The sequence below is a fragment of the Capricornis sumatraensis genome, chromosome 2 (assembly GCF_032405125.1).
Source record: "Capricornis sumatraensis isolate serow.1 chromosome 2, serow.2, whole genome shotgun sequence".
Taxonomy (NCBI): Eukaryota; Metazoa; Chordata; class Mammalia; order Artiodactyla; family Bovidae; genus Capricornis; species Capricornis sumatraensis.
The window spans coordinates 165,823,552-165,967,730 of record NC_091070.1 but is presented as its reverse complement, the minus strand read 5'-3'; positions in this window follow the sequence as shown (position 1 = coordinate 165,967,730).

Genomic DNA, 144,179 nt, shown 5'->3' with positions numbered 1-144,179 from the left:
TAATATTTTCATATTATATATGCTGCAAATAAGAGTAGTATATATAAAAGAGCACATGTTCAGAAAAAAAGTGACAAAATTAGAATTCATTTAAATAGTGCTGTGTATTAATTAGATTAATTTTCCTTCTGTTCTTGAAACGATAGTTGGGCATTTTTGTTTTAAGGAACTAAAATGTTAACAAAGGCAGCAAAGTGCTTTAAAATTGAAATGTAAAATTATTCATTGAATATTGAAACAATGAGGCTGGAGGACTGGGTGCTTTTGAAAAGATATCTTCTGTAATATTGGATCAGCCATGGCAGCCAAGCTTAAATGAAGCAGTAAATCTCAGTGCACTCAGTAATGTTGGATATCACATCTGTTGCAAACATATTACATATCATTACTGGTACTTCATATTTCACTGATTTTCACTGTGCTGTGTGAATCCATCAGTTAGTTCATAAAAACATAGGTCACACTATAGAAAATGATATTTTAATTTAACCAATAAATCATGTAATGTCCTTGGTGTTTTCCAGTCATCAACATTTTACAATATCAACATTATCTGATCATTACAATGGGTCAATAATATTGAAGACTATCAGGATTAAATATCAAAATCAATTCAAACTTAGGGGAATATACAGCTATCTTTATGAGGCATTAACATTCTTATAGCTGTTCAAAAAGAGTAAGCTTCAATTCTAGATTCTCTCTCCTTTTTACCCTGGCTTTCTAAAACACATCAACTTTGTTATGAAAACCACAAAAACATTAAGGGATGAGGTACAGTGCAAATGGGTGAATGCCTATAATACAGTCAGAATTGAGTACACTTTTGATATTGTCTTTTGAAAGTGAAGTAGCTCAGTTGTGTCCAACTCTTCATGGATTGTAGCCTACCAGGCTTCTCCCTCGGAGAAGGCAATGGCACCCTACTCCAGTACTCTTGCCTGGAAGATCCCATGGACAGAGGAGCCTGGTAGGTTGCAGTTCATGGGGTCGCAAAGACTCAGACACTACTGAGCGACTTCACTTTCACTTTTCACTTTAATGCATTGAAGAAGGAAATGGCAACCCACTCCAGCGTTCTTGCCTGGAGAGTCCCAGGGACGGGGGAGCCTGGTGGGCTGCCGTCTATGGGGTCGCACAGAGTTGGACAAGACTGAAGCGACTTAGCAGCAGCAGCAGCAGCTGCAGCAGCAGCAGGCTCCTCCCTTCATGGGATTCTCCAGGCAAGAATACTGGAGTGGGTTGCCATTTCCTTCTCCACAGTATCTTCCCAATCCAGGGATCGAACCTGGGTCTTCTGCAATGCAGGCAGATGCTTTAACCTCTGAGCCACCAGGGAAGTCCTATGTTGCCTTGTAAACAATGTTATTCTTTCTTCAACATCTCTTCATATGAATGAGAACTCTTAATAGAGAATAAAATGCCATCTTTTTTTTTTTTAATGGAGTCTCTCCCTTCCAATTCTACATTATGGCGCATGCCACATTCCCTTTCAGATTTCCCTGTCGACTTGAATAGTTAGTAATGCAGAAGGTTCGTTCATGTGGCTGCTAATGGGGGAGCAGGGTCATAATTCAGATATTATGTTTTTCTTTGGATCAGTGCACAACTTTCTCACCTATCTAACAAAAAACAGACAACTCTAGATCAGAAGGGTTAAGATCAAACTCAGACATCCTAAATGGATGAGTTTCCTTTTTCCTCTTACAAAAGAGGAAATACCACTTCCCCACCCTTCCTCTGAAATTGCATGACCTGTCCCTTTCCCCCAGGGGTTTTGAGAGGATCTGGAGGGCAGAACAAAGAGTTCATCCACCTGGTCATGGTGTTTTGTATGCCTGAATAACATGTTTCTTGATCTCATTGATAACCTTAAAGAAAGATTTAAATTCATTTCCTCAAGTTTCAAATCAGGTGCTTTTGTCTAAAATAAATCCCAAAATACTAAAGGATAAAAAGAAAATTCTTCACACATAAACAAAAAATGACAACAGTGAGTGTGAAATCTTATAAATAGAATGAATTTTGTCCAATTATCAAGGGCCTGTATGACTGTGTGTTTGTTCGTTTTGACACTTTCCTGTCTTTGATAGATGCAATCTGATGCAAAGAACTGACTCATTGCAAAAAACCCTGATGCTGGGAAAGACTGAAGGCAGAAAGAGAAGGGGACAATTGAGGATGAGATGGTTGGATGGCATCACTGACTTAATGGACTTGAGTTTGAGCAAGCTCTGGGATTGGTGATGAACAGGGAGGCCCGGTGTGCTGCAGTCCATGGGGTCGCAAAGAGTTGGGCACAACCGAGTGACTAAACTGAACTGACCTGAACTGATTTGCCTATTAAAATTACTATTATCATTTAGTCGCTAAGTCATGTTCAACTCTTTGTGACCACATGAGCTGCGGCACACCAGGCTTCCCTGTCCTTCACTATCTCCCTGAGTTTTCTCAAACTCATGTCCATTAAGTCAGTGATATCATCCAACCATCTCATCCTCTGTCACCTCCTTTCTTCCTCTGTCACCCCCTTCTCAATCTTTCCCAGCATCAAAATCTTTTCCAATAAGCTGACACTTTGCATCAAGTGGCCAAAATATCAGAGCTTCAGCTTCAGCATCAGTCCTTCCAATACATATTCAGGGTTGATTTCCTTTAGAAATGACTGGTTTGGTCTCCTTGCTGTCCAATGGACTCTCAAGAGTCTTCTCCTGCACCACACTTTGAAAGCATCAGTTCTTTGGTGCTCAACTTTATGTTCCAAATCTAGCACCCGTAAATGACTCCTGGAAAAACCATAGCTTTGACAATATGAATCTTTGCTGGCAAAGTGATGTCTCTGTTTTTTAATACATTGTCTAAGTTTGTCATAGCTTTTCTTCCAAGAAGCTAGCATCTTTTAATTTTGTGGCTGCAGTCACTGTCCACACGGATTTCAGAGCCCAAGAAAATAAAGTCTGTCACTGTTTTTACTTTTCCCCCATCTACTTACCATGAAGTGATGGGACTAGATGCCACAAACTTCATTTTTAAAATTTTGAGTTCTAAGCCAGCTTTCTTACTCTCCTCTCTCACCCTCATCAACAGACTCTTTAGCTCCTCTTCACTTTCTTCCATTAATGTGGTATCATCTGCATATGTGAGGTTGCTAATATATCTTCTAGCAGTCTTGATTCCATTTTGTGCTTCATCTAGCCTGGTATTTTGCATGATGTACTAATAACTAACTACAGTGATACTACAAAACTATCTTTTCACAAAACTTCTATGTTGCTAACTACTTGGTTCACTACTTTGTTTAGATGGGAGTGATAATTAGTTTTAACCCAATTTCCAGTCACCATATTGGTTTTTTCTTCCATGTGAACTTTGTTTCGTGATAGTATGACTGTAAAAATGACAGCTTATTATTTCCTGTTTAAGTCTTCTTATTTCTTCAATCCTTGTCACCACAACAATAAAACTGCACTACATGCAACTCAATGAACAAAAGACACACATCTCTGGTGTACAGTTTAGAAGACAGAGATCCGTTTAGAAATAGACAAGCCTGCAGTTGACTCCCTGGTTCCCCATTTATTGAAGATATGAGTTTCTTCCTTTCTAAAAGTGGTGAAAAGAAATTAAGTGGTCGATGAGGTAGAGTTATGAAAACCTAATACCCATAACAAATACCTACAGAAAATGTTAGTTCTTTGCAATTTAACTTGAAAACATTTTTGAAATGTTTTTGAAAATCTCCTATATGCCAGATACAAAGCCTTGCAGAGGGTGTTGGATGGGTCAGAAGTTGAATGCAGTCCATTAGAGCAACTGGCCTAAGCAGAAGCCTGGCCCAAGGGGGCATTCTCAACTCTTCAGAAATCATAGCAGTTGTGCCTACTCCCTCTCTGAGGCCTATTTTTCTTTTAAATGAAGACTTTCCTCAAGACTCTGCTCTTCATCATCTTCTCTGTCACATTTTGCCCCTTCTGTGGTAATCTCATTTATTCCAATCACAACACTATGAAGCTAGCTAATTTCCAATATCAAAATGGGAGTTTTCTCCACCTCTTTAAGCCAACTTCTTGAGTATCATGTCAAATCCTGTCATATGAAATACAGAAATATGAATTCATATGAAGAATATATGAATATTCTTCTCTGCCCAGAGAATTTCCTCCTTCTGATATCTACGCTTTTATTAATGATTGCACCATTCACATCATTCTCCCAGAAGAAAGTGAGAGAAGTGTGGTGCAGTGTTTAAGAGAAGCTTTATGGAGTAAGGCTACTCAGGTCCAACCCAGCTCTGTCACTGGAATAATAAAAGCATCTTAACCCTTTAACCTCATGCTGGTGTTGTATGTGTTAATTATATTTTATTTAATTTTCAATAATACTGAACTATGTATTTGAAAGTTGTTAAGGGAATAACTAAAAATTTCTTATCAAAATAAAAAAAATCATGATTGTGTATTGTGATGGATGTTAGACTCAGTATAATTATATACATAGATGGAGAAGAGGGCAACAGAAGATGATATGGTTAGATAACATCACCAATTCATTGGACATGAATCTGAGCAAACCTTGGGAGATAGTGAAGGACAGGGAAAGCCTGGTGTGCTGCAGTCCATGGGGTTGCAAAGAGTCAGTCATGATGTAGCGACTGACCAACAACATAGTCATCCATGTTATCCTCGTGAAAATAATGGGCTTATATATTAATTATATATCAGTAAAATAATAAATTCTATAATAAATGTATAGCTATCAGATAGTGCATAGCACAGAGTTAGTCCTGTTGATCAGCAAACACATCAATTTATTTGCTTATTTGAAAGAAAGTGAAAGTGAAGTAGCTCAGTTGTGTCTGACTCTTTGCAACTCTGTGGATTGTAGCCTACCAGGCTCCTCCCTCCATGGGATTCTCCAGGCAAGAATATTGGAGTTGGTTTTGCCATTTCCTTCTCTAGGAGATCTTCCCAACCCAGGGATCAAACCTGGGTCTCCAGCATTGCAGGCAGACGCTTTAACTTCTGAGCCACCAGGGAAGCCCAACTAAATACAAACTTTTTCTTCTTTTACTCCCATGAGATTTAATACCTCTTTGACAAGTAATTTCTTCTTTATACTAACACTATTTGTATACTAAGAGTATTCCTCACTTGATTAGTAAGATCTTAAGGTCAAGAAACTGTTTATTACTCTGTTTTTGAATCCTCAAAAACTTATTCATTGGCAGGGGCTGGGATTTAAACTGCTTGAACTGAATTACAAATATACTTTATAAAATATTAGAATTGCTAGCTCTGTACAATGTACTAGTTATATTTCCATGTTTTGTTGAAGCTGTGTGTCTCATTTCCAAGTTTCTGTTTCTCTATAGGTTTAAACTGAGGACAAGATCACCCTGAGATAATTGGTCACTAAGTTGTGTTAGCAATGTGTAAAGTGGATATTCTGCAATTTCTTTTAGTTTTAGTTGAATAATTTATATGAAAAAAGCTATTGGGGATTTTGCTATGCTATTGTGAGTGAATATTACTTATCTGAGAATCTGTAATAAATTGACACAATGAGCTATTAAGGTAGGGTTCTGAGCCATTCATGCGGAGGTGCTGATGAGTTACTTTATCAATTTCATGGTCCTCCCCAAACCCCTCTCCAGAATAAGAATACTTAATAATTGGTGACTTGGATTCTTTGATTAAAATATTTGATGGTAAATTTAATAGAGAAGATATCCTGCTGACTGATGTGTTTTGCCTTGATATAACTTCTATTATATATTTTTAAAGTCAATACATGATTATTAGGGCAGGGGAAATTAGGAATATTGCAATGTAAGATCTACAATCAGAGTGACACTAGGGAGACTGGAAGAGTGACCAACAGGGGGATGACAGAAGACATAAAACACAATCAGGTCAAACATAACTTTTCTGGGATTGGAATGTAGGGAATATGTATTAACAAAGCTTTCACTAACACTTTCACTTGGGATTGTATATCATCAGAAACAGTAATAGGCAAATTGGGGGAGGGGTGGAAGTTGTTTATTTTAAAATATCCTCATCCTGCATCTTGGTTTCTGACACAGCTTCTTACCCAATGTTGGAGTGATTGGATTCTTTTTTTTTTTTTTTTCTGCTTGTGGCTATTATCAAGTCATCCATTCATTATTTTGCTAATTCCTTTTTCCAATGTATTTTAAGCACCCACATCATCATAGATAGCAGTAGGTAGTCGTGATAGAATGATTAATGAAATGAGATCCTTGCCTTCATAGACTTAGAGATAAGATTAATTTTAATTAATTAAAGACAAGATTAATTTGAAAACTCTGAGATAATATCCCTCCTATTTCCAAAGTAATTATACTTTTTATTCATCTAGAAATATGAAAACTAGTGACTTTTACTTTATGATTGAGCCTCATGGTTCTGTGGATGCTGTGTTGGCCTTTAGCTCTAGACTTTGGAAATATTGTCAGAGATTCTTAGATGAATGGAATATATCATTTCTTTTTTTCATTAACTGATTTAAAATCCAATAGTTTTTTGAAAATCAATATTTTTCCACATTCAGAAATCTTTATCTCAATTTAGTAACAAGGGCACTGAATAATGCATTTTTCTTTGATTTGGGTAATAAGTGTCTCAGGATCCGCCCATGGAAATGAGGTCTTGGTGCAGGCAGTGGAGAGTTTTGAAAGTAACATATTTAGCCTCAACTTTATGGATGTACTCTTCCTTTGGCAAGAGGTAGCTGTTTGGGTACCTGAAGTGGCTCTTAATAGCATGCCAGTTATTTTGCTAAAAGTTCTCAAAGGATATGATAACTTAACTTTCTTAAAAGAGGGGTGGAAAGAAATGTTTCATAGTAGATCTCCTGAAAGCACCACAAAAAGTATCTTGATGCTGTAATTGGCACTCAGTAGCCACAGATCTGGTCATACAAATCTGTTGCACTTATGATTCAATCAGTACCTTTGTTTAAGCAATAATACCTGCTAATCCAGAAGATGAAAGAGAAAGGATACTTCAACCAAACGGAAAAAGCAGAAAAATAAAAAATATAATGGCTGAACTACTTAAAGGGAAGCTGAGAAAAACACCTAGCCTTATTTTCCACACTTTCAAACAACCAGCTGAAAAAAAACACAAAACATAATTTACCCAAAGAAGTTATTTCAGGTAAAACAACTGCACAGTATAGTATAGAGAGTGTAAAATTTAGAGTGGAACAGAATCAGATTTAAATTTTGCTCTCCTGCTGGCTCTTCATGTTGGATGAAGCTTGTAGACTTTCAATTTCCTTAACTATAAAGTTAGAAAATATAATCATATTTGTTTATTATAAGCCTTAAATTAGAATATGTCTGTAATATACTTACCACAGTATCAAATGCATTCGATCAACTAGTCTTTATCCCCCAATAAATGAAAATACATATATATATATATATATATATATGTATACACACAAATGAAAAGAAAACATCTTTAACAAATATAATACTTTTTCTATTGAGATAAATAAAATCATTATTTGTGAAGATACAGCTTTTGAAAATCTCTGCCAAAAATTAAATAAGGAAAACAGTCTTTCTTACTCATTTCTAACTCTGTTCTAGATTTGACTTTTGAGCGACAACATAGTATTTATTCTACCCTCCTCTCCACTGGAATAAGAACTCTTTTAAATGCATCTTGGTGATCATAGGTTGTTTCTTCTCTTTCATGAGCCAAAAGATTGCTGTTTTAATTCTGGCAAACAAAACAAAGACTTATTAAAATCTTTCAGTTATTATGTCATATCCAAGAGTTTACTGGTTTTTTTTCAACTAATATGCATCTGTTGTGGATTACAGAAGGAGCATTCAGGTTAAATATAGCTCTGTCTATAAAGGATTCATCTGAAAATTGAATACATTGTGGTTTATGGTGACCAAACCTTCACTTTGCTATTCAATATGAATTTCAGTGAAACTTAATATATAGTAAGACCTCCATAGAGAAATCAGTTCTGGACATTGGAACTCTGCCCTCAGCTATATGGGGTCATTTAAATGTATCCCATCAAGGCTCTCCTAATGATGATCCCTATTTGAAAAACTTGAAGAGCTATATCTTCAGATTTTCCAGTCTAGAGAGCAAAATAAGAAAATAATAGTAGATACTTTTTAAATCAGGGAAAAGTACACATATGTGCCTCTTGTCATAATCTTGACACGGAATCTTTTTAAAAGACCTCACTAGATATATAAATATATAATCACATTTTTCATATTAGAATAATTTTTGAAATTATATCATTTGTTTCTGGATTAGAGCATCATTACCAGTACTTTCATGACAGTAAAAGTTTATATAGCCCTTACTATGTGCCATACTCTGACTATACAAAGCAATTTATACACAGTACTTCATTTAATTCTCTTCTAACCCTAAGAAAATATTATCAGTTTCATTAGTTTGAATGCAGAGTCAACTGAGACACAGATAAGTACCTGTTTTAAGGTCATTGATCTGGTGTGGTTCCTGGTCCAAGTCTTTAATCATTCTTTTGTTTCAAACTATGTTGTCTAAATGGTCCTTGATTTTTTTTCTTTTTGTATCTTTAATATTTCTTTTTTACTTTTTTAAATTATGAAAGTATAAAAACACATTTACAGGAAACTTGGAAATTACAAAACAAAGTTACATATAGTTCTATTATATATTACGATTACTTTTTAAGTAGATAAGATTTTTACTTGGAATTTCAATATCAAACTCTCAAATTATTGGAATGAATAGAGAGAAAAGTAGAAGGCTATAGTAGATCCGGAAGGCACTATGAACCAATTTAACATAATTAAGATTTATACAATTTTCACACAACAGCAGGATACAAATTCTGTTCAAGTTCCCATAGACTATAAACCAGAAACATTGGAACATATCTGGGACATAAAACAAGGTGCAAAAATTTCATGGTCTAAAGTGATTTAAATCATACAGAGTTGTTCTCTTATTACTGTGGAATTATTGTAGAAATCAGTATCAAAAGATGTTTGAAGATAACCCAAATATTTTCAAGAGCAATGTGACATTTACCAAGAGAGATATTTCATTTAGCCATTGAAAACCTCAATAAAGTTAAAAGACTGAAAAAAACCACAGACGGTAATTGCAGAGAGAAAACATTTAAAATGAGAAATGAATATCAAATGTACTTTAAAAACCCCATGTATTTGGAAATTAAATGTCCATTTTAAATGGTGGGTTTATCTGAGAAGTCATAACAAAAAATTAGAAAATATTTGTAACAGAATAAAAGTGAAAAGAGAATTTATTAGAATTTGTTGCATGCAGTTGAAGCCGCTCAGTGCAACTAACTACAATTGTGGAATCTTGTATAATGTATGAAAAGAAATAATGGACACTAGCATAAAATTTGTGAAATTTGAACAAAATCTGGTACTTGAATTTAACACTGAAAACAAAAAAAAAGCTAAGTGAAACACTCTTCTAATTTACTAGATAGAATGTTGTACCCAGGATGTTCCTTCTGTGCTCATTCTACTGGTTTGGGAAGTGTTGAAAGATGAGATAGCTGTTATTTGGGGAACATTAGACAAAGTCTCCAATTGCCACCTTTCTTATCAGATGCAGTTTGCAGGTCAGCTACTGAAGTTGTAAATCCTTCTCAAATTTATAAAGTAATTAACCTCCAATTAAAATCAATAAATTTATATTAAAAAAATAGCTAAAGAGAAACTTACTGAATATTAGGACATTGAAGCATCTGTGCACTCAGCACATAGTGATTCAGTTTATTTTACATATAAATATGAAGGAATTGATCAAATGGGTAAAAATTGATTAATCCTGAAGTGTTTTAAGAAAATGCACTGTTGACTAATAGAAAATGTGTCTGCAATCCTTGAGGGGTATGATGACAGACTGGAAGCCCTGCTGTGGACACCGCTACTGCTGCTGCTAAGTCGCTTCAGTCGTGTCCGACTTTGTGCGACCCCATAGATGGTAGCCCACCAGGCTCTGCTGTCCCTGGGATTCTCCAGGCAAGAACACTGGAGTGGGTTGCCATTTCCTTCTCCAATGCATGAAAGTGAAAAGTGAAAGTGAAGTCGCTCAGTCGTGTCCGACTCTTAGCAACCCCATGGACTGCAGCTTACCAGGCTCCTCTGTCCATGGGATTTTCCAGGCAAGAGTACTGGAGTGGGATACCATTGCCTTCTCCAATAGAATGGATGCTGCTGCTGCTGCTGCTAAGTCGCTTCAGTCTTGTCCGACTCTGTGCGACCCCACAGACGGCAGCCCACCAGGCTCCTCCGTCCCTGGGATTCTCCAGGCAAGAACACTGGAGTGGGTTGCCATTTCCTTCTCCAATGCATGAAAGTGAAAAGTGAAAGTGAAGTCGCTCAGTCGTGTCCGACTCCTAGCGACCCTACGGACTGCAGCCCACCAGGCTCCTCCATCCATGGGATTTTCCAGGCAAGAGTACTGGAGTGCGTGGACACCGCCGCACCAATCTATTCTGATGGCACAGGGGGAGATGAACAGGGGTTTTGGCTTAGGGTGCAGTTTAGAAACTGAATGAGGAGGGGAAAATAAATTGAAGGAGAGCCGATTTAAATGCTTTTAGAGAACACTAACTGTTTAAGGCACTGGCAGCCCACTCCAGTATTCTTGCCTGGAGAATTCCATGGACAGAGGAACCTGGCTGACTACAGTCCATGGGGTTGCAAAGAGCTGGACATGACTGAGTCGCATACTGAGCAACTAACACACACAGAACACGAATAAAGGGAAAATGGCTTACAGTATGACATAACAGGGATAGTGTCACCAAAAAGTTAACCTTACCAAGTCTTGCTACTCAAATACAAATACACGTTGTATGTTGTAATTTTGAGTCTGATAACAATGTAAGCTAAGGTGGATCCATGTTCTCTGATGCTAAAGTGACATGACTCTGATTATTTTCCTTTCATTGCTACTTTAAAAAATATTCTTGCAAATATATAAAAACCATATATATCATTTGCAATATTTTTCATTTGTAAATTCTTATTTCTCCCTAAGATTTCAAGCATTCTGATCTCCTGTTCCATAAGCCATTCTGAGACTCCCTATACCAGAGCAAATTTTTGCTCTATTTTACTTCCTCTGATGGGAATATTTTTATGCATTTTTATGTTGGAAATTGCAGTTCATTTTCAACTCCCATTAACTATTTTCAGAGAATTCATTTAGGGTTTGTTCCTAGTTGGGATTTCCAATTAGTCTTTGAAGTTGGTTTGAGATACTTCTTTTCCTTTAAAAAGACCAAACCAGTAACAATCAGAACTGGGAAAATTGTTTTGGGGTGTCACTGAGAGGTGTACTCTGATCTGTGCATACCATTCAGGATAGTATTTCAACCTTGTGTTTCTAAGCCTGGCTCATATATTTTGAGGAATTGCTCTTTACAATGAATATAAGATTAATTCACTTCATTTTACCACACTATGTTCATATTTTATATTCAAATTGTTTTATCATTTTGAATCTTTGCATGCCATTGGAGTAGCGTTGCTGTTGCAGCTGTATTCGACATCATCCCATATCGACATATCACCTCAATGAAAGGCAAACCTTTACAAACCAGCCAATTTAATGATGCCATGAATGTTTTATAGACTCTTAAATAGTTTCTGTTCTGATTTATAAAATTTATACAAATGAAGGGAATAGCTTTTTCATACTGTTCAATTTTGACCTATATATATATATATTACTTTCCTTTTTTGCCCTTTCAATACTTGGAGAGTAACTTCTCCAAAAGCAGAACTTTTACTGTCATAGAAAAAAATATGCATAAAATACAACATGATTATTATACAGCTTGATTTCTATGATAAATATGCAGCAAATGGCAATTCATTGTTGGGCAAAAAAGGTTTTGGAGATATTTTAAGGGGTGATTTTCATACAAATTTGATGGTATTTTTAATTTCAGAAGTTATGGACAATGGTAAGTTGGATCATGTCTGACAGGGAACCATAGATTGTTGACAGGTTTGGATAATTAAGATAAAAAGTGAAGAAACTTGATTAAGAGAGAATAGCCATAGCAATAGTATCAGAATGACTCAATTCAAACCAAAGTGTTTCCTCAAATCCTATATAGAATTCACTTATTAATCTATTTCTTTAACAGTCATTATTGAACACCTGCTAAGGTTTAGGCATTGTGCTAACAGACAGAGATAAACTATAGACTAGAAGAAACACGTTATGAACTTATAACCTAGAACTATTGTAATTGCTGATTCATGAGATTTCCAGACCTCCAGCTGCAGCTGCTGCTGCTGCTGCTAAGTTGCTTCAGTCATGTCTGACTCTGTGCAACCCCATAGACAATCCCATAGATGACCCCACCAGGCTCCCTCATGCCTTGGATTCTCCAGGCACCTATGTACCTATAAATTCACAGGGCTAGAGTGCTGTGAATCAGAGGAATAAAAATATTCACTGGAAAATTCAATTAACACTGGAAAATTGGAGGGCCACGATTTATAAATAGAAACACAATGTGCCAGTACATATTCTGGAAAACTTCATAAGTCTAAAATTAGAGCCCTCCCCAAGATCAGCAAGCTAAAGGTAACTTCCACAGGACCTATGCAGTCGGGGCTTAGAATCACAGTAGTAATTTGAGGATGCAGCTGATAGAGAAAGGAGTAACTACATCATCTGAAATTTAAAAAAGAAAATAACAGCAATGCTCAGACTCTATTTTTGTACAGTTCTTCTGTGTATTCTTGCCACCTCTTCTTAATATCTTCTGCTTCTGTTAGGTCCATACCATTTCTATCCTTTATTGAGCCCATCTTTGCATGAAATGTTCCCTTGGTATCTCTAATTTTCTTGAAAAGATCTCTAGTCTTTCCCATACTGTTTTTCCCCTATTTATTTGCAATGATCACTGAGGAAGGCTTTCTTATCTTTCCTTGCTATTCGTTGGAACTCTGCATTCAGATGCTTATATCTTTCCTTTTCTCCTTTGCTTTTCACTTCTCTCCTATTCACAGCTATAAGGCCTCCTCAGACAGCCATTTTGCTTTTTCACATTTCTTTTTCTTGGAGATGGTCTTGATCCCTGTATCCTGTACAATGTCATGAACCTCCGTCCATAGTTCATCAGGCACTCTGTCTATCAGATCTAGTCCCTTAAATCTATTTCTCACTTCCACTGTATAATCATAAGGGATGTGATTTAGGTCATACATGAATGGTCTAGTGGTTTTCCCTCCTTTCTTCAATTTCATTCTGAATTTGGGAATAAGAGTTTATGATCTGAGCCACAGTCAGCTCCCAGTCTTGTTTTTGCTGATTGTATAGAGTTTCTCCATCTTTGGCTGCAAAGAATATAATCTCTGATTTTGGTGTTGATCATCTGGTGATGTCCATGTGTAGAGTCTTCTCTTGTGTTGTTGGAAGAGGGTGTTGGCTATGACCAGCGCATTCTCTTGGCAAAACTCTATTATCCTTTGCTCTGCTTCATTCCACATTCCAAGGCCAAATTTGCCTGTTACCCCAGGTGTTTCTTGACTTCTTACTTTTGCATTCCAGTCACCTATAATGAATAGGACATCTTTTTTGGGTATTAGTTCTAAAAGGTCTTGTAGGTCTTCATAGAACTGTTCAATTTCAGCTTCTTCAGCATTACTGGTTGGGGTATAGACTTGGATTACTGTGATATTGAATGATTTGCTCTGGAAACGAACAGAGATCATTCTGTTGTTTTTGAGATTGCATCCAAGTACTGCATTTCAGACTCTTTTGTTGACCATGGTGGCTATTCCAGTCTTGTTAATGATGTCATGGGCTTTGCAGGTGGTGCTAGTGGTAAAGAACCCATTTGTTAATGCAGGAAACATAAGAGATATGGGTTCTATCCCAAGGTCAGTAAGATCACCTGGAGGAGGGCATGGCAGCCCACTCCCATATTCTTGCCTGTAGAGTCCTATGGATAGAAAAGTCTGGTAGGCTATAGCCCATAGGTTTGCAAAGAGTCAGATATGAAGTGACTTAGCATGTATGCACATTGATGTCATGCTGCTTAATGGGATAAGTTTATCTCAAGGTTCATGCTTTATAATTATATATAAACCTCTTACAGGGATAGTTGCCCTCTGGGAAAAAAATGAACCAAAAAAAAATTATTGTCCTGGGAAAAGCTTTTGGGACCAATAATAACACGTATTGACCTCTGTGACATCAGAGAAAGAATATGCATGCAGGCGTTGCTCTTCTTGTCTATACTCAAGGCTCTTATGCTAAAAGCAAGAGAAAAGCAGGAAGGTGCAGGGTTTCTCTTTTGCAGTGATTTAACTTTATTGTTGTTACAGTTGCTGAGACCAGTGCTTTGTATGTAGTAGCAAACAGATATAGTGTGGTTTGTTTAGAGCAGTGGTTCTTAATCGGACGTACAATCCCTTAGAGATTCTTTGGGAAATAGAAACGTGTTGGGGCATTTGCTGTCATGACCAGTGGGGAGACCCTGCTGTCATTTAATAGGCAATTGTTAGGAACGCTGTGTGCTCTGAGTGTATAGAAAGTCTTGCACAACGGCTGATTCGATGGCACTGCATGACTTGTTAATGTTCTGCTGAGTAACCATGTAAGTGAAAGACCTGTTTATAAATGAGCCTAGTAAAATCAACTATTTTTGTGAATAGTTTTAGTACACACAGATTTTTTTCCAGTAATGCAACAACTGTGTAAATTTAGGAAAGATTATACTTTGTTAAGAACTTTACCAAGAGTGACTCATCATTTCTCAGAATCACACTATAATTTCTCTGATTTTCGAGGCAGCAACACAATGAAATGAGTCCATTTGCATTTTTATCTGTACATTCACAATGATGTTACCTATAGGAATGCACACCTACCTAATTCATTATGCTTACTAGCATAGTTATGTTTAAAATGTAAATATTAATATAGAGTATATTGTTATAAATCAATTTATTGTCTCTATCATAGAACAGTTAATGATCTCTTTTTTAAATTGGCCATTGATTCATGATATTACTTGTGAATATTGTATTGAGAGAATAAAAGTGATATTATAAAGATATTTGTTGCATAAGGGAAGCATTTGAGTCTGCTGGGATTGAGAACCAATGGTCTGGAGTCTTGTACCCAAAAGGATAGTTCTGGATAGTAAAAGTTTCTAGGAATAGTTCTACTTGTAACACGTTTCTGTTTTTTTGCAGAATAATATGTTCCAGACTTTTCTTATCACTAATTCTCATCTCATTTGTGTGTGTGTGTGCATTTTGAATGACAGAAAGTCAGTGAGGCAATTAAAGATTTCAACAATTTAATTTATTGCACACACTATACATTTTGTCTTTGTTGTCTTTCAGCAACAAATAAACTAATAAAAATACCAAGTACTAAAGTAATTTATTGATTGGTATATACTTGATATTTTAGTTAATTTAAGAATACCATTAGAGATGCGGGTTTGTTGACTAACTGCAACAGGCAAAAACCTACTTATTTACTGAGGTCATTTGGTATCTGTAGTAAGTCTGCTTTACAATAACAATATTCCATCAGAAAACAGCCATCTTTCAACTCTCTGATTATTTTGTCGTGTTTTTACAGACTGCCCTGAAAAAATTCTAAATTTAAATCTTTGCAGTGATATGGAAAACTCTACACATGCATTTATATTTTCAATTCCTATAATAGTTCTATAAATGAAAACAAAGGCAATAAAACCAGCCATAGAATGTTATGAAGCAATCATTACAGAACTATGAAAAATTGATTATATAGAACATCAAAACATTTTAGAATTGACTTTATAAGGAAAATCTTATTAAAAACACTATTGGAAAAAGAAGGAATATGAAAACAATAGGAATATACATGACAACTAGTGAAATAGAAAATGGAATATAAATGTCATATTAAAATGTGAACTAATAAAATGCAATATCACTTGTTTATATTGCTATATGAGTATCTTAATGGAGAGAAAAATCTTGAAATGGCAAGGAGATGAACTGGATGCCTCTGATTCAATTTCTGTGATTATTAATGAATAATTATATTTCTTTTCAGAACCATTTCTTCCTAAATATTCATGTGCTATCTGCCCTTTCTCCAGTAAGGTATTTCCCAGCAATGTACACCTGTGTGTGTGTGTGTGTGTGTGTGTGTGTGTGTGTGTGTGTGTGTGTGTGTGTGTGTTTTGGGGATGGTTGCAGTATGTTTGATGGGATATGGATGGAGGGGGACTGTAGTCTTTTGGAATTAGAAGTTAAAATAATGTAGAACACCAAGTAGTACATTGTAGAGTAAATATGGATGGCACATACCAGGTTATTTCAAGAACTTGGGATAGATTTGGAAATAATTCTACTTTGAAATTTTGTAAATGATGCTTTTATAGATTCAGGTAGAGATTTAAAAAAATAGATTCAATTTGTTTCATGAACTCCTAACATGCCTTGGAAGGCAATTTGCTTTTTAAGGGACTCATGAAGACAGTGGAGAAGTAACCAGGCATAGTTGTCAGGAAAGGAATCCTATTCAAAGTGGATATTCTGCCTCTTGGATTACTGGGGTCTAGTTGTAGCTCTCTATTTTTCACAGATCCTCAAGTGGGTTTTTGATGTCCTGTCCTCTCTTCCCATCTTGTGGATTTGGGCATTATTTCAAGTTACTTTCAGCTTCTCTATTTTTTCATTTTCTTTCTCCCTTCTCAATAGATTTGTATAGTATTTTATTGAGATAAATTTTATGTATAATAAAATGTACAAATCTTAAGTACTACATAGTGGTTTTGAATATATACAACCTCATGAAAACCCCAAGATCTGAATACTAAACATACTCAACACCAGTTTCCCCATTTCCTTTCCCAGTCAGGCTTCATCTCTGCCTTCACCCTCCAGACTCACCCTGCAGAAACCATTCTTTTGATTCACTGTTGCTGACTCACCCTGTAGAAACCATTCTTTTGATTCACTGTTGCTTAGTTTTGTCTGCCCTGAAAAATTATGTCACATAATATGTATTTCTAGTCTGCCTTTGTTTGCTTAACAGATGCTTTTGAGCTTCATCCATGTTGCTGTGTATCAGTCCTTATTTATATATCAAGAGAAGAATGGTTTAAACAGCCTCTACTCTAATCTTGAATCCCCAAGATCTTATAGCTAGTAAGTGAACAAACTACATTTCAAGTTGATGCCTTCTGGTTCCAAGTTCAGTATGGATTTTTTCTATCTTTGTTGCCCCCATAGTGAGTGTCCATGGGAACTGGAAGTCATATGAAAATGCAGGTAGAAGAATAATTCTAGAATTAGATTTTCATTCAGTGAATCTCATTTTTTGTTTACTTTACCATAAGGTACATCAAGTCTTAAAAACAACAGGATTCAAAATCATAGACTTGGGGCTGGCAAGTGACAAAATCTAGCAAATTCTAAATTGATTGAAATTAAGAGAACATCTATATTTTCAGACATCTTAAGTTTTGGCCCCCACAATATTTTATTTGTTTTAAATAATAGTTGTTATCTTTACTGTTTTCTATCCTTATTAAAACTTCTGTCAATAATTCAAGTTGGATTCCATGTATTAAAAAGCAGAGATGTTACTTTGCTGACAAATGTCTGTCTGTATAGTCAAAGCTTTGGTTATTCCACTAGTCATGTATGGATGTGAGAGCTGGACCATAAAGAAGGCTGAATGCCAAAGAATTGATATTTTTGAACTGTGTTGCTGGAGAAGATTCTTGAGAGTCCCTTGGACTGCAAGGAGTTCCAACCAGTAAATCCTAAGGGAAATCAACCCTGAATATTCACTGGAAAGACTGATGCTGAAGCTCTAATACTTTGGCCACCTAATGCAAAGGGCTGACTCATTGGAAAAGACCCTGATGCTGGGAAGGATTGAAGACAGGAGGAGAAGGGGACAATGGAGCATGAGATGGTTGGATGGTATCACTGATTCAATAGGCATGAGTTTGAGCAAGTTCCAAGAGATGCAAAGGACAGGGAAGGCTGATGTGCTGCAGTCCATGAGGTTCCAAGAGTAAGACACAACTGAGTGACTTAACAACAACAATGAATGGTATACAATGTCTGTCTTTGTTTGGCTTACTTCACTTAGTATGATAAAATCTAGGTCCTCCCAAGCTGTTGTAAATAACACTACTTTATTCTTTTTTATACCTGAGTAATATTCTGTTGTATATATGCACTGCATCTTCTTTATCCATTAAATGTTACAACTGAACTTATTTACAAAAGAGAAATAGACTCACAGGCATAGAAAACAAATTTATGTTACTGAAGGTGAAAGGGGACAGAGGAGATTAAATAGGAATTGGGGATTAACAGATGCACATTACTGTATATAAACTAGATAAACAGCAAGGACCTACAATATAGCACAGGGAACTATAGTCAATATCTTGTAATAACCTATAATGGAAAAGAAACTGAAAAAGAATATATATATGTATATAATATGTATAAAACTGAATCATGCTATATGTTTGACATATTGTAAATCAACTCTAGTTCAATAAATTCTTATAGAAAAAAGTCATTGTTATTGCTAAATACAGTAAAGCTGAATTGAAAAAAAAATAATTCAGCTTAAAAAAAATAAAGTCCTGTAATATGTGACAACATGGATGAATCTTGAGGACATAATGTTAAATTAAATAAGCCAGTTGTAAAAGAACAAATACTTTTAGGTATATATAAGTTCGCTTACATGAGATGTCTGCTTACAGAAGCAGATAGCAATAGTTGAACTCACAGAACCAAAGCTTTGAAATATGGCTGCTAGAGATAAGTGCAAAACACAGAGCCACTAACCAACAGGAATAAAATTTCAGTTTTGCAGAGTATGCCTGTAGATAAAAATACTGTATTATACACTTAGTCTGTTAAGAGTATAGACCTCATGTTGCGTTGTTTCCACAGTGAAGGATAAAATTCCATGAACCACTTACATTTCAATAGAAACTCATTAGAAATGTAAATTCAAGTATGTTCTTTTAGTCAGTGATGAAATCTCAGGAAAAGAGCAACAGAAAATCCTGTTGATAAATAACTTCAGTAATGCATAGTGAATAAAGTCTCTTCAATCAATCAACCAAAAAGGAAAAGAATATATAATAATGATAAAACAAGGTTTCAGTTTTTGACTACTTCGCAGTTGAGTTGCTCCTGATTGTACACAATTACCGGCTTCCTAGGTGGCACAGTGATAAAGAACCTGTCTGCCAAAGCAGGACAGGTTTGATTTCTGAGACACAGGTTTGATCTCTGAGTCAGGAAGATCCCCTGGAGGTGGGCAAGGCAACCCACTCTAGTATTCTTGCCTGGAAAATTTCATGGACAGAGGGGCCTGGCAAACAGTTCATGGGGTCGCACAGAGTTAGACATGACTGAAGCAATATAGTGCGCATGCTTTTATACGATTAAAGTGAAATGATTCAAGCAATAATTCAGATATTATATTTTGTGCTCTAGTAAATGTAAAGAAAAAATCATATAGGCTTATTTTACTGACTTTGAAAATATTAAAAGTGCTTTAGGGATTAAAAATGTAATTTACTATGTTATATCACTGTAGATTACTGTATTGATTGTTGTAATTTTGGATCCTCTGAAAAAATAGTCATTAAATGTTATATTTTATCTCCTCATGTAATTTCTCATCTGGCCAATCCTCCTCTTTCTCCTTCCTTCTCTTCCTCTCCAATTTCTGCATTCCTACTCTAACCTCACAAACTTAGCTAGCTAATTATCTGAATTTATTTAATCCTCATGATAGAACTTAAGAAAAAAAAAAAAAATGTCTGCACAAATGCCTAAAGAAAAAGGACACAGAATTTTTCCAAAGCAAGCCTCTTCTGATACCCTACTGCTCAAATTTAAGGTCAGCAACCCAGCAGGAATTAGAGGAGCTCAATCCTTCTAAATGTGTTTGAGCAATCTACGGTGACCAAACAGCCAGCTGTATTTGCTCACATTTTCTGCTGCACTGAGACCCAATTGCACTCTCCTTAGGTCAGGAGGAAAGCTCTGATTGACCTCATTGGGAGTTTTGCCAGTAAAAGGACAATAGTACTGGGCTCCTGACAGCAAGTGAAGCTTTTACAGGATAGCCAAGAATCAGATTACATCTTCAGCTCCTACTGTAGGCAAGGGAGAGAATAAAAATAAAGTGGGTATAAAAACAAACAGAAACAAAAAAAAGCTACAAACAAACAAGACAGGTACCTGTTTTAGAAGAATGATTTTCTATGCAAATATTTAGTTGCTATAAAGAATTGATCCTCCTTTATATTCAGTTCAGTCCAGTTCAGTCACTCAGCCATGTCTGACTCTTTGCAACCCCATGAACTGCAGCATGCCAGGCCACCCTATCTATCACCAACAGCCAGAGTCTACCCAAAACCATGTCCATTGAGTTAGCGATGCCATCCAACCATCTCATCCTCTGTCGTCCCCTTCTCCTCCTGCCCTCAATCTTTCTCAGCATCAGGGTCTTTTCAAATGAGTCAGCTCTTCGCATCAGGTGGCCAAAGTATTGGAGTTTCAGCTTCAACATCAGTCCTTCCAATGAAAACCCAGGATCACAGTAAATGTGTTAAGAAGACGAAAAGTTATGGGAACCAAGTAGTACTTTAGAAGTTTTATATTAAAAAAAATATCACTATTTGAAGACAATTTAATTTATAAAGGTGTGTGGGCATGGTGTATGTGTTCAGGACATGGTTAGAAACTTTTATCTTTCACTTTTGTACTATGGATATATGAGCATCTCCATTCTTCATCCCTATTGGGAAAGTGTCACCATACCCACTGCTGCTGGTTATTATTTGGTCGAGCTGGTTCCTCTTGTTCATGGCCCATGGCATACCACACTACCTTATTATTCTTATGAAGTGGAAAGAGGCATAGTGAGAGGAGAGAGACTATTCGGTCCCACAACTAGAATAATGCTTGACATTTCATGGGTTCTAATAAGTGTATCATAACTATTGATGGCTGTTCAGCTATTTACTTGTTCAGGAATTAACATGTAAGGAGCATCGAAGTAACTTTACTTCTTTCAAGAATCAATATTTCAGACTACCTGAGGTTCCTCTAATTTTTATTATTACATGTTCAAACACATGTAATCTATTACTCCTTGGAAGGAAAGTTATGACCAACCTAGATAGCATATTAAAAAGCAGAGACATTACTTTGCAGACAAAGGTCCGTCTAGTCAAGGCTGTGGTTTTTCCCGTGGTCGTGTATGGATGTGAGAGTTGGATTATAAAGAGGGCTGAGCGCAGAAGAATTGATGGTTTTGAACTGTGGTGTTGGAGAAGACTCTTGAGATTCCCTTGGACTGCAAGGAGATACAACCAGTCCATTCTAAAGGAGATCGGTCCTGGGTGTTCTTTGGAAGGAATGATGCTAAAGCTGAAACTCCAGTACTTTGGCCACCACATGTGAAGAGTTGACTCATTGGAAAAGACTCTGATGCTGGGAGAGATTGGGGGCAGGAGGAGAAGGGGACGACAGAGGATGAGATGGCTGGATGGCATCACTGACTCGATGGACGTGAGTTTGAGTGAACCCTGGGGGTTGGTGATGGACAGGGAGGCCTGGTGTGCTGCAGTGGACACGACTGTGCAACTGAACTGAACTGAACTCAACTGAATCTTATAAAAATGCAACATTTAGACTGAATAATATATATAATTGCAACTTTTAAAAGGAAGTTTTTATTATTCTTTTTCTATTTCATCTCTTCTCTTCTTTCCACTTTTCTGCATCACTTCTGAACTTCTATTTATCAGTTGACCTATCTATTCTTCTAATAATTATTTATTGGCAGTCATATAGAAGTTCAGTTCAGTTCAGTAGCTCAGTCCTCTTTGAGTCTCTGACACCGTGGACTGCAGCACACCAGGCCTCCCTGTCCATCATCAACTCCCAGAGTTTACTCAAACTTATGTCCACCAAGTCAGCGGTGCCATTCAACCATCTCATCCTCTGTCAGCCCCTTCTCCTTCAGCCTTCAATCTTTCCCAGCATCAGGGTATTTTCAAATTAATCACTTCTTTGTATCAGGTGGCCAAAGTATTGAAGTTTCAGCTTCAGCATCAGTTCTTCCAAAGTATATTCAGGACTGATTTCCTTTAGGATGGAATGGTTGGATCTCCTTGCAATCTAAGGGACTCTCAAGAGACTTCTCCAACACCACAGTTCAAAAGCATCAATTCTTTGGTGTTCAGCTTTCTTCACAGTCCAACTCTCACATCCATACAGGACCACTGGAAAAACAATAGCATTGACTAGATGGACCTTTGTTGGCAAGGTAATGTCTCTGCTTTTTAATATACTGTCTAGATTGGTCATAGCTTTTCTTCCAAGTAGAAAGTGTCTTTTAATTTCAGAGTTTCAGTCACCATGTGCAATGATTTTGGAGCCCCCAAAAATAACTTCTGTCACTGTTTCTCCTGTTTCCATATATATTTGCCCTGAAGTGATAAGAGCAGATGCCATGATCTTAGTTTTCTGAATGTTGAGTTTTAAGCCAACATTTTCACTCTCCTCTTTCACATTCATCAAGAGGCTCTTTAGTTCTTCTTCACTTTCTGCCATAAGGGTGGTGTCATCTGCATATCTGAGGTTATTGATATTTCTCCCAGCATCTTGATTCCAGTATGTACTTGATCCAGTCCAACATTTCTCATGATGTACACTGCATATGAGTTAAATAAGAAGGGTGACAATATACAGCCTTGACATACTCCTTTCCTGATTTGGAACCAATCTGTTGTTCCATGTCCGGTTCTAACTGTTGCTTTCTGACCTGCATACAGATATGATGGTTACTCCATTTCTGCTAAGGGATTCTTGCCCACAGTAGTAAATATAATGGTCATCTAAGTTAATTTCCCCCATTCCAGTCCATTTTAGTTCGCTGATTCCTAAAATGTTGACGTCACTCTTGCCATCTCCTGTTTGACCACTTCCAATTTGCCTAGATTCATGGACCTAACATTCCAGGTTCCTATGCAATATTGCTTTTTGCAGCATCAGACTTTACTTCCATCACCAGTCACATCCACTACTGGGTGCTGTTTTTGCTTTGGTTCCATCGCTTCATTCTTTCTGGAGTTATTTCTCCACTGATCTCCAGTAGCATATTGGGCATCTCCCCATCTAGGGAGCTCATCTTTCAGAGTCCTATATTTTTCCTTTTCATACTGTTCTTGGTGTTCTCAAGGCAAGAATACTGAAGTGATTTGCCATTCCCTTCTCCAGTGGACCACGTTTTGTCAGAACTCTCCACCATGATCTGTCTGTCTTAGGTGGCCCTATACGACATGGCTCATAGTTTTATTGAGTTAAATAAGGCTGAGGTCCATGTGATCAGATTGGTTAGTTTTCTGTGATGTGGTTTTCACTCTGTCTGCCCTCTGATGGAGAAGGATAAGAGGCTTATGGAAGCTTCCTAATGGGAGAGACTGACTGAGGGGGAAACTGGGTCTTGTTCTGATGGGTGGGGCCATGCCCAGTAAATCTTTAATCCAATTTTCTGTTGATGCCTGGAGCTGTGTTCCCTCCCTTTTATTTTCCTGGGGCCAAACTATGGTGGATGTAATGATGATTATAGGGACCTCCTTCGAAAGGTCCCGTGCAGGGACTGCTACACTCAGTGCCCCCAACCAGGCAGCAGGCTGCAGCCTACCCATGCCTCCACTGGAGACTCTTGGACCCTCACAGGCAAGTCTGGGTCAGTTTTGTGGGGTCACTGCTCCTTTCTCCTGCGTCCTGATGCACACAAGGTTCTGTTTGTGCCCTCCAAAAGTAGGTTTCCCCAGTCCTGTGTAAGTTCTGGCAGCTCTCTGGTGGGGTTAATGGTGACCTCCTCCAAGAGGGCTTATGCCACACCCAGGTCTACTGCACCCAGAGCCCCTCCCCTGCAGCCGTCCACTGCTGACCCGAGCTTCCACAGGAGACACTCCAACACAGTGCTGTCTCCGTCTCTGTGGGGCCTTTGGGTCCTGATGTGCATAAGGTTAGTTTGAGTCCTCTGAGGGCCTCTGGCGGGTATGGGGTTTAGATGTTAAACTCGATTTTGCCCCTCCTACCATCTTCCTGGGACTTCTTTGCCCTTGGATGTGTGGTGTCTCCTCACAGTCGCTCCAGCACTGGGCCATGCAGCCATCAATTAAGGTCCATGGGGCTACAGACATGGGGCCCCAAAAGAGTCGGAGACGACTGAGCAACAGAGCTGCCCTTATTGCGTGCAGCTCTTTCCGGGTTTACCTCGGTGCTCTTCCACACATACGTTGTTTCTCCCATACGTACTCCTCTCCATTTTAGACAGATTTTGTCATTATTTTACAAAAATGGATCTCTTTACACAAACTTTTTAGTGTCTTACTCTTTCTCAGGGGTAATGCAAAACCTCCCATTTCAAACCACACCACGTAAGAGGGAGTGGGTGGGTGTAAAGGCACAGTGGCCCTGTAGAGGAAAGCTCATCTACTCTTTTTCACTGATGTCCTTGGCAGCAGATGTGGGGTTGTTTGAGACTATTCTGATTAGTAAATTTGGCTTCAAGGTATCTACCACCCACAGTGCTTTTGCTGGGGACTGAGCTCACTGTTTCATTTATACATCGAGAAACCAGTTAATATTGTTTTGACTACACTTTCCCCAAAATGCCTGAGTCCTGGTGTTTGGGCTTCCCCTTGTCTCTTGGCAGAGCCCCTGTCCTCTGTTCCTGGGCTTCTGCACTATGCTGGACATTGGCAGACCTCTTTTATAATCACCACTTTGAAAGAAGAGGTTTAATTAACATAATACAGCCTGGCAGTAGTGAACAGCATATGGAAAGCTGAAAATTCCCACTAAGCTCAGCCTGTTCAATGTCCTCAGCCTCACTCTCGATCAGTGTAGGGGCAGAAACAAGTCCTTCTGGCTGAAGTTGCAAGGGGGCCTGTATCATGCCTGTGTTCAGTGCTATAAGATCCACACTTCTGGCAATCTGTCCTCTCCCTAGGTTCTTTGCCCCTTTCCCATAATGGGTTTTTTTTCTCTTTGGTGCACTCTCAGCAGAATAAACCAATCTCTCAATTAACCTGAAATTGGAAACAGACATCACTACTCTTCTTTCCTCTTTCATTGTGTCTTTCTCAAGTGGCAAAACTGCAATAACAACAAAAACCTTGAGCTCTTGTTGGAAGATACCAGCAAAGCTCCTGCAGTTCTCAGTTACTAAACTTTTTACTCCCTTCTAAGGATAGGTCCAACAAAGTCTCTACAATTATCACAGCTTACAGCAACATATATTATGTCAATTTCCTTTCTGCTAAACACATGGTTGTATATCTTCCAGATAAGATGAGGGGAGCAATTATAAGAACCAAACTACCTACTCTCCTACACTATTTTAGACATCAGAAAAGGAACACAAGGCAAATTTAGAATCAAAATGTAGAGAAGCTGTAATAGGATGCCACTGAAAGGTAAAAACTAATGCAGAGAACTGGGACCCATTGCCTTTAGAGGTAAGATTACATTTAAAGAGAAGAAGTTAAAATCAGAAGACAGCATTAAAATAATGCTGAAAACATCCAAGTGTTAGCAGAAATATGAATCTGTCAACATGATAAAAGAACCTTTCATTGCTAATCATAGCCCAGCGACATTAGCACTCCTGCTCTGAGGACTTGGGTGGCCCATGGTGAACTTGACAGCACCTTAGATTTTTCCCTTTCTTCCTTAGATTTAAAGATTTTAGTTTACAAAGTCTTTCTTTGTTCTCTTTAAAGCTGACTAGTCCCTTTGAACTACAGGTCAGAAATGTGTGTTCACAGCCTGATCTATTTTGCACACTCGGAGACTAATTCTCACTTGAGCTATACAGAACTTCAGTGATTTGGAAGGGCTTACACTGCATCTAGAGATTACTGCACAGTTTTGTTGAAACGGAACAGCTCCATATCCACCCACCTAAATGCATTTGTTCATAATAAATTACCTGACAGAGATCTCAATATAGTCTAATGAACAACCTGAAGATCTTATAGTATTCCCTTTTGCCTTTCAAATATATTTTTATAAATATATATGTAAATTGAAAAATATAGCTTTTTAATAATGCTTTTAAATTTACTCATTTTCAATCTTCTTTCCTATTTAAATTCTGATGACATCTATGATGACAGATGGTAACCAGACTTATCACTTGTGATTTGTAGAAATATTGAATCACTGTATTGTACACCAAGAACTAACATAGTGTCGTGGGCAAGTTATACTTCAAAAATCAACCAACCAAATAAACAAACACATCGAAAAAAGAGGTCAGATTTTTGGCTACCATAGGTGAGGGTGTTTTTTGTCTTTTCATACTGTTCCTGGGGTTCTTGCAGTGAGAATACTGGAGTGGTTTGCTATTTCCTCCTCCAGTGGACCACGCTTTGTCAGAACTCTTCACTATGACCAGCATGTCTTGAGTGGCCCTGAATGGCATGGCTCACAGTCTCACTCAGTTACACAAGCTCCTCATGGCAAATAGAAAGGAAAAAAATGGAATCAGTGACAATATTATTTTCTTGAGCTCCAAAATCACTGTGGATGATGACTGCAGCCATTAAGAGAAATTTTAGTGACTGCAGAAATTAATAGATACTTGATCCTTGAAAGGAAAGCTATGGCAAACTTAAAAAACAGAGACATCACATTGCCTACAAAGGTCCATATAGTCAGAGCTATGGTTTTTCCAGTAGTCATTCATAGATGTGAAAGTTGGGCCCTAAAGAAGGCTGACCAATGAAAGAATTTATGCTTTCAAATTGCAGTGCCTTGGACTGCAAGGAGATCAAATCAGTCAATCCTAAAGAATATCAATCCTGTATATATTCTTTGGAAGGACTGTTGCTGAAGCTGAGGCTCCAATATTTTGGAGCCATGTGATGCAAAGAGCCAACTCATTGGAAAAGACCCTGCTGCTGGGAAAGATTGAAGGCAAAAGGAGAAGGGGATGGCTGAAGACAAAATGGTTAATAGCATCACCGACTTGGTGGACATGAATTTGAGCAAACTCAGGGATATAGTGAAGGACAGGGAAGCCTGGTGTGCTGTAGTCATTGGGGTTGGAAAGAGTGAGACATGATTTAGTAACTTTAAAACAACAATAACAATAATAAGAGGTGAATGTGTAGAAGGGGAAATTAGGTGATCAAAAGATGCAAGTCAAGAAAATCAAGTTCTGATATTAAATATAACAAAGGTAGTGGAGGTGATAGAATTCCAGCTGAGCTATTTCCTACAAGATGATGCTGTGAAAGTGCTGCACTCAACATGCCAGCAAATTTGGAAAACTCAGCAGTGGCCACAGGAGTGCAAAGGTCAGTTTTCTTTCCAATCCCAAAGAAAGACAATGCCAAAGGATATTCAAGCTACCATGCAATTGCACTTATCTCACATGCTAGTAAAGTAATGCTCAAAATTCTCCAAACCAGGCTTCAACAGTATGAGAACCATGAACTTCCAGATGCTCAAGCTGGATTTAGAAAAGGCAGAGGAAACAGATATAAAATTGCAAACGCCCATTGTATCTTCAAAAAAGCAACAGAGTTCCAGAAAAATATCTACTTCTGCTTTACTCACTATGCCAAAGACTTTGACTGTGTGGATCACAACAAACTGAAAAATTCTGAAAGAGATGGAAATACCAGACCATATGACCTGCCTCAGGAGAAATCTGTTTGCAGGTCAAGAATTAACAGTTAGAACTAGACATGGAACAACAGACTGGTTCCAAATCAGGAAAGGAATATGTCAAGGCTGTATATTGTCACCCAGCTTATTTAACTTATATGCAGTGTATATCATGAGAATTGCTGGAATCAAGATTGCTGAGAGAGACATCAATAACCTCAGATATGCAGATGACACCACCCTTACGGAAGAAAGTGAAGAAGAACTGAACAGCCTCTTGATGAAAGTGATAGAGAAGAGTGAAATGTTGGCTTAAAACTCAACATTCAGAAAACTAAGATTATGGCATCTGGTCCCATCACTTCATGGCAGATAGATGGGGAAAGAGTGGAAACAGTGAGAGACTTTATTTTTGGGGGGCTCCAAAATCACGGCAGATAGTTTTTGCAGCCATGAAATTAAAAGACACTTGCTCTTTGGAAGAAAAGTTATGACCAATCTAGACAGTACATTAAAAACCAGAGACATTACTTTGCCAACAAAGGTCCATCTAGTCAAAGCTATGGTTTTTCCAGTAGTCATGTATGGATGCGAGAGTTGGACTATAAAGAAAGCTGAGCACCGAATAATTGATGATTTTGAACTGAGGTGCTGGCGAAGACTCTTGAGAGTCCCTTGGACAGCTAGGCGATCCAACCAGTCCATCATAAAGGAAATCAGTCCTGAATATTCATTGGAAGGAGTGGTGCTGAAGCAGAAAATCCAGTACTTTGGCCACCTGATGCAAAGAACTGACTCATTTGAAAGAACCTTAATGCTCGGAAAGATTTGAAGGCAGGAGGAGAAGTGGACAATAGAGGATAAGATGGTTGGATGACATCACCAACTCAATGGATATGAGTTTGAGTAAACTCCGGGAGTTGGTGATGAACAGGGAGGCCTGGCATGCTGCAGTCATGGGGTCACAAAGAGTTGGACATGACTGAGCGACTGAAATGAACTGAACTGAATTGAATTTAGTTAATTTTTTAAACATTATCTGTTTTGAAAGGGAGAAAATGTTGAGGGTGTTTAGATGGCAAAAGAAGGGGGAGTATAAAGCATTTCTTAGAATAGAATTTTAATATTACCACAAATGCTCCCCATACAAGTCCTCCCCTTTGAATATGCACTGGCCTTCAAATTGTGTTTGGGGCTTCCCCTGTAGCTCAGCTGGGAAACAATCCCCCTGCAGTGCAGGAGACCCTGGTTCAATTCCTGGGTCAGGAAGTTCCCCTGCAGAAGGGACAGGCTACCCAATCCAATATTCATAGACTTCCTTGGTGGCTCAGATACTAAAGAATCCGCCTGCAATGCAGGACACCTGAGTTCCCTGGGTTGGGATGATCCCTTGGAGGAGGCCATGGCAAAAGAGACAGTATTCTTGTCTGGAGAATCCCCATGAACAGAGGATCCTGGCAGACTACAGTTCATGAGGTGGCAAAGAGTTGGACGTGACTGAGGAATTAAGCATAGCATAGCATAGACTTGTGTTAACAAATATAATCTAGCAGATTGAATTTGTTTAACTGAAGATCTAAGGCTCTAAGAAATTCTGTAGCTTCCTCTCTCGCCCTTTTTGAGGGCTGATTTCTGGGCATGCATCCTGTGCAGTCTTACAGAGCACCAGACTTAGAAGGACCTACATTGGTTAAATACTGTTATTAATATAACAAATTATGAAGCTGGCCCATCCCTTTTGACACTCTGAGATCACCAGAATCTAAATAAATCAAAGGAGCTTCCTTAGGAATGAAAGACCAGTTGGGGAAAATGATCCTACTATCTCAGCCATTCTTTCTGATATTAACCACTGGTTGACCTGTAGTTGAATGCAAAAGTATGAGTGAGTACAGGAGGACCCAAAAGAAATAGTGCTCAGGAAACTCACGAAATTGTGAGAAAACAAAACAAAACAAAACACAAAATTATGTTAAGCCAATATATTTTGGATTGATTTTTTTTGTGTAGCAATATACAACTGAAAGAGATGTCTAAAGAATAGACTTGAATGAAGATATGAAGACTTTTGTTCACTGTATTAAACTCTTAGATTTTGTTTACTGACGACTATTAATCTATTGATTATGAAAGCATTTTAAGTTTAGTTTTTAAGCGGAGATCATTGCCTAAAAATATGTAAAGACTTTAGCTTGAGGGTTTATGGCTGACTGAATGCTTAATTATTTGTGATACAATTCAGACACATTATTTTATTGAAATTTGTAGATGGCACCTCATTTCATAATGTTGCTTATTTAGAATTTTTAACGTACAGTTTATAGAAATAGGAATTCAAGATAAAACAAGGAAAATTTTTATAAAAATATTTGCTGCCTAGATGAGTGAAAGGAAATGGATTGCTCTAAAATTGTGATAATTTGAAAAGACAAAGTGTAGCAAGTTGGCACAATTACACATTACTCAAGCACTGTAAAATCTAAATGTTTATAAAGACTTGTCTTCAAAAAGTAAATAATAGATCATTGCTATTTTAAAAATAGTTTTGGAGAAAAAGTTTTGATAATTACTTAATATCAACTATTTACTCTGTTCTGTGGACCTTGAAGTGTTATAAATCATATTATCGTGATAGGAATAGAAACTGTTCTTATTATTATAAGTAAAGACTGTTAAATAAGATCAGTCTTTGACCTAGAAAAATATTTATGAGTCTTGATTTTTTCTAACAATGTTTTTTGAGACATAAGAAGTAATCTATATGATTCTTTAATATGTGCCTGTCTAGACATTTAGATTTTCTCATGTTCAAAAATCAAGTTCCTCTTAATAGTGAATGAAATGGAGTGTACAGATTTTCAACATAAGTATTTTGATATTGCAATAAGGTCAACATTTTGCAGCACCAGCATCAACAGGAGCTCATGTCCCCAAATTCCATTGAATATACTGCCTTTAATGTTTCTGAACTTATCCAAATAATGGCTTCCCTCGGTACCCATGCACTGGTTTGTAAAAATAATATTTGTGTCTATTTAGGACAAACAAGCCCCATATAGAGTCACTAAGAGATATTCTGGAAAATAAAATGTATTTAATTTTATTTACAGTTCTTCATTACTATCTTTCTTGAAAGCACTTATTGCACCCTTAAAACGCCCAATAATGCCTTCTCACTACAGAATATTAACCAATCACACATAAAATACTTTTCTGTATATTCTTATTTGCACTTAGAGCAATGATCTCCAAGCCAGGACTAAAAAGTAAATTGCCAAGGAGTCTGTTTTGACCCCTCTAAACTGTGAGCAAATAATGCAATTTTTTTTCTAGGATTGATTAAATATTGAATAAGTCTATATAGGATAGTAAAATTTATATTATTTTTAAAAAATTGCTTGCTGTTCCTGGTGGTTAAGGCAATCCAGGTTATGTGAACTTTGCTGGCTTTGCAGAGTTGTGATGTATGGAATATGTCAACATGAGCAGTATTACATTTGATGTTTCTTAGCTGAATACACAAGGCAAATCCTGAAGCATGAATAAAATATATGCTGGTTTAAGAACTTTTCATCACTTTTAGTAACTCAGAACAGTAGGATATAAAATTTAAAACCAAAGTCTTATATGCAGTCAATATACAAAATGGTGTCTGATGTCCTAACATGATAATAACATAATGTCCATATGGAGGAAATGCTTTAGTAAATTGTAGCACAGCCACATAAAGTAATGAAACACAATAGTGAAAACAGTTGAACTTGTGTAATGTGTTTTGAAATGGCAAAAACTAAAAATATATAATAATGAACATAAAAAGCCATTGCAGATGATAATATTACTATCACATAATTTTTAAAAATGGAAAGTAATATTATATTTTGTTTTCAGAAAAACTGTCGACTTACTAGAATTATAAAAAATGTGAGGATAATCAAAAAAAAACTTAAATCACTGTTATCTCTGGGATATAGGAAAGAAAGATAATTTAATGATTAGTTACACACTGATGCTTCAAATGAATTCAGAATGTTTATTTCTTAATCTGGTTAGATATATTGCTCTTAATTTTAGCATTATCAATATTTTTGTTTGCCTGAAATATTTCACAAAAAGTTTTACAAATATCTACTGCCATAAAATACTAAATAGCAACTCTAAATTGCAGTGTCTTCAAATGATTAAGCATTTACTAAATGGACAAGTGCAAGAGGTCACTTTCAGTGAAATTATCTAGTAAACTTTCAGATCTTCACTAGGCTCACTCAGCTTTCTGGGGTTGAGCTTGATATGGTTTCAGTTTGGAAGATTGAGGAGTCCTGACTCAGCTGTCCTCCATGAAGCGCTGATATTACTGGTCACGTCATCAGGGTGATGGCAGACATTCAAGAGACAAACCTGTAAGTCCTTTGGAATTTGGAGTTCATAATTCTATTGGTCAAATAGGTCATATGATGAGCCAAGAGTCAGAGATAAAGAACAGTGCCAATTATATGTCAAACAGTGTGAATATAGAGAGATGAAGAATTTGAGCAATTTTGCAAGAGCCTATCTGCTTGTAAGGGCCAAATCTTTCATTTCCTCCTTTATGCAAAATGACTGTCCCTTGGACAGCAAGGAGATCAAACCAGTCAATCCTAGAGGAAATCAATCCTGAATATTCATTGGAAGGACTGATGCTGAAGCTGAAGCTCCAGTACATTGGCCACCTGATGCAAAGAGTCGACTCATTGGAAAAGACCCTGTTGCTAGGAAAGATTGGAGGCAGGAGGAGAAGTGGACAACAGAGGATAAAATAGTTGGATGATATCATCAGCTCAATGGACATGAATTTGAACAAACTCCAGGAGATGGTGATGGACTCAGAAGCCTGGCGTGCTGCAGTCCACAGGGTCTAGAAGATTTGGACATGACTTAGCAACTGAACAACAAATTCAATTCTCATCTAATCACAGAGAAGTTCCTACCCTAAGATCTTATGATCTACATGAATTTGAATGTGGCTACTTTTAATATAAAGTCCTATGGACCAAAGAAAAATTTTCTGTCCCACTTACACACAACACTCATTGGCAAAACTGCAGCAGGATAATAACAGTCAATACTACTGTTAGCAAAGACAAAGAACCCAAGGCTCTTTGGAAGTCATTCATCTAGAAATTGTGAAATTAAACTGTGCAATTATAACCAGGTCCTCTATTATGGTGATGGAGAATGTTCTTAAGTCCATTCTGATACCAAACAAGGGTTCCTCATTCTTTTATTCTCTACAGCTTTTAGCCCTTATCACTTGGATGCCTTTCCTTTTCCAGAGCACATTTTTGCCACATCTAAAGACAGCACTGGAATTTTTTTTCCTGTAAAGATCATTAAAAGCTTGTTTCCTGACCATATAAATTTGTGGTCCTAATGAATTATTTGAGGCCTGTTACACTATAGGGGTTGCAAAGAGTTTGAAGTGACTTAGAGACTAAACAACAATGATCTATTTACATTTTGAAAATCTCAGTTGATTAGTGATCAGCTTATTTATTCTTTTGCCAGTGCATCTCTTTTAAAAATGTTAAATGTATTTAAAATGTTTGATTTAGCAGGCTTCAAGCTTCAAAGCCACACTTGCTATCCTTTTTGAGAGTTGCATCTCTATATATTTGGTTATAGTGCTTTTACTATAGTGGACTATAGTGTTCAGACTGCTATGGAATCAGGACATTCAGTTTGCAGAAATCCTTTTGTCCAGGTGAAGGGTACTATTAACTGCTTAATGCTTTCTGGGGTCATAATAAAGGGACTCATATCTGAACCCTTGATTTGTCTTTATCTCTTATGCCATATATTAGTTTGAGAGCTAGAGATGAGAAAGAATTTTAACTTCCAACTTAGCAGGTTCTGGACCCTCTGTTCTTCTATTGCACTAGCCACTATTCTGGGCTCATCTCTTGAGTGTAATACATTTTCATATATAGTAAATACAAAATAACTCTTGTTTTCAAATTTTTGCCTGGAAATTTCTGTGTTCAAAATAAAATATTTGCTACTTACTTTTATCTTGTAAGTTAAAGCAAGTAATAGTTTTACAAAATGTTTTGCAACTACATAGTATGTTCACTTTGTTTATTTTCCTTTGGCAGCTCCCTTGCAATTTTTCCAACCTCCTTTTAATATCTCTTCACTGCACATCCAGCCTTCTGCTAAAAATTTGTCCCTACATTGTGCCATATAGTTTAGATTTTTATTACAATATCACCCAACTCTTAGGATAAATTTATGTATCAGTTACTTCTTGTTACGATAATGCTCAGTGAGCAACTATTCTGAAAGTAAGTGACTTAAAACAACACTATTTAGCTGTTGAGTGTGTGCTCATGATTTAGGCTTTGCTTTGCTTGGGGTTCTTTAGATTTTTAGATTCACTCGCATGTCTGCAGGTGTACTGACTATTGGCTAATCCGGGCTGGCTCTGGCTGGAATGACTTGGGTAACTTGGATATGGTCCATTTATCACTTCTACATCAATCTTGTCTGAGAACATTGTTATGACAATTCCAGAACTACAAGCATGCAAAGACTCATGAAACCCAGGTTCACAGTTGACACACTCATTTCTAAATGTATTGAACAAGACCCAGAGTCAGAGGAATTATAATTATAAAGTAACTATGAAGTTACTTAACAAGGACAGGGATTTGGGAAAGGTAAAATTTGAGTTTTTTAAAAAATCTATTTTCCAACAAGTCATAGTATTTTCATTACAATTAATTTATAGATTTACCTTTGCAAGGCCTAATACATTACAGGGCTTATGTGAATTATCTCTGGAATGGGGAAAACTTTCCCTAATTTAAATTTAAACAAAACCATTACATCATCCCTATACAATATTTTATCTTCCAAAGCAATATCTGTACTTCAGTACCAGAGTCATAACTGCATACACTTGTAACATTTTAATAGCCTAGGATTATAAACATACATTGCAGACTAGTTACCTCAAAACACAAAGAATTTCTTCATGAAAACTAATGATACGAATCTTAAATACAGCAACATTATTTACTGGAGAATAAACCACCAGTTTCAAAACAAACTTCACATAGAAGATACCAAAAAGCCCACATTAAAAGATTTTTTTTAATAGAAAACTATTCAATGTGTAGTGGAAATATGCAGTACATTTTAAAATGGCTGCAAATTATTTGCTACTCCTCTCACTTAAAGATAGAGTATAATTTTCCTCATCTTAAATCTGGGTTGTGGTAACTTGCTGGGCCAATTGAAAGAAGTAGAAACAAAAATCTGGGATTTTCAAGGCCAAGTCATTTGATCCTTCAACTTCCCCCCCACCCCTTCCTCAAGCTTTAAAAAGTCTTTATTGAATTTGTTACAGTATTGCTTCTATTTTATATTTTGGTTTTTGAGTTGTGAGGCATGTGGGATCTTAGCTTCTAAACCAGGTGGATGGAACCCATACCCTCTGTCTTGGAAGGCAAAGTCTTAATCACTGAACCTCCAGGGAAGTCTCTCTCTTTGGAGCCCTCTGACAGTATATAAGAAGTCCGTTTATCTTAAGACAATTAAGCTAAAGAGGTCACTTGTGGGCACTTTAGGGGACAACACCAGAAGAGGTTAGGCTTTTAGATATTCCTGGGAAGGCTCTAGATACATAAGTCATCATATTTGATCTTTTTCGTTTGTTTGTTTTTACCAGCCTCTGCCAGATGAATATGACTGAATAACCTCAGGAAATATAAAAGGAAAGTTCCCCGAATCCTGATCTAATTTGTGACCCAGAAAAACCATGAAATATAATAAAACAAATATCATTTTAATAAGCCAAATTGGAGTTATTTATTAGATAACCAGAACAGAAACTGGAAGCAAGAAGTGGGAACTTGCCTTTCAATTCAGTTCAGTTCAGTCACTCAGTCATGTCTGACTCTGTGAGAAACCGAAAACATGACCTTGGCTTTGAGCACAGGTGACAGGTACAAACTGGATAAAAATTTGAGGAAATTATTGGCAAGTTATAAAGACCTTGAAAAGACTATTAGTGAGGGATCAAAGGATCACAAGTAAAACATTTAGAGGTTATAGAAAAGGACGCTTTTTATATAATGGCCAAATTTTGGCAACTCTGTTACCTGCTGTAATGGGGAAAATAAAAAGGTCACCAAATGAACTCATTGATCTCGCTGGAGAGATTTCCAGGGAGAATATAAAAAGTGCAAACTGACTTCTTACATGTCCTTAAGATAAAATATGAAAAGAGAGGTAACCTAAAGATAAAATGTTTCAGTCTTCCAGCAGAATTTAGAGGAACCATAAAGGAGCCAAGACATGCTAGACCTGAAATTAAAACTGTCTCTCATTCTCCATTTCTCCTAGTGAAATATTCTCAAGGTAAAGCACGTTCTCAAGGAGAAGACTACCTCTAAGGCAGTAAAACATGGGTTTTGGGTAAAGAAGCGAAAAGCAAAGGAGAAAAGGAAAGATATACCCATTTGAATATAGAGTTCCAGAGAATAGCAAGGAGAGATAAGAAAGCCTTCCTCAGTGATCAATGCAAAGAAATAGAGGAAAATAATAGAATGGGAAAGACTAGAGATCTCTTCAAGAAAATTAGAGCTACCAAGGGAACATTTCATGCAAAGATGGGTTAAATAAAGGACAGAAATGATATGGACCTAACAGAAGCAGAAGATATTAAGAAGAGGTGCCAAGAATACACAGAAAAACTGTACAAAAAAGATCTTCATGACCCAGATAATCATGATGATGTGATCACTAATCTAGAACCAGACATCTTGGAATGTGAAGTCAAGTGGGCTTTAGAAAGCATCACTACAAACAAAGCTAGTGGAGGTGATGGAATTCCAATTGAGCTGTTTCAAATCCTGAAAGATGATGCTGTGAAAGTGCTGCACTCAACATGTCAGCAAATTTGAAAAATTCAGCAGTGGCCAAAGGACTGGAAAAGGTCAGTTTTCATTTCAACCCCAAAGAAAGGCAATGCCAAAGAATGCTCAGACTACCACACAATTACACTCATCTCACAGGCTAGTAAAGTAATGCTCAAAATTCTCCAAGCCAGGCTTCAGCAATATGTGAACCGTGAACATCCTGACGTTCAAGCTGATTTTAGAAAAGGCAGAGGAACCAGAGATCAAATTGCCAACATCTGCTGGATCATGGAAAAAGAAAGTGAGTTCCAGAAAAACATCTATTTCTGCTTTATTGACTATGCCAAAGCCTTTGACTGTGTGGATCACAATAAACTGTGGAAAATTCTGAAAGAGATGGGAATATCAGACCACCTGACCTGCCTCTTGAGAAACCTGTATGCAGGTCAGGAAGCAACAGTTTGAACTGGACATGGAACAACAGACTGGTTCCAAAGAGGAAAAGGAGTACATCAAGGTTGTATATTGTCGCCCTGCTTATTTGACTTCTTTGCAGAGTACATCATGAGAAACGCTGGGCTAGAAGAAGCACAAGCTGGAATCAAGATTGCTGGGAGAAATATCAATAACCTCAGATATGCAGATGACACCACCCTTATGGCAGAAATTGAAGAGGAACTAAAGGGCCTCTTGATGAAAGCGAAAGAGGAGAGTGAAAAAGTTGGCTTAAAGCTCAGCATTCAGAAAACTAAGATCATGGCATCCAATCCCATCATTTCATGGGAAATAGATGGGGAAACAGTGGAAACAGTGGCTGACTTTATTTGGGGGGCTCCAAAATTACTGCAGATGGTAACTACAGCCATCAAATTAAAAGACGCTTACTCTTTGGAAGGAAAGTTGTGACCAACCTAGACAGCATATTAAAAAGCAGAGACATTACTTTGTCAACAAAGGTCTCTCTAGTCAAGACTACGGTTTTTCCAGTGGTCATGTATGGATGTGAGAGTTGGACTAGAAAGAAAGCTGAGCACCAAACAACTGACGTTTTTGAACTGTGGTATTGGAGAAGACTCTTGAGAGTCCCTTGGACGGCAAGGAGATCTGGCCAGTCCATCCTAAAGGAGATCCATCCTGCTTGTTCATTTGAAAGACTGATGTTGAAGCTGAAATTCCAATACTTTGGCCACCTAATGTGAAGAGTTGACTCATTGTAAAAGACTTTTATGCTGGGAAAGATTATAGATGGGAGGAGAAAGGGATGACAGAGAATGAGATGGTTGAATGGCATTCCCGACTCAATGGACATGAGTTTGGGTAACTCCGAGCATTGGTGATGGACAGAGAGGCCTGGTGTGCTCCAGTTAATGGGGTCGCAGAGTCGGACTCAACTGAGCGACTGAATTCAACTGATGGAAAGTTGTTTGTCTCAAGGCAATTTTAAAGTGTTTTCTATTTGAGTGAATTCCTACAAGGCTTACAGAAAACTCATAAAGTTTTTAAGAAAATTGTACTACCAGCTTAGCCTAAAAGGGATAGGGAGAGTAAACACAAGTAAATTGACTTAGGACTCTAAACTTCTACAAACAGGAAGCAGAATAAAATTATATAATTTTATATAAAATGTCAAATACTGACCATTTCTCATGAAAGGAGAAAAGGTGAATTCATGGGCAAGATAAAAAAACCTAGAAAGCAGAACCAAGGAGTCATTTTTGAGGATCAAAGGAGATTCCTAATGCATACATTGTCAACATGTGCTCAGCTGTATTTCAGAATTTCTATGGGCCATGATGACTGTTACTTATGTCTTGCTCTCCCCCTACTATTGTGGTTATCCTAAGACCATATCATCATTATTTGTTGGCTGTGTGTGTGGTGGGGGTCAGTTAACTTATCTCGTAGTTATCAAGTCTTCATTTTGAATGAAACCCTACTAAGGGATGTACTCGGGGAACCGCAACTATGAGGATCATTTACACTTAAAGCTCCATTAGGTGAAAAGATTCTAAAAGTGAGCCTCAAAGTGATACTATGATTGGATAAGACTTTGGGAAGGGCATGAGTGTGTTTTTGTTTTTGGAGAACTGTAAATATTAATAAAGTGTGGTTGCCTGGAATTGTGGAAGATTAGACATGGCTACAAGTTGTTTGGCATTTGTCTTATGAATGTAGAGTATATGTCTCTTGAATCTGGGTAGTTTCTGGGTAGTAAATTATGGTGGTAAATTGCAACATTGTACCAGTATTCAGTTCTGAGTCTTTCATGACTGGAATCTTCTTCCTGTCTTTTGAAACACTCACTCTGGGAGATGTTAGATGTCTGCCTATTCTGCTGAGAAAACTCAACTAAGCCATTTGAAGAGGCTACCTGGGGGAATATGGGTGAAGATATCCCAGTTTTCTTCAAAGCTTCCCAGCTGAGGAACCAGATGGAGTAAAAATGTCTTTATGTAATTCTAGTTGCAGGTCCTGTCTGAAGGTAGCAACGTGAGAGATACTCAATGAGAATATCATGCTGGGTCCAGTACATTCACAAAATTATAAGAACTAATGACAAATATATTTAAGCCATTATGTTTTGTGATAGTTTTATACATAAATATATGCAATTACATTTTCTAAGCTGGAGTTGATTTAGACGTAAAACTCTGAACTTAGAATCTGAGCCCATTGTTGTAATGAGGTGATGATTTGGGGGGCTTCAAAAGGGCAAAGAGTTTATTTTTCAAGTGAGAGAAATGTAAATAATTGATGAGCACACATCAGACTGTGATAGGCTAAAGATGTTTGCAATTTTTTGCTATTCCTCCCACTTACAGAGGGTATCTAATTCCTTAATAAAAAGTGACAAAAGTTATAATCTGTGATTTCCAAGGCTATGTTGTAAAGACTAGTTTCCACTCATTTTTCATGAAACAGTTTCTTTGGGGTAAAAAACCATCTAGGAAATGTGAGTACTCTGAGAATATTCAGGTGAGGACATGTGTAGGTGCTTTCATGGAAAATTCTAGCTAAACCCAACATCCCCATTATTGCTACAAAGGCTCCAGACCTATGACCAAAACTATCTTGGAAACTCAAGATTGGTCCATCTGTCAACTGAATAGCATCAGGTAACTGTTTAACAGGGTTTCCCAGGTGATGCTATAGTAAAGAATCTGCCTGCCAATGCAGGAGATGCAGGACACCATGGGTTCGATCTGTGAGTTGGGAAGATTCCTGGAGGAGGAAATAGCAACCCATTTCAGTATTCTTGCCTGGAATATCCCATGGGCAAAGGAGCCTAGTGGCCTATAGCCAATGGGGTTACAAAGAGTCAGATGATTCTTGCAAAGGGTCACATGACTGATCACAAATGCCTGCCTGACTCAGACCTCATTCAACACTTCATGGAGTAGAAGAGTCAGGTAATAGAGCCTTGATCAAACAACTGAACCATCAAAAATACAATAAAATTGGTTATTTTTGTAAGTTTCTAAATTTGGGACTGATTTTTATATAAGCAATAAATGACTATTACAGAATGCAAATTATGTAAAAGTGTGGGTCAAATTGAACCAGCATATGTTTGAAGATGAAAGAAAAGAAAAGAAATTCCAGGAAATTATAAAATTCTTCAACAGATCCTTGTGGATATCTCCATGTTTTGGAAAAAATAAAAAAACACAGAATCATATCCTGGAGAGTAAAGTGCCTTCCATTTTGAAAAAAATAAAAAAGATATTGCATTGTATTTCATAGGCATTTTGGCCCAAAGATCTCAATTCTACAAGCTTTCTTCAACATAACAGCTAAACTTAATTCCCTAGGCATATGTTCTCTAAAGGGCCACTGAATTATAAAAATTAGCACTTTCATAACTCAAATTCACCCTTCATTATGTTAAATTTTCATGTCCAGAATAACCGACAGCAAAAATGGCCTACCAAAAATCATTCAGAATTAAACTGTTCATACCTCTCCAAAATTAAAAAGCATCCTTTAAATCATTTGAACTCTTAGGATTTTTCATTTCTAACACCTGTATTTTACAAGTTATAAAATCTCATGCAAATTAGGAAATTTACCTGCTTTCAGGATGGTATCATTGCAAAGTCCTTGAGGGGAGTAATTTGTTTCCATGTTTGTCCTCCTGTGGATTTACCAACGTTTCAAATCTCTGCCATTATAGCACTTACTACATGTTGCTGTTATTTTTCAGTCACTAAGTCATGTTCCACTCTTTGCAGCCCCATGAACTGCAGCATGCCAGGCTTCCCTGCCCTTCATTATCTCCCGGAGTTTCCTCAAACTCATATTTTTTGAGTCAGTGATGCCATCCAACCATCTCATTCTCTGTCTCCTTCTCCTCCTGCCCTCAGTATTTTCCAGCATCAAGGTCTTTTCCAATGAGTTGGCTCTTCGCAACAGATGGCCAAAGTATTAGAGCTTCATTTTCAGCATCAGTCCTTCCAATGAATATTCAGGGTTGATTTCCTTTTGGGTTCTGTGCCCTTCATAAAATGTTTATTTTTGGAGTTCCTGTGCCAATGCTTGCAATAAAAGGGGAAACAATTACATAAATTAATCTGTGAACGCACTTTTCTCTTCCCAATATTACTTTTAGGGCTCTGCAACAACTTTGAGGGGTCGGATGGGGAAGGAGGTGGGAGCCAGGTTCAAGAGGGAGGGGATATATGTATAGCTATGGCTGATTCATGTTGATATTTGGCAGAAACCAATACAATTCTGTAAAGCAATATACTTCAATTAAAAAATTAATAAATTTTTAAAAATTAGAAGAACATCTTATTCATTTTTATATAGCCTAGAATGCAAGGATTTGGGCACATATAATAGAAAGCAAGAAAAATAACTTAAAGCAGTAATTGCTTCATAGGCATTTTGAAGAAACAGAAAAGTGAGAAAAATAAGACACAAAGACTGAGTTTCCTGAGTTACATGAGATGGAGGGAAGGAGAATAAGAGGGTATAGATGAGACAAGAGGATGCTTCTTTGAGTTCCTGTATAAACTGGTTGCTGGCTACCTGAGCACACTCCAGGGATCATAGTAAGTTTTGTTTGCAAATAAGTCCTGTAGGCTTTTGTCTTCTATCTTAAATAACTAAGCAAGGTCTCAGTAGACAAATGTATGCTTCCTGAATGACTATTTTAAGTAGATTAACTTCTTTTAGCATTTCAGTTACCAAAAGCCCCTTCTTTAAAGGAAAATTCATAAAACCAAAGCTAAGAGCAACTTGTACATTCTATTCTGTATTCTATCCTGAAAAGAAGCAATGAGGAGCTGTCTTTCTGTCAGGCAGAACGTGGATATATCAACTAGATAACTACTCTATGATATTACTGTTGAAGCCTCTAATGCTGATTTGGGATGATGCTTTTCTAGTCTCTTTTAGATCTAGTCTCAGAGAATAGACTGTGCAAAAATAAATACATAATAAATTTGAGACATTAAATATTCAAAGAAGAATCAAGAAATGCTTAATATAATTTCAGGAGTCAAGACTGGATTATAAGGAACAACTTCTGAAATATGTATGAAGTTATACTAGGGTCTCTGCCATCAGATTGCTGCTGTGCAGCTGAAATACTGCTGAGTTTAGTTAAATAGTTTGTGTTAATTATTATTTCTTTTTAATACTTTCTCAACTTCAGTCCTAGATAAGAACAATGTGATATTGTACAATTCTACATTTTCTTTTGTTTGAAAACTGAAAGCATGTGGATTCAGGCACTATATCTTCAAAGTCTACAACACATGACATTTCATGCTAAAAAGGCTAACAGTGACTGTGAATTCAAAGATAGTTCTGCTCTGCATTCAATATTAGATGTGCCTTTGAATGGAAAGCCAGTATAACCCCTTAACTACAGTGTCCTGGGGAAGCTAACTGAATAATCAGTATACATCTAATATGTAACCCAATAAGATCACGCTCACAGATATTTAAGTGAACTCTAGAGAAATGGCTAGCCCTTTGAAGCAATCTGCTTGCAATATCAAAAAGAGCCATTTGGGAAACCCTCTGAAAAACAGAAATTTCAAAAACCACTCTCTGGACATTGTTGGCTGCCATTTGGTGTTCCTACATTTTGATCAGGGACAAATTTGTCCTCATCTTTATCTTCACTCAAGTAAAAAACTTTTCATGAAGTCAGCATAGAACTATTTTATCGACTAAATATATTTCATTATGGTAGTAATGTGTTCAGTTTCTGTTATGAAAATAAGAATGAATTCCATAAAGAGCAAATTTGGAATTTCATGGTTTAACATGCTAGTTTCTCTTGGTGATGGAAGCATTTGAGAAAGTTTTGCTTAATAATAGATTCTGACATTTAGATGTTATTGCTTAGCAGATTAGGTTTTTTTTCTACAGAAACTAGATAATTTTTATCATCTTTTATTGTTTTAGATCTCTTTTAGATAAACTATAATTTTGAAATTGTATGTTAAAATATATTAAAAAATAAAAATAAAACAAATAAAAAATATCATATTAATAGTTCATATGGTAATGAAGTATCTTGAATTTTGTATGCATGAGTATGTATTTCAATAAAAACATTCTTAGGAAAGAAGAGGTTATTAATATGTATTATAGAAAGTAAACTTATTCTTACTTGGTTTCTGAAGTACTTGGAAGGAAACATAACCTTTGATATCTTAAAGAATGCAGTACGGTTTTAAAATAACTGATTATTTTACAAATTTACTGAATCAAATTGAACCAGGGACATTGCTCCTTTATTTTGTAGGAGTCTAGACTCCAAGATATAGGTTTTGAATTTATTCATCAGATGTTTCCTTTCCAATTATTTGTCACTTTTAATATATTGAAAGATGCCATCCTGAGAATTTATCTTGATTCAAGCAAATCCGGTATAAACCTCTGGACAATTTTTTGGTAAGAGATTCATAATTTCCCTTAATAAAAATCATTAGTGTATGATTTGATTAGACAAATTCAATTTGTGTATAACTTTCCAGGACCCATCTATTGCGACAAATGACTATAGTCCCAATTCTTGATAATAGTTTGTTATGTGATTTGTGGTTTTGTTTGGATTCCAATTATAGAATCTAAGTATTTCAGAAATATAATCTGTTTTGATTTTGCTACCATTTTGCTCTTTAATGGGCAGTTAGGTATTTAGTTCTATTTATTTATTATTTATGACCTATCACGATCTGGCAAACATGACTAGTCTATGAAAACAAGTAATATAAAATGTAAATTATTTCATTTCACAAGAGATAAGGTGACATTCTGGTAATTTATAATCATGACCCAAACACTAGGAGAGCAGGAGGAGACATTTTCTCTGAATTCAAAGACTAGAATGTGAACAGGAAGTAGAAGTGCTTTAATTTAATTATGAAATTATACATCCTGTTTGTTCTTAAGACCATATGGGTGCACAGTAGTTCTCAACTATTTATCAAATAATTGAATAGTCTATAGATTTCAAACCTATCCCAATTAATGTCCTGGTATTTTATATTTTAATAACCTCAAATAACGGAGAAGGCAATGGCAACCCACTCAAGTACTCTTGCCTGGAAAATCCCATGGATGGAGAAACCTGGTGGGCTGCAGTCCATTGGGTTGCTAAGAGTCAGGCACGACTGAACGACTTAACATTCACTTTTCACTTTCATGCATTGGAGAAGGAAATGGCAACCCACTCCAGTGTTCTTGCCTGGAAAATCCCAGGGACAGGGGAGCCTGGTGGGCTGCCGTCTACGGGGACGCACGGAGTCAGACATGATTGAAGTGACTTAGCAGCAGCAGCAGCAGCCTCAAATAAGAGCTATTGTTTGTTGTAAATCTGAGTTAGAAGCAGATGACAAGAAGGAGTTAGAAGTGAAAGAGCTGGGGAGTGGTGGGAGAGAGGCTTAAGAGGGAGGGGATATATATATACTTATAACTGATTCATGTTGTTGAATTCAGCAGAAACCAACACAATATTGTAAAGCAATTATCTTCCAATTAATTTTTTTAAGTGAAAGAGATATGAGGGAAGGGGGCAAGACAGGGTGACTGTGATGGATATAGCGGAGATGAAATAGGAATAGGCAGACAGTCTTCAGACTGTAATGTGGGCCTGATTGCAGTGAAGGAATGAGGGGAGAAAGAAGGACTGGATAGGAGGAGCCCCAAACTACAATGAGCTCTGAGAAAATCTTAACCAGACTACTGGGGAGGTGCAGAGAAAGGATTTCTCATTAGAATTTAGCAGCATTTGGCAGGAATGCCTTAACTCTAATAAGACACTGTCATCAGTCAGTTTATGGGAGTGGCTGAGAAAGAAGATTTCTCAAGCTGGCCATAGTGGTAGATCCCAAAGATGTGGCAAGTGATGGCTGTCAGTTGACCATTTGTCATAACTGCTTTCTCTTTGAAGGGAGATTGAGTAATAACCCCATGAATGCCAACATTTGTGTCCTGCAAAATATTTACTTACTCAATAGTGGAATCCAGATCCCTTGCATTTCATCAATTTATATTCATTATGCTTTTGATGTCTTGAAGATTACATATAACTGTCATAGTCTCTATTTATTCCCTTTAATGGCAAACTTAACATTCAAGCACACACTCTTAATTCTGAAACTCTTAGAATATACCAAGATATATACTTGTTAAATATACTTTAACAAGCAGTTAAAAAGTGAGATCAACCAGCAAAAATAAGAGATAGAGGGGGAGAAAGAAGGCTTAAGAGCTGGAGGTGAAAATAGAAGCTTTACCTTTATGAAAATGATAGGAAAACAAATAATGATGAAAGTTCTTTAAAAACACACAAAAACACAATGGATGAATGGATAAAATGGGTGGTGCATATGTGTATATATATATATATATATATATAAAACACACATATATAAAATGAAATATATTGTTGTTTAGTCACTCAGTCCTGTTCCACTTTTTGGCAACCCTGTGGACTGTATTCCCCCAGGCTTCTCTGTCTATGGGATTTCCCAGGGAAGAATACTGGAGTGAGTTGCTACTTCCTTCTCCAGGTGATCTTCCCAGCCCAGGGATTAAATGTGGGTCTCCTGCATTGCAGACAGATTCTTTATCATTGAGTCACCAGGAAAGCTCAATGGAATGTGTTCAGTTCAGTTCAGTTCAGTTCAACCGCTCAATCCTGTCTGACTCTTTGTGATGCCATGGACTCTGACAAGCCAGGATTCCCTGTCCATCACCAACTGCTGGAGTCTACTCAAACTTATGTCCATCATTTCAGTCATGCCATACAATCAACCATCTCATCCTGTTTTATCCCCTTCTCCTCCTGCCTTTAATTTTTCCCAGCATCAGGGTCTTTTCCAATGAGTTGGTTCTTTGCATTAGGTGGCCAAAATATTGGAGTTTCAGCTTCAGCATCAGTCCTTCCAATAAATATTCAGAACTGATTTCCTTTAGGATGGACTGGTTAGATCTCCTTGCAGTCCAAGAGACTCTCAAGAGTCTTTTCCAACACCACAGTTCAAAAGCATCAGTTCTTTGGCACTGAGCTTTCTTTATAGTCCAACTCTCACATCCATATATGACTACTGGAAAAACCATAGCTTTGACTAGATGGACCTTTATTGGCAAAGTAATGTCTCTGCTTTTAAATATGCTGTTTGGGTTGTTCATAGCTTTTCTTCCAGGCAGCAAGCATCTTTTGATTTCACGGGTTTCGTTACCATCTGCAGTGATTTTGAAGCCCCCAAAATAAAATATCTCACTGTTTCCACTGTTTCCCCATCTATTTGCCATGAAGTGATGGGACCAGATGCCATGATCTTAGTTTTCTGTATGTTGAGTTTTAAGCCAACTTTTTCACTCTCCTCTTTCACTTTCATAAAGAGGCTCTTTGCTGCTAAGCTGTTAAGTCACTTCAGTTGTGTCCGACTCTGTGCAGTCTAATAGACGGCAGCCCACCAGGCTCCCCCATCCCTGGGATTCTCCAGGCAAGAACACTGGAGTGGGCTGCCATTTCCTTCTTCAACGCATGAAAGTGAAAAGTGAAAGTGAAGTTGCTCAGTTGTATCCAACTCTTAGTGACCCCATGGACTGGAGCCTACCAGGCACCTCCATCCATGGGATTTTTCAGGCAAGAGTACTGGAGTGGGGTGCCATTGCCTTTTCTGAAGAGGCTCTTTAGTTCTTCACTTTCTGCCATCACCTTGATTATTTAACTTATATACGGAGTACATCATGCGGAATGCCAGGCTGGATGAAGCACAAGCTGGTATCAAGATTGCCAAGAGAAATAGAATATGACTCAGATATAAAAAAAAGGAAATATTGTCATTTGCAGCAACACAGATGACCCTAGAGATTATCATTCTAATTGAAGAAAGTCAGATAGAAAGAAAGTTATCGTATGGTATCAAGTAAATATGTGACACATATGAACTTATTTTCAAAATGGAAACAGATTCATAGACATAGAAAATAAATTTATGGTTATCAAATGGTAAAGGTGTGGAGAAATAAATTAGGAGTTTGCGATTAGCAGATACAAGTTACCATATATAAAACAGAGAACAAAATCCTACTTATATCACAGGGAACTATATTCAGTACATTATAATAAACCATAATGAAAAAGGATATGAAAAATAATAGGTATATTTATAATAGAATCACTTTGCTGTGCACAAGAAGCTAATACAACATCGTGAATCAACTGGGTGTAAAGTTTGTTAGTCACTTCAGTCATGTCTGACTCTTTGTGACTCTATGGATTGTAGCCCTCCCACCTCAGGCTCCTCTGTCCTTGGGATTCTCCAGGCAAAAATACTGGAGTGGGTAGCCATCCCTTTCTCCAGGGGATCTTTCTGACGCATGGATCAAACCAGGATCTGCAGGCAGAACCCAGATCTTCAGGCAGATTCTTTACCATCTGAGGAAACAGGGAAGCCCAAATCAACTATATTTCAGTTCAAACACACAGACACACACAAACATACACACACACACAAACACACAAACACACAAGACAGGGTAAAGGGCAGGGACATGGTACGTGTTAGGGAGTGGTGTTTCGAAATGTTTTAAAATAAAGGGATATGAGTGAACCAAATGAGTAAGCTCTGCAGTTTTGTGTGGAAGGAGTCATTATAGCATCAGTTCAGTTCAGTCACTCAGTCGTGTCCGACTCTTTGCGACCCCATGAATCCCAGCACGCCAGGCCTCCCTGTCCATCACCAACTCCCAGAGTTCACTTAGACTCATGTCCATCGAGTCAGTGATGCCATCCAGCCATCTCATCCTCTGTCATCCCCTTCTCCTCCTGCCCCCAATCCCTCCCAGCATCAGAGTCTTTTCTAATGAGTCAACTCTTCGCATGAGGTGGCCAAAGTACTGGAGTTTCAGCTTTAGCATCATTCCTTCCAAAGAAATCCCAGGGCTGATCTCCTTCAGAATGGACTGGTTGGATCTCCCTGCAGTCCAAGGGACTCTCAAGAGTCTTCTCCAACACCACAGTTCAAAAGCATCAATTCTTCTGTGCTCAGCCTTCTTCAGAGTCCAACTCTCACATCCATACATGACCACAGGAAAAACCATAGCCTTGGCAGTAGGAAATCAAAGTCCTGGACTAGGCACGTGTTTGGCCTGCTCAGAGAAGCAAAAATGCTTCTGTAACTGTGGAGGAAAGAGCAGGGGTGAGATTGGGAAGAGATGAGCTAAATGGGGCAGTGATTGTCAGCAAAAGTAGAGAGTAACATCGAGAACTTTGTTCTCAATCAAAGGGCACACAATAGTTTTCAGTAGATGGGTAAAGCATGCTCACTTATGTTTTAAAGGGTCACTCTGGCTGTTGGGTAGCAAACGGACCTTGCTCAGTCACTTCAGTCATGTTTAACTCTTTGTGAACCTATGGACTGTAGCCCTCCAGGTTGCTCTGTCCATGGGATTCTCCAGGCAAGACACTGGACTGGGCTGCCATGCCCTCCTCCAGGGGATCTTCCCAACTAAGGGAATGGACCCTTGTCTCCTGCAACTCCTGTACTGCAAGCTGATTCTTTACCACTGAGTCACCAGGGAAGCCCCAGATGGACCTGAGGTGATATAGTATGGATAGAGCATTATATACATCAGAGAGGGATCACTACATGAGAATACAATGCTCACTTCGCCAAGAAAACATAGAAATTCTAAAAATATGTGCACTAAATAAAATGATCTCAGAGTGTGTGAAGCAATACTGCAAGGAAAAATTTTAAAAAATCACCCTAGTCAGAGGGAACTTCAACATATATATATATATATATATATATATTTGCCACTTGGCATGTGGGATCTTAGTTCCCCTTGCAGGGATTGAACCCAGGTCCCCTTCATTGGAAGTGCAGAATCCTAACTACTGGACTGCCAAGGAAGTCAAGCACAAAATTACTTCAAACACAAAAAACAGACTCTCAAAATAAGTATAATAACATTTATTTGATAGAGAAAAAAATTTTGCATCAAGCAACTAGAAAATTTTTCTCAGTATTACCTGGAATATTTACAAATACTGATCATGTAATAAGGCCTAAAATCAAAATTAAAAAACTTTTGAAGTAGGATAGGTATGAAATAGGTATTAGTACATCATATTCCCTGATCACAGAATAATTAGGTTAGTAGTACATAGCAAGAGATACATGAAAATATCCTGAATAATTAGAAATTAAACAATCATACATTAATAAATAAATCATAATTGAAGAAGATATTCTGTGAGTAATTCAAAAATACCCAGAAATAAATAATAGAGAATACACTACATACCAAAATTCAAATCTTAGGGTATAAAAGTTTTTAATAATCAAAACAAAAATATCTAACTGTGAAAGAAATGGTACATTTTAGTACTTTTAAATTATTTTGTAAAATTTTTTGTTAAAATGCTTAAGAAAGTTAAAACTGGAAAATACAATGCATACAAATAACAAAAGATTATTAATATAAGCAAGTATAAAATTCTGTTATGATTTGATTTTAAAAGCTGAAGAACTAATTTAAAATGAGTGAAAAAGACATGAACCAGCATGTTATAAAAAACATATATGGCTAATAAGTATGAAAAAATATTCAACTTTATCAGTGATTATGAAAACTGTATTAGGATTATGATGAGATGTTAGTTTATTCCATTGGAAAACTTTCTAAAAATCTGACAATACTAAATGATGGAGATGCGGTCCATGGACTCATGTGTTACTTGTGGGAATGTAAATCAATACAATTTTTTGAAAAACAGGCAGTGTATTATAAGATTGTATTTTCTTGTACCCTACACTTGTAGGTTTATTTTGGATTAAATTCTCTGGAAGAGAGACAGGGATTCGTGAGTAATGATTTGTAAAGGCAATGTAAGCAAGAGAAACTTACAAAGGTGTTAGGAAGGAGGTTAGGAAAAGCAATGGAGCTAAGCAAGAATGTGATTTCATGTGATCCTTTTGCAGAATTATCCTTGTCTTGAGGCAAGAAAACTGAGCACTGAAGAATTGATGCTTTTGAACTGCGGTGTTGCAGAAGACTCTTGAGAGTTCCTTGAACTGCGAGGAGATACAACCAGTCCATCCTAAAGGAAATCAGTCCTGAATATTCTATGGAAGGATTGATGCTGAAGCTCCAGTACATTAGCCTCCTAATGTAAAGAGCCAACTCATTGGAAAAGACCCTGATGCTGGGAAAGATTGAAGGCAGGAGGAGAAGGGGATGACAGAGTATTAGGTGGTTGGATGGCATCATCAACTTGATGGACATGAGCTTGAGCAAGCTCTGGGAGTTGTTGAAGGACTGGGAAGCCTGGCATGTGGTAGTCCATGGGCTTGCAAAGAGTCTGACATGGCTGAGCAACTGAACTGAACTGAGGAAAAGGAGCAAGGCTTCTGACCACTTTCATTGACCCCTATCTGCCTTCCTCCCAGCTGTGGGAAGGGTAGGAGGGAAGGGGCATGGTGCAGGTAACTCAAGTGAGGCTGCACCTATTTCTCAGGAGCAATCCTCCAAGGAATGTTACAGGTCCAAATTTTTAGCAGCAGGACCAGTGGCATCCAGTAAAAAGAATCCCCAAGAATCTGGGTAAGAAACTAACAACATCTTTTAGAACCTGAGAGAAACTTTCCACATGTTCAAGATTGGGCACAGAGGCACTGTTCACAGTGGCCAAAACCTAGAAGCAACCTTTGAGTTTATTGACATGTGAATGAATCTATCAGCTGTGGGAATATTCACATAATGAAATATTATGCAGTAGTCAGAATGAAGTAACATCAGGAACACACCACAATCAAGATGAATTCCAACAATATAAAGTAAAAAACAAGTTTGCATACACCAGGGAAGCCTTTTTGATGAAGTTAATAAACAATAAAAATGCATAGGGATACATATAGATGAGTTTAAAAGTATACAAAACTATAGAAAGAAAATGATGAAACACAAATTTTAATGGTTTTACTTTGGGTGAGGAGTAGCGGGGAATGGAGTGGACAGTGGGGAATGTATATAAATTATCCATTCAGCACCATTCAGTTTTTATACTGAATGGTAAGTTCATGAATGCTCACTACTTTATTAATGTCTCCATGTAAATAAATAAGTGTGTAATGAATCAATAAGTAGGGTGAATAAAATTATGTGCACCTATAATATAATATTAGAAAAATAAGATTTTCAAATTATAAGATAGAGTATCTGTTCAAGAGATTAGTTAGGAATAGTCTTAAAGTTTTGGTTAAACCACTGGAATAACATTATTGACCTTTAGTTAGGTGGGATGATTAAAAGGAAAGAAATTATGGAAGAAGGGAGATGGTGGCATCAAGATATTGGTTTGGGACAGGTTAAGTCTGAAATGCCAATCAATAACCAAGTAAAGACATCAGTAGTCAGATTTTGAGATTGCAGCTAAAGGGTTAGTTCTTGATGAGTGATGCTACTATCTATTTAAAGCCATTAGAATGGGATATGATCTGTCTTATCCAGTGAATGTAGATGAAGAAGTGATGGGATCTGAGAACTATTGCTTGAAGTGTTTCAGTCATTAGAGGTCAAGAAAAAGAGGATCAAGCAAATGTCTATGAGGACTAGTACATTGAGGTGGGAAGACGTTTTAGACAGAACAGTCTTCCAGGAACCAGATGAAGAAAGTGTTTCAAGAAAAAGCAGAAAATTCATTGTGTCAAATCCTGCTGAAAGGGGTAGTAAGATAAGGACCTAAACTGGTCTTCTGATTGTCAACATGGAGTCATTAATGACTTTGAATAGACAGCTTTAGTGGAGTAGAGAGGCAGGTTCAAGAAAGAAGAGAAGGAGAGAAGGGGGGTGGGCAACAACCACAAAAACATCTCATTTTTTATGATGTGTCTAATCGAAACAAGTTTTTATAATATAAATTTATTTATTTTAATTGGAGGTTAATTACTTTACAATATTGCACTGGTTTTGCCATACATCAGCGTGTTATGATATATGAAAGGAGTCGCCAGCCCAGGTTCAATGCACGATACTGGAAACAAGTTTAAGACATGGTGCTCTAGTCCATTTTTCCTCCCTAGGAGAGTGAGCTTCAATATTAGAATTATGGATATACTGATTTTAAAATATGAAGGTGCCCTAGAGATGGCTTAATGCAATTTCATCATTTTACATGTGAAATACAGGAGGTTAACTCAGATGATCATTATATCTACTGCTGTGGGCAGGAATCCCTTAGAAGAAATGGAGTAGCCATCATGGTCCTCAAAAGAGTCCAAAATGCAGTACTTCGATGCAATCTCAAAAACGACAGAATGCTCTCTGTTCGCTTCCAAGGCAAACCATTCAATATCACAGTAATCTAAGCCTATGCCCCAACCAGTAATGCTGAAGAAGCTGAACGGTTCTATGAAGACATACAAGACCTTTTAGAACTAACACCCCAAAAAGATGTCCTTTTCATTACAAGGGACTGGAATGCAAAAGTAGGAAGTCAAGAAACACCTGGAATAACAGGCAAATTTGGCCTTGGAGTAAGGAATGAAGTAGGGCAAAGGCTAATAGATTTTGCCAAGAGAATGCACTGGTCATAGCAAACATCCTCTTCCAACAACACAAGAGAAGACTCTATCATGGACATCACCAGAAGGTCAACATCAAAACCAGATTGATTATATTTGTAGCCAAAGATGAAGAAGCTCTATACAGTTGGCAAAAACAAGACCAGGGCTGACTGTGGCTCAGATCATGAACTCGTTATTGCCAAATTCAGACTTAAGTTGAAGAAAGTAGGGAAAACCACTAGACCATTCAGGTATGACCTAAATCAAATCCCTTATGATTATACAGTGGAAGTGAGGAATAGATTTAAGGGACTAGTACTGATAGACAGAGTGCCTGATGAACTATGGACGGAGGTTTGTGCTATTGTACAGGAGACAGGGATCAAGACCATCCCCATGGAAAAGAAATGCGAAAAAGCAAAATGGCTGTCTGAGGAGGCCTTACAAATAGCTGTGAAAGGAAGAGAAGTGAAAAGCAAAGGAGAAAAGGAAAGATATAAGCATCTGAATGCAGAGATCCAAAGAATAGCAAGGAGAGATAAGAAAGCCTTCCTCAGTGATCAGTGCAAAGAAATAGAGGGAAAAAAGAATGGGAAAGACTAGAGATCTCTTCAAGAAAATTAGAGATACCAAAGAAACATTTCATGAAAAGATGGGCTCAACAAAGGACAGAAATTGTATGGATATAATAGAAACAGAAGATATCAAGAAGAGGTGGTAAGAATACACAGAACTGTACAAAAAAGATATTCATGACCAAGATAATCACGGTGGTGTTATCACTCACCTAGAGCCAGAATGTGAAGTCAAGTGGGTCTTACAAAGCATCACAATGAACAAAGCTAGTGGAGGTGATGGAATTCCAGTTGAGCTATTTCAAATACTGAAAGATGATGCTGTGAAAGTGCTACACCCAATATGCCAGCAAATTTGGAAAACTCAGCAGTGGCCACAGGACTGGAAAATGTGTTTTCATTCCAATCCCAAAGAAAGGCAATGCCAAAGAATGCTCAAAGTACTGCACAATGGCACTCTTCTCACACGCTAGTAAAGTAATGCTCAAAATTCTCCAAGCCAGGCTTCAGCAGTACATGAACCATGAACTTCCAGATGTTCAACCGGGTTTTAGAAAAGGCAGAGGAAACAGATCAAATTACCAACATCCGCTGGATCATGGAAAAAGCAAGGGTGTTCCAGAAAAACATCTATTTCTGCTTTATTGACTATGCCAAAGCCTTTGACTGTGTGGATCACAATAAACTGTGGAAAATTCTGAAAGAGATGGGAATACCAGACCACCTGACCTGCCTCTTGAGAAACCTATATGCAGGTCAGGAAGCAACAGTTAGAACTGGACGAGGAATAACAGACTGGTTCCAAATAGGAAAAGGAGTTCATCAAGGCTGTATATTGTCACCCTGCTTATTTAACTTCTATGCAGAGTGCATCATGAGAAATGCTGGACTGGAAGAAGCACAAACTGGAAAAGATTGCTGGAAGAAATGGATTGCTGGAAGAAATATCAATAACCTCAGATATGCAGATGACACCACCCTTATGGCAGAAAGTGAAGAGGAACTAAAGAGCTTCTTGATGAAAGTGAAAGAGGAGAGTGAAAATGTTGGCTTAAAGCTCAACATTCAGAACGAAGATCATGGCATCTGATCCCATCACTTCACGGCAAATAGACGAGGAAACAGTGACAGACTTTATTTTTGGGGGCTCCAAAATCACTGCAGATGGTGATTGCAGCCATGAAATTAAAAGACGCTGACTCCTTGGAAGGAAAGTTATGACCAACCTAGATGGCATATTCAAAAGCAGAGACATTACTTTGCCGACCAAGGTCAGTCTAGTCAAGGCTATGGTTTTTCCAGTGGTTATGTATGGACTGTGAAGAAAACTGAGTGCTGAAGAATTGATGCTTTTAACTGTGGTATTGGAGAGGACTCTTGAGAGTCCCTCGGACTGCAAGGAGATCCAACCAGTCCATTCTAAAGGATATCAGTCCTGGGTGTTCATTGGAAGGACTGATGCTAAAGCTGAAACTCCAATACTATGGCCACCTCATGTGAAGAGCTGACTCACTGGAAAAGACCCTGATGCTCGGAGGGATTGAGGGCAGGAGGAGAAGGGGACGACAGAGGATGAGATGGCTGGATGGCATCACCAACTCGATGGACATGAGTTTTAGTGAACTCTGGGAGTTGTTGATGGACAGGGAGGCCTGATGTGCTGCAATTCATGGGGTCACAGAGTTGGACGTGACTGAGTGGCTGAACCAAACTGACTGATTAAGAAAGGTAACGCTAGTTGCATGAAAACATAAAGCTTACAATTAAAAAATGAGAGAGCCAGGACCAAAATAGAAATTTTCTAAATCTTAATTCAGGTTTACTCATATCCCACTGGAAAAGTCAGCTAGGTTATAATTCTAATTTTTCATGGAAGCAAAAATAAAATGCATTTAATTTAGCTATCAACATAGTAGAAATCTTTGCTGTTGTACTTTACACAAGATTCATTGAACTACTTCATTTCCAGTTGCACAGTGTGCTACCACTTTAACCTGCCCAAGTCCTACTCATCATTCCAATTTCAGCTTACATGTCAGAAGGTAGAGTCTCTGCCCCAAAAATTATGTGGTGCAAAGCCAAATAAAATATAATTTGTTGTTATTCATGCTTTGAATTATGCATGAATTTACCTCTTCCATTTTCAGGAATAATTGATACTTTATAAGTATATGAGAGAAGATCACTTCTAGCTTCCCTTAGAACCAAGAAGAGCCCTTTTCTCTTACCAGGATTTTTTCTTAGTTATAAAAATGCAAATATAGTTTGAAAAACTTAGAATTGTATTATTGATTACTTATACTTTTAACCTGACAACTGATTCAATGCTTGTCAAGGGGCTTTTGCAATGAAAAATGTAATATTTCAAACAAATTATATAAGAGATATATGTTTTAGGAAAATATTCATTTTTATGTACATTCAGATAAGGATAAATATCCACTCATGAGTCATTAAAGATAATTTCTGTGCAATGTTAATTGAAGTCAAAAGGAAAACTTTCTTGAAGAAATAACATGTCATGCTCTTTGGTGTTTTCATTCAAGAGAAATCCAAGACTCCTAGCAATATTAAAATTCCCTAGAGTATGTGATACGGCTGATGTTGTTTTATTTTTCCTTTCTCTCTCTCTGACTCAGAAGTCAACCAATGAGAAAAGTATGGATTTATTCCTTTCAGTGCAAGAAAGTGACAATTAAAGCTTACCTGTTACTGGAATTGGAAGTTAATGTGGTATTCCTTCATAATACTAAGGGCTAGAATCAGTGCAGGTCTTAGATTAGTATTCTCTTTGAAGGATAAATATAATGATTCCACTTGCCTACTGTTTAAAAGAGTGACTATTTGCTAACTTGGTTTTTTTCCTTTTGATATCAAGTTTGAGCTTTAACTTGTATTATGGAAATCTCCTTTGTCTTTAATATTTAATGTTAGTTCTAAGTGTTTGTTGTATTTCAAAGGAAATTTAATATGCTCACTTCTAACTCATTTATACTGAATTACTAAATACTATTAGGTTTGGATATTCAAGAAGACTGAAGGTACTCTTTCAAGCTATCACTTAGTGAAAAAAAGATACTGTATTTTACTGAAGAAAATATTTGTAAGAATCTTCGAGATTTAATAGTTTCCTTAATGTAAAAAAAAATCCATAAATAAAGATGTGCATTTCATGCCAGAAATTTCAATCATTTTTTTAAGATGGCTTCAGAATCAAGAGGAAAAGATAAAGAAGAATTAATATTTGGGGGCAACTATAAGCATGTTGCTGCTAAGTACTTTATGCATATTTTCCTATTAAATTCTCATCTCAAATATTGAAAATAAACTACCAAACACATTTACCAGATGAGGAGCCCAATGTTTAGAAAATTTAGTTGCCCACCAAAGCTCCTTGAATCTTATATATGACTATGCCAATTCTTCAGTATACTGGTGAATAAAAAATATGCTTTTTTTTTTTTTTACACCCATCTCACTCAATGAATAACTTGAATCTTGGTACTGAGGATCAAAAGTATCTGAAAAATTATATAAAAAAAACAAGCAGGATCTTACAGATTTTACAACCTGCACTTATAGTACATGAAATATCAGGAATACATCTGAAGAAACAGGCAATGTAGCTAAAGTGATCTCAAATGGTAGTACCTGGAGTCATCTGGCAGGAGAAAATGTAAATCCTCTCTGGAGGAATTTAAATTTACCCAATGCTTCATAAAAAATATGCAACTGGATGTCAGAACTCAGGATATACACACAGGACAAGGCCTAACTTGGTCATTGATTTTTTTCAGTAAAATAGTCACTGAAAATATACTATGTATCAGGTTCATCAGTGAACAAAATAGTGAGCTTATATTCAAGGAGAAAAGGGGAAAAACATAAACTCCAAAATAATTAAAATATAAAACATGTTTAGTCAGGTCAGTTCAGTCACTCGGCCGTGTCCGACTCTTTGCGACCCCATGAATCACAGCACATCAGGCCTCCCTGTCCATCACCAACTCCCGGAGTGCACTCAGACTCACGTCCATCAAGTCAGTGATGCCATCCAGATACCTCATCCTCTGTCGTCCCCTTCTCCTCCTGCCCCCAATCCCTCCCAGCATCAGAGTCTTTTCTAATGAGTCAACTCTTCGCGTGAGGTGGCCAAAGTACTGGAGCTTCAGTTTTAGCATCATTCCTTCCATAGCAATCCCAGGGTTGATCTCCTTCAGAATGGACTGGTTGGATCTCCTTGCAGTCCAAGGGACTCTCAAGAGTCTTCTCCAACACCACAGTTCAAAAGCATCAATTTTTCGGCGCTCAGCTTTCTTCACAGTCCAACTCTTACATCCATACATGACTACTGGAAAAAACATAGCCTTGACTAGAGGGACCTTTGTTGGCAAAGTAATATCTCTGCTTTTCAATATGCTATCTAGGTTGGTCATAACTTTCCTTCCAAGAGTAAGTGTCTTTTAATTTGATGGCTACAATAAGCATCAGCAGTGATTTTAGAGCCCCCAAAAATGAAGTCTGACACTGTTTCCACTGTTTCTCCATCTATTGCCCATGAAGTGATGGGACCAGATGCCATGATCTTTGTTTTCTGAATGTTGAGCTTTAAGCCAACTTTTCACTCTCCTCTTTTACTTTCATCAAGAGGCTTTTTTGTTCCTCTTCACTTTCTGTGATAAGGGTGGTGTCATCTGCATATCTGAGGTTATTGATATTTCTCCCAGCAATCTTGATTCCAGCTAGAGCTTCTTCCAGCCCAGCATTTCTCATGATGCACTATGCATAAAAGTTAAATAAGCAGGTTGACAATATACAGCCTTGATGTACTCCTTTTCATCTTCGGAACCAGTTGTTCCATGTCCAGTTCTAACTGTTGTTTCCTGACCTGCATATAGGTTTCTCAAGAGGCAGGTCAGGTGGTCCGGTATTCCCATCTCTTTCAGAATTTTCCACAGTTTATTGTGATCCACACAGTCAAAGGCTTTGGCATAGTCAATAAAGCAGAAATAGATGGTTTTCTGGAACTCTCTTGCTTTTTCGATGTTCCAGCAGACGTTGGCAATCTGGTCTCTGGTTCCTCTGCCTTTTCTAAAACCAGCTTGAACATCTGGAAGTTCATGATTCATGTACTGCTGAAGCCTGGCTTGGAGAATTTTGAGCAATACTCTGCTAGTGTGTGAGAGGAGTGCCACTGTGCGGTAGTTTGAGCATTCTTTGGCATTGCCTTTCTTTGGGATTGGAATGAAAACTGACATTTTCCAGTCCTGTGGCCACTGCTGAGTTTTCCAAATTTGCTGGCATATTGAGTACAGCACTTTCACAGCATCATCTTTCAGGATTTGAAATAGCTCAACTGGAATTCCATCACTTCCACTAGCTTCGTTTGTAGTGATGCTTTCTAAGGCCCATTTGATTTCACATTCCAGGATGTCTGGCTCTAGATGAGTGATCACACCATCGTGATTATCTTGGTCATGATGATTTTTTTGTATAGTTCTTCTGTTTATTCTTACCACCTCTTCTTAATATCTTCTGCTTCTGTTAGGTCCATACCATTTCTGTCCTTTACCGAGGCCATCTTTGCATGAAATGTTCCCTTGATATCTCTAATTTTCTTTTTTTTTTTTTTAATTAATAGTATTTTATTTTATTTTTTTTTTTTTTTCACTTTTTTTTTTTTATTAAATTTTAAAATCTTTAATTCTTACATGTGTTCCCAAACATGAAACCCCCTCCCACCTTCTTGAAGAGATCTCTAGTCTTTCCCATTCTGTTGTTTTCCTCTATGTTAGACTATAGTATACGATAAGGAGAAGGTATATCACTGGTTTTGAAAATGAAGGATGGGTTCACAAGTCAAGGAATTCAGCCAGCCTTCTCCCTCTCTGCTTCTCTCCCTCCCTCCCTCCCTCCCTCCCTCCCTTTCTCTCTCCATACATATGCAGAATAAAATTACAACAGGTTGCCACTTCACACTCAGCAAACTGGCCAAGACTGGCAAATAAAATATTCATCAGGGTACAATAAAATAGAAATGCTTGCTCACTTAATTAGTTTTCTATTGTGGTGATAACAAATTATCACGAAGGTAAAATGGCTTAACTTTATTATCTTATAGTTGTGTGGGTTAGAACACCAAACTGACTCTACAGGCCTAAAATCTATGTGTTGTTAGGGTTGACTTCTCTTCTCAAGGTTCTGGGGAATATACTGCTTTCTTGCCTTTTCCAGGTTCTAGAGGCTGATTTCTTTAGCTCATGGCTCCTCTATCTTTAAAGCCAGCAAAAGTAAGTTGAATTCTTATCATATTGAATCATTTTGACTCTTGTGACTCTCTCTTCTACCTTAAAGGGCACGTTTTTGTTGGGTTCACCTGGATAAGCCAGAACTGCTTCCCAGTCTCAAGGTTCTTAATTTACTTATATTTGCAAATTCTTTTTGTCACTTAAGGTAACTTATTTACAGGTTCCACTAATTAGGATATTGGACATCATTGGGACGCCATTAGCAAACTTACCATTTTCATCCACCACCTGAGAGGAATGCTAATCAGAATAATTATTAAAAAACATTTTTTAATTAAAAAAAAAAGCAATTTGTCAATACCTTGAGGAATTCAACACATCCATGGTTTAAGACCTAACCATTTAAATTCTAGATGTATACTCTGAAAAACTCTTTCACATGTTCATAGGTAGGCATGTGCAGAATGTTTATAGCAAAATTGCTTTTAATAACACCAAGTTGAAAAGATCCAAATTCATATCAATGGCAAAATGGATACTGTAAATTATCATAAAGCAGAATATTATACAGCAGTGAAAATTAATAATTTAACAAATAAAAGAATAAACATTAATGAATCTCAAAAATGTGATATTGAGGCAGAGAAACAAGTCATAGAAGAATATACACTGCATGATTCTATAAATCTATATTTCAAAAACATTTAGAATTAAACAATACATTCTTTATGGATGCATAATTGTTAGAAAGTGTAAATAACAAGAAATTATCAGCCTGAACAATGGGCCCACATACACAAGTGTTTTCTTAATTATTATTATTATTTTTTTACTCTTTTGTTCTATAAATTATGCCGTTTTACTCTTTTTAGGTAGTAAGTTATATTTTACAATAGATGGTTAAGAAATTCATTGAGTCTGTCTTTGAGCCAGTAACATCTCTAAGGTTCCAGGTTAATCATTTGCCAGAGATAACTATATGTACCAATATGAAAATAAAACTAAATAATACACCTAAATGTCTGATAAACAACTTATAATATGAAATAATCCCTTCCATTAGATTGATAAAATCAGTAATCATAAAATAAAATTTTAATTTTTTGTCAATATATCGATCAACTGAGGTTATTAAACAGTGAAGGAATGATGTTAAAGCTGAAACTCCAGTACTTTGGCCACCTCACGTGAAGAGTTGACTCATTGGAAAAAACTCTGATGCTGGGAGGGATTGGGGGCAGCGGGAGAAGGGGACGACAGAGGATGAGATGGCTGGATGGCATCACTGACTTGATGGACGGGAGTTTGAGTGAACTCCAGGAGTTGGTGATAGAGAGGGAGGCCTGGTGTGCTGCGATTCATAGGGTCGCAAAGAGTCAGACACGACTGAGTGACTGAAATGAACTGAACTGAACACATAGAAAATGAATCAGCTTCCATGGTGATATGTAAGGAATAATTAATTTTGAACAAACATGTAGATGGCGGTTAATATAATTTTTGATAACAGCCTGAGATTCTTTGGCCTTCTCCTTTTTGCTCTGGTACCTGAAGGTTTAAAGGTACTTAATTATATAAAAAAGAAATAGACACAATGAAAATAAATAAAGAAGATGGAAAATGCTGGGAGGAAGCCAGACTTGTGGGAATGGACGCTGGGCAATATTATTAAGATCAATATTCTTTTTGAGTCAGATGTGGAGCTCAAGGTAGAGGTCTGTTCTGTAGATGAAATTCTGGTCATTATCAGCATGGAGATGATATTTAAAGCCAAGAAACTGGATAAGATCACCTACAAAGAGAGCATGTGTCCATTCCTTAAAACCTGTGCATTCATAACAAACACATCTGTTCTCCTGGTCTACTGCCATTAAAAAAAATCTGTTGTGTACTATACTTCATATATTTCAGGGACTTTATAACTACAGACCTCTATTTACAGGGACTAAGTGCCAAATTATTTCTCTTTTTACTAATTTTTGATTTTTTCCCCCCTTTAAACTCTTATTAACAGTCTTTCTTCCTACACTCTTGCTTACTTTAGCTCTCAAATATTTTGGGAGTTACTATAGTCCTTCACGCTCATCCTTGTCTATTTTTCACCCTCTCTGCTTCTCTCTTATTGTTAAAACTTTCTTCTCTCAGTTGGCAAATAATTCCAACTGATCTGCATGATGACAATATTTCTGCAGCTACCTTCTTTCACTGAATTCAACCATTATAGTTTTTATTTTTTATGCTTTCTCCTCTTAATCTTTTGCTTTCTAAACTAACAAGCTACATCATAAAGGGCAGTCTGGTTCTAAAATTCATTTAAGTAATTCTCTACGTAGAAGCAGTATTTATTCTCCTAAAAAAAAAAAAATCCATCATTGTGAAGGGATAATTATTTATTTTTTAAAATGGAATCCTAACAGGAACACCATCCATTAAAAACAAAACAAAACATTTTCACTAAGGTAGTTCTCATTTTTCTAATAATTAACCTTCATTCTATTTTATCTGTAAGACAAAAAAATCATCAATTTGGGAACTTTCAGGTAATGGAATAGTGTGTTTAATTAATGTTTGCCAGTAATGTGTATGTGTTATATTGAGAGATTTCCGGTAATTGTGAAAACATGGAAACACCAACCGACCAGCTGTCCAAATTTGTCCAGAACTTTCTCAATTTTAGCACTGCAAATTCTGTGTCCCATGAAACCTTTTGGTTCCTGGCACATCAAGATGGTTAGTCACCCTACAATATGTCAGACTTTCTGAATCATTTGAATGCACCCAGATCTAATGCAAAGAGGTAGAAATTGACCTTAGGTAACTGGAATGAATTCAAAATAACAATTAGGCATGGAGCTGGTATGTCTTTCATTTATGACAATAAGATTCTCGGGGAAAGTGGGGGGGCGGAACTACTTTTTAAGCAAAAATGAATGGCATGCTTTCATCATGTTTTTATTTTTTTAAAGATGAATCCACTGTATTCTTTTTCTGGCCTAGGATGTATGACATATATATCTCAACGTTGTATAAAATTTGATATATGTAACAAAAAGGAAAACAAAATCGAGCTAAATGTTATACAGTTTATATTCTTGGAGTTTTATTTTAAAAAACACCACCAAAATTATAAGGAATTGAAAACAAAACCAAAAAAATACCTCATCGTTCTTGCCTACCATGTCAATGGGAAATTTACTAATTTTCTCTTCAGGGCTCTAAACCACAGCTTCTGTGTCCATAGCTCATGTTCTTGGTACCCTGGATACTTTATTTCCACCTGTCCTTTCTTTATAATTTTTCTTTCCCACAACTGTATCAAAATAATTTGTCTCCATGTTTATACTGCATCATTCTTCAACAAGAAAACAAAACCTTCATTTTTACCTCTGCTATGGTGAAGGCAATAAGGAGTTCATGATCTGAGCCACAGTCAGCTCCCAGTCTTGTTTTTGCTGACTGTATAGAGCTTCTCCATTTTTGGCTGCAAAGAATATAATCAATTTGATTGTGGTGATGACCCTGTGGTGATATCCATGTGTAGAGTCTTCTCTTGTGTTGTTGGAAGAGGGTGTTTTCTATAAGCAGTGCGTTCTCCTGGCAAAACTCTATTAGCCTTTGCCCTGCTTCATTCCGTATTCCAAGGCCAAATTTGCCTGTTAACCCAGGTGTTTCCTGCCTTCCTACTTTTGCATTCCAGTCCTCTATAATGAGAAGGACATCTTTTTTGGGTGATAGTTCTAAAACGTCTTGTAGGTCTTCATAGAACCATTAAACTTCAGCTTCTTCAGCATTAGTGGTCTGAACATAGACTAGGATTACTGTGATATTGAATGGTTTGCCTTGGAAATGAACAGAGATCATTCTGTAGTTTTTGAGATTACATCCAAGTACTGCGTTTTTGGACTCTTTTGTTGACCATGACTTCATTTCTTCTAAGGGATTCTTGCCCAAAGTAGTAGATGTAATGGTCATCTGAGTTAAATTCCCCCATTCCAGTCCACTTTAGTTCCCTGATTCCTAAAATGTTGACATTCACTCTTGCCATCTCCTGTTTGACCACTTCCAATTTGCCTTGATTCATGGACCTAACATTCCAGGTTCCTATTGCAATATTGCTGTTTACAGCATTGGACCTTGCTTCTATCACCAGTCACATCCACAGCTGGGTATTGTTTTCGCTTTGGCTCTATCCCTTCATTCTTTCTGGAGTTATTTCTCCACTGATCTCCAGTAGCGTATTGGGCACCTACCCACCTGGGGAGTTCATCTTTCAGTGTCCTATTTTTTTGCCTTTTCATACTGTTCATGGGGTTCTCAAGGCAAGAATACTGAAGTGGTTTGCCATTCCATTCTCCAGTGGACCACATTCTGTCAGACCTCTCCAACATGACCCGACCATCTTGGGTGGACCCACATGGCATAGCTTAGTTTCATTGAGTTAGACAAGGCTGTGGTCCATGTGATCAGATTGACTAGTTGTCTGTGACTGTGGTTTCAGTGTGTCTGCCTTCTGATGCTCCCTCTCAGAGCCTACCATTTTACTTGGGTTTCACTTACCTTGAACTTAGAGTGTCTCTTCATGGCTGCTCCAGCAAAGTGCAGCTGCTGCTCCTTACCTTGGATGCAGATGGGAAAACCAGAAGACCATTCAGATATAACCTAAATCAAATCTCTTATGATTATACAGTGGAAGTGAGAAATAGATTTAAGGGACTAGATTTGATAGACAGAGTGCCTGATGAACTATGGATGGAGGTTCATGACATTGTACATGAGACAGGGATCAAGACCACCCCCAAGAAAAAGAACTGCCAAAAGGCACAATGGTTGTCTGAGGAGGCTTTTCAAATTACTGTGCAAATAAGAGAAGCCAAAAGCAAAGGAGAAAAGGAAAGATGTACCCATTTGAATGCAGAGTTCCAAAGAATAGCAAGGAGAGGTAAGAAAGCCTTCCTCAGTGACCAATGCAAAGAAATAGAGGAAAACAGTCGAATAGGAAAGACTAGGGATCTCTTCAAGAAAATTGGAGATACAAAGGGAACATTTCATGCAAAGGTGGGCTCAATAAAAAACAGAATTGTATGGACTTAACAGAGCAGAAGATCTTAAGAAGAGGTGGCAACAATACACAGAAGAACTGTACAAAATTATTTTCATGACCCAAGTAATCATGATGGTGTGATTACTCACCTAGAGACAGACATCCTGGAATGTGAAGTCAAGTGGGCCTTAGAAAGCATCACTACGAACAAAGCTAGTGGAAGTGATAACATTCCAGTTGAGCTATTTCAAATCCTGAAAGATGATGCTGTGAAAGTGCTGTACTCAATATGCCAGCAAGTTTGGAAAACTCAGCAGTGGCCACAGGACTGGAAAAGGTCAGTTTTCATTCCAATCCCAATGAAAGGCAATGCCAAAGACTGCTCAAACTACCGCACAATTGCACTCATCTCACACACTAGTAAAGTAATGCTCAAAATTCTCCAAGCCAGGCTTCAGCAATGAACTGTGAACTTCCAAATGTTCAAGCTGGTTTTAGAAAAGGCAGAGGAACCAGAGATCAGATTACCAACATCTGCTGGATCATCAGAAAAGCAAGAGAATTCAAGAAAACCATCTATTTCTACTTTATTGACTATGCCAAAGCCTTTGACTGTGTGGCTCACAATAAACTGTGGAAAATTCTGAAAGAGATGGGAATACCAGACCACCTGACCTGCCTCTTGAAAAACCTCTATGCAGGTCAGGAAGCAACAGTTAGAACTGGACATGGAACAGACTGGTTCCAAATAGGAAAAGGAGTATGTCAAGGCTGTATATTGTCACCCTGCTTATTTAACTTCTATGCAGAGTATATCATGAGAAATGCTGGGCTGGAAGAAGCACACGCTGCAATCAAGATTGCCAGGAGAAACATCAATAACCTCAGATATGCAAATGACATCTCCCTTATGGCAGAAAGTGAAGAAGAACTAAAGAGCCTCTCGATGACAGTGAAAGAGGAGAGTGAAAATGTTGGCTTAAAGCTCAACATTCAGAAAACGATCATGGCATCTGGTCCCATCACTTCATGGCAAATAGATGGGGAAACAGTGGCAGCAGTGGCTGACATTATTTTGGGGGCTCCAAAATCACTGCAGATGGTGATTGCAGCCATGAAATTAAAAGACGCTTACTCCTTGGAAGGAAAGTTATGACCAACCTAGACAGCATATTATAAAGCAGAGATATTACTTTGTCAACAAAGGTCCATCTAGTCAAGGCTATTGTTTTCTCAGTAGTCATGTATGGATGTGAGAGTTGGACTATAAAGAAAGCTGAGTGCTGAAAATTGATGTTTTTGAACTGTGGTGTTGGAGACTATTGAGAATCCCTTGGACTGCAAGGAGATCCAACCAGTCCATCCTAAAGGAGATCAGTCCTGAGTGTTTGTTGGAAAGACTGATGCTGAAGCGAAACTACAATACTTGGCCACCTGATGTGAAGAGTGGACTCACTGGAAAAGACCCTGATGCTGGAAAGATTGAGGGCAGGAGGAGAAGGGGACGACAGAGACATGTTTGGATGGCATCACCGACTCAATGGACATGAGTTTGTGTAAACTCTGGGAGTTGGTGATGGAGAGGAAGGCCTGGTGTGCTACGGTTCATGGGGTTGCAAAGAGTCAGGTACGACTGAGCTGAACTTATGGTAAAGGCAATGTGTCTTTTGCTTATGTTCTTCCTTCAAAACTCAATTATATGTATTTTAAGATTTTGAGAAGAAATGACAAATTTGAGAAGATTAGCTTTATTCTGCTACCCAGTACAAGCAGAAAATGTAAGTTCTCTTAAAATTCTATAATATATCCATTATTTTTTCATTTCTAATTTTGACAGAGAAATAGATGGGGCTTAACCTTTTCCCTCTTTAATATCCCTTCCTTTTAACTTAGAGTGTAGAGAGCATTTTATATGAGAAATTTGTCAACATTTGTTCTTTCCCCTTAAGATTACATAGATTTGTCACGAAAAGCTACAAAATACATGAGTCAGCAGTATTTTTAGTGAACCTCCTGGTTGTTTTGCCTACACTGTTCACAGTCAGAATTCTGAATCAGAAAGACTGAGACTTACCTATGATTTCTGTTTAATCAACATTCAAATGGCATGGTTGGGCTTAACTTCTTTTAAGTGATCCATTGGAACATTTTACTGATTAATAACTACATTCAGAGAATGCTAGGCTTTCAAAGACAAAAATATAATCATGAACCAAGATGTCCTTTGGGCCATTGGATTAAATATTTTTTAAAGGCAAAGATTTTTTCCTTCTAGCACAACACAGTGATGCCTGGATGCAGGCTTATTGGAATCTGTCTGCATTGTTTTCTTTATTTTAGATTGTTTCTCCTACTCTTAAGTAAATTCCCTGCTTGGTAAATAAACACATAACATTTGGAGCCAAGCTTAAGGATTTCCCAGGTGGCTCAGTGGTGAAAGAATCCACTTGTCAATTCACGAGATGCAGGAAATGAGGATTCGATCCTTGGGTCATAGAGATAACCTGAAGGGGGAAGTGTCAACCCACTCCAGTATTCTTGCCTGGGAAATCCCATGGACAGAGAGGTCTGACTGGCTATAGTCCATGGGTCCCCAAAGAATTGGACACGACTGAGCATGCATGCACACACAGATGGATATACTTGAAGAGAAAGCATGAGTTTATTGGCCAGGGTCCTGGGACAGCATTTCTACTACATGGCAGCTCTGGTGATGGAAAGCTGTTTATGATGTTTGATATATAAACTCATTACATTTGTGACACTGTGAGGGAATGAAGATAACCATCAAATGAGATTCAAGAAAGGTGCAGAAACCCACATCCTCATTCATTTTCTTCCCATTTGTGTTTGATTCTTTCTCAGTCTTGTCAAAATTGGGAATTGATTTGTTTTGATAAAAACAATGTTAGTATATGAAGACATTGCAATTATTTTACAAAATGATATTACAATTCCTACTTGTTAACAGTTTTAATGATGGTATTCAAATGAACAATTCTAACAATTGATTACACTTCAATGTCAAAGTAAAATTTGTGTGTAATTACACATATTTTAAGGATCTTTGTTGTAAGATATTTTGTTGTACTCTCTAGCTTTGGAGGGCCTTTCTGTGAAAGAAGGCAAGATAGATGCTGGCTTAAAATGAATAAACCTTCCTATAGTGCAAATTTTTATAATACAGAATACTGCCTTATGAAGTGATATATTTCCTCTCAAGGTCAATTTTTGAGCAAATGCTAGAAGACCATCTGACAAGAACACCACTGAGGAAATTTTTATGTTACTTCCAGGATCAAACTATGTGTCCTCAAAAGCAAAAAAGCAAAAGTGTTAATTGGTCAGTTGTGTGCAATTCTTTGTGATCCCATGGACTGTAGTATGTCAGGCTCCTCTGTCCATGGAATTCTCCGGGAAAGAATACTGGAGTGGGTAGCCATTCCTTTCCTCAGAGGATCTTTCTGAACCAGGGATCAAACCTGGGTCTCCCACATTGCAAGACTACTCTTTACTATCCAAGCCACCAGAGTGTCCTCAAAAGTCCCTCTCAAATCTAACATGTTAACATTCTCAAATAAAGATTGCATAACAGATATTTACTACAGTTGCATAGGACATATAATAAGCCTGATGCCAACACAATTTTAAAATTTAAAAATGATTTTGGCTGTTTTGTGGAGGTAAAGGTGACGGTGTTAACCTGTTAACCTCTTATAAAGGTAATGAGTGCTATTCTTTTCCTTGTACATTGTCTTTTTCATTGTACTGCATGGTTTTAATATATATATTTTAAAAGAAAACCTGTCTGGAGCTATTAAATAATTCATGCTCTTTTTCATTACAAAACCAAAAAGTCAATTTTAAAAGTTAGTAAAATTTTTATGAAAGCTGGAGACTATAATAACTTTGACTTTTTAAGCAGTGCAGACAACAACATTGCTTCCTTATATACCTTTTTTCAATAAAAACCAATTTAAAATTTACATTTTTCAAGGAGGCATGATTCTCATAAACAAAACTATGCATCACCCTGCACCAGGGTGGACGTCTGTCACTCAAACCTCTGTGATGCCGCAAGCTACTCTGATACAATCAGAAAGGAAAATAGAGTTAGTTAGATGGGTTTACAGAATGATGTCTGTGTGAGTGACAGATGTTTGTGCTTTAACCACATTATGTGCACTCAATTTTTATTATAAAACAATTGCTTCCAATGACTTTTATGTTCATGATCAACGTGTCACAAATTCACCTGAATTTCAAAAATGATCTAGAAAATCGAAAGAATTGTTTTCCAATACATTCAATAATAACAATAAAAAAGTAACTTGTTTGAGCAGGAATTGGATTGTGGATTCTGACAATCTGTGATATCTCAACTACATGGCCCAAGTTTTCCTGGTTCATGGAAGACCTGACATTACGTCCAAGATGATTATCAGTCATCAGCTGCACAATATTGTCTGCCATAAGTGGAGAGTGTGATTAATAACAGCAATTCAAGCATGATCTGGAAAGCTGTGATCTTTATTGACTAAGTAAGCTAGTGACTCTATCTTTTCATGTTGCTTGTACTCAATTTGTACTGCTTCCAGGTATTGATATAGTCTATTATTATTTTGGTTGTGATATCATTCCACATTATGTGAAATCAATAGGAAATGTCACATGAAGCAAGAAACATGTTCATTTATCCTGTAGAAATACTTGCAGCCTATTTTTGTTGACTTCAATTCTGTTCAACAATAAGCTGATAGAAATAGTTAATCTATGTTTGATTATCAGTTCATTTACACATAAAACAGGTTCTTACCTTCATATTTATAAATATTTCTTCTACCTCTACTACAGACTCTAGATTTTCTTCCCTCCCAGTTCCTTAACATTAATGCTTATTGTGAGCAACTTTATAGCTGAGTGAAAGCAGAAAACAGGCAAAATATTATTTTAGGAGAGTACATATTTGTTGACTGTCTTGGAAATCAACTGTTACTCCAATTTTTGTCATCAGTGTATATCTATAGAATCTTTAAATATGGTTTGGATATTTATATATAAACACACATACATATTGCATTGGTTCCTACAAGGGTCTGATTTAAATTCTCAGTGGGGGGTTTTTCTGGCCCCTTGACCATTTTGGAGTACTGATGGGGGAGTGTTTGGGGCAGGGTTGGAAAAAAGCTTGGTGGGATTAGGCAGCTATTGGATGTTCAGCCAAAGGGGCTGCCTCTTATTGCTCATGGCTAACTTCCTGCCTAACGTTACGAATAAAGCTGCCCTAAACATTCTAGTTAATGTTGTTTTATGGACTTATATTTTCATTATTATAGAAGTAGAATGACTAGGCTACAGAAGAGGCACATAATTAACTTCATAAGAAATTGAGTTTTCTAATGTATCTGTATTATTTTACATTTCCACCAGTACTACGGGAAAGTCCAAGTTTCATCATATTCTTTCAATATTTGTTATTTAAAATCTAAATTTTTGCTAATCTAATGGGTGTAAAATGGTATTTTGCAATTTTGACTGACTTTCCCTAATATTCATAACTTCTTCATATCATTATTTATCTTTTGTTTACACCTTTGGGAAATATCTGCTCACAACTTTTGTCTGCATGTTCTTTTGGATTGTTTATCTTTACTACTGATTGTATTCTAGTATTGACTAGTAATATTAATCTTAAATATTTTGAATAAAAATCCCTTACAGATACACACACACATGCACACACACATATGTATATATACATATATATATATATATATATACTGTTAATATTATCTCTCAGTGTGTAGATTGCTCATTCATTTTTCAATACTGATATTTTTGGCTAAATATTTTTAAGTTTTGATGAAATACTTTATCACTTGTTTTCCCTCTTACTTTGGTGTCCTTTAAAAAAATTACTCATTGGCCAGTTGGTAAGCTTATTCTCCTTTGATTTCTTCCAGAGAAATTGTATAGTTTTAGAATTTAAAGTTTATGATCCATTTCAAATTGGTTTTTGTTTATAGGTGGCATCTTGGTGTATTTTTCTATATATTTAACTATTCAAGCAACATTTGTTGAAAAGATTTTTCTTTCTACAATAAGTTGTTTTGGCATGTTTTCAGGTGTGTGCTCAGTCATGTCCTACTTTTGCAGCCCCTTGGACTGTAGCCCACCAAGCTCTTCTGTCCATGGAATTTTCCAGGCAAAAAATACTGGAGTGGGTTGCCATTTACTTCTTCCCAGGGCATCTTCCCAACCCAGGGACTGAGCCCACATCTCTTACCTCTCCTGCACTGGCAGGTGGATTCTTTACCACTAGTGCAACCTAGTCGTGAAGTGTGTCAGGAAGTCGTATCAGTGTGATGCCAAAAATCAGTTGTGTTGTTCTCTTTCCAGACTGCATACTTTCCTTTGACCTATTTCCTTATCCTTATGCTCTTATTAAAAGATGCTTGCTCTTTGGAAGAAAACCTATGACAAACCTAGACAGCATATTAAAAACAGAGACATTACTTTATCAACAAAGGTCTGTCTAGTCAAAGCTCTTGCTTTTCCATTAGTCATGTATGGATATGAGAGTTGGACGATAAAGAAGGCTGAGCACCAAGGAACTGATGTTTTTTGAACTGTGGTGTTGGAGAAGACTCTTGAGAGTCCCTTGGACTGCAAGGAGATCAAACCAGTCACTCCTAAAGAAAATTAACATTGAATATTCATTGGAAGGACTGATGCTGAAGCTGAAGCTCCAATACTTTGGTCACCTGATGTAAAGAGCTGACTCACTGGAAAAGACACCAATGTTGGGAAAGATTAAAGGCAGGAAGAGAAGGGGACAACAGAGGATGAGATGACTGGATGGCATCACTGACTCGATGGACACGAGTTTGAGCAAACTCTGGTAGATGGTGGAGAACAGGGAAGCCTGGTGTGCAGCTGTCTGCGGGATCGCAAAGAATCAAAGAAGACTGAGAGACTGAACAACAAATGCCCTTACCATGCTGCTGCTGCTGCTAAGTCGCTTCAGTCGTGTCCGACTCTGTGCGACCCCATAGACGGCAGCCCACCAGGCTCCTCTGTCCCTGGGAGTCTCCAGGCAAGAACACTGGAATGGGTTGCCATGTCCTTCTCCAATGCATGAAAGTGAAGAGTGAAAGTGAAGTTGCTCAGTCGTGTTTGACTCTTTGCGACCCCATGGACTGCAGACTATCAGGCTCCTCCATCCATGGGATTTTCCAGGCAAGAGTACTGGAGTGGATTGCCAGTGCCTTCTCTGGCCCTTACTATACTGGCATATTATTGTATCATCATAGTGAGTGTTGAATTTAGACAGTGTTAGTCTTCCAAATATGCCTTTCTTTTTGAATATATTCTGGCTATTCTTGGTCACTGGCAGGTCCATATGAATTTTAGAAATCAGCATGCTAAATTCTACAAAGAAATGGATTTTGATTGGAATTGCATTAAAAGTATAAACTAAATTGAGGAGAATTGAAATATTTGATCATATTGCATTCTCCAAATCATATGACATATCCTTTCATTTATTTAGATATTTAATTCTATAAATAGCATTCTGTAATTTTACACTGACACAATGAACATGAACTTGGGCAAACTCCAGAAGATGGTAAGGAATAGGGAGGGAGGCCTGGTGTGCTATAGCACATGGGTTCACAAAGAGACAGACACGACTGAGTGACTCAACAACAACTTTAAGTACAGACATCTCCATATCTTGTTAAATTTATTTGTAAATATCATATGATTTTGATGTTATTATAAATAGTATTTTTTAGTTTTTGGTTTTCAAATTTATGGTGCATGTGTATGAAAATCCAATTGTCTTTGAACTGTTGTTGTCCAAAGGCTATTCTTAGCAGCATTAACTCTTGACTATTTCTACCCTGCTTTGCATAAAGCTATGAGAATATCCTTAGCACTGTAGGCACCATTTGCAAGTCTGTAAAGGGGATTTGGGTAACATAGAAGTGTCTGCTAAGGCATGTTTGTATTGCATTATAAGTCTGTTTTACTCTGATTTCATTGTAGATTCCAATCTTTAAGTCTGTCACCATCAAACTCTATGTTTCTTAAGAGTTTTCTACAGTAAACATTTTCAAATGTAACACCTTCTTGATCACACTGTGAAAGTGCTGCACTCAATAAGCCAGCAAATTTGGAAAACTCAACAGTGGCCACTGGACTGGAAAAGGTGTTTTCATTCCAATCCCAAAGAAAGGCAATGCAAAAGAATGCTCAAACTACTGCACAATTGCACTCATCTCACACACTAGCAAAGTAATGCTCAACATTCTTCAAGCCAGGCTTTAACATTATGTGGCACAATGAACTTTCAGATGTTCAAGCTGGAATTAGGAAAGACAGAGGAACCAGAGCGCAAATTGCCAACATCCACTGGATCATTGAAAAAGCAAGAGAGTTCTAGAAAAATAACTACTTCTGCTTTATTGACTACAGCAAAGCCTTTGACTTTGTGGCTCACAACAAACTGTGGAAAATTCTTCAAGAAATGGAAATACCAGACCACCTGACCTGCCTTTTGAGAAATCTGTACGCAGGTCAAGAAGCAACAGTTAGATCTGGGCATGGAATAACAGACTGGTTCCAAATCGGGAAAGGAGTACGTCAAGACTGTATATTGTCACCTGGCTTGTTTAACTTACATACAGAGTGAGTCATGAGAAACGAGCTGGATAAGCACAAGCTGGAATCAAAATTGCTGGGAGAAATATCAATAACCTCAGATATACAGATGCAAAAAAAAAAACTATTGCAGAAAGCAAAGAACTAAAGAGCCTCTTTGATGAAAGTGAAAAAGTTGGCTTAAAGCTCAACATTTAGAAAACGACGATTATGGCATCTGGTCCCATCACTTCATGGCAAATAGATAGGGAAACAATGGAAACAGTGACAGACTTTATTTTGGGGGGCTCCAAAATCACTGCAGAGGGTGACTGCAACCCTGAAATTAAAAGATACTTGCTCCTTGGAAGAAAAGTTATGACCAACCTAGACAGCGTATTAAAAAGCAGAGACATTACTTTGCCAACAAAGGTCTGTCTAGTCAAAACTATGGTTTTTCCAGTATTCATGTATGGATGTTCGAGTTGGACTATAAAGAAAGCTGAATGCCAAAGAATTGATGCTTTTGAACTGTGGTGTTGGAGGAGACTCTCGAGAGTCCCTTGGACTGCAAGGTGATCCAACCATTCCATCCTAGAGGAAATCAGTCCTGAATAAACCGATGTGCAGTCCATCGGTTCACAAAGAGTCAGACATGACTGAGCAACTGAACTGAACTGAACTGAACTTCAACTTATAAGGTAACTGTCATAGATAAGGCTCCCACATAATCTTTACTGGATGATTACATAAGCCTAACAACTTTAATCTCTTTTCTTTTCAGGTTCGAAAAGGATATGTAGGTGCCACCTCGATTAGAACAGTAATTGAAATAACACAATCTTTCAAACAAACAAAATTATACCTTATGTTCAAACTTTAGTCTGCTATTTCCTATCTGTGTGACCCGGGAAAAATTACTTAAACCCTCTAAAATCTAGTTTTCTCTTCTTTTTTGCTGGGAGTCAGCATGGGAGATCCCACCCATGACAAGGTCATGCGGAGAGACCTGAAGGGCAAGGCGAGTCAGGTCTCAAGGGGTCCTCTGCCTGAGCTGCTGTGGCTGCTGCATCTACCCCCCAAAAAAACCAGAGTCTGCCTGCTTTACTGTGCTTTCCACTCTTCTGACATTCTCTGGAAAAAGTTAATTCAGGGCTTCAGTCTCCTACATATAAAAAGAATGTCTCGGCTTAACCCCCTGATGGCTCTCTAACTTGCCTAACAGGTTCCCCTGGACTGTTTACAATTTGTGAATTGTTTACAGCCCCCCAACTGTGAGAGGCACAAAGCTTAAAGCATCTTAAGGATACAGGGCCTTTTATAGAGAGCTAAAAATTATATTGGTGATGGGTTTTCACTGTTGAGTCAATGACTGCTGCCAGGCCTCCATATTCTTTATCTTTTAGGCACCTGAAGGATAGTAATCAATGTAATTGAGCTATAGAAATAGTAATATGGTAGTTTTGATGTTAGCAACACTAGACTTTTGAGTTAATTACTTTTCTTTATTATATATCACTGCACTCCTCTTGTGTCCTTGCTATGTAAGAATGCAACTCTATTTAGTGCTTTCTGAGAGTGGCACCAGACTTTGGGAAGAACAAAACAAATAAGTCTTCTGATTGACAAACCCTTATCAGAAAAGGGCCATAAAATATTAATTGGCCCTCTGGCCAGAAGATGATGTAAATCACCTAAGACTTGTGTATACAACTAGGTATGCAGAGAGAAAGCCTGGTCTCGATAAGAGTCAGGGCTGCTGATGCTGCATAATTTTATATTATCCATTGATCTCTATGTACAAAAAAAGGTATAAAAAGCCTTTACAATAATAGAGGTTGGGCCAGTCATTGGAAAGACTGGTTTCCCCCGTGTCTTCTCTTTACTCTATTTTCTGGCTGAATTCCCTTCTGGGGCATGGAGGCTTGCCATGTATACTTACTTGCCCTGCTTTCTAAGATCCTTGAGAGAGGGAGCCCAAGGGAGGGCACCCCTCCGATATTCAAATGGATGCCAGTGGGCTAACGTAGATGGTGCAAACTTCTTGTCCTGAAGTTTTATTGGTTTTCCACATAAACCAAGTTATTTAGCATCTTTTCTCCACTAAATTTTCCTACTACACTATTTCTTCCTAATCTAATCTTATATTTCTAAATAAATAAGCTTTCCTCGCCTTTGCCGTCTTCCCTTCAAATTCCCTGGATCCACTGGGCCTGGACCCCGGCACTTTTAAAATGTTTTTAGTATTTAAAAATTTTGTTGAAGTATAGTTGATTTACAATGTTGCATTAATTTCTTTGGTACAGTAAAGTGATTTAGGTATATATATGTGTTTGTGTGTTTTCTTTTCTATTATGGCTTGTCACAGAATATTAAATATAGTTCTTTGTGCTATATACTATGAAGTTGCTGTTTATCTATTGTATGTATAATAATTTGCTTCTGTTATACCAAACTTCCATTCCTTCCCTCTCCTATTCTGTCTCCCACTTAGCAGCCACAAATCTGTTCTCTATAACTGTGTTTGCTTTTGTTTCATATATATGCTGATTTGTATCATGTTTTAGACTCCACATATTAGTGATATCATATGATATTTGTCGTTCTCTTTCTGACTTAGTTTGATTAGTGATGATCGTTAGATCTATCCATGTTGCTGGAAATGACATTATTCATTCTTTTGGATGATTGAGTAATTTACCATTACACACATACACACCATATCTTCTTCATTCATCTGTAGATTGACACTTATCCGTTTCCTTTTTTTAAAGAAAGAATTGATCCTATTGTTTATAACTCTAGGTACAAACAAAAAAGCACAAAGCTTAGTGGGTCTTTTGAATTGGGAAGGAATACATTCCTCATTTCAGTGTGTTATTCCAGCTTTTTTGCCAAGAAACTCAAAAAGCTGCTAGCTTTGAGTGAGGGCCAGAAAAAGAGAAGGCTCTACAACAGGTCCAGGATGCTAAGCAGGCTGCTCTAACACTAGGGCCATATGATCCAGCAGATCCAATGGTCTTAGAGTGTCAGAGTCAGATAAGGATGCTGTTTGGAGGCTTTGGCAAGTCTAGGTGAATCACAGTGCACTCTCAGAATTTTGGAGCAAAGACCTGCTCTCCTCTGTAGAAAGTATTCCCCATTCAAGAAATGGCCTGCTATTGGGTTTACTAGAAACTGAGCATTTAAACATGGAGAACCAAGTAAACATGCAACCTGAGCTATCCCCCACAAATTGTTGTTTGACCCACCAAGCCATAAAGTTGGGTGTACTTAGCAGCACTGCCTCACTGAGTAGAAGTGGTATGTTCATGACTGGGTCTGAAAAGGCCCTTAAGGCAAGGTAAGTTACATGAAGAAACAGTTCAAAGGTCCGTCATCCCCATTCCTGATATATTTTCTTCTTTCTCCTTTAAATTAGATACTAAATGTAAACGTTTTGCATATTATCAGCATAAATTTGCATATCAGCATAAATATTAGTTATCTTTTAGATCATAAACTTATAAAGAGTTTCACTGACATAAAGTATTATTAAGTGTACTTGGTGAACTGATGTTGGAAGACATTGAATATAATTTCCTCTTGTGAAGCCCAAAAACCTGAAGTAGAAAAAAGTTTTGATATCATATGTAAAGGTAGGTAAAACACGAGTCAATATTTTTTTGTGTAGACTTGAGTGTTTCTGTTATGAAGAAATAAGTAGATAGAAGGAAACAAACCTGATAGGGTGAGTATGCAGCTGTTCTTTCATTTTTCAGAAATGTTATAGATCATCAGTTCAGTTCAGTCACTCATTCGTGTCCAACTCTTTGCGACCCCATGAATGGCAGCACGCCAGGCCTCCCTGCCCATCACCATCTCCCGGAGTTCACTCAGACTCACGTCCATCGAGTCCATGATGCCATCCAGCCACCTCATCCTGGGTCGTCCCCTTCTCCTCCTGGCCCCAATCCCTCCCAGCATCAGAGTCTTTTCCAATGAGTCAACTCTTCTCATGAGGTGGCCAAAGTACTGGAGTTTCAGCTTTAGCATCATTCCTTCCAAAGAAATCCCAGGGTTGATCTCCTTCAGAATGGACTGGTTGGATCTCCTTGCAGTCCAAGGGACTCTCAAGAGTCTTCTCCAAAACCACAGTTCAAAAGCATCAATTCTTCAGCACTCAGCCTTCTTCACAGTCTAACTCTCACATCCATACATGACCACAGGAAAAAACCATAGCCTTGACTAGACGGACCTTAGTCAGCAAAGTAATGTCTCTGCTTTTGAATATACTATCTAAGTTGTTCATAACTTTTCTTCCAAGGAGTAAGCGTCTTTTAATTTCATGGCTGCAGAAACCATCAGCAGTGATTTTGGAGCACCCAAAAATAAAGTCTGACACTGTTTCCACTGTTTCTGCATCTATTTCCCATGAAGTGATGGGACCAGATGCCATGATCTTCATTTCCTGAATGTCGAGCTTTAACCCAACTTTTTCAGTCTCCTCTTTCACTTTCATCAAGAGGCTTTTTAGCTCCTCTTCACTTTCTGCCATAAGGGTGGTGTCATCTGCATATCTGAGGTGATTGATATTTCTCCCGGCAATCTTGATTCCAGCTTGTGTTTCTTTCAGTCCAGCGTTTCTCATGATGTACTCTACATAGAAGTTAAATAAGCAGGGTGACAATATACAGCCTTGATGTACGCCTTTTCCTATTTGGAACCAGTCTGTTGTTCCATGTCCAGTTCTAACTGTTGCTTCCTGACCTGCATACAGATTTCTCAAGAGGCAGGTTAGGTGGTCTGGTATTCCCATCTCTTTCAGAATTTTCCACAGTTTATTGTGATCCACACAGTCAAAGGCTTTGACATAGTCAATAAAGCAGAAATAGATGTTTTTCTGGAACTCTCTTGCTTTTTCCATGATCCAGCAAGTGTTGGCAATTTGATCTCTGGTTCCTCTGCCTTTTCTAAAACCAGCTTGAACATCTGGAATTTCATGGCTCACGTATTGCTGAAGCCTGGCTTGGAGAATTTTGAGCATTACTTTACTAGCATGTGAGATGAGTGTAATTGTGCGGTAGTTTGAGCATTCTTTGGCATTGCCTTTCTTTGGAATTGGAATGAAAACTGACCTTTTCCAGTCCTGTGGCCACTGCTGATCTTTCCAAATTTGCTGGCATATTGAATGCAGCACTTTCACAGCATCATCTTTCAGGATTTGAAAAAGCTCAACTGGAATTCCATCACCTCCACTAACTTTGTTCATAGTGATGCTTTCTAAGGCCCACTTGACTTCACATTCCAAGATGTCTGGCTCTAGATTAGTGATCACATCATCATGATTATCTGGGTCATGAAGATCTTTTTTGTACAGTTCTTCCATGTGTTCTTGCCACCTCTTCTTAATATCTTCTGCTTCTGTTAGGTCCATACCTTTTCTGTCCTTTATCGAACCCATCTTTGCATGAAATGTTCCCTTGGTATCTCTAATTTTCTTGAGGAGATCTCTAGTCTTTCCCATTCTGTTGTTTTCCTCTAATGATTCACACTGATCTCTGAAGAAGGCTTTCTTATCTCTTGTTGCTATTCTTTGGAACTCTGCATTCAGATACTTATATCTTTCCTTTTCTCCTTGGCTTTTCACCTCTCTTCTTTACACAGCTATTTGTAAGGCCTCCCCTGACAGCCATTTTGCTTTTTTGCATTTCTTTTCCATGGGGATGGTCTTGATCCCTGTCTCCTGTACAATGTCACTAACCTCATTCCATAGTTCATCAGGCACTCTATCTATCAGATCTAGGCTGTTAAATCTATTTCTCACTTCTACTGTATAATCATAAGGGATTTGATTTAGGTCATACCTGAATGGTCTAGTGGTTTTCCCTACTTTCTTCAATTTAAGTCTGAATTTGGCAATAAGGAGTTCATGATCTGAGTCATAGTCAGCTCCCAGTCTTGTTTTTGTTGACTGTATAGAGCTTCTCCATCTTTGGCTGTAAAGAATATAATCAATCTGATTTCGGTGTTGACCATCTGGTGATGTCCATGTGTAGAGTCTTCTCTTGTGTTGTTGGAAGAGGGTGTTTGCTATGACCAGTGCATTTTCTTGGCAAAAGTCTATTAGTCTTTGCCCTGCTTCATTCTGCACTCCAAGGCCAAATTTTCCTGTTACTCCAGGTGTTTCTTGACTTCCTACTTTTGCATTCCAGTCCCCTATAATGAAAAGGACATCTGTTTTGGGTGTTAGTTCTAAAATGTCTTGTAGGTCTTCATAAAACCGTTCAACTTCAGTTTCTTCAGCGTTACTGGTTGGGGCATAGACTTGGATAACTGTGATATTGAATGGTTTGCCTTGGAGATGAACAGAGATTATTCTGTCATTTGTGAGATTGCATCCAAGTACTTCATTTCGGACTCTTTTGTTGACCATGATGGCTACTCCATTTCTTCTGAGGGATTCCTGCCCACAGTAGTAGATATAATGGTCATCTGAGTTAACTTCCCTCATTCCAGTCCATTTTAGTTCGCTGATTCCTAGAATGTCGATGTTCACCCTTGCCATCTCTTGTTTGACCACTTCCAATTTGCCTTGATTCATGGACCTGACATTCCAGGCTCCTATGCAATATTGCTCTTTACAGCATTGGATCTTTCTTCTATCAACCAGTCACATCAACAACTGGGTATTGTTTTTGCTTTGGCTCCATCCCTTCATTCTTTCTGGAGTTATTTCTCCACTGATCTCCAGTAGCATATTGGGCACCTACTGACCTGGGGAGTTCCTCTTTTGTTATCCTATCATTGTGCCTTTTCCTACTGTTCATGGGGTTTTCAAGGCAAAAATAATGAAGTGGCTTTCCATTCCCTTCTCCAGTGGGCCACATTCTGTCAGACCTCTCCACCATGACCCGCCCGTCTTGTGTTGTCCGGCAGGCATGGCTTGGTTTCATTGAGTTAGACAATGCTGTGGTCCATGTGATCAGATTGGCTAGTTTTCTGTGAGTATGATTTCAGTGTGTCTGACCTCTGATGCCCTCTTGCAACACCTACTATCTTACTTGGGTTTCTCTTGCCTTGGCCTGGGGTATCTCTTCATGGCTGCTCCAGCAAAGCACAGCCACTGTTCCTTACCTTGGACGAGGGGTATCTCCTTACCGCCACCGTTCTGACCTTCAACGTGGGATAGCTCCTCTAGGTCCTTCTGTGCCTGCCAGGCACCACTCCTCGGGTCACTCCTCCCGGCCGCGGGCCCTCGCCTTGGGTGTGGGTGGCTCCTCCCAGCTGCCGCCCCTGGCCTGGGGCTCTGGGTGGCTCCTCAAGGTCACCGTCCCTGGCCTCGGGCGCGAGGTTGCTTCTCCTGGCCACCCCTGATCTCGGACGCGGGGTGTCTCCTCCCGGCCGCCACTGGCCTTGGACGCGGGGTAGCTCCTCCTGGCTTCTGCCCTGACCTCGGACACTGGGTGTATCCTCCCTGCCACCACTGACCTCGGACGCTGGGTGTCTCCTCCCGGCTGCCGCCCCTGACCTCAGATGCAGGGTGGCTCCTATCGGTCACTGCCCCTGACCTCGGACGCAGGGTAGCTCTTCTCGGCCGCCGCCCCTGACCACAGACGCAGGGTAGCTCCTTTTGGCCGTTCCTGTGCCATCGCAGCCTGGCACTCTAGGCCGCTGCCCCTGACCTCGGACGTGGGGTAGCTCCTTTCGTCCGTGCTTAGTGAGCCGGCTCGCGGCCGCCTGCGCTTAGTGATAGATCATAACAGCAGTGAATTAAGATTTATATCAATTATTTTCATATAGCCCTCTAAAATGATTTATGTATGGCATATTGTATATTGTAGAATTGATTATAGAATTTCGGTGATGAATAATTTTTGGTCAGGGAATGAAATCCTGTGATTTGGAAACAATTGAATCATTATGAAATGAGAACAAGTCAAAAACCATCTGTAGAAGATGTGAAATATCTTATCTGTAAGAACTGGGCAGTATTTTATTCTTCCAGAAAACTTCCTTCCTTCCGCATTTAGATGATATTACCTTCCATCAAAGATTTCTTTTTCATTTCTTAGATTTTAATGGGGAGAACATTTTTTACAGCAGGGATATAAAATCAGATATTTCTTGGAGCATATTCTTGGTAAACTAAGCTGGTAATCTTTGGAAGTGAAATATAATATCTGTGAGGTCAATGAACTTTTTCAAGAAACCCTTTGGTGATTTTCTTATATAACACTAAATATTTCATTGAGAAAGTGAATGATTATTAATTACACTCTCTCCAGTTTCCCCATTGAAATATAAGGCATAGAGGATATAAATTTGAAATTTTTTTAGATAACTACTGCTGATTTACTGTATTATCACCAACTTTTGACACTCAGCTATGTAGTAAGACTATAAAATTTCTCTTACAGTATTCCTATTTGGTGAGCATTTGCTTCACATGTAGGGAAAAGGAAGGGAACGATAAATACATATTGAAATTCTCTGTAATTGCTTTTCAATGATTATGTGGTTAAACTTTAATGTAATCTTTACAAATGGGATGATTACAAAAAATTGAACATCAGAAAATTTTTCTCAATATTTATTTGAGTAATGTTTTTGCTTTTTAGGATGATAAAACGTCTCATTTTTTTTCAGAGTGTAAAAGATGTTCAAGACAACAATAATAAAACCCTTTTTTTACTTTATATCTCCCCACCCTGGCCCCAGGAACCAAGGCACTGTGCAGAGACTTTTCTGTGGATATTGAGCAGATGAATGAAGAGTATTGTTCCTTTTTCAGTCATGTGTTGTTGGAATGTTCTGGTATGTCGTCTTCTATTAGCTGTATTCAGAGAGCTTCGGTTACAAAAATGTAGATGAGAAGGAATTTCAATAGTTACAATGCTTAAATAAATACCTGTTTGGATGCTGACTGTTCTCTCTTGAATATATTTTTCCATATTTTCTTTAGATTGCTGCCTAAGTGGAAGTTGAACAAGTTCTGAAGTTATTATCATGTATGCATTGATGTATACATGAAGCTATTAACACATGAATCTTTGACAGGGCAAACTTGTAATGACTTCCCTGAAGCTGTTATCTTGAACTGTCTCTGAATTTTCCATTTCTTTCTGTTGAACAGATCTTTTTAGGAAAAGGGCATAACACATTTACAGTCAGAAAACATTTAGATTTTGCCCCTTTGTAGGTTCATAACAGCCAAACTATTTTCTTTTAAAAAGTGTGAAAAAATAATGCTTCTGGGCTAAGAATATATGCCAAGTTCATGCCAGCATCACATTTTTTATGGCTGATTTATAAATCCCTCAAAAAGGATAGAAATGCTGACACATTATAATTCTAGCAGATTGAGTTCTGCATATTTCAAGAAAGAAATACAGAAAAGAAATACAATGAATAATGACAGTCTAAGAAAAAAAAATTTCTTAAAAAGGATAGCAGATATTTTATATATTGCTCAAAGATATTTACTTTCTGTATTTGTTTTAGTAAGAAATAACTAATTACAGATTATTTTAACCAATATGTATTTGTTATCATTTTACCTATTCATTCAAAATAATCCAATATGAGAATGATATTCAAGCAAATAAATAGTATTTCAATATTAGACATGTTATTCTGAAGTTATATATTAAACTTAGGTACCATAAATCTTAAATTATTTTTAAAAAGTCAAATCCTAAATATAAATATAGCAGTCCTTCCCATTTCTTATTTAATCTAAAATACCAAATATATTTTAAAGTAATGATATCCAATATTCTTATTGGTGTAGAAAAATAGGCACTATCATATCATGTATTAGAAGGGAACTTTGACAATATGCACTCAAAATCTAAAAATTCATGCATGTTAACTCAGTCATTATACTTCCAAGGGCCTATCCTTAGTTTTTAACTAGAGATTTGGTTAACTATTTAAAAATTAATATTGTTTATATGTTATTTTTGAAGTTTGTAAATAGCATATTAACAGTAAAGGGGAAATTTAATTACAGTACATAAGCAAATGTAATAATAAATTGAAAGAGCAATCCTTGAAAGATAATTAATAAGCTGATGAAACTGGTGTAAAGCTTAATAAAATACTTTGCAATAGCCTATATGGGAAAATAATTTTAAAAAAAGAGCAGATATATGTATGTGCTGTGCTTAATCTCTCAGTCATGTCTGACTCCACGGCCCCATGGACTGCAGCTCACCAGGCTCCTCTGTCCATGGGGATTCTCCAGGCAAGAACACTAGAGTGGGTTGCTGTGCCCTCGTCCAGGGGATCTTCCCAACCAAGGAACTAAACCCAGGTCTCTTACATTCCAGGCAGATTCTTTACCAGCTGAACTACCAGAGAAGCCCAGATATATGTATGAAGTGAAGTGAAGTCAGTCAGTCATGTCCGACTCTCTGTGACTCCATGGATGGAGGAGCCAGGCAAGGCTACAGTCCTGGGATTTTCCAGGCAAGAATATTGGAGTGGGTTGTCATTTCCTTCTCTAAGATATATGTACAGGAACTAATTCACTTCTCTGTACACCTGAAACAAATACAACACTATAAATCAACTATGTTCCAATAATTTTTTTTTAAAAAAGCTAAATAAAATGCACAACTATATAAATATTGATAATGATATGGATTTAGATATAATAAGATATACAAACTGAATTTTTTACCAGTCACTAACATAAAACATGCTGAAGTGTTTGCCAAATCACCATATGAAGGTTTTCAGTGCAAAGTCTTTAGAACCTGGATTAAGAATTTTGAGTTTTCTCAGCCACTTTGAGTCTTAATGTGAGTGAGGTATAATAATTCTTACCAGGACATAACTTTGTAAAGATTGTATTTTGAATCTCAACTTATTCATTCCAGTAGTGAGATCATTTTTTGCCCTCTTTCATCAAACCTGTTGGTGAAAGTCTTCTAAGGAGATCCACAGAGAGCTTATAAGTGACTCTCTTCTGTGGTCTAGCTCCCACCTACCTATTCCAAGCATCTAGGGTGAAGGTACCCTGACCCACTGCCTCAGTAGCTGATCTGATCACATTCTGTTCTATTGAGAAGGGCTTACAAGCCTGAACTTCAGTGAAGCCAGAATGTCCTAGAGGCTGTCAACTGGGTGAAGGTCGTTGGAAATAGACAAGGCCATGATCTACGTAGATCTTGTTTTGTTGGTCTGCCTAGAGGAGAGGCTTTAGTAAGAAGAATCAGGAAGTTAAATACCTAGGGGTGAGGACTGAGTACCAAGTGGTCACCCTGGTGATTTTCCTGGGACAAGGGAACTGCTAGAAGGAAAAGTCAGTGGATATCTTACTTGAGTTCCCTGACAATAAGTTCACATGAAGTCAAGCAACATGGGCTTAATGTGTTTTTGTGAGGTAACTTTCAAAGGCTGATAGTCTACAACTACAATTGGTGAAAATAAAAATAAGCAACTTGCTGAACAGTTGGTAAACTTCACATTGGGAGTTGACATAGCCTTATTGTCAGAGACTTCAGACTTCCAGTCTGGCTATATTAATGATTAGAATGAGCAATCTCAGACAACTTAATTAACCTCTTCAAACTACAGCTTCATCATCCATTTTGTAAAGGGGGCAATAACGCTACCTAACTCCCAGAGTCAGAGTGAGGATTAAGTGAGATAATGAGTGTAAAACATTTAATCCAGTGTCTTGTAAGTAGTAAATGCTCAGTAAATCTTAATTACATTATTATGATTATATTCCTTGTCATGAAGTGCAAAACACCCAAGACAATTAGTGCGGGTATGAGAAAGTCGGGCAAATGTCACTGAGGATCCTTCCTCATTTATGTCTGAGAGACACAGATGAACTCATCACACTTAAAGAAGCCTTGTAAGCCAAGACCATTTAACCATTGAACTTCTAATGGTTTTGAAATATTTTAAATAGATTGTTAAATTGAAACTGTTAAGCTTCCTGAAAATTGCCAACTAGGAAAAACAACACAAAACAAGAAAAAAAAAACTTGCCACTTTTTTGGAATGCCAGCATTAAATGGAAATTCCACAAAAATATCAATGTCTCCATTGGGAGTGTGCCGCCAAAAATAACACCCGTTATTTATTCTCAGGACAATTTGTGCCTTGATAAAATATGACACAGGGACTCCTTCAGTCTCTTCTGTATTATTTAACTAGGAGGGTATAAAGTTCATCACCATTTCATTTGAACTCTGTTCCTGCCAATGTCATAAATGGTGTCATCAGCAGGAAGCTCACAAATGTTTATAATTAAAACAAACAAACAAACTTTTATCCCAGGCACATATGCAGTATGGATATTTAAAAAAAAATGTTTTTCACCGTGTGAACACTGAGGTTTATAGCAGAAGACTTTAAAAGTAAATTAAAATAGGTTCATGGTTCTTGTGAAGGACAGTGGCTTAATGTTTGTCTATATGATTGTGGTTGCAGACACAGGCTTTGAATCCATGATGTATAATTTACTGAGCATTCATGCTCTTTTGATTTACAAATATTCAGCTTGGCAGATCCGATTTCCTTTACTAACAATCCCTGTGATTCATTTTCCACAACTATATGGTGTGGGCCCCCTGTGGAAAGCCTGATATCGCCCTCCTGCTGTTCTGTCCACCTGTTTAGAATTTACATCCAAAATTCATCTAAAACATACCATTTTCCCCTTGGAGAATACTGAGTTAATATATTTACAAATTCCAGATGAACTAGATATGTTTTAAGGGCTTTGTAATCTCATATTTTGCAAACTACACTTTGATGGAGCTGGCAGTGTCTACTTTTTAAAGTAAAAGCAAAACAGAACCCCTTCCCCAAATAAAACTGAAACAAAACAACTCATACACACAAAAAATTCCTCCTATGCACATTTCATGTAAAAAATGTTCCCTCCTTGAACCATGGCATTCAACATGCCCAAATCAGACACAAACAATTATATGTATTTTAGGTTACATTTTTTCTTCATAAAAACAGACAGAATTTATTTGTCATGGAAATTATGCAATTTTTCTGAAGTTCTGGGCTACCTGGCTCCTTAGGCAACTCTCCATACATCACAGCTCAGTGCTCAACTTCCTTCTTCCTTTGTACTACTATAGTAAATTGCATTCACATAGATTACTTTGGAGTGAACATTGTATAGACTTATTTAATTGACATCAGGGTAGTCTTCATGCTCATAAGTTTATTCAGAAGTTTCTCTTTTCTGTTTCTTAAATTATTTTGGATTGAGGGACATAAGTAGAGGGTGATGGTAGAGCTTCTTTGATTTAGTAAGCTCCTGTAAGAAAACTCCAGCTTCAGGAAAGCATTCTGAAAAACAGATGTCTGCCTTCCAAAGTGAAAAACATGAATCTGTTGCTTAAATGTCAAAACAATAATAGTAAAGTTATAGCAAGCACATGTAAAGGTTTGTGTGGGTGTTCTATAGTGTATCTGGGACTTATTTTTGGACAGCTGAGAAATCCAACAAAAAGCACATACATTATCTTACCTGTGCACACATGCAGTTTAGGGAGAAGGTAGGAAAAGACAAACTGAGAAAGAGGCAGATAGGCAGGGATTATAATTTACGGAATAGGAATTTAGTTATTGGCTTGGATAACAGATTTGTGGTGCAATTACGAATCTCTTTTTCAATATTCCGCCAGGATTTCTTTTCATTACTCTATTTAGACTCACCTGGTGCATTTAGCCACAGTTTCCTCTCTCCATCAGTACAGAGTTTTCTTTCTGTTACCTGTCTGTCAGTTTGTTTTCTTCCAAATGCCTGCATTCACGGAATGTGGTCAGGAACTGATAGGGTCCAAAATAAACAAGGTTGATTATTTCTTCCTGTTCAGTACACAAGCTGGCAGGAAGGAAATCCCACCATTTTTCCTCTTCAAAGATAGTGTTTTCCGCTGTTACTGAAGAGAGAACAGATAAAAGGGAGGTTAGCTAGAATGTCACTATTTTCTATACAGAATGGCAAACATTTTAATGTAATTAAGTGTTAGGATTAATTTGTTAATCCTTATATATTTCCCTTATCCATTCAAGAGATGCATCTCTAATTAAATTTGCCTTTGGCCACACTAATGAAAAGAGTATCATCTAGAACTCTAGCCATAGTCAGCATGTGGGCAATGGCGATAAGGTTGGGTAATTGCAGGATTAAGAATTGGCTTTTTATTGAGGTTGAAAGCAATGCACTGTATAGAAACACTGAATTACTTGAAATCACATCTATAGACTGCTTTGTTCTGTTTGCTTTATACTGCTTCTTCCAATAATTCCTGTTTCCTTTTTTGTGTGTGTTCCTCTTGATTTTTGCAAGCAAGGTAACAATTGTGCTATGGCTACTCAATTGTTTCCAGGTTGTTTTCCTATTATTGGTTTTACCTAATCCCCATAAGCAAGGAGTGCAATTTAAACTGCAAGCTGCACCAGGAGTTCTGTGATTAAGAACACTGACTTTTCATATCTCCAACTCAGTTTCCTATTTACAATAAAAATCACAAGGTAACTCTTATTGTGGCAGGAGGACATGTATCCCTCTCAAATGTTGCAGGGATGAACAACAATCTCAGAACAACGCTCAGAGTTTGTTATTATACTCCTACTATATACAGTAAAGTTATTTTGTATTTTTTTCTTCGAGATGTGGTTTGTGAGGGCACGTCAGGAGGAACCCGAGCATCTATCTTGCATCCAAGCAAGGTTATAATCATCTATTCTCTTTACCTTCTTCAGTATGGAAACAAAGCATTTATGGCCTGGGACAAATTCTTCCTTACAAAACCACACTGACCTAGTCATCAGTCAGTTCACTTTATAGCAGTATGACAGTGTATTGGAAGCAACTCCAAAGCAGAGCAGTGAAAAGCATGCCCTCTTGAATTGAAGCTATTTGTTATGGCTTGGCCGTGATAGTCTTCAAATACTGGAACCAATACAAAATAAATATAAGAATGGTTCTATGAGGCTGCCTTGCACTAGGGAATTAGGGAGCCTGCTTCTCATTTCATCTTTTGCTCTGTGAACCTGCAAAGATCTAAGGCACCCATGGAATGTTTCTTGGTGGATTTCACTTTTGCTTTGGTGGACAAAGATTTCTATTATACATTCTGCTTAACACCAGTCTATTCCCATTGTTCCAATATTCTTTATCCAATTATCTGAAGACCCCTAACATGGAAAATATGGCCAGGGTGAAAGCAAATTCTCCAGAGACTCTTAAACTGTACACAATAATTTTTTATTTTTTAGAAAATGACTGGAGCAGATAATTGAAAGATGAAAAAGTAGACTGTATCTATCAGAATTAATTAACAGCTCTAACCAATTGTATCAGTTCTTCAGCTATTTAGTTGTAGTCACTGGTCATTCCTCTTCTTATGGTGATTCAAGTCATAAAGTTTGAGGACATAGAATTCTTTCAGCAGGCTCTGCTTTTGTTAATATTTGTAGAGCCCTGAAATATTGAATGGCTGCCTTTAGAACTTTAGGTGTATTATTATTCTTACTTTGGGCAGCACAATCATTTAATATTCCTTTGCTATCTTCACATATTAATATTTATTAGCATTATCTAGTTAGAGCTTTATTTCATACTTGGGGGATGCATTTCCTAGCATCATTTACATAGTTAGTGCTTGTGATTTCCAATGCACTTAGCAAAAGAGATTAATCTCTGTAAGTAAAATGTAAACTAAGTACAGTTAAAAATGAGGTGCAGAAATTCAAGGGCAATTGAAGTACATGCAGTTTTTTTTCAAAGCATAGATTAACAAAGTGTGTTTTTATGCGTCACAGTCTGACTATAGATTTGCTTTTAAAAGTCCCACTTGGACACTTCAAGTGTCATACTGATTCTCTTTTGCTTTTATAATATTTCTCATGGTTTACCCTGATAAAAGGAAATGCTTTTCAAAGATTATTTACTACAAATTTCCATAAAGAAAGTAATTTATCCTGTACTGTGTGTCCATGAACTATTACTGTCTTCAATCTGTCAGTTCTTCAATAATCTTTTCCTTAAATGCAAAGCTTGTAAAAAACATCTTATTGACTCTTTTATTATTCAGCATGTTAATTTAATATTTTTTTGAAAAACTAATAAAATCTAAATGCTGAAAGAAAATGGGACTGTTTATAATTCAGTGAGACTGAAATATATCAAATTTCAAAAATTTCCAAGAGAAAATTGCAAGAGATCATTTATTAATGTAAAAGTTTCAAGATGATCCATGTGGAGGAGAAGCAAAAGGACATTTTGTAATCATAGTTCTCTGTGACAGCAGAAAGTAACTCTGAAGAAACTAAATTTTTAAAGGAGAGAAGTAAAAAACCAAAGTAGACCTGCAGCATTATAGGTCCTTAGGAAGGTTATACCCATGTCTATGTGTTATCCCAAGGCAAGACTATGATGGCTGCCTTTTTTGAGCCTTTAATTATAGTGATAGGATATTTATATCTAGTTGTAGGCTGATGAGAAAGTTACAAATATGCAAAGGTTCATGCACACAAACACACGTATGTTTGTGATGTGGGGGTGGTGGTATTGGCATTCTTCATTGCTTTTTAACTCACCACATAGCAAGAATCGCCAGGTCTGATATTGTCAAAGGTACTAAAGGCAGTTAAGGAAGTAATGCCTGGCATGGTGATCTGATAATCTTGAATCTAGGTGATCAAAAATTATATAGTCACCTTTTTTTAGGTGTGTCACTTATCTGCAACCCAAATGCACAAACATGAAAACACAAATAAAGACACATGCACTAAATGTGAGCAACCAAACATAAACAAACAGCAACAAAAATAACAAATATAAATATAACAGCTTTGATAGATCAACATATTCTTTAGTTGGCTAGAGTTTGGTTATTGATGCTAATAATATTAAAATTGTGTCTATTATTCTGTTGGCCCTTTTCTTGGCATAGGAAAAAAAAATGTTTCAAAGGGATGCAGTTTCACTGGTAGTGTCAATTTTATTTGGCTAGACAAGTATAATCCATTGCCATTCCTGGGGAAAAAAAGCTAAGTCAAGGGCCGTTTATGACTCAATGATGTAAACAGCATTGCTAAAAAGTATAATATGCTGAACAGTGAAAAGTGTTAATGAAATGATGGTAGCCAGAAAGGATTTATAGTATTGTTTTTCCAGAATAAATAAATCAAATATAAACTAGGAAGAACTGAAAAGAGATTTCAGCAGGCCCTTAGAGGAAGAGAATTGATGGGAATGTTCAGTTAACTGGTTAAGAAGAATGTTATTATGTTTGAAGGCGGAATAAGTTTTAGAGGATTGGTCAATGAAGAGAGACTATTGAAGGCAGATGCAGATAAGCGGTTATCTACAGAGCAGTCTAACTCCAGCCTTTAAAAAGAGATTTGTCTTTATTCTGAAAGTCATGGTGAATACTGCAGACCCCTGAAGAGGCAATATCAAGGCAAATGTGAGACAGGGTAATGGTGCTTCTGAATAGCATGTGACAAAGGATATGTACTGCAAACAGTTCTACAGAGAGTAAAACTAATTTCTGGTAATAACTCTATAGCCATACTTTTAGTGGAGAGAGAGATCATTGAAGAATGCAGATTTTAAGGGGGGTAATTATAGAAATCCAGAGATGACGTAGTTGTGACTTTTGGCTAACCAAAAAAAAAAAAAAAATGTAGATTATTGGGAGAATCTGTTAACCTCTTTAGCCTTCCATTACATTTTTGGTAAAATCAGGAGTTTAAAAATAATTTGGAAGATATTTTTTAGATTTAAAATGTAACACTGTATATGATCTGGTAATATTGCATATAGGTTTCCCAGGTGGTGCTAGTGGTAAAGAACCCACCTACCAAGGCAGGAGGCCTGGGTTTGATTCCTGGCTTGGGGTTGGGGTTACAGCCCGTGGGGTTGCAAAGAATTGGACACACTGAGCAACTAATACACACACACACACACACAATATTGCAAATAGTTAATCTGCATATATTTCTCCACATCAGGCTACTTTTATTTGAAAAATGAGAGAACGTAGGAGTCTTAGGGATGGTTTCAATATTTTGAGATTCTCGAGGTCAAAGAACTTGGTTCCTCCATTGATCATGGGGAAGATGTAGACTCCTTCAATTCTTTTTAGTATGTTTATTCTTCCTTTGTTTCCCTTTGCAGTGTTTTTCTATTTGTTGGATGGTGCGTTTTACTATCCACACTTCTTTGGAGAATGAAGCTTTTGGCCTTCAAACAGTTTATTCATATCAGAAAAGACACAAACCTGGTAAAATAGGATAAAGTGATAAAAATCAATTCACTTTGCTTTTGAAATTCCTGAGGCACTACATTTTTATGAATGAAAATGAGAAATAATAGTAGATTCTGACGATGTTACATCCAGGTATTTAAGACATATACCTTTGAATAATAGCCCTGATGGCAGCTATTTTGAGTCCATTTGAAGGTTCTGGGGGGAATATTGTAGTGAGGCATTCGATCACAATGACCAAGTTTTTAGAAAGCCTAAAGGCAAAGAAAATCCACAGCCAAACAGATGTAGCTAAATTCTTAAGTACAGAACTGTTAGACTGCAATTAAGTATAGAGTTCCTTACAGAGATTCAGTCCAGTTCAGTCCAGTCACTCAGTCGTGTCCCCGATGCTTTCCAACCCCCTGGACTGCAGCACGCTAGACCTCCCTGTCCATCACCAACTCCCGGAACCCAACTCCAGTACTCTTGCCTGGAAAATCCCATGGATGGAGGAGCCTGGTAGGCTGCAGTCCATGGGGTCTCTGAGGGTCGCACACGACTGAACGACTTCACTTTGACTTTTCACTTTCATGCACTGGAGAAGGAAATGGAAACCCACTCTAGTGTTCTTGCCTGGAGAATCCCAGGGATTGGGGAGCCTGGTGGGCTGCCATCTATGGGGTCGCACAGAGTCAGACACGACTGAAGTGACTTAGCAGCAGCATGTCCATTGAGTCAGTGATGCCATCCAACCATCTCATCCTCTGTCACCCCCTTCTCTTCCTGCCTTCAATCTTTCCCAACATCAGGGTCTTTTCACATGAGTCAGCTCTTCGCATCAGGTGGCCAAAGTATTGGAATTTCGGCTTCTACATCAGTCCTTCCAATGAACATTCAGCACTGATTTCCTTTAGGATGAACTGGTTGGATCTCCTTGCAGTCCTTATAGAGATTGCTGCTGCTGCTGCTAAGTCGCTTCAGTTGTGTCCAACTCTGCAACTCCTTAGACGGCAGCCCACCACGCTCCTCCTTCCCTGGGATTCTCTAGGCAAGAATAGTGGAGTGGGTGGCCATTTCCTTCTCCATTACAGAGATTAGGTGATAGTCTATTTATCAAGACGTTTTACTTCTTTAGTACGAATGACACAGTTTATCTTAATGAAGTTGGTAGGCATTTTATTTTCCCTTGATAACACCTGTGCTGACCTGTTTTATATATCTGCAGCATCTTAAAGAAATAGTAGTATTGAATTAAAAACTATCATTCTAGAAATCAGTTTGATGACCTGGCAAATAAGAACGAGGTGTGTGTGTGTGTGTGTGTGTGTGTGTGTGCACGTGCGCATGTGCGCGCACACGCGTGCGTGAGTGTGAGTGTGGTTTTCACTATGCTGCCTCTCATTTAACCCTTGACACAACACCTATCCAATTCAGGCTTATTGTTACCTGGAAGGCTCTATTCGGATATACGTTATATAGACTCAGAGAGAATATACCATCAATATGCAGCTTTAGGACCTGTGGACATTTTCTACTGCCTGGCTTGTTTTTGTGCTATATTTTAGCAAATGGGTCAAGTGTCAAATCTATAACAACTTTAGCTCCAGGAACGTTTATTCTATCTTTATCTCCATCTTCTATCCTGTCCTCTCATCATAACTGAGATGAAGGGATCCCTTCATCTGATCCCTTCTAGTTTAGTGTAGACTATAATGCTCTCTCGGAGAAGGCAATGGCATCCCACTCCAGTAATCTTGCCTGGAAAATCCCATGGGCGGAGGAGCCTGGTAGGCTGCAGTCCATGGGTTCTCTAAGAGTCAGACATGACTGAGCGACTACACTTTCGCTTTTCACTTTCATGCATTGGAGAAGGAAATGGCAACCCACTCCAGTGTTCTTGCCTGGAGAATCCCAGAGACAGTGGGCCCCCGTCTATGGGGTCGTACAGAGTTGAACACGACTGAAGCGACTTAGCAGTAGCAGCATAATGCTCTCTAGGTGTTTTCTTTACCACTTAGCACTGTATTATAATTATGGGTTTAGTTTTCTATATTTGCACTAGATAAAATATCCTTTGTTGTTGTTAAGCATCTTTTGATTGCAGTTGACAGAAAACAATACAAGATGGATTAAGGAAAAAGGAGGATTCTCTTATTAAGATTATTTTATCATGTGGACCATTTTAAAAGTCTTTATTGAATGTATTACAATATTTTTTTCTGTTTTACATTTTGGTTTTTTGGGTTACAAGGTATGTGGGACCCTAGCTCCCTAAGCATGGATGGAACCTGTACCCCTGCAATGGAAGGTGAAGTCCTAAGCACTGGACCATCAGGGAATTCCCAGGGGATTTTAACATAAGGATTAAAAGTGTTTAGTTAGTGGCTTCTCTGGTGGTCCAGTGGTTAAGAATCTGCCTTGCAATGCAGGAGACCCAGACTCAATCCCTGGTCAGGGAACTAAGACCCGCCCATGCCACTGAGCAACTGAGCCTGTGTGCTGCAAAGAAAGATCCTGCATGATGCAAGGAAGATCCTGTGTGCTGTGCAGTAAGTAAAACTTAGAGCAGCTAAATAAATGAATGAAATAGTGAAACCCAGCAGCTAGAGAATTGGAGGTTGCCAGGAAGAAAGGCTACCTTGAAACTCTGTGCTGTGTTGTGCTGTCACTTCAGTAGTGTCTATTTATGACTCCGTGGACTAGAGCCCACCAGACTCCTTGGTCCATGAGATTCTCCAGACAAGTATACTGGAGTGGTTGCCATGCCCTCCTCCAGGGGATCTTCCTGACCCTGGGATGGAACCCATGTCTTTTATGTCTCCTGCATTGGCAGGCAGAGTCTTTATCCCTAGAGCCTCTTGGGAATCCTTGAAATTCTATAGAGGTCAACAAAAACTTCTCTCTCCATTATCTTTGTTTGTCTTAGTGTACTTCAGTATTCTTCCTTTTAGTGGACCAGCTGTCCATGATTCTATTATCTTGGAAAAATACAAAATAGCCACCCTGTAGTTTAAGAGTATACACATTATTTTTCCAGCTACATAGAAAATCCCTCAGTCTCTCCATTCTTTCTAGAGTTATTTCTCCACTGATCTCCAGTAGTATATTGGGCACCTACCATCCTGGGGAGTTCATCTTTCAGTGTCCTATCTTTTTGTCTTTTCATACTGTTCATGGGGTTCTCAAGGCAGGAATACTGAAGTGGTTTGCCATTCTCTTCTCCCATGGACCCTGTTTTGCCAGAACTCTCCACCATGACCTGTCTGTTTGTGGTGGCCCTACATGGCATGGCTCATAGTTTCATTTAGTTAGACAAGGCTGTGGTCCATGTGATCAGATTGATTAGTTTTCTGTGATTGTGGTTTTCACTCTGTCTGCCCTCTGATGGAGAAGGATAAGAGGCTTATGGAAACTTCCTGATAGGAGAGATAGACTGAGGGGGAAACTGGGTCTTGTTCTGATGGGCGGGGCCGAGCTCAGTAAATCTTTAATCCAATTTTCTGTTGATGGTCAGGGCTCTGTTCCCTCCCTGTTATTTGACCTGAGGTCAACCTATGCTGGAGGTAATGAAGATAATGGAAACCACCTTGAAAAGGTTTCATGCAGACACTGCTACATTCAGTGCCCCCAACCTGGCAGCAGGCCACCGCCAACGCACACCTCTGATGGAGACTCCTGGACATTCACAGGGAGTCTGGATCAGTCTCTTGTGGGGTCACTGCTCCTTCTGCTGAGTCCTGGTGTGCACAAGGTTCTGTTTGTGCCCTCCAAAACTCCATTTTCCCAGTCCTGTGTAAGTTCTGGTGGCTCTCTGGTGGGCTTAATGGTGACCTCCTCCAAGAGGGCTTATGCCATACCCAGGTCTACTGCACCCAGAGCCCCTGCCCATGCAGCAGTCCACTGCTGACCAGTACATCTTCAGGAGACACTCAAATATGGTTCTGACTCAGTCTCTGTGGGGTCTCTGGGTCCTAGTGCACACAAGGTATGTTTGAGACCTCTGAGCATCTCTGGTGGGCATGGGATTTGATTCTAAACATGATTTCATCCCTCCTACCATCTTGCTGGGTCTTCTCTTTTGCCCTCAAAGTTGCTCCAGCACTGTGCAGCTGCCACCCCAGTACTGCGCAGATGCTGCTCCAGCGATTACCATCTTGCTGGGGCTTCTCTGCTCTTGGACGTGGGATATCTCCTCATAGTTCACGCCAGAAAGAATGAAGAGACAGAGCCAAAGCAAAAACAACACCCAGTTGTGGATGTGACTGGTGATGGAAGTAAAGTCCAATGCTACAATGAGCAGTATTGCATAGGAACCTGGAATGTTAGGTCCATGAATCAAGGCAAATTGGAAGTGGGCAAACAGGAGATGGCAAGAGTAAACATTGACATTTTAGAAACCAGAGAACTAAAATGGACTGGAATGGGTGAATTTAACTCAGATGACCATTATATCTACTACTGTCAGTAAGAATCCCTTAGAAGAAATGGGGTAGTCTTCATGGTCAACAAGAGTCCAAAATGCAGTACTTGGATGCAATCTCAAAAATGACTGAATGATCTCTATTCCTTTTAAAGGCAAACCATTCATTATCACAATAATCCAAGTCTATGTTCTGACCAGTAATGTTGAAGAAGCTGAAGTTGAATGGTTCTATAAAGACCTACAAGACCTTTTAGAACTAACACCCAAAAAAGATATCCTTTTCATTATAGGGGACTGGAATACAAAGGTAGGAAGTCAAGAAATACCTTGGAGTAACAGGAAAATTAAGCCTTAGAGTACAAGATGATGCAGGGCAAAGGCTAAGAATTTTGCAAAGAGAACACATTGGTCATAGCAAACACCCTCTTCCAACAACACAAGAGAAGTCTCTACACATGGACATCACCAGATGGTCAATACCAATATCAGAATGATTATATTCTTTGCAGCCAAAGATGGAGAAGCTCTATATAGGCAGCAAAAACAAGACTGGGAGCTGACTGTGGCTCATGAACTCCTTATTGCCAAATTCAGACTTAAATTTAAGAAAGTAGGGAAAACCATTAGACCATTCAGGTATGACCTAAATCAAATCCCTTATGATTATATAGTGGAAGTGAGGAATAGATTCAAGGGATTAGATGTGATAGACAGAGTGCCTGAAGAACTATGGACAGAAGTTCATTGACATTACACAGAAGGCAGATCATCAAGACAATCCCCAAGAAAAAGAAAAGCAAAAAGGCAAAATGTTGTCTGAGGAGGCCTTACAAATAGCTGTGAAAAGAAGAGAAGCAAAAGGCAAAAGAGAAAAGGAAAGATATATCCATTTCAATGCAGAGTTCCAAAGAATAGCAAGAAGAGATAAAAAGCCTTCTTCAGTGAACAGTGAAAAGAAATAGAGGGAAACAACAGAATGAGAAAGACTAGAGATCTCTTCAAGAAAATTAGAGATACCAAGGGAATATTTCATGCAAAGATGGGCTCGATAAAGGACAGAAATGGCATGGACCTAACAGAAGCAGAAGATATTAAGAAGAGATGGCAAAAATACACAAGAAGAACTATAAAAAAAGGTCTTCACAACCCAGATAATCATGATGGTGTGATCACTCACCTAGAGCCAGACTTCCTGGAATGCAAAGTCAAGTGGGCCTTAGGAAGCATCACAACAAACAAAGCTAGTGAAGGTAATGAAATTCCAGTTGAGCTATTTCAAATCCTAAAAGATGATGCTATGAAAGTGCTGCACTCAATATGCCAGCAAATTTGGGAAACTCATCAGTGGCCACAGTACTGGAAAAGGTCATTTTTTATTTCAACCCCAAAGAAAGGCAATGCCAAAGAATGATCAAACTACCATACAATTGCAGTCATTTCACACACTAGCAAAGTAATGCTCAAAATTCTCCAAGCCAGGCTTCAACAGTATGTGATATGCGAACTTCCAGATATTCAAGATGGAATTAGCAAAGGTGGAGGAACCAGAGCTCAAATTGCCAACATCCATTGGATCACCAAAAAAGAAGAGAATTCCAGAAAACATCTACTTCTGCTTTACTGACTATGACAAAGCCTTTGACTGTGTGGATCACAACAAACTGTGGAAAATTCTTCAAGAAATGAGAATACCAGAACACCTGACCTGCCTCCTGAGAAATATGTATGCAGGTCAAGAATCAACAGTTAAAACTGGACATGGAACAACAGACTGGTTCCTAATCAGGAAAGGAGTATGTCAAGGCTGTGTATTATCACCCTACTTGTTTAACATACATGCAACATATATCATGAGAAACGCTGGACTGGAAGAAACACAAGCTGGAATCAAGATTGCTGGGAGAAATATCAATAACCTCAGATATGCAGATGACATCACCCTTATGGCAGAATACGAAGAAGAACTTAAGAGCCTCTTGATGAAAGTGAAAGTGGAGAGTGAAAAAGTTGGCTTAAAACTCAACATTCAGAAAACTAAGATGATGGCATCTGGTCCCATCACTTCATGGCAAATAGATGGGGAAACAATGGAAGCAAAGAGAGATTTTATTTTGGGGGGGCTCCAAAGTCACTGCAGATGGTGACTGCAAGCCTGTAGTTAAAAAACTCTTGCTCCTTAGAAGCAAAGTTATGACAAACCTAGACAGCATATTTAAAAGCAGAGACATTACTTTGCCAACAAAGCTATGATTGTCAAAGCTTGTCAAAGCTTGTCAAAGCTATGTCCGGCTTGTCAAAGCTATGGTTTTTCCAGTAGTCATGTAAGATTGTGAGAGTTGAACTATAAGGAAAGCTGAACACGGAAGAATTGATGCTTTCTAATTGTGGTCTTGGAAAATAATCTTGAGTGTCCCTTTGACTGCAAAGAAATCCAACCAGTCCATCCTAAAGGAAATCAGTCGTGAATGTTCATTGGAAGGATTGATGCTGAAGCTGAAACTCCAGTACTTTGGCCACCTGATGCGAACAGCTGACTCACTGTAAAGACCCTGATGCTGGGAAAGATTGTAGGTGTGAGGAGAAGGGGAGGACAGAGGATGAGATGGTTGGATGGCATCACCAACTCAATGGACATGAGTTTTGGTAAACACTGGGAGCTGGCGATGGAAAGGGAGGCCTATCGTGTTGCAATGCATATGGTGGCAAAGAGTTGGACACCACTGAGCGACTGAACTGACTGGACTGAGAGAATGCCTCTGAACACTCTTCCCAAATTTACTAGGGAGAGAATTTGGTGATCCCAGGTTGGACTGAGAACCCACCACTGCTCCAAGCAGCCAAGTTCAGGGCAAAGGGTGAGAATTTAAACATGGTTACTGAGTAAACCCTCTTAGGAATAAAACTTGAGTAGACTTCTTTATTATAGTTTAAAGACAATCTTTCATCTCTGATCACTCCTTGGCTCCACAATCTGGTACTGTCTTGACATAGACTTCAAAATATTTTGTTTTGCAAATGAATTAAGAGAAAATAAACTCTTTCCTATTACATTCACTAATATTTAAGTTCCTTAATAAGATTCTCTCTAATTATTTTAATTTTTTGCCATCCCTGGAAAGAGCAGTTGACTTTCAAGTGCAATGATGGCATTTTGATGAAATTATTTAGGATTTTTTGTTGGATGAAATGACTGGATGGAGTCAAAATATATTTGTACATAACTATATTTTTTCAATAGGAGGAAAATATATCGTGGTTGTCATGTATTCATTTTATAATTGGGATAAATGTGTTATCTCTTTCTATCTAGGAAGAAGAATAGCCCAGTTTTACCTCTCATACATGCAGCTTCTTTTGTATTGTTATATTCAGATATGTTTAGGGATTCCCTGGTGGCTCAGATAGCAAAGAATCAGCCTGCAATGCTGGAGAAATCAGTTCGATCCCTGGGTACGATCCCCTGGGAATGGCTATCCACTCCAGTATTCTTGCCTTGAGAATTCCATGGATAAAGGAGCCCGTCAGACTGTCATCCACAGGTTGCAAAGAGCTGGACATGACTGAATGACTACCACTTTCATTTTTTCATTCAGATATGTATGTTTACCTGGAAATGCTAAGTGCTATTCTGGTGTTTCCTGCTGTGAAGTCCAGGTGTCTCAGAGAGCTCTGAAGTAGTCATTTGAACGTGTAGAACATTTTTTGGTTTCTTTTTTGTCCCCGCCCTCCCCCTGCCAACCCCAGTGAGGAGCAACAACATTATCAACATAGACATTAATCCATCAATATTGCCAACATTTCCTTAAAAATCCATTCTCCTGCTGAGATGTTTTAAAGACCTGCCACATCATCCTTACAACAAAAGTATGTGTGTATCAGATTTATAGATTTAGAATGTAATGATCAGATCTAATAATATGAGAGCTTCTAAGAATTAAAAGGAACATTAAAAGCAATATGGCAGCTAGAGTTAAAGAGTAATTAGAAATAATCTTGAAGAGTCAGAATATAAGAATCTAAGCACATTAGACTAAATTTGAACACCAGTCTAGATGACTGGGCTTCCCTCGTGGCTCAGATGGTAGAGAATCTACCTGCAATGTAGGAGACCTGAGTTCCATCTCTGGGTCAGCAAGATCCCCTGGAGAAGGGAATGGCAACCCAGTTCAGTATTCTTGCCTAGAGAACTGCATGGAGAGAGGCATGGGGTCACAAAGAGTCAGACATGATTGAGCGACTAACAGTTTTCACTAGGTGACTAGGGGGCATCCTTGGTGACTCAGACAGTAAAGAATCCCTTTACAGTGCAGGAGACCCAGATTTGATTCCTGGGTCAGGAAGATCCCCTGGAGAAGGGAATGGCTACTCACTGTGGTATTCTTGCCTGGAGAATGCTGTGGACAAAGAAGCCTGGTGGTTAATAGTCCATGGGGTCGCAAAGAGTCAGATGTGACTGAACGACTAACACACTAGATGTCTAGATTACAATTAATTTTGAACATTCTTTACACTAGATTTACATAAATATATTCTATAAATTTGAGGTGATTCCTTTTTCAAAGCAATTCCAAAATTTCTAAGCGTTTTTTTTTTACTAATATCAGCAAAGACGCATATTCCAATGTTAAATGGCAGTCTACCCCTTGCCCTAATTTTTCATCTGAAGCTTAATATCATAGGAATGTACTTAAAGGTCACATTAGCTTGTATTCCCTTGGTTTCCACCTTATTGAATCATGTAGGAAATTAGGGCAGAGTTGATTTCCTGTAGCTTATGAACAGTCAAAAAACAGCCTGTACAGATGGTGTTAGCTTGCTATTTACAGAATATGTTACTTACTTAGAGTGAGTAATCAACTCAGGAACCCCAGCCAGATCAAGCATTCACTGCCGAGAGACACAGTCAAGGACATTAGCAATCTATCTATTGTTTTACTGAAGCATTTTTTAAAGTCCTAAGAGTAAAGCGTCATAATTAACAAGGACAGTGGAAAATATTAGTATTAATATCTCATGCACTAGGGAATTAAGGTTCTTAATTCTCACTATAAAACAAACAGCCAGGTTTTCCTCTTATATACAACTACATATAAAAGAAAACAATAGAAATTTGAGATAATTATATATTTTATGTATCCTCCAACTTCAAACTTTGCTTTATCCTCTGGGAAAACCAGGTGTCAGCCTTTGTATTTTCAATTCGAATTGTCTGAAATATTTAGAATTTTGAGTTACCAAGGTATCGATACTTCTTGGCAGAGATCTAGATGATATCACGAGACAAAGCAACAGTTTTACAAATCTTGTATTATTTGATGGAAAATAAATTCTGATTTGCTCCTCCCTTTGCCTGGATGCCCTTGTAATATCTGTATAACACAGCATCTGAAAACAAAACACAGGAAATACCAAACACAAAGTCTCTAGAGTAGGAGGAGGCAAGGTCAGAGCATTATATAGAGACAAAAGCATGAAGGGTCTTAAAGGCCATTGTGGATTAGTATCTAATTAGCAATGAATGTTTAGGCAGGACAGGAATGTAATGATCCAAAATAATCTTAGGGATTGAAATTAAGAAAAATAATTGGTGACAGGAGAACTGTTAGAGGAGCAGTTAGCAAGTAATTTACATAACAGAGTTGAGAAAGGATGGATGATGGTTTAAACCAGAGTTGTAGCAATAGACAGAGAAAGCACATAGCTTAAAATTATACTTTGGAGATACTGAATATGATCTGTTCCATTAAAGCAAATAGTGAAGTAGGAGGTAACTCCTCTTTGGGTGTGTGTGCTAAGTCACTTCAACCATGTCCAACTCTTTGTGACTTGTGACCATATGGACTTCAGCCTGCCAATCTCCCCTGTCCATGAGATTCTCCAGGCAAGAATACTGAGTGGGTTGCCTTTTCCTTCTCCAGGGAATCTTCCTGACCCTGGGTTGAACCTTCTTTTCCTGTACCGCATGCATTGGCATACGGTTTCTTTACCACTAGTGCCACAGGAGAAGCCCCAACTACTCTTTATCATTTTACAATTAATAATTAATATTGGCATCAGTTCAGTTCAGTTGCTCAGTAGTGTCCCACTCTTTTGCAACCCCACGGACTGCAGCATGAAGGCTTCCCTCTCCTTTATCAACTCCCAAATCTTGCTCAAACTCATGTACATCGAGTCAGTGATGCCATTCCACCATCTCATTTAATCCTCTGTATCCCCTTATCCTTCTGCCTTCTATCTTTCCCAGCATCAGCGTCTTTTCCAGTGTCTTAGTTCTTCGCATCAGGTGACCAAAGTATTGGAGCTTCAGCATCAGCATTCCAATGAATATTCAGGGTTGATTTCCTTTAGGATTGACTGGTTTGATCTCCTTGCAGTCCAAGGAACTCGAAGTGTCTTCTCCATCACAGTTCAAAAACATCACTTCTTCAGTGCTCAGCTTTCTTTATGGTCTAACTCTTACATCCATACATGATTACTGGAAAAACCATAGCTTTGACTAGATGGACTTTGTTGGCAAAGTAATGTCTCTGCTTTTTCATATGCTGTTTAGGTTTGTCATAGATTTTCTTCCAAGGAGCAAGTGTTTTTTAATATCATGACTAAATTCACCATTTGCAGTAATTTTGGAGCCCAAGAAAATAAAACCTATCACTGTTTCCATTGTTTCCCCAACTATTTGCCATGAAGTAATGGACCAGATGCCATTATCTTTGTTTTGAATGTTGAGTTTTAAGTCAGCTTTTTCATTCTTCTCTTTCAGTTTCATCAAGAGATCCCTTAGTTCTTTTTCAATTTCTTCCATAACAGTGGAGTCATGTGCATATCTGAGGTTATTATGTTTGTGCTTCAACCAATCCCAGATTTCACATGATGTACTCTGCATATAGGAGAAGGAAATGGCAACCCACTCCAGTGTTCTTGCCTGGAGAATCCCAGGGACGGGGGAGCCTGGTGGGCTGCCATCTATGGGGTCGCACAGAGTCGGACACAACTGAAGAGACTTAGCAGCAGCAGCAGCAGCACTCTGCATATAAGCAAGTACATTAAATAAGCAAGGTGACAATATACAGCCTTGAGGTACTCCTTTCTCGATTTGGAACCAGTCTTTTGCTCCATGTCCAGTTCTAACTGTTGCTTCTTGACCTGCATTCAGATTTCTCAGAAGTCAGGTAAGGTGGTCTGGTATTCCCATCTCCTTAAGAATTTTTGACAGTTTGTTGTGATCCACGCAGTCAAAGGCTTTCATATAGGCAATAAAGCAGAAGTAGATGTTTCTCTGAAATCCTCTTGATTTTTCTATGATATAACAGATGTTAGCAATTTGATCTCTGGCTCCTCTGACTTTTCTAAACCCAGCTTGAATATTTGGAAGTTCTCAGTTCACATACTGTGGAAGCCTAGTTTGGAGAACTTTGCTAGCATGTGAGATAAGTGCAATTGTGAGGTAGCTTGAATATTCTTTGGCATTGCCTTTCTTTGGGATTGGAAAGAAAACTGACCTTTTGGAGTCCTGTGGCCACTGCTGAGTTTTCCAAATTTGCTAGCATATTGAGTGCAGCACTTTCACAGCACCATCTTGTAGGATTTGAAATAGCTCAGCTGGAATTCTATCACCTCCACTAGCTTTGTTCATAGTGACGCTTCTTAAGGCTCCCTTGACTTCACACTCCAGGATGTCTGGCTCTAGGTGAGTGATCACACCATCGTGGTTATCAGCATCATTAGTATCTTTTTTGTACAGTTCTTCTGTGTATTCTTGCCACCTCTTCTTAATATCTTCTGCTTCTGTTAGGTCTATACCATTTCTGTCCTTCATTGTGACCACCTTTGCATGAAATATTCCCTTGATATCTCTAATTTTCCTGAATAAAACTCCAGTCATCCTCATTCTATTGTTTTCCTCTATTTCTTTGCACTGTTCACTTAGGAAGGCTTTCTTATCTCTCCTTGCTATTCTTTGGAACTCTGCATTCAGATGGATGCAACTTTCCTTTTCTCCTTTGCTTTTACATATTTTCTTTCTTAGCTATTTGTAAGGCCTCCTCAGATAACCATTCTGACTTTTTGCATTTCTTCTTCTTGGGGATTGTTTTGATCACTGCCTCCTGTACAATGTTAGGAACCTCCATCATTAGTTCTTCTGGCACTCTAGCAGATCTAATCCCTTGAATCGATGTGTCACTTCCACTGTATAATAGTAAGAGATTTGATTTAGGTCACACCTGAAAGATCTGGGGCTTCCCTGGTAGCTCAGAAGGTAAAGAATCTGCCTGAAATGCAGGATACCGGAATTCAATCCCTGTATTGGGAAGATCCCCTGGAGAAGGAAATGCAACACCTTCCAGTATTCTTGCCTGAAAAATTTCATGGACAGAAGAGCCTGGTGGGCTACAATCCATGGGGAGTCACAAGAGTCAGACATGACTTAGTGATAAAACCACAAAAACACAAATGGTCTAGTGGTCTTCCCTACTTTCTTCAATTTAAGTCTGAATTTTGCATTAGGGAGTTCATGATCTGAGCCACAGTGAGACCCCAGTCTTGTTTTTCCTGACTCTATAGAGCTTCTCCATCTTTGGCTATAAAGAATATAATTAATCTGATTTTGGTATTGACCATCTGGTGATGTCCATGTGTAGAATTGTCTCTTGTGTTGTTGGAAGAGGGTGTTTGCTATGACAACTGTGTTCTTTTGGCAAAACTCTGTTAGCCTTTGCCCTGCTTCATTTTGCATTCCAAGGCCAAATATGCCTGATACTCCAGGTAGCTCTTAACATCCTACTTTTGCCTTCCAGTCCCCTATGATGAAAAGGGTATCATTTTTTTTTTTTTTTTTTGGTGTTAGTTCTAGAAGGCCTTGTAGGTCTTCATAGAAGCATTCAACTTCAGTTTCTTCAGCATTAATGGTTGGGGCAAAGACTTGGATTACTGTGATATTGAACTGTTTGCCTTGGAAACAAACAGATCATTCTGTTGTTTTTTAGACTGCATCAAAGCACTGCATTTTAGACTCTATTGTTGACTATGAGGGGTACTCCATTTCTTCTCAAGGATTCTTGCCCACAGTAGTAGATACAATGGTCATCTGAATTAAATTCACCCATTCTGGTCCATTTGAGTTCACTGATTCCTAAAATGTCAGTGTTCACTCTTGCCATCTCCTGTTTGATCACTTCCAATTTACCTTGATTCATGGACCTAACAGTCCAGATTCTTTACAGCATCAGACTTTACTTTCATCACCAGTCATATCCACAATTGGTGGTTGTTTTCACTTTGGCTCAGCCTTTTCATTCTTTCTGGAGTTATTTCTCCATGCTTCTCCAGTAGCATATTGGGCATGTACCAACCTGGGGAGTTCATCTTTCAGTATCATATATTTTTGCCTTTTCATACTGTTCATGGGATTCACAAGGCAAGAATACTGAAGCAGTTTGCTCTTCCCTCCTCCAGTGGACCATGTTTTGTCAGAACTCTCCACCATGTGCATCCATGTTGGGTGGCCCTACGTGGCATGGTTCATAATTTCATTGAGTTAGAAAAGGATGTGATCCAAGTGATCAGCTTGGTTCAGTTCAGTTCAGTTCAGTTCAGTCACTCAGTTGTGTCTGACTCTTTGCGACCCCATGAATCACAGCACGCCAGGCCTCCCTGTCCATCACCAACTCCCGGAGTTCACTCAGACTCACGTCCATTGAGTCAGTGATGCCATCCAGCCATCTCATCCTCTGTCGTCCCCTTCTCCTCCTGCCCCCAATGCCCCCCAGCAACAGAGTCTTTTCCAGTGAGTCAACTCTTTACATGAGGTGGCCAAAGTACTGGAGTTTCAGCTTTAGCATCATTCCTTCCAAAGGAATCCCAGGGCTGATCTCCTTCAGAATGGACTGGTTGGATCTCCTTGAAGTCCAAGGGACTCTCAGGAGTCTTCTCCAACACCCCAGCTTGGTTAGTTTTCTATAATTGTCATTTCCATTCTGCATGTCCTCTAATGGAAAGGATAAAAGGCTTGTGGAAACTTCTTGACGGGAGGGACTGTCTGTGGAGGAATCTGGGTCTTTCTCTGATGGATAGAGCTATGCTCAGTAAATTTTTAATCCAATTTTCTGTTGATGGGTGGACCTGAGGCCAAGCTATGGTAGGGTAATGGCAGTAAAGGTGACCTCCTTCAAAGGGATTTATGCCAGGACTCTTTTATTCAGTGCCCCTGACCCCATGGCAGGCCACTGTTGACTCACACCTTGGTGGGAGGCTCTTGGACACTCACAGGCAAGTCTGGCATCGACTCTTGTGGGGTCACTGCTCCTTTCTACTGGGTCCTGGTCCACAGAAAGTTTTGCTTGTGCCTTCCAGGAGTTTGTTTCCTCATTCCCAATCCCACTGGCCTTCAAAGTCAAATTCCCTGGGGGAATCTCAGTCCCTTTGCTGAATTCCCAGGTTGTGAAATCTGTTGTGGGCCCTAAAATTTGCAACAGTGCAAGAACTTCTTTGGTAAAATTGTTCTCCAGTTTGTGGGTTGTCTGCTTGGTGGCTCTATGGTGGGGCTCACACGCTGCATCTCCCAGGTCTGCTGCACCCAGAACTCCTCCTGTCCCTGCAGCAAGCCACTGCTGATCCTTGCCTCTTCAGGAGACATTCAAACACTCACAGACAAGTCTGGCTCAGTCTCCATGGGCTTTCTGGGTTATGGTGTGCACAAGGTTTTGTTTGAGCCTTCAGAATGTCTCTGGAGGGTATAGGGTTTGATTCTAAACGTGATTTCGCCCCTCTTACGATCTTACTTGAGCTTTTCCTCTGTCCTTGGATGTGAGGTATCTTTTTTTGGTGGGATCCAACATTCTCCTGTTGATGATTGTTCAGTGGTTAGTTGCAATTTTGGAGTTCTCACAGGAGAAGATGAGCACATGTATGAAATGCTTTATTGGTTGATTGCACATAGGATAAAATCAAAATTCTTATTAGATCTCACTAAGCCTCTGAATGGACAGAGGAGCCTGGTGGGCTACAGTCCATGGGGTTAGAAAGAGTTGGACACGACTGAATGACTAACATTTTTACTTCACTAAGTCTCTGAAACTATCAGTTTTGTTGGGCTCACCTTCTAACAACATCTTCTCACTCTTCCTAATCTATTTGTACTGGACTTGTTATAATTCCCTGACACAACCTTAGCATCTTTGCACACGATATATTTCTGCTTAATACATCTTTCCTTTTCTTGAGCTAAGTAGCTCATTCATTTAATTTTACTCCAAAAACTTTAAATATCATTTCCTACATGACTTCCCTGAGAGTGTTTATTATAGGTTTAACTTAAATCTTGCATTTCATCATGGTTCTCATTATACATGACTTCTCCAATAGTCAATGCTGTATATGTCTCTGTCACTTTCTGCATCTCTAATTCCTAGCCAAGTACTTAGAATATAGTGGGGATTCAATATTTTGATTAAATAACTGTCTATACGTGCATTTTTCAGAATTCAAATAACTATTGCTTATTAAAAACTAGCCTTCATAAATACACATAATACATATTACATACAAATGTATATACATGGCTATATAAATACAGATTACATATTATAGTGTATATAATATATGTTATATATATATATACACTATAATTTATATATAAATGAAAGTGTATTTTCATTGACATTAGTCTCAATATTTTTTTGAACGTGTTTCCTCAGGGAATGGAAACAAAAGCAAAAGTAAACAAATGGGACTACATCAAACTAAAAGTTTTTATACAGCAAAGAAAACTATCAACAAAACTTTGTGGGAGAAGCTATTTACAAAAAATATATCTGACAAGGAATTAGCATGCAAAATGTACAAAGAACTTATACAACTCAACATCACAAAACCCAAACAACCTGATTAAAAAACGGACAAGGACCTGAATAGACACTTTCAACGAAAACATACAGGTAGCCAACAAACACGTGAAAAGACACTCAGCATCGATCATCAGAGAAACACAAATCAAAACCATAGTGAGATACTCCCTCATACCTGTCAAATGTCTATCACCACAAAGACAGAAAATAAGTGTTGGGAAGGATGTGGAGAAACTGGAGCACTTATTCACTATTAGTGGGAATGTAAACTGGTGCAGTCTCTATGGAAAACATTATGAAGTATCCTCACAAAATTAAAAATAGGATAACATTCAATCCAGGGATTCTGCTTCTGGGTATTTTTCCAAACTAAGCAAGCACAAATGCAGTTATATAGAATTCCATTATGTATGTTCACACATGGAATATTACTCATACATATATGCAGGCACAGTGGAGTATTACTGTCAATAATGTGACTTGCCATCTGCAAAAATTTGGATAGACCTAGAGAGTATTAAGTGAAACGTGTCAGACAAGGGAATGACAAACACTGTATGATTTCACTTATATGTGGAATCTAAAATGTAAAATAAATGAATAAGCATAAGAAAACAGAAACAGAGCCATAGTTGCAGAAAACAAACAGGTGGTTATCAGGGTGGAAGGATGTAGGGAGAGGAAAGAAATTGATGAGGGAGATTAGGAGGGACAAACCTCCAGTACCAGAATAAATGAGTCATGAGGATGAAATGTAAAGGGTGTAAAGCACATAAAGCATGGGGAATATCATCAGTGATAACCTAGTATGTTTGTACGGTGACAAAAGTAGTCAAAAGGTATAAACTTCCAGTTATAAGTTAAATAAGTACTAGGCATGCAATGTACAACATGATTAATATAATTAATATGCTTTAGGTTATATATGAAAGTTGTTAAGAGAGTATGAGTTCATCACAAGGAAAAAAAATGTTTTAAAATTTTGTACCTATATGAGATGACAGATGTTAACTAAGTATGTATATCGAATCATTATGTTGGGTATCTTATACTTGTAGAGTGCTATGCCAATTATATTTTAATAAAACTGGAAAGAAAATACATACATATATATATACACACACACACACACACAAACACACACTCTTACACAAATTTAACACACACAAACATGACTATCTTTTTTTGAACTAACATCACTTGATATTTTGTGTTCATGGAATCCTTTCTCTTATTTCCTCATATTTTCTAATGGGAATGTAGAACATACTTGGAAAAATGCCCCACTATAACACACATTTTGTGGAAATGCTTATTTTCTGCCTAGTTTTAACCAGTTACTACTAAGGAATGTTATTTCAAATTCCTATGACTTTAGAGAAGTTGTTTTAACCTCTCTCTGCCACAGTTTTCTCTGGCAAAATGAGGATAATATCAATAATTCTTTTATTGAACTGTGAGCTTAAGTGAGCCCACATATATATGAACAGAGTTTTAAATGGTTTCCTCCACATAGGAAGAACTCATTAGATTTGAAGTATTTTTATATTAAGTAATTTGCTACAATATAATTGTATCTTTGGGGGATGAGATCTTAAATTATAAATAAATATGTAATCTAGTTTTCTTTGAAATGTGTTTTCTAAAAAACATAGTGTAATAATAAAATATAGAAAACCTTGAAGATAGTTTAAATTACAATCTTTTTTCTTTTAAAATATTTTCATCCAACAATCTTTGATGTGCTTTAATTTCTATAGAATCTAGAACAAATATATAATAATGTGCCAAAATAGATAATTTTGGCTACTTAGGTTATGGATGTATGAATCATGAGCCTAGTACCATAGTTAATGTAGGAAAACATCGGGAAATTTATCTATCAAAAAAGAAACTACTACCATGGATTTTAATAGCATAAAACTGCTGAGGTCTTTATAAAATGAACGTGAAGTTTTACTTATTCATTTACTCTGGTAGCATTTTGCTTAGTTTAATTAAGCATTACAATTACCATATATTTTGTGAGATTGCGATGACTCACAAATTAATAACATTAATGATAGAAGAGAAAAATAATAATGAAAGCATATTTATTAAATGCCTATATTGTGTTGCGTGAAATACAGATTCAATTCTGCTATGACTACTATTTTTTCCAGAAACTTCCCTAAAGTTAGTTTTTATTTCTGTAAAATTTACTTTCTTACAGATTTACGTGTTTCTTTGTCATCTGCTTTATTACTCATTTGTTCTGCTTAGTGTTCATCTTATATCAAAATTTTGCAGTTCTAATGGAATATAGTTGTTGTTGTTCAGTTGCTAAGTCATGTCCAACTCTTTGTGACCCCATGAACTGCAGCACTCCAGGATTCCCTTCCCTTCACTGTTTCACCGAGTTTGCTCAAACTCCTATCCATTGAGTCAGTGTTGCCAACCAATCATCTCATCCTTTGTTGCTTTCTTTTCCTTATGTTCGTCATCTTTCCCAGCGTCGGATTCTTTTCCAATAAGTCGGCTCTTCATATCAGGTGGCCAAAGTATTGGAGCTTCAGCTTCAGTATCAGTCCTTCCAGTGAGCATTCAAGGTCGATTTCCTTTAGGATTGATTGGTTTGATCTCTTTGCAGTCCAAGGGACTCGCAAGAGTCTTTTCTATCATCATAATTCAAAAGCACCAATTCTTAGATGCTCAGATTTCTTTATGGCTCAACTCTCACAATTCTTGATGCTAGGAGTCTGAAATAAAGACATTGGGCAGGGCTGAGCCCTCTCTAGTTTCTAGAGAAGAACCTGTTGCATGCCTTTTTCTCAGCCTCTGATTGTTGCCAGCAATCTTTGGCTGTGGATGGGTCACTCAGTCCCTGTCCTTATCTTCACGTGGTATTCTCCCTGTGTGTCTGTGTTTCTGTAAAGGAAAGACACTCCTCTGTGTGTCTCTTCTATTCCTATACTACACGCACAGCACTATCTGAGATCACATCAGATCTCACATGTGAAGGACTCAGTTCCCTAGACTGCTTCCTCCCACACATTTCAGATCCCAAAGCACATTCAGGTTATTGCCTGTGCTTCTGACTGATCGGCTATAAATCCAGAGGTTCCTAAAACCCCTTCCTTGGGTTTGATTGATTTGTTAGAGTGGTTCACAGAATTCAGAAAAACAGTTTGTTACTCTATTACTGATTATTATAATAGGATGAGATGGTTGGATGGCATCATCAATTCACTGGACATGATTGGGCGAACGCCAGATGGTGAAGGACAGGGAGGCCTGGTGTGCTGCAGTCCAGAGGTTGCAAGAAGTCAGAGATGACTTAGCAACTGAACACCAACAACACATAAAAAGATATAACTCAGAAATAGCCAGACAGAAGAGATGGATAGGGCAAGGTATGTAGGAAGAGGTGCAGAGCTTTCATGCCATCACTGGGTTCCCTCCCCACTCTCCAGCACCTTCACTTGTTTACCAATGGAGAAGTTCCCTGAACTCTCTCCTTATGGATTTTTAGGGAAGCTTCATCCCTTGCTGGGCTTCCCTGGTGGCTCAGCTGGTAAAGGATCCACCTGCAATGAGGGAGATCTGGGTTCAATCCCAGGGTGGGGAAGATTCCCTGAAGAAGGGAAAGGCTACCCACTCCAGTGTTCTGGCCTGGAGAATTCCATGCACTATACAGTCCATGGGGTCAGAAAGAGGTGGACAGGACTGAGTGACCTTCACTTCACATTCATTGCCATAAGCATGACTGATTAAATCAATGGTTATTAGTGATTATGTCTACCTTTGGCCCCTCTCCCCAACTCCAGGGGTGGAGCTAAAGTTTCCAATATTCTAATCACCTGGTACATTCCCCTGGCAAACAGCACCCACCCACAGGGGCTTTCCAAAAGTAACCTCATTAACATACACTCAGGGTTTGTCTAAAGGAACTTTCATATGAATAACAAAAGACACTCCTTTCCTCTTTATTGCTCTGAGTTATTTTGGGAACTTGGAACAAAACTGAGCATTATGACAAAAGATGCCCCTATGGCTCTTATGTAGGAAATTATAAGGTTTTAGAAGCCGCACATCAGGAAAAGGGAAGGAAGACCAAATACATATTTCTTACTATAAGTTTTGTATTCGAATTTCTCTTTCCTTATGACGATATAATTCATATTGGATTCACGTCCAGACTAATACAAGATGACCTCATCTTAACTACTTTCTAATTGCATGTGATCTTAAATAAGGTCACATTCTGAGGTCCTGGGTGAACATGTTTTGGGAGGAATGCAATATTCAACTCAGTACACAATTTCAAATTCAGCTATCTAAGTGACTCCAAAGGATTGTTCTGGGGAAGGCAAATTTCTGTCTCCATCAATTAATCAACCCAACACCAAATTTTATGAACATTTTTGATATGGAAGGGACTTAAATTTTGTCTCTACCCCAGAAGTTCAAAAGCTTGACAATTAGAAGAACAGGGTTGGTACTGAAGGAAAATATATGTTTTAGTCTAAGCATTGTCTTTTTTGCCTTGTTGCTTTGAGAAGAGGTCATTAAACAGTTAGTTGATCGTCTGATTGAGTGAAGAGGATGATAATATGTAGAGAGGGTTTGCCTGGGCACCTGATTATAGCAACATATATTTTAATGAAAGTGGGGAAGGGGTGAAAAGAATGTGATGAGTAATCACAACAAACACAAACATTTTTAAGCTCCTGACTCTTTTGAAGAGGTCCAGTTTCCTATTCTCAAATCTCTTTGTCACTAATCCTCTAATCTTACTCCTTCCAGGATTCTTAGCAGCTAATTGAGCATGGTCATCCTACCTTTAATGCAAAGCAGAAAACATAAATACACATCTATGTCCATTGGAAGAATATTACTTTCTACAGTCCTTAAAGCCCACTTGTAGTGAAATTGTAACCTCTCAGCAGTTAAATTCCATATAGAGTTGGTACAGTTTATTGGGCCTTTTGTAAATGAGACCAGAGGTTTTCCACTCTATCATGCAGTAATAGGAAACTCTTTATGAAGAGCATTGTTTTGTGATGCAGGATGGGTGAAAATATGAAAATAGTAGCTCGTATTTAGAGTGAGCTGCTTTCTTATTCCTATTTCTGCATTTAGCCTATTTGGGTCTAGCCTATTTATTGTTGTGGTACTGTAGAGTTCATTTAATAGTACATAGATTGTCACGGGCATTTTCTGGCATTGTTGATGGGGTTCAAGGAACACAGTCCCAAAATATGACGTATTAAATACGCCATAAAGGCTGAAGGAAATTTAAAAACAGAAGAAATCAGAAACTCATTCTGAAACCCATTCCAACCCTCACTTTTATTTTCTGCTACAAGTCATAAAAGATACCTTCCTTGTACAATGAGGCTGGATGTCTCATCAGAAATGGAATTGGGGGCCAAGAAATCTGTACAAACATTTGTCACACTAACCCTATATTCCAGTTACTGCTTGCCCATTTATTACTTCTGGAACAAACACTTAGTGCTGTCAGTTCTTCACAAACTTATTGTTTCATTGTCCAAAGGTAAAACTTCCTACTATGTCACTTCTGGTCTTCATTCTCTTGTAAAAATTCCTCATTGTTGTTCAATTGTTCAGTCGTGTTCAACTCTTTTGAGACCCCATGGATGGCAGCACACCGGGCTTCCCTGTCCATCACCATCTGCTGATGGTGAGCTTGCTCAAAGTTTTGTCCATTGATTTGGTGATGCCATCCCACCGTCCCATCATCTGTCATCCTCTTTTCCTGCCTTCAATCTTTCCCAGCATTTGGGTCTTTTCCAATGAGTCAGTTCTTCTCATCAGGTGTCCAAAATATTGGAGTTTCACCTTCAACATTAGTCCTTATAATGAATATTCAGGACTGATCTCCTTTAGGATTGACTGGTTTGATTTCCTTGCAGTCCAAGGGACTCGCAAGAGTCTTCTCCAACACCACAGTTCAAAAACATCAGTTCTTAGGCACTTATCCTTCTTTAAGGTCCAAACCTCACATCCATATGTGACTACTAGAAAAACCATAGCTTTGACTATAAGGACATTTGTTGGCAAAGTAGTCTCTGCTTTTTAATATGCTGTCTAGTTTTGTCATGGCTTTTCTTTTAAGAAGCAAGCATCTTTTAATTTCATGGCTGCAGTCACATTCCACAGTGATTATGGAACCTATGAAAATAAAATCTGTCATTGTTTCCCCATCTATTTGCCATGAAGTGGTGAGACCAGATGCCATGATCTTTGTTTTTTGAATGTTGAGTTCTAAGCCAGCTTTTTCACTCCCCTCTTTCACCTTCATCAAGAGGTTCTTTAGTTCCTTGCTTTCTGCCATAGGGGTGATGTCATCTGCATATCTTAGATTATTGATATTTCTCCTGGCAATCTTGATCAAGCTTGTGCTTCATCCAGCCTGGTATTTCACATGTTCTATTCTACATATAAGTTAAATAAGCAAGGTGGAAATACACAACCTTAATGTCCTCCTTTCCCGATTTTGAACCAGTCCATTGTTCCATGTCCAGTTCTGACTGTTGCTTCTTGACCTGCATACAGTTTTCTCAAGAAGCAGATAAGGTAGTCTGGTATTCCTATCTCTTTAAGAAGTGTCCATAGTTTGTTGTAATCTACACAGTCGAAGCTTTAGTGTAGTCAATGAAGCAGAATTATTATTATTATTATTATTATTTTGAAATTCTCTTGCTTTTTCTATGATCTAACAGATGTTGACAGTTTGAAATCTGATTCCTTTGCCTTTTCTAAATTCAGCTTGTACATCTGGAATTTCTCAGTTCACTTACTGTTGAAGCCTAGCTTGAAAGATTTGAGCATTATCTTGTTAGCATGTGTAATGAGTGCAACTATGCAGTAGTTTGAACATCCTCTGACATTGCCCTTCTCTGGGATTGGAATGAAAATTGACCTTTTCCAGTCCTGTGGCCACTGCTGAGTTTTCCAAATTTGCTGGCATATTGAGTGCAGCACTGTCACTGAACCATCTTTTAGGATTTGAAATAGCTTAGTTGGAATTCTATCACCTCCAATAGCTTTGTTCATAGTGATGCTTCCTAAGGCCCATTTGAATTCACACTCCAGGATGTCTAGGTGACTGATCATACTATCAGGATTATCTGGGTCATTAGTATCTTTTATGTATAGTTCTTCTGTGTATTGTTGCCACCTCTTCTTAATTTCTTCTGCTTTGGTTAGGTCCAAACCATTTCTATATTTTATTGTGCCCAACTTTGCATGAAATATTCCCTTGGTATCTCTAATTTTCTTAAAGATATCTCTAGTCTTTCCCATTCTATTGTTTTCCTTTTTTTTTGCATTGTTCACTTTGCTTTCTTAGCTCTCCTTGTTCTTCTCTGGAACTCTGCATTCAGATGGGAATATCTTTCCTTTTCTCCTCGTCTTTTTGCCTCTCTTCTTTATTCAGGTATTTGTAAAGCATCCTCCAACAGCCATTTTACCTTCTTACATTTTTTTTTCTTGGGGATGGTTTTGATCACTGCCTTTTGTACAATGTCATGAACCTTCATGCATAGTTCTTCAGGCACTCTGTCTATCAGATCTAATCCCTTGAATCTATTTGTCACTTTCACTATATAATCCTAAGGGATTTGATTTGGGTCATACTTTAATGGTCTAGTGGTTTTCCCTACTTTGTTCAATTAAAATCTGAATTTTGCATTAGGAAGTTCACGATCTGAGCCATAGTCAGCTCCCAGTCTTATTTTTGCTGACTTTATGGATCTTCTCCATTTTTGGATGCAAAGAACATTATCGATCTGATTTCAGTATTGACCATCTGGTGATGTCCATGTAGAGGCATCATTTGTATTGTTAGAAGAGGGTTTTAGCTATGACCAGTGCATTCTCTTGGCAGAACTCTATTAGCCTTTGCCCTGCTTCATTTTGTACACCAAGGCCATACTTGCCTGTTGCTCCAAGTATTACTTGACTTCCTATTTTTCCAGTCCCCTATGATGAAAAGGATATCTCTTTTTGGTGTTAGTTCTAGAAAGCCTTGTAGGTCTTCATAGAACCATTCAACTTCAGCTTCTTCATAATTAGTGGTTAAGGCATAGACTTGGATTACTGTGACATTGAATGGTTTGCCTTGGAAAAGAACAGAGATCATTCTGCTGTTTTTGAGATGGCACCCAAGTACTGCATTTTGGACTCCTTTGTTGATTATGAAGGCTACTCCATTTTTTTCTAAGGGATTCTTTCCCTCAGTAATAGATATAAAGGTCATATGAATTAAATTCACCCATTCTGGTCCATTTTAGTTCACTGATTCTTAAAATGTCCATGTTCACTCTTGCCATCTCCTATTTGACCACTTCCAATTTACCCTGATTCATGGGCCTAACATTTCAGGTTCATATGCAATATTGCTCTTTACAGCATCGGACTTTCCTTTCATCACCAGACACATCCACATCAGGATGTTGTTTCTATTTTGCCTCAGCCTCTTCATTCCTTCTGGTGCTATTATTCTTTTCCTCCCCAGTAGCATGTTGGGCACCTACCAACCTGGAGAGTTCATCTCCTCAGTGTCATATCTTTTTACCTTCTCATCCTCTTCATGAGATTCTCAAGGCAAGACTGCTGAGGTGGTTTTTACATATACATAGGTAAAAGCTCCTATGTATGTGCAAAAATTCAATAAAATTTGTATGTTTTTCTCCTATTAAGCTGTCTTTGTCAGTTTAAATTTCAGACCCAACTAGGGTTCTCAAGAAGGTCAAGGTAAACTTTATCCTCTCCTATCTCTTATTTTCAAATATTCAATTTCCCAAAGTTCCTAATATAAGCCAGCAGGTACATATCAAAAAGAATGATTACTTTGTAAAGAGAACATAGTAATTGCTGCCCCTTCTCCCGTCTAGTTGGTCAAATCCCAGCCTCCTTAATTCTGTGAATTATGCCATTTCCTTCAAGTATCTACTGTTTACAATAAAATAATTTATCTCTAATAACAGCAAATTAAGAATTCTAATGCGTCTAATGATTCTATAGCCCATGGGATCACGGAGTCAGACACAACTGAGCAACTAACACACAATGCAAAACTGACACTGAGACTTTAATATTTAGTATATGGCTTCAGACTGGTTCCAAATAGGAAAAGGAGTACGTCAAAGCTATATATTGTCACCCTGCTTATTTAACTTATATGCAGAGTACATCATGAGAAACACTGGGCTGGAAGAAGCACAAGCTGGAATCAAGATTGCTGGGAGATATATCAATCACCTCAGATATGCAGATGATACCACCCTTATGGCAGAAAGTTAAAAGGAACTAAAAACCCTCTTGATGAAAGTGAAAGAGGAGAGTGAAAAAGTTGGCTTAAAGCTCAACATTCAGAAAACGAAGATCATGGCACCTGGTCCCATCACTTCATGGGAAATAGGTGGGGAAACAGTGGAAACAGTGTCAGACTTTATTTTTTGGGGCTGCAAAATCACTGCAGATGGTGACTGCAGCCATGAAATTAAAAGACGCTTACTTCTTGGAAGGAAAGTTGTCACCAACCTAGATAGTATATTCAAAAGCAGAAACATTACTTTGCCAACCAAGGTCCGTCTAGTCAAGGCTATGTTTTTTCCTGTGGTCATGTATGGATGTGAGAGTTGGACTGTGAAGAAATCTGAGTGCCGAAGGATTGATGCTTTTGAACTGTGGTGTTGGAGAAGACTCCTGAGAGTCCCGTGGACTGCAAAGAAATCCAACCAGTCCATTTTAAAGATCAGCCCTGGGTGTTCTTTGGAAGGAAAGATGCTGAAGCTGAAACTCCAGTACTTTGGCCACCTCATGCAAAGAGTTGACTCACTGGAAAAGACTCTGATGCTGGGAGGGATTGCAGGCAGGAGGAGAAGGGGATGACCGAGGATGAGATGGCTGGATGGCATCACCGACTCGATGCATGTGAGTTTGAGTGAACTCCGGGAGTTGTTGATGGACAGGGAGGCCTGGCGTGCTGCGATTCATGGGGTCGCAAAGAGTCAGACACAACTGAGCAACTGAACTGAACTGAACTGAACTGATATGACCTAAGGTGAGCAAAGGAATGAATAAAATATGAACCAAATGTCAATCTTTTGGTTCACCTCAACCAAATCGTTGTTGTTTAGTTGTTCATCTTGTCCAACTCTTGTAACCCCATGGATTGTAACCTGCCAGGCTCCTTTGTCCATGGGGTTTCCCTGGCAAGAATACTGGAGGTATTGCTATTTCCTTCTGCAGGGGAATCTTCCTGGCCCAGGGATTGAACTGCTTCTTCTGCCTTGGCAGGAGAATTCTTTACCACTGAGTCACCAGGAAAGTCCATCTCAACTCAATAACCAATTCCAAATACTCCACTTTTCCAAAATTATATTGTCCGTAATCTACTTTTGCTACTGATTTGATAACCATAAATGGTTATTTGATAGCAATCATAAACAAACTTAAAACTTAAGATACCTTAAGTGAAAGAGTAATTTATTAGAAAGAAATTGCATATGTCACAGAGTTGAAGGAGGAATTTAAAAAGTGCACATGCCTTTAGGAGCAACACTCAGGGACAGAATGAATTTAGCATTCAGCATACACCTGGCAGACATGCAGAGGAGTATCACTGGATATGAATCTTTAGACCTAAATCAATGACCATCTTATACAAGTCTCTCATTCAGTTCAGTTCAGTTCATTACATGTTTTCAAATTAAATCACAATCTCACTTCATAAACTCTGTGACAAATTTTACATTATCCAAGTATGATTAAAACTCAGAAGGTTTTCATGGAATGTACCTGAATACATTTTTCTAATTATATTTGTATATTCAGGATATGAATTTATGAACATCTCTACCTCCTATTTTTAAACTCTGTTGTCTATAAAAGTAAAGGTGACATTTAACCACAACCAGTGTCATTTTACCTAGAATGTAGATGTTTTACTTTATTAATATTATGCCCGATTTATTTCCAACAGTGATTATTTTGGAGATTTGTTGATTTGTAAAATGCTGTATTTCTTATTCTAGTATTGAAAATAAAAGCAAGATGGACATTTACATGAAACTGACATATTTAAATATACCCAGATAGAATAATCTCACACCCATATTAATTCAACAAGATTTAAGTAATCTACAAATTTGCATTTCTATATAAAAGCTATACTGTAGATAAATCTAAGCCCTAATTTAAAGTATATTCCTTATGAAAAAGCTCAAGTTCTTATCGGTCAACTTATTCACCTTTCAGAAATATTTTTTTAATGTAGTTAAAGTTTCTGCAATAAAATTTATAAATCATTTCTTCACTTTGAATATTGAAAAAGAGATAATGAAAACCTTGCCCCTTAAGATTTAATTCTTTAAAAACGTTTGATAAAAATTGTGCTGATTCTTCCAAAGAAGGGATTAGCAATTCATAAACTAAAGATTTAACAATTGTTCCTTTCTTAACCCCCACTAAACTAAATCTCTTTCAGGGGGTATTTAGACAGAGCTTAGCATTGCAAATGTAAAGTACAATAGTCATCTACTTGCATTCAGATAATCAGAATATTTGGGAATGTAGATCAATTTTAGAATATAACTGCTGAAGAGCATTTTTTGTTATTGATGCGGCTCAGGGCAGGCCACTCCAAAATATGTCCCAATGGTATATTGATTATTTTGTTAAAGTTACTTAAGAAACAGTCAGTACAAGAACAGGCTGACTCTTTGAAAGTAGAAAATAAACCTCCCATGTGAAAGGTACTCTTCTGACATCAGGAAGCAGAGAGATATTCTTATCACCAATTCAGAGCCCATAAGGCTGTATAGGCAAACTTTGCTACTTTATTACTAATTTACTACTTTAACTCTATTTAGACTTTTAATTTGTAAAGCACCTGAGTACATTCATTTGTCTTGTCTATTCCTCACAAATTTATTGTTTCTTTGTCTAAAAACTATGAAAGCTGCCTGCTTTAGTCATTTCTTTATGTTCCTTGTCCATGAGCCCTCTGTACATATGAAATTAAATTTATTTTTTCTCCTGTTAATTTGTACTTAATCATTATACTAGTTAAATAAACTTTAGAAGGGTGGAGGAGAGTTTTCCTTTTCCCCCAAATTATCAATAAAATTACTGCATTTAACTCACAAGAAGGGTGAAAACATAATTTGTGTAGATTAATAGGTTGCCTTTGCATTCTTGGATTTTGACAATGGAAGCTTATGCTTTGGTGATTTTTTTCAAGTAAGTAGAATTTTTTTAAGTTCTTTTTATTTCATGTTCTAAATTCTATGAAAGCTACTATAACTACTGATAATGCTTAAATTACTTTAGAGAGTAATTTAGCATGAGGAACTTTCAATTGAAAAGTTAAAGGTATTTATTTCCTTTTATTCATTCAATAATTTATTAGGTTTATTGTGACATTAGACATTTGTGTCAGGCGCTTGGCTAAAAGTTAGGGAGTGGTTAAAGATTCAAAAGAAGAATAATTAAATGCAATTTTTAAATAAGAAGACATGAAATTAACAAAACTGGCATCTTTATGAGAATTATGTCTAAATACTAGTTGATGATACTCCTCTCAGGAAAAACCATGGACTTAAAGAAATAAGAATGTTCCTCTGAGGTTTAATGAACATCATTTTAAAGTATATCAATTACCAGGTTTGAACACTAAATGTCTGTTAGTTAATTCTTAAACATAAGTAATCTTTCAGGTTAGTGTTATGTTATGATATTAAAACATTATAATTTTATGCATTATGGTAATACATATACATTCAGTTCAGTTCAGTTCAGTCGCTCAGTCGTGTCTGACTCTTTGTGACCCCATGAATTGCAGCACACCAGGCCTCCCTGTCCATCACCAACTCCCAGAGTTCACTCAAACTCACATGCATCAAGTCGGTGATGCCATCCAGCCATCTCATCCTCTGTCGTCCCCTTCTCCTCCTGCCCCCAATCCCTCCCAGCATCAGAGTCTTTTCCAATGAGTCAACTCTTCACACGAGATGGCCAAAGTACTGGAGTTTCAGCATTAGCATCATTCCTTCCAAAGAACACCCAGGGCTGATCTCCTTCAGAATGGACTGGTTGGATCTCCTTGCAGTCATTCTTATATTCTCATAGAAACAAAATAGGCAAATTACACAGATCATAAATTCACATTAGAAAGGATAACTCTTATAGATAGGTGGTAATGTGCCACCTTTGTTTCTATGAGAATATAAGAATGAGTCCAGAAAGTTTCTTTTCAAATGGATGAGTGTCAGTCAGTCATGTCCAACTCTTTGCAACTCCATGGACTGTCGCCCATCAGGTTCCTCTGTCCATGGATCTCTCCAGGCAAGAATACTGGAGTGGGTAGCCATTCCCTTCTCCAGGGGATTTTCCAAACATAAGGAATGAACCAGGGCTTCCCACTTTGCAAGCAGAATCTTTACCACCTGAGACACCAGGGAAGGCCTTTCAAATGGATAAATTATAAAATATTGTGCTAAAAACAATGATTTTGAGTTTAAAAAATTTTACTATAGCCTAACATTCTTAGATTTTTTTCCCCATACTTTTCGTTCCAGACAGAATGACTATTTGCATTTTGACATGTGACAATATTATTAAGGAATTTGGAACCATTTCAGGGGTTCACACATGTCAAAAAACATAAAAATATTTATTTGTGAAGTTCAAAAGTAAACTTAAACCTATCCCTTTCTGCACATTTTAAACTTGGGTCTTACTGTGAAATTCAGAGAAGAATATACATTGAAGCCTAAAAGGAAATTTCTAAAGTCTCTGATGCTTAATAACTAAAGAAACAAAGTATATTTAGGACCATGGAGACACAAGTTTATCAGATTAGGCCCATCATGTTTCCACTTCTAACATCCTGTGATTATAAAATGGGTTAAATCAAATTTCTATGATCTAACTGTAGTTTTACATGTATAGATTAAACCATTGCTTTTGCCTCAGACCTGTAATACCTTTTTTTTTTTGTCTTTGGCACCTGGGAATTTTCATGGTTTACTATATGGAATGTGGCTGTAATTTTTTAGCTTGGGAGAGGAAAGGGAAAATGTTCTTATGAGTAAACCAAAGGTTATAGAGAGAAGGTTACATGGAAGTCTATTTACATAAAAATATCCTATAAGTCCTCTTGGGAAAAATGGTAAAGGTTATGTGGGGGTAATTATTCAGTTCTCTGAACAGCCAGGATTAATAATTCCTTACTAAAATCAAAACACAACGAGTTTGGGCAAATGTCCAGAGATTATTCTTAAGGAGCAAGAAAAGATATGCAGTAGGTCTGGAAGCACTAATCAGAAATGCCTTTAAAAACTCATCAATAGGCTAGTATGGAGAAATAAGTTAAATGGTATTGAACTTATTACCATTTATGGTAATGAAGGGTAAAAACAAACTGTAATTAATTACTTCATTAAAAATTCACACCAATCTTGCTCTTCAGCATAGCATATATGTCTGTCTCTAAATCCCTGAATATTTTCTTCCATAACTTAAAAAATATTTATTTTCATCTGTTAATTTTTATTTTTGTGATGAAAGAAGAGAATGTACTTACTTTAGAGCCTATTTTTTTTCAACATTTTCTCCTATTGCATGGAGATAAGCACAGAGACTGACAGATGGCTTGATATATTATGGGCTTTCCAGAAAAGATGCTTTATATGAGACTCCAATAAACCTTAAGGATTATTTCTCATTTAGTTGGTTTTCGCTAGTTTAGCCTCAAATAAGAATCCCAAAAAGACAATTCAAAAATGGTTTTAATCCACTGAGGCTATGACAATAGTCTTTAATGAAAAAGAGAAATCTCTTTACAGTCTATTTTTACCTTTGATCATAGGAATGAACCCTCAGATCAGCTATTGCATTAAAATCTGTAGTAGCTGAGTAGACCCATAGAGATGAAATGATCCATGATGCTTGCATGTTTATTTAAATTAAAAGGTGGGAGGGACTGCCAACCAAAGTCAAATCAAGCATCAAGCCTCGTATTATTTTTCAATATTTTTCCTCAGATTTTTCAAGAAGACAGCTAAATTGCTGAGCAATTTTAACCAATTGGACAGATATTTATGCAAACTTTATATATTGTCTTCAAAACTAAAACCACACAAGCTTTTCTTCTGGAAGTTTCAGGGTGTTAGTTCTAACTTTTGTTGGGACTTTTCAAATTTGAAGATTAGAATAACCAGGTAAGGTCATTTTATGGATTATACAACAAAGAAAAAGACCTACAAATAACCCAACTACCTGTGCATTAGACTGAAATATGTCAGAAAGTGCCATCTGTTTCTCTACCCCTTATTTTTCTATTTTTTAGAATGAATACATCTGACAGAACAATGAGTTTTTGAATGTGAATGAATTTACAGTTGACTGAAAGATAAAATCACTACAAAGATGATCTGATAAATGATTATTCAAAACCCAAGATATATTTTAGATAATAATAGAGCTCTGGTAAATAAGTGTATGTTAAAAGAAGAGATAATTTCTACCAGAAAGTTACTTTTTTAAAACGTTGCTTCCATTCTTCTCTGGCAGAATTAGTCATCACTTGAATACAAAATAATATCAATTTGGTCTGATGTTTTCTGACAGTTGTATTTGAAAGAAAAAATATTATGTAAACCCATGCATGTTCATGGGAGATGAGAAAAACGATGCTCAGGGCAACCTGATGGTATTCTCTAATATATAATGCTGTTTGTGTCTCTTCTTTGATTATCTTTATGTCCCAATTATTAGCAACTGTTAGTGCCTTCAGGATAAAGAAGAGCAAAACAAAACAAAACAAAGACCTGTCAGTCTGCAACTGACAGATAGGTCTTTGAGGCTATAGAAGGATTTATTGGTTCTCTGTTTCTAAATCTGTCAAAAAGACCTGAACAATTTCTTGCCTGAAAGAGGTTGAGGACTGAGCACCTGGAGGCCTTTAATAATGATGATGGTTGAGAAAGCATGGTACTTTTGAAGTTAATTTTCAATGTGAATTATATTGAGTACTCTGGCTCAGAAAGAAACTCCTCTAGTGAAAGAAAGGGAAATATAACATTTCCTGAAGAGAGTATAAAACTTTTTTTGTTTTCCTTTTTTTTAGATTCTATTTGTAAATGGTATCAACAAGCCTAAGAAATAAAGCCTCATCTGGGCTCCACTGAATGTGATGAAATAAGTATTGATACCTACTTTTTTTTTGTTTCAATTTTTATACTGCATTTCATAGTTTTAAAAAATAAAAAAAAGTCAAATATACTTTTGTATTTCTTTAAAAAATTGTAAATTTAGTTTATTTTTAATTGAAGGATAATTGCTTTACAGAATGTGTTGTTTTCTGTCAAACATCAGCGTGAATCAGCCATAGGTGTACATAGCGGGGCATATGGTATGGTATGGTCTCCTGTTCTAAAATTTGAGTTTATGATGTTACTAAAAGCAAATAGAATGTGTCAGTTACAGTTTCTAACTAAAATAAATGCCATTTTCTGCCCACATATGAGTATTATCTCATGGTAAGTACTGGGACTAATATTCTACAGTATTACTTTTTTCCAATTACATTTGTTGAACTTCTATTATGTGCCAAGCAGAGTACTGGGAGCTGGTGATTCAAAAATCATACTTGTGATCTCTTTATGTGTTCATTTTTCTGTGCTCAGAATGTACTGAATAGGACCAATAAGTAAGAACTAAGCAGACAATTATGACAGTATACCTAATACTGTAACAGAAGTGCCTGTTTCTAGTTGAAAGAGCCATGTGATTTCTTTCAAAGTACTTGAACTCTCAGAGACTCAGCTTCTTTTCCATAAAGGGGTATTATTGTTTATTACCTGGGTGAGAACAATCAAGTGGAGCAATGCTTTCTTCCCAACTCTTGCAACCCTAACATCTACAATTCATCATAATAATAATTTCTTGGAAGTCACTTAAAATATCCTAATCAAACTCCCACCTCCAGAAAACAATCACAAAATAATCAAGAACACAGATTCTAACCTTGTTTGCCCTTTAAGAGTTTCCAGAAAAGGTTTGTTTGGCATATAAAGGCTCACAGTTATTATGAGACAGTTCTACTGTCAATGATAATTTGACATAGCATTTTAGTTTTAGTGAGGGACTCCATGGTCATCCCAGTATGGGTTTCCAAGTGTCCTCTTTTACAGATAGGCAGTTGGTAATTTTTAATTACAAAAACTTCTTGCAATTTTTTAACTTTCATATTCTTTTGAACATATTCCACAAAGCTGTATAGGAAATTACCAGGAAAAAATTTAATAGTGTTCTCTTGACCATGATTACCTTATGAGGCTTCCAAAATAGTATCTAGAAATAAACTGAGAGAAAAGAAATAGACTTCCAAGGAATGTCCTAGTAACTGACATTGTTAGATTTGATGTGCTTCCAGAGAAGGTCCTAGTAACCGACATTGCTATATTTGATGTCTTAGCACATGTCAAGCTTTGTATCTGAGTCTGCAAAATGTAGTACAAGTTTTGTGCATTGGCCATGACTTCAAATAGAAGTTAATACATGGATGACAATTGCCAATATGTTACTGTATCTTTATATTTCAATTTAATCCCATATTTAATTTAAACAATATTCTCAGAATATAATTTAAAAATCTGCTCCCAAATAGGATATAATATCATGTATCTAGAATGATTGATGTGGATTGCAATATTACTGAGATAGAAGAACCCTGTCTAGTCAAAGTCAGTTTTAAAGTTAATTTAAAAAATATATTAATTTTCTTACAAAGGGATAAGATAACTCAAATCAGTAATGTGGTGTCATTATCACCATTATTATTATAGGAATAAAGAAATTGGAGTAGATGACAACTTAGGTCATTTCAAGTGATAATAGCTTTCAGTAGTTCTTGCTTTATCATCACACTATGAATTAAGTGAAATAATGTATGTATGTAACAGTGATTTGAAAATTACAGTGTTTTGTATAAATGTGCTATTCAGGTCATCTGATGGTCAGTCTTCCTTAGTTGATCAGTTAATTCAAACAAATGGCCAATTTCATCTCTTAAAACAGTTTTACTTCCTCCTCATAAAAATGATCAAATGTGTTACTGTATTGATTGCTTTCTAACACATTGTTAGGGTCCTGCTGTAACATTATTTTGGAGTCAGAGCTGAGAGTGTCATAGACTAGTATCTGGAACAGTTAAGCCACATCTCTCCTTGGTGTTTTCTGATGGACAAACTGAACGTCTACAGTATGGCTTGAGAATCCTTTTATCTGACACAGAATGTTCATTGGAACATGTACCTGGCCATACTTTTAAATTTACATGGTTCTTTGGAAGTTGGTGGAAAAGAATTTGAATCATATCCATAACTGTGGTTTTATTAAGTATGAACTTATGTGAGGGAATGGACATCACTAAAAGAAATGAGGCTGGTGAGGGAAAGAGCGGGTCCTTTGAAAAAATATTCTGAGGATAGGCAAAAATGTGGTGGTGTACCTAAGCCAGCTGCAGGTCTGCTCAGAGGTAGGGGAGTTGTTCCTAGAGCAGCTTCTCTGGGAGGGAAAGCCTAAAAGAAAGGAATAACTGACCGCTCTGCTGAGAGAATTCCCTGGGAAAGAACTGGTGACCCAAACAGAGCAGCATTTCTAACTGACTGGGAAAAGAAAGCATAACAGGATGGCAGTTCATAGCTGGGAGAATGTTGGTCCATGATTATTTTGTAATTATGTTTGGGAATCTACTCATACCCTTCAGCTGCTGCTGCTAAGTCGCTTCAGTCGGGTCCGACTCTGTGTGACCCCATAGACGGCAGCCCACCAGGCTTCCCCGTCCCTGGGATTCTCTAGGCAAGAACGCTGGAGTGGGTTGCCATTTCCTCCTCCAATGCATGAAAGTGAAAAGTGAAAGTGAAGTCATTGAGTCATGTCTGACTCTTAGCGACCTCATGGACTGCAGCCCACCAGGCTCCTCCGTCCATGGGATTTTCCAGGCAAGAGTACTGGAGTGGGGTTCCATTGCCTTCTCCACGTACCCCTCAGAGGATCACTTAACTAAAGAAGCCATTGATTACTCATGTGCATAAGCTAGAAAGATGAGAAAAGACTACCATTACTTAAGCATGCACTCTGTGTCAGACAACTGTTTATATGCTGTATTATTTAATCTATCAATTATTTAACCAATATGTGACTTTGATATGCCAGGCATTGTTAAAGGCCTGTAGATGCATCAATGACTGTGATAGATGAAGTTTTATTCTTATGGGGCTTACAGTATAATAGAACTGGGATTAAAAATTTAAAAAAGTAGATTAAGATAATTTCTGTAATAATTTCTTTTTTGTTAAATAGTAGTATAATGTTGTATCATGACTGAAGAAACTTTGATTAGAACTGTCAAAAGTTACATTTAATACAGAGCAGAAGATTGAAAAGATAGGTTTAGAGTAGTATCATAAGAAAAAGAAAGAAGAATCCAATTTATTAGATTTTGCTGAGAAGCAAAAGACAAGAACAGAAAAAATGTCATCAGATTTAGTAAGATACAGGTCATGGCTAAATTTGAGGAAACATGACTAAATAGAAATTGTTGAGAATAAAGATACAAAAGTGGAGATGGTTTAGAGAAAACTCTATTAGTATTGCTATGAAAGAAATCAGGGGGTAGTGCATTTGATAGAGAAAAATTGTCACCCAACAAGTAACTTTTTAATGGTGTGAAATTAGATTATGATGATAGGCATGATCTTAGAAGAGTAGTGATACAGATAATGATAAAAAATAGCAATGATGGTTTATAATCTGCCAGATAATTTTCTAAGGGATTTACCATAATTATCTATATTTATCTTCACAACATCATTTCAAAAAAAATTTTACAATGGATTCTGTTTTACACAGAAGAACAATGAAACTCAGGGATGATATCCTTTTTCAAGTTATACACATAGTAAACACAGAATTATGATTTGAACCCAAAACATTTGACTCCAGAGCATGCGTTCTTTACCAGTTATCTTCAAATTGAGAAAGCAGGAGAAAAAGGAGAGAATCACTGAAGTTAGACATATTGTGAAGGTAAGTTACCTATAAAAAGTCACTCAACTACACTACATAGATCCAGTATTTGCATCCCAATCACTCTGATTGAAAAGTTTCCCCTTGTAGCTCACTGCAAAGTCAACAAGCCCTAGTCTTTCTAACATTACTCAACACTTTGCATGTTTGGGAATGAGGAAAGGAGAAAGTGAGTAAAGGAATGAATTATATAGAAATCCCACTCCAATACTCTTGCCTGGAAAATCCCGTGGATGGAGGAGCCTGGTGGGCTGCAGTCCATGAGGTCACTAAGAGTCAGAGACGACTGAGCGACTTCACTTTCCCTTTTCACTTTCATGCATTTGAGAAGGAAATGGCAACCCACTCCAGTGCTCTTGCCTGGAGAACCCCAGGGATGGGGGAGCCTGGTGGGCTGCCGTCTATGGGGTCGCACAGAGTCGGACATAAGTGAAGTGACTTAGCAGCAACGTAAATATATACTTGCTTATGTTTCGGGATGCCTGCGCAGTCCTTGGGATTTAAAGCTCATTTTCTTAGTTACATGGCCATGCCCATGCCCAAGTATCAACATCTTCAAGTCTTAGTTTTCTGTCTTTTGGCTATGCTGTGTGGTGTGCTGGATCTTAGTTTCCCAGAGCAAGAATGAAACCTGTGCCTCTTGTATTGAAAGCTCAGAGTTTTAACCAATGGACTGTCAAGGAAGTCCCCTAAGCCTTAGTTTCAATTTGTAAAATGGAGAGGTTGATAATTCTCTTAGTGGATTTTTTTTATAGATGAACTATATCATACACGTGCAGGTACTGAAAAGTTGTTGCTGAAACATGAAAGACACCAGGATTCTTGGCCTCTGGAGGAGAAGAATGCAATCTGGGGCTGGAAGCTTGATCGCTTAGAGCTTTTGTACAATAAAGTTTTATCAAATTATAAAAGAGATAGAGAAAGCTTCTGACACAGACATCAGAAGGGGACAGAAAGAGTGCCCCTCACTAGTAGGAGGCAAGGGAGTTATATACTTTTTAATTAAAGTGAAGTCTCTCAGTCATGTCCGACTCTTTGTGACCCCATGGACACCAGGCTCCTCCGCCCATGGGATTTTCTAGGCAAGAGTACTGGAGTGGGTTGCCATTTCCTTCTCCAGGAAACTTTCCAACCCAGGGATTGAACCCAGGTCTCCCACATTTTAGACAGAGGCTTTACCATCTGATCCACCAGGGAAGTCACTTTTTAATTAGTTATTACAATGAATCAAAAGAATGTCTGGAGGTTGTAAAGGTCTTACTAGACTCACTTCCAAAATTTACATTTTAAGATAACAGGATTAGCCAGAAGGTTTTCAGGAAGGAGAAACCGTCCTCAAGTAAGATACCTTGTTGTTATATAATCCTTAGTACAAAGTTTAAACTGAGTTGTTTGTTATGTAATCATCAGTTCCAGGCTTAAAGATAAAAATTTTAATGTGACTAAGACTAAGGAGTGTAGTAGAAAAAAAAAAAAAATTGTCCTTTCCTCCTCCTTGAGAATTCCAGATCCCTCTCTCCTTGGAGACTCCCAGACTTATCAACCTGCCTAGGAATTGACTCTTTCAGTACATTTTAGGCTATAAAGCGTTAAACTTCAGTAAGGTTTTATTATGATCATTTTTACTACGGTTGCTGTTATGAATCTTGGGAACTTGGGTGTACCAGGTATCTCTGGATTTTTACTTTTTCTTCTGGATATTCCTTGTATTCTCTGTGGTGGGCAAAAGGGAGGGAACAGGGGGTGACATTTGTATAATATATTAATGAGATTACTTACTCTTTTAGTTGAGTTCTGCCAATAGGAGGTAAAAGTAGGAAAGTAAGGGACAGAAATAAAGGTATCATCTGTCTGGCTTTCATCATGCCAGGCCAGTTTTGGAATGGTTCTGTTTATCCTGCAGAAGCCACAGATTCTTTCCTACTCTAATTACGGTTCAGGTCATTGGATTCTACTGCTGCCACTTCAGGAGTAGTTGAGGTGGGTGGGGGGTAATGGATTTCTGCCCGTTGGTTTCACTATACCAGTCCACTCCTTAGTTTTTCTTTTGACTATGCCAACTTTTTTTTTTTAGCCTAGACTGACTGCTTTGCCTTCCCTGGTAACTCAGAGGGTAAAGCATCTGCCTGCAATGCAGGAGACCCGGGTTTGATCTCTGGGTCAAGAAGATCCCCTGGAGAAGGAAATGGCAACCCACTCCAGTATTGTTGCCTGGAGAATCCCATGGATGGGGGAGCCTGGTAGGCTACAGTCCATGGGATCACAAAGAGTCGGACATGACTGAGGAACTTCACTTTCACTGACTGCTACCCGCTTCATGAATAACTCTAGCTGTGGGGATTCTCAAGGTTTCTCTCTCTCTACTTTTGGTTTTGCAGTGATTTATGACTTTTTAGTCAGTGGCTCTTTTCAATAACCATTCTTGCCCCAAAGTATCTTATCATAAGTGCTGACTCTGTTTTTTAAGAAATCAGTTCAGTTCAGTTCAGTCGCTCAGTTGTGTCCAACTCTTTGCGACCCCATGAATCGCAGCACACCAGGCCTCCCTGTCCATCACCAACTCCGGGAGTTCACTCAGACTCGCGTTCATCGAGTCAGTGATGCCATCCAGCCATCTCATCCTCTGTCGTCCCCTTATTCTCCTGCCCCCAATCCCTCCCAGCATCAAAGTCTTTTCCAATGAGTCAACTCTTTGCATGAGGTGGCCAAAGTATTAGAGTTTCAGCTTTAGCATCATTCCTTCCAAAGAAATCCCAGGGCTGATCTCCTTCAGAATGGACTGGTTGGATCTCCTTGTAGTCCAAGGGATTCTCAAGAGCCTTCTCCAACACCACAGTTCAAAAGCATCAATTCTTTGGTGCTCAACCTTCTTCACAGTCCAACTCTCACATCCATACATGACCACTGGAAAAACCATAGCCTTGACTAGATGGACCTTAGTTGGCAAAGTAATGTCTCTGCTTTTGAATATACTATCTAGGTTGGCCATAACTTTCCATTCAAGGAGTAAGCGTCTTTTAATTTCATGGCTGCAATCACCATCTGCAGTGATTTTGGAACCCCCCAAAATAAAGTCTGACACTGTTTCTACTGTTTCCCCATCTATTTCCCATGAAGTGATGGGACCAGATGCCATGATCTTCATTTTCTGAATGTTGAGCTTTAAGAATCAAACTTACATAAAACAGTTAGCCACAATTTTGATAAATATGAAAGGGCCAATATTGCAATCTGAAGTTTATTTTTTAAGTAGAGGCAAACATTATCATCTCTATCAGTCATATGTTATAAATACTTTCTACATTTGTACCATATTTTGTATTATCCTCTCATAAACAGAAGTTCTAATGTGGTTTAATGTTTAATGTGGTTAAAATGTCCAGTTTTTCTTTAATAGATTGTTTTTTAAAAACATATTTAAGAAACACTGATATTGCAACTTATTCTATGTTTTATTTTAAATTTTTTATGCTTTTATCTTTTGTATTCTATTCTTTAATCCAAGTGAAATTGGTATTTTATTATGATATGGGGTAAGGGCTAAGTGTAATTTTTAAATGAATGCATTATCTTCCCCATTTGTATGTAATATCAGTTCTTTCATAAACTAAATTTCCATATCCCTGTTCTTTGCACTATTTAACTTTTTTAGCTTTATACTAATACTTCTGTCTTAATATAGATTTACAATGTCCTGATTGTTAGCTAGACATATCTATTCTATCTTATTATTTTTAGGAATGCCTTAACTATTCATTACATTTCGCATTACCATTTAGATTTTAGACTGTCATCAACCACTATAAAACAGGGTTATATTATAATTTTAATTATATTAAATGTAGATTATTTGGGGAGAATAGACATCACATTACATTAAAAATTTTAATCCATGATCATGGTATTTTTCTTCACATTTGTTGAAATCTTTTAATAGCTTTGAGTAACATCTCATGATTTCAGTCTTATCTCTATATATATTTATTTTGCTATTAAAATCTGTGAGATTTGAAAAATTATGTGCTCAGCCAATACACTTGGATATGGATTTATATCCAGTTGCTGAATCTTCTCCTTAAATCTAGCAATTCATTTGCAGTTTTACTTATATTTTCTATAATATTTGTGTACTTTTCTATATAGATAATAATACTGTCAAAAATAATGAAAGCATTTTTCCTTTCTTTCTAGTTCTAGTAATTTTATCCCTTTGATTAATTATGTATGTTTTAAGTTTTTATTCAGGCAAAGAGCCCCCCATATAATGTTGAATATAAAAGATTTTCTTTAGGTATATTTGATATTAAGATGAAAGCTTTTAATTTTTAACTTTATATGTATTTGCTTTAGTTTATTATATGTATCAGTTCAGTTCAGTTCATTTCAGTCGCTCAGTCGTGTCTGACTCTTTGCGACCCCATGAATTGCAGCATGCCAGGCCTCCCTGTCCATCACCATCTCCCGGAGTTCACTCAGACTCATGTCCATCGAGTCCGTGGGTCCATCCCTGTCCAACCAGCCATCTCATCCTGGGTCGTCCCCTTCTCCTCCTGCCCCCAATCTCTCCCAGCATCAGAGTCTTTTCCAATGAGTCAACTCTTCGCATGAGGTGGCCAAAGTACTGGAGCTTCAGCTTTAGCATCATTCCTTCCAAAGAAATCCCAGGGTCGATCTCCTTCAGAATGGACTGGTTGGATCTCCTTGCAGTCCAAGGGACCCTCAAGAGTCTTCTCCAACACCACAGTTCAAACGCATCAATTCTTCGGCGCTCAGCCTTCTTCTCATTCCAACTCTCACATCCATACATGACTACTGGAAAAACCATAGCCTTGACTGGACGGACCTTAGTTGGCAAAGTCATATCTCTGCTTTTGAATATACTATCTAGGTTGGTCATAACTTTTCTTCCAAGGAGTAAGCGTCTTAATTTCATGGCTGCAGTCACCATCTGCAGTGATTTTAGAGCCCAAAAAAATAAAGTCTGACAGTTTCCACTGTTTCCCCATCTATTTCCCATGAAGTGATGGGACCAGATGCCATGATCTTCATTTTCTGAATGTTGAGCTCTAAGCCAACTTTTTCACTCTCCTCTTTTGCTTTCATCAAGAGGCTTTTTAGCTCCTTTTCACTTTCTGCCATAAGGGTGGTGTCATCTGCATATCTGAGGTTATTGATATTTCTCCTGGCAATCTTGATTCCAGCTTGTGTTTCTTCCAGTCCAGCGTTTCTCATGATGCACTCTGCATAGAAGTTAAATAAGCAGGGTGACAATATACAGCCTTGATGAACTCCTTTTCCTATTTGGAACCAGTCTGTTGTTCCATGTCCAGTTCTAACTGTTGCTTCCTGACCTGCATACAGATTTCTCAAGAGGCAGGTTAGGTGGTCTGGTATTCCCATCCCTTTCAGAATTTTCCACAGTTTCTTATGATCCACACAGTCAAAGGCTTTGGCATAGTCAAGAAAGCAGAAATAGATGTTTTTCTGGAACTCTCTTGCTTTTTCAATGATCCAGCAGATGTTGGCAATTTGATCTCTGGTTCCTCCACCTTTTCTAAAACCAGCTTGAACATCAGGGAGTTCACGGTTCACGTATTGTTGAAGTCTGGCTTGGAGAATTTTGAGCATTACTTTACTAGCATGTGAGATGAGTGCAATTGTGCAGTAGTTTGAGCATTCTTTTGCATTGACTTTCTTTAGAATTGGAATGAAAACTGACCTTTTCCAGTCCTGTGGCCACTGCTGAGTTTTCCAAACTTGCTGGCATATTGAGTGCAGCACTTTCATAGCATCATGTTTCAGGATTTGAAACAGCTCAACTGGAATTCCATCACCTCCACTAGCTTTGTTCATAGTGATGCTTTCTAAGGCCCACTTGACTTCCCATTCCAAGATGTCTGGCTCTAGATGAGTGATTACATCATCATGATTATCTGGGTCATGAAGATCTTTTTTGTACAGTTCCTCCATGTATTCTTGACACCTCTTCTTAATATGTATACATATGTATTATTTTACATATATATTTGCCACATTAATATAATTCCATTATATTGCTATTTTTAGGTAATATATTATTGAACATTATTGAATGTCTTATCTATATCAATTTGTGATAATTTATGATTTTATTTTTGTTTAATCAGTTGACATTGTCAATCAAGTTAATTTACTTGTGTTCAACTGATACTGTAACCTGAGTACTTTAAATGATGACAATTTATCTTTACATATTGCTGAGTCAGGTTGCTAATATTTCATTTATGATTTTTAAATCCACATCCATGAGTATAATTTTCCTTTCTCATCTGACCTTGTGCTATTTTGGTATCAAGTTTATGTTAACCTCATAATTTGAGCTGGAGAATCTTTCTTCTTTCTCTGTTGTATTTTAAAAACATCCTAAAATTTTAGTTGCTTCTTTTTGTATTTTGGTAAACCTTATCAGGAAGATATTAGGATGGATAGTTTTCTTTTAGGAAAAAATTTATTATCTTTGTTACTTATAAGGATAATCAAATATTCTAATTTTTCTTAAGCTATTTTGGGATTATTGGTCTTAAGAATTATTATTGTCTCAGCCTAACACATGAAAAAAACATGGTCAGAGAATTCATCACTTTCCCAAGAGTAATCTGATGGAAAACTTTGAAGGAAAGATTTGAACCCAGGAAGCTAGTTCCAATATCCAGATTTTTAAACTTTCAAGTTGCACTGTCTATTAAATTGCACATTTTTAGAAAACTGTCTATTTCATCTGTTTTCAGGGTTTCAGAGAAAAATGTATTTTTGTTTCATTTTCAAATACTAATGGTCTATAATTATAATTTCATTTTCATTCCTAGTTTTGTATGTATGCTTGGGTGCTAAGTCACTTCAGTTGTGTCCCATTCTTTGTGATCTATGGACTATAGCCCACCAGGCTCCTCCATCCATGGAATTCTCCAGGCAAGAATACTGGAGAGGGTTGCCATGCCCTCCTCCAGGGGATCTTCCTGACCCAGCGGTCGAACCAGACTCACTTAGGTCTCCTGTATTGGTACAAGAATTCTTTACTATTAGGGCTACTAGGGAAGTTGTTTGTATGCATACCTGCTATGTTTTTCTCTTACTCATCTAACTAAGGATGCTTTATATTTTATCAGCTGGTTCAGAAACAAGTTTTGAATTGATTCTACTTTGCCATGTTTTATACTTTATTAATCTCTGCTCTCTTCTTTTATTTAATATATCTTCTTATTTTTATTTTGCTGTCTTTTCTAAAAAGTTATAAATTTAGTAATATTGAATGTATCTTATAGCATTGTAGAAGTTTTCACATCCTTCATTTAGTACTAATTTAAACATTTTTATCTTGACTTGTTTTTTCACCAATGAATTATTTTAAATATTTTTAATTTCCCTTTAAATACATGATTTTCCAAGTTTTCCTTTGCTGTTATTATTGCTACTTATTTCTAATTTTATATCATTCTTTTGTTCATATTTTCAAAATTTAGGTACTTAAAATATATAATATTAGTAAAGATCAAGCCAAGAGACAGAAACCACCTGTTATTTGAATAGGGAATCTTCAACATTATGATTATTTTAGTACAAAGTAATTATCAAAAGAACAAAATAAGATTTTAAGGTATCCCCTTAATCTACTAAATATTATGACTTCTCTTGAATGTCACTTTCTCAGTGAATAGCATTATTATTTATAGCAAGAACTAAGTTATGAACCTCTATTCCACTCCCAACCCACTTTGGAAATTACCTTCTTCATCTCATCTGATTACCATGTAGTGAAGAGTTCAGATCCAATGAATCCATTCCACATTGCCATCTGAGTGATATTTGGAAATGCAAATTTAATCATTTCTCAACTATTTATAATATTTCCATGCCTCCTTCTTCCCTTAAGTATAGAGATCTTTAATCTGCCCTAAGAAATCTTTAGTCTCCCACTGATCCTGTCTTATTACCCACTTTTTGCCTTTTCTGCACTGAATTAGTTGCAATTTACTGATGCACAGCAGGCTTAGGCATGTATTTTCCCTACATTCTATATTGTACAAGTTTTTAAAATATATCGGTTCTTTACACTCTGGTGCAGTTCTACTCTTTTCCTCATCTCTCGTTCAGATAAAGTTATACTTGACTTATAAAGCCCATATAGCTGTCATATCAATTCAGAAATCTTTCTTCTCCTCTCCCTGGGAAGGAGAATAAATGTTCTCCCTTGGCATCATCATCACATCCATACTGTAGAACTTATCATATAGCATTCTGTTATTATATCTAACTTACAAATGAATAAAACAAAGAATCAGATAAGCCTTTTACTCAAGGTCACAGAGGGAAATATACACTGCTTAGCTTTATGGTCTACTTATTACCTTAATATCTGAGAGACAAATAAAAGTCAAATCATCACATGCATAGAGGTGACATAATTCTAAAATAAATTTTTAGTTAGGAATGATAACTAATGTTATCATTCAAATGTTTTAAAAAGAAGCAGAACACTTTTTGTAAAAAAATAAGAACTTGTCCTCAGAAACTCGATATGTAACATCCACCCCCCTCCCCTGCTTCCTGAGTATAACAGCCTGAAAAACACTGCTCTATTTGTTTTTCTTGTAGTATCAGAAACAATACAAACCTGCATGCCTAACAAATCATCTGTGAGATAATGGCAAGGGGGTAGACAGCTTAAGAAAAACAGGAAACAATCCCCATGGTACTTTAAATATTAATCAAAACAAGTTTTCCTTAGGAAGACTTATAGTGAAGCTAAGATCAACAGAATGAGTCATATCCAGTCCAGAATGAGCCAGGGAGGCGGGGTGGGGCGGCGGTGGGGGGAGTAAGGATGTCAGTTTAGGATTCATTCTACTACTGGGAGAAAGGTTTTACAATTACAAGTATAAATTATATAAAGCACAGCTGAATCATATGCCATACATTTATACAAACTATTCCTAAGTTTCATGACTTTATTATTGAATTGTATTTATTGCAGTCATAGAATCATTTTTCAGTATACTTGAAGCCAGTAAAAACAGGTGACAGTTCAACTGTAAGAAGTTTGATTTTGAAATCACATTATTTTTGTCCCTTTTAAGGGAGCATTTTATTTTATAATGTTTAACAGGTTAAGATTTATAGTCAGGCAGACACAGCTTCAAATCTCAACTGTGCTGTTTTCCAAATGGAAACTTTGGGCCACTTGCTAAACCTCTCTAAGATGGTTTCCTTGCTTCTATAAATGCAGATAACAATAGCTACAACATATGATTGTTGGAAGGAGGCATAAAATTAAGTATCAATTGTAAAATTATGAATAACTGACAAAAACCCAAACCAGTTTATGAAAAAACAAAGTCAGTTATTGGTTCTCAAAACTCTCAAATGTAGCAATAATCTACTTCAGAGGAAGCTTGATCCAGGGTTCAGGCAAGATTACTAGACCCTGGCTATTCTTTCTATATATCCCAGTACGTTTCCCTTGTGCAGGTGCATTCACAACCTTTTCCTCCATTTGTCATGTCAAACTATGATGCTGATCCTCACATCCTTTTCTATTCATCCTGTAGGAAGCTCTTCATGAAAGATGAATTTTGGTTGTAGGTATACCTACCAAAGATACATTCACTTTAATTGGGCTGTCTTACATTACACAGTTCTTAGACCATTCACCGTGACTGGCAGAATGTAGTAACATGATTGACTTGGGCCTGATGTACATTCTCCATTCTAAAGCAAAATACTGATAGATCTTCCTCTTAAATGTCATGAGCTGAGAAGGAGAAATAAATCTCTGAATAAGAATTAGAGGGATAGCAGGAGAAGTTCCAGAAGAAGAGTTAATAGGTACTTGAGAAGAGCTGGTGAATAAACCAAATTCTGCTCTCTTATATTAAAGAAAGTGACTCTCTAACTGCAGGCCTGAAAGATTTCAATGTATGACAATATGAAATAACAAACAATGAAAGAAAACCTAATTTTTATTTGTAACACTTCCTTTTTTTTTTTTTTTTAAAGCGTTTAAGTTTCTAGACTAATGGTCATACATAGCAGAGTTCTTTAATTTTGACTAGATTTTCATCAACATGTTTCTTGTGGTTAGCAGGGTTGCATCTGATTCTCTTTTTAAAGCAATGAAGAGAATCAAATAAGAAATGAAAATTAAAATTTAAAAACATTTTATAATGTGTTATAAATAAACTATTACTCTTCTCATTTATATTGAACTGAATAAGTAAAAAAGATTAAAGCAAAGAATTGTTGGGACTCAACAGCAGGGTCATTTCATAAATAACATTTAAGCAACAGAAAAAGAGTCCAATCACTGCCACCATGTTGGACAAATTAAATGGGAGGAAGTGCTGTGTCTGTATTTTAGTTTCCTTAAAGAAGTAAATATTAAACGATTCTTACAATGATGGTGGCAAGTTGTCCCAGATCTGTCTGTGAGAGTATTGTCACTGTTAAGCTGACTCCTCACTAAACACTCTTTCTAACATCATGTCTTTCAATTTGTTACAGCTTTAGAGAAAACTTTTTTGTTCAGATTGGATTACAAACAGTTCTAAATGTTTTGACTTAGTGCTGTAGTTTGCTACTCAAGTCACAAATGACGTGATTTCTCCATCTCTATCTCTTCACCTCTTTCTACCCCAAAGATCCAATATCAGTTTCTGGCAAGCCTGCTGTGAAGTGGCAGCAACACAGAACAATGTGTGCTAATCAGAGTTATTTTTAAATCACGTTTGTGACAAAACAGATATAGGGTAACTTTGTACTCCACTTGCAAAGATTTTGGCCTGTAAACTCAACAGACACTGTTGTATAAATAAGTTGGCAAGGATTTACCTAGTACTAGGTAACTGATAGTGTTTGTTGGGGACCTAGCTGCTGAGATATTTTAGTTTCTAAGTAGACTACTGCTACAAATGGAAAACAAGTTGCATTTGTTATTTATGGGAGCTTCCTGGGTAGCTCAGGTGGTAAAGAATCTGCCTGCAATGCAGGAGACCCCGGCTTGATTCCTGGGTTGGAAAGATCCCCTGGAGAAGGAAATGGCAACCCACTCCAGTATTCTCGCCTGAAAAATTCCATGGACAGAGGAGCCTGGTGGGCTACACTCCATGGGGTCACAAACAGCCAGATATGACTGAGAGACTAAGGACAAAGCATAGGTCTGCTCAAAACCAAGAGGAATTAGTTGAAATCTTAACAGAATTAGTATGCTTATATGGATAACATAACTCTTGAAATTATTATTATTTTTTTTTACTTTTGGTAATTGGAAAGAGTGAGAAGCATTTTGTGAACTTAAAAACAATTTGGGATGTTGGATTCCATTTTGGGACCTCCTTAAGAAATATAATTTATCCTCTTTTGTCTAAAATTTAACTTCTGTGGGAGAAAATATGTCACAATTTGGGCTGAAAAGATAAATACCAGGAAAAGGTCCTCACTTTATATTTTCAGAGCATATTTTCTTGAAGGATAAACATTTCCCATTTCCCTACATTTTAAGATGTGCACATCAAATCATCTTTGGATAAGACATTTGGTGTCATGTATAAGAAATACTTGATCATTTAACCTTCAGCTCCTGCTCTGATTTTCTGGTTCCTCTCAAGGAGAGTTGAGAATGTGAGCCTACTTAGGCATTCTTTTGTGACATTGGACAAATAATAGTTAATTCTTCTTTTCTTCAGAAGACTTGAACTATTTACAAGTCCTGTTCCAGGTTGAAAATAGCAGTGATACTGCAAGGCAACTTCAGAAATGAGAGTGTTTCTTCAGTGTCTATTTGGATTTAACCATAGCTTCAACACGAAGTTTCACCTTTGGAAACCTAGATTTACTGCTATAGTTGATAAGTTTACAGAAGTTCTAACCTGTCTATCTGAATATTTCACTCTTCTAGGCCACTGAAGAACAATTTAGAGGAATTATTTCTTTGGGTACTGTGAAGGGCACTCTGGAGGGCTTCAAGTAGGAAATTACTTCACATGGTTGAACATTGTATACTCAGGGAGTCATTTATTCATCTTTGTTCCCTTCAGGATCAGCCCAAGTATAAAAAGATATCTTATAGATTTATCAGTTAGCATTAGCAAAGGGCGCTAAAGAAAATTACAAAAATTAAATTAGATTTCTGGAATCCAGCCTGGCCAATTAAGACCCATTATCATATTGTTGTGCATTTTTACAAAAACTCACTGTTAAATATATTAAACTCCCCTTTGAGCATTAATTAAAGATACTCACAACTGACTTGAGAGGTATCATTTCTCATGCCAGGGCTATTATTTTCATGTATGAAATATTAAGCAAAGAGAACAAAGCAGTTGTCTACTGGTCATCAGTGAGTCAGAAGCTAGAGGTAAACAGATTCTTGGCTACAGTTTGTTCTGTGTTGGTAACTGCAGTCTCTCAACTGCTCTCTTATATCCTGGTCTTGTTTCCTGCCTCTGGGAAAGGAAAAAAGGCAATAGATATACTTTTAAATCATAATTAAACTCTGAACCAATAAATCACCAACCTTTTAAAGTATTCAATGAATTCTTGCTTTATCTAAATTTTTAAGAGCGACTACTTTTCAATAAGTCTTAAGAACTTGCTGTGAGATTGACCATGTTTAGGTCAAATGCGGCAAAGAGAGTTTAGAACAAAGAGGCTCTGCTTGGAGCACGCCTTCCTCCCTTCCTCTGTAGAGCCACCATGTCAGACAGAAGGCTGTGACCAGTTCCTTCCTGTGACTCTTACCTCAGCTGCTGAGTAGTAACAAAAGCACTTAAGAAAGATGAAAAGTGATCTGACGTTTTACCCAGATGTTGATTAACAGCTAGAGACAGTACAAATAAAAATGTTTAATCACAGTGTTAAAGGAACAATATGAATATAACGCCATCTGACCTTTGAAAACAAGAAGAAAAAAAATAGACCTTTACAGTGTGCAGTTCTTGCTTCTATCAAAAAAAGTGATCTCTTCAATGTGCTGTGTTGATTCTAGTATTAAATAACTGTCTTCTGTCTTATTGACATAAAAATATTAGTGTGTAATTTTTGTAACAACCAATTTTAAATACAAAAATGGGTCTAGTAACTCTAATTAAACATTTTATATAGTCTATCAAAATCTACATATCAAATGTACTGAGAAAAGTTCAAAAATTTTTTTTTTCCAGAAAAGCCGTTATATGTTATTTGCCCTGTGGGAAAAAATATTTACCTGAGTTAATATGTATATTGACTCCTAAGATAGACTGCTGTGGCAAAGTTTTATAATGCAATGAGTTAAAAATAAAATAAACCCACTGGGGCTTCCCTGGTACAATTAGAGACATTGATTAGCCAATATTCATATATATATATATATACACATTTAAGGATCATATATATATACATATATATAAGAGCTTCCCTGGTATCTCAGATGGTAAAGAATCTGCCTGCGATGTAGGAGACCCAGGTTCATCTCTGGGTCGGGAAGATCCCCTGGAGAAGGGAATGGCAAACCACTCCAGCATTCTTGCCTAGAGAATCCCATGGACAGAGGAGGCTGGCGTGCTATAGTCTATGGGGTCACAAAGAGTCTGATAGGACTAAATGACAAACGACTGCACTTTCACTTTTCAAAAATAGACTTAGATTATTTCTAAAAAACTGACAGAACAAAACCTCTCACATATCTTTAACTACTCCACCCACCATTCTTTACCCTTACAATGAATGACTTCCTCAAACTTCTGATGCTCAGTTCTTTTCCCAAAACTTCCTTGATAAAAAATTAGGAGAAGTAACATTTTAGTGTTTACATTTATGTATTACAAGATGCAGTCTTGGCAAGATGTGTATTAAAAAATATTTCTTTGCACCTGTGGAGTTGGTTGAAATATCTATGTAACCATTTTAATGACCTGGCTTTCTCTATATATGGATTAAACTTAAACAGAAATCTTCCTTGATATCCAGTTTCTGTATATAGTGATTGATAGTGAAAGTTGCTCAGTCGTGTCCTACTCTTTGTGACCCCATGGACTTATACAGTCCGTGGAATTCTCCAGGCCAGAATACTGGAGATGGCAGCCTTTCCCTTTACCAGGAGATATTCCCAACCCAGGGATTCAACCCATCTCCCACATTGTAGGCAGATTTTTAACAGCTGAGCCACAAGGGAAGCCCATAATATTTTTTTCAAAAATTGATTCAAGATTTGGAAAAATGAAATGTGATGCCTGTATTCTCTCTAAATAAACATTCCCCAGAGAGAATCTTACAAAAATCCCCTTCCAAGTAACATGCAACTCTAAATTGCAGCTGGCAATATTTTCCTAACACCGATCTAGTTAAACCTGCTTCATTAAATTGCTTAATCTTAGAAAAAGATATTCATTTCATTAATCCCACTTCACAAACATAATTCAATTTCATACCTAAAAGATATCTAGTATGAACAATTCTATTAAAACAACATGAATGATCAGATGCCATTTTTACTTCAAAGTGGTTTCTCTAATAAAATAAACTGATTTTATTCAAAGTCTTGTTTTTCACTCTGGGCACTGACTAAAAGTGGAATCCAGAGTGAGGCTTTCAAATAGAGAAATCCAGGGACATGAGAATGTTCAGATTATTCACAGGCTTGACAAGGCAAGCACATTTGCCTACAGGTATCCTTTCTCCAGCTTCCTAAACATTCCTATGCTTCCTTTTCCTTCAGTTTCTTTCCTCTTTTCATTCCCATATGAATCACTGTACAACAGGGGCCCTTTCATGTGAATAATGAGATATAATTATTTGTCACTAGCTCAGAGCTATTTATACTTAGTAATGTTTGCAGTATTCTTCTTTACAAAGGAGTCACCACCACTACTGTTTCAGCGTGTGTATTCCATATGCATCACTGCAAACGGACCCTCTATGTTAGGAGATTAAGTGACTGGACAGCTCTTGTAGTTGAAGTGTCTTTTGAAACCCTGAAGGTGAAGGAAGAAAATGTGAGAAAATTTAGTGGTTATGTTCCAACGGCAATTTTTGAGGAAATGGGTATTTATGAGGAAAGGAAAAGAAAGGTGTAGATTCTGATCACTATTTGAAGAGAAGTGCTTCTCTTATGTAGCTCACACTGAATATTGACTCAGGGTACTGCTTTTATACCACATCCAGCATCATTTGTCCAGCTCTTTGGGAACCCATGGACTGACTGTACAGTCTATGGAATTCTCCAGGCCAGAATAGTGGAGTTGGTAGCCTTTCCCTTCTCCATGGTGTATTCCCAACCCAGGGATCAAACCCAGGTCTCCCACATTGCAGACGAATTCTTTACCATCTGAGCCACAAAAGAAGCCCAAGAATACTGGAGTGGGTAGCCTATCCCTTCTCCAGGGGATCTTCCTGACCCAGGAATTGAACCTGAGTCTCCTGCACTGCAGGCAGATTATTTACCAACTGAGCTATAAAGCTGTATATTGTCACCCTGCATATTTAACTTATATGCAGAGTACATCATGAGAAACGCTGGGCTGGATGAAGCACAAGCTGGAATCAAGATTGCCAGGAGAAATATCAATAACCTCAGATATGCAGATGACACCACCCTTATGGCCAAAAGTGAAAAAGAACTAAAGAGCCTCTTGATGAAAGTGAAAGAGGAAAGTGAAAAAGTTGGCTTAAAATTCAACTTTCAGAAAACTAAGATCATGGCATCTGGTCCCATCACATCATGGCAAACAGATGGGGAAACAGTGTAAACAGTGACAGACTTTATTTTTTGGGGGGTTGGAGGGGGCTCCAAAATCACTGCAGATGGTGACTGCAGCTATGAAATTAAAAGACACTTGCTCCTTGGAAGAAAAGTTATGACAAACCTATGCAGCATATTAAAAAGCAGAGTCATTACTTTGCCAACAAATGTTCATCTAGTCAAAGCTATGGTTTTTCCAGTAGTCATGTATGGATGCGAGAGTTGGACCATAAAGAAAGCTGAGCACTGAACAATTGATGTTTTTGAACCATGGTGTTGGAGAAGACTCTTGAGAGTCCCTTGGATTGCAAAGAGATCCAACCAGTCTATCCTAAAGGAAATCAGTCCTGAATATTCACTGGAAGGACTGATGCTGAAGTTGAAATTCCAATTGCTTTGGCCACCTGATGCGAGGAACTGACTCATTTGAAAGGACCTTGGTGCTGGGAAAGATTGAAGGCAGGAGGAGAAGGGGATGACAGAGGATGAGATGGTTGGATGGCATCGCTGACGCAAGACATGAGCTTGAGTAAACTTTGGGAGTTGGTGATGGACAGACAGGGTGGTCTGGGTGCTGCAGTCCACGGGGTCACAAAGAGTC